General features: G+C 44.1%; 4 protein-coding genes across 8 annotated transcripts in view; 1 reads left to right on the forward strand and 3 right to left on the reverse strand.

Moving 5' to 3' along the window:
• Positions 1-7,556: 7,556 nt before the first annotated feature.
• On the reverse strand, positions 7,557-20,746 carry LOC143518271 (uncharacterized). Of its 2 annotated transcripts, XM_077010724.1 has the most exons (26): positions 20,284-20,746; positions 19,620-19,754; positions 19,225-19,317; positions 18,694-18,858; positions 17,427-17,564; positions 17,079-17,222; positions 16,118-16,282; positions 15,781-15,846; positions 15,525-15,642; positions 15,222-15,327; positions 14,679-14,914; positions 14,070-14,195; positions 13,815-13,941; positions 13,271-13,439; positions 12,958-13,185; positions 12,622-12,739; positions 12,319-12,424; positions 11,776-12,011; positions 11,133-11,291; positions 10,737-10,863; positions 10,361-10,530; positions 10,012-10,275; positions 9,338-9,496; positions 9,113-9,209; positions 8,777-8,939; positions 8,358-8,489 (listed from the first exon to the last, which is right to left on the reverse strand). In XM_077010724.1, the coding sequence occupies exons 1-21, from the start codon at positions 20,369-20,371 to the stop codon at positions 10,495-10,497; spliced, it is 2,886 nt and encodes a 961-aa protein (XP_076866839.1). In that variant the 5' UTR covers positions 20,372-20,746; the 3' UTR covers positions 8,358-8,489; positions 8,777-8,939; positions 9,113-9,209; positions 9,338-9,496; positions 10,012-10,275; positions 10,361-10,494. The 2 variants fall into 2 exon arrangements, with proteins under 2 accessions (XP_076866838.1, XP_076866839.1); XM_077010723.1 differs by lacking the exons at positions 8,777-8,939; positions 9,113-9,209; positions 9,338-9,496; positions 10,012-10,275; positions 10,361-10,530 and having other exon boundaries at positions 7,557-8,489.
• A 6,978-nt stretch (positions 20,747-27,724) lies between these two features.
• Positions 27,725-67,639, reverse strand: arfgef1 (ADP-ribosylation factor guanine nucleotide-exchange factor 1 (brefeldin A-inhibited)). Of its 4 annotated transcripts, none has more exons than XM_077012880.1 (40): positions 67,240-67,639; positions 55,228-55,258; positions 54,372-54,528; positions 53,965-54,111; positions 53,246-53,425; positions 53,073-53,126; positions 49,729-50,008; positions 48,255-48,368; positions 47,714-47,937; positions 47,201-47,334; positions 46,884-47,118; positions 46,365-46,464; positions 46,145-46,284; positions 45,673-45,781; positions 44,134-44,335; positions 43,878-43,989; positions 43,261-43,466; positions 43,030-43,114; positions 42,679-42,844; positions 42,191-42,342; positions 41,093-41,221; positions 40,195-40,353; positions 39,912-40,056; positions 39,582-39,672; positions 39,452-39,492; positions 39,143-39,312; positions 38,852-39,003; positions 38,069-38,241; positions 37,676-37,836; positions 37,402-37,532; positions 36,764-36,893; positions 36,375-36,510; positions 36,087-36,225; positions 35,894-35,963; positions 34,779-34,875; positions 33,419-33,558; positions 32,891-33,059; positions 32,592-32,730; positions 30,692-30,809; positions 27,725-30,130 (listed from the first exon to the last, which is right to left on the reverse strand). In XM_077012880.1, exons 1-40 carry the CDS (start codon positions 67,361-67,363, stop codon positions 29,933-29,935), a joined length of 5,640 nt encoding a protein of 1,879 aa, XP_076868995.1. In that variant the 5' UTR covers positions 67,364-67,639; the 3' UTR covers positions 27,725-29,932. The 4 variants fall into 4 exon arrangements, with proteins under 4 accessions (XP_076868995.1, XP_076868997.1, XP_076868998.1 ...); XM_077012882.1 differs by having other exon boundaries at positions 47,714-47,904; positions 67,240-67,638; XM_077012883.1 differs by lacking the exon at positions 53,073-53,126 and having other exon boundaries at positions 67,240-67,638.
• A 5,083-nt stretch (positions 67,640-72,722) lies between these two features.
• cpa6 (carboxypeptidase A6) lies at positions 72,723-106,247 on the reverse strand. Its single transcript, XM_077012885.1, has 11 exons — positions 105,883-106,247; positions 100,624-100,699; positions 86,773-86,897; positions 85,419-85,533; positions 80,861-80,962; positions 80,677-80,781; positions 80,283-80,393; positions 80,024-80,114; positions 73,953-74,155; positions 73,230-73,314; positions 72,723-73,087 (listed from the first exon to the last, which is right to left on the reverse strand). The coding sequence occupies exons 1-11, from the start codon at positions 105,993-105,995 to the stop codon at positions 72,840-72,842; spliced, it is 1,374 nt and encodes a 457-aa protein (XP_076869000.1). The 5' UTR covers positions 105,996-106,247; the 3' UTR covers positions 72,723-72,839.
• Positions 106,248-133,242: 26,995 nt separating this feature from the next.
• prex2 (phosphatidylinositol-3,4,5-trisphosphate-dependent Rac exchange factor 2) overlaps positions 133,243-144,179 on the forward strand; it is an 88,295-nt gene continuing 77,358 nt past the window's right edge. Inside the window, exon 1 of the mRNA XM_077012887.1 lies at positions 133,243-133,689. Coding sequence (XP_076869002.1) covers positions 133,552-133,689 — 138 coding nt within the window. The 5' untranslated portion in view covers positions 133,243-133,551. The remainder of the gene's footprint in view (positions 133,690-144,179) is intronic.

The following is a 144,179-nucleotide window of genomic DNA, read 5'->3' on the forward strand; positions in this document are numbered from 1 at the left end:
CTACATAGCAGGAAGCTCGCGGCTAAAAGTTGGTGCTGTTCCCTGTTACTGTCCCCGGTACTGTTACTGTTCCCAGTACTGTTTCAGTGGAACAGTTGCTGTCCGCGTTTGAAAGATCAAGCTCTCGGCTGGGAGTACACGTACGTCCGCTAGCATCTAGCTGTGATCCGCTAGCATCTAGACCCGGTTCGCTAGCTTCTAGCTCTGGTTCGCTAGCTTCTAGCCGTGATCCGATAGCTTCTAGCCCCGGTTCGCTAGCTTCTAGCCCCGGTTCGCTAGCATCTAGCCCCGGTTTGCTAGCATCTAGCCCCGGTTGTCGACTATATTGGACACTGAATAAACAATAACACGTAATAACTTGGTGTGTGTCATGAACTTTATTGATACTGATGTAAACCAAACAATCAATAGCTGACGTCCCTTGGCTTGCTAAAGCTGGGCGTACACTGTACGATATTTTAAATCATGTACTCAGCTCAAACTACGACTAAATCGCAGGGAGAGTCTGCTCGTGGAGCTGCTTCAACAGTGCGATACTCTCACGAAGAGCGATTTGAATTTCAAACATGTTTGATATTCTTGCGACGCTGCGATTTCTGATTGGGAGTTGGTCTGAGGTGTGAATCGCTCCTCGTTTACCTGTGTAAACTATACGATGCACGACACGCGATTGAGCCGAAACTCAGCCCGATCGCAAAAATAGTCGCACGAGTGAAAAATCGGCTGAAAATGGGCCAAAAATCGCAGTGTACGCCCAGCTTAACCTAGCTAGATATTGTTAACTAAAGCTGTCAGTATCATTTGTAATATTATAATATATATCATAATAATATAGACTGTTTTACCACTCCATAGGATGACTAATGGAACTAGCTATACCTTAAATAATAGTTAGTTACCTAGCTAGTGCTAGCTGGTGTTAGCTTACCCTGGTATAAGTGAATAAATTATTCTACAAACAATTTGTAGCCTCTATTTAACTTGGAACCGTTCGTTGTTGAATGTTCTCCAACGATACTGGAAACGTATTTAAAATTCAGTCTCGGCAGCGACGACAGGGATGAAGTAAACACACGCTCCATGCTGAGGTGTATTGACAACAACTATCTTCTGCGAGTACCGGAACTTGTTTTACCCGGCGGTGACGTATTTCCGCTTTGTTGTGAAAAGGGCCTATTATGCCAGATAACCAGCGACCTGGCGCGGCGGATAAAGCTACTACTTTCAAATCTATTTATAGGTCTTCGAATAATGGAGGTCGGGACATAATTACAATTTGACATGTTTCTGATTGCTTGTTGCCGTTTTCTATTAAGACGACGTAGTTGTCTAGTACGACGCGAACGCTAATCTGTGGATTATCAAACATCTAGCAACTTTAAGAAAAGTAGCTAGCTAGCATACGCTAGCATAAGCCGCGAGCGCTGTATTGTATGGCGCGGTTGCCTGGATACGCCTTGTTTTCAATTCAGGGTGCTTTATTGGAATGACAAATATTGCTTAATTTGTATTGCCAAAGCTTGAACACTTACAATACTAGTAACACTGAACACTGAAACAGATCAAAGTTGGGCTCACAGCTCTAAACACTGCAAAATTGTTAAGGTAAATAACAGGTAAAATAAATATATACATACACATAAATGCATTTCCCTAATTAAATAACAAAATCAAAAGTCGAAATCAAATAATAGATTTGAGATGTCTGCATTGACCCCCTGGATGGTTGCAGAGTGGAAGTTCAAAACGCTTGATGGTCACGTGATTCACGGAGGCTTCAGATAGTTCCAGGAAGTTCAATTTGAGCACAGACACACCCAGAGACAGAACTGCGATTTGAGGATTATTGTGACCTTATTAGTGATGGCAAAACGAGGCTTCATGAACCAATGGGGCTTTCCATCTAAAAGGTTCACCAAAAGGTTCATTACCCGAAGCCTCGTTGACTCGTTCTCACTAGTGACACCTGCTGTGCAAAAGGATATATGACAGACTCAATTAATTCTGAGTCAGAGAAAACTGGAATGTCTGTGTATAAAATAAAATATTTTTGCCACGTCCCAATGAATATAAAAGTGTGTTTTTACATGGAAATATTATTATTTGAGTGATGTGATGTTGAACAAGTAAAATAAATACTTAAAATAAATGATTGTAGAACAGGGAGTACAAGAGTGCTTATGGAACTGAAAGACAGGAAACTGCAACAGAGGGAACAAATATAAATTACTGATTTTTATTTTTTTTAAATAAGCTTTTTAACAGTGTTGGGGTTGAGTCGATTCCTTTTCTTAGACGCCTTAGAAGTCTACCTAGCTTACAACTAGCTTAAAATCTATAATAATACGAATAATAAATAATAGCTGATCTAGTCTATTTTATAACAGAACTTTAACCACTAACTCTAACTAATTAACCAATGCACACCTCTCACAACACCAACTCGAAACCCACAAAGGGCCGCAAGTCTCAAACTAGAGTCCTGCACCGGGTCGGGTACGGGTACCTCACATATATATTTGCTGTTGTAATCATCAAACACTGCATTTGCACTTTTCACAATAAACACACTATTGGAAAGCTTAATGCGTGATTTATTAAAATACAGAATAGTGAAAAAAAATCAAAGACTCGGGTGCAGGGTGAGGGTGCCATCTAGTTGCAGGCTCCATTGAATCCCCTATGGTTCTTTGGCTTAAAGAGAGAGGAGAAAAAGACAGGAGAAAATGATTATGAGTATTGATGTGATATGAATTTGAATTTGTTGCACATCCTTGGTTGTTTTTTATACGTGTAATGAGTGTATACGTATCCAGTAAGTGTTCTCTAATACTGTGTATTCACCCACTATGGGATATGTATATGGGTAGACAAAACTGAGTTGTCATGTGTGAGGAGTAAACTCACATCACTCTGCAGGCACATTTTGAGGCAGACCAGTTCATCAGAACCAAACAGGACAAGACTAGGCTGAGAGCAGATGCTGTTCCCACCATTTTTGTGCATCGCCCCGCACTCAGAAAGAGGAAGCCCCCTGCACTACGATGCACCACTGAACCTGTAAAGCTGCTGATCACAGCTATAGTGTTGACACAGGTATAATAAGTATGAACTCCTAATGTGACGCTCGGTAACGGAGGAACGATGAACGTCAACTGTGAAACGTTTAACATTTATTGATGACAAACAAACACGTGGAGCTCCGTGCAGAGTGTAAACAGCAATCACACAACTCACACAGGCACGAAACTCTAGACAAAGACGAGCACAAGACACTGCGCGAACGCACATTATATAGGTGATTAACACAGACCCTCGTGATCTCGAGACAAGGCACAGGCGATACTACGAACACGTTCACGGACAACCCACACCCACGGAAATACTAATATGGACATAACAGCACACAGACAACGTAGCGGCATGCCCACAGGGAAGGGTCCGGGACTGTCACCGTAACACCTAATAATTATATTATTTCTTTAAGTGATAGAATATTTAAAACTTAATCACACTAAATAGTATGTCTTTTATATCCAGCAGTTTCAAAAACTGAGGAAATACGTTAATAAAATTAAATTAAATAAAACGAAATATAAAGGAAAATAAAATAAATAAAAGGATAAATAAATAAAATAAAAGGAAATAAAACGTTAGCTGGTACTCCAAAATGGATATCCTCATTTCACCTCCTCGACCCAACACACTCTACAATCACACTCAAATGTTATATTTAACCAATATAACACTCTCTCTCTATATGGCTCTGGAAGTCCTTATGTGGTAGGACTGTGGACAATATTGTAGGACAATAATTATTCTGCTGCTCTTTCTGCCACTGCATATTAGTCCTCCTACTCTCTCCTGCTCTGTCCTGAGGTCATTGGTGCCCGTGTGTATAATGATTTGGGAGTGCCAAGGTTGGGGTCAGATAGTATTCTGTGGGCATCTTTTATTTTAGGGCACCATATTTTTGATGTTGTTTGACCAGGAAATAGCACGTTGTATGAATCTCCCATTTGAGTCGATCAGAATAGCGACATCTATGTTTGGACCTGCAGACATGCTGTTGTTCAGCTGCTCTGTGTTTTCTCACCTTTTTTGTGTGGAGATTTGGGTGTTTCAGGGCAGGTCTCAGTCTTGGTGTGTGATGGGCAGATTCTGGATGCAGCTAAGCTGTGAAGTACTGGGAGAGGGCTGAGGGCCGGTGTGGGGGGTAAGCTGTGTCTCTGTCTGAGTTTGTAGATTTGTTGTTGTGGTGTTTTCCCTGTGTAGCTCTTTTTTGAGGTTTATTTTCTCTCTTTTTAATTCTTGTTTTATTAGCTCCAATTCTTTTTTTGTGGTGGTTTTAATATTTGTGAGATCATTTTGTAGTGCTTAGGTGTGTTAGGTTTTCTATGTCTCCCTTCAGCTCCTGTACAGACTCCTTTATCTGGTTTCTTATCAAGCTGAGCTGGTCCTTGAAGCTTATATCTTCGCTGATGGTGGTGTTGGTTTGGACGTGCTCCACCAGCTCCACCTCCATCAGCTGTTCTTGATCTCCTCTATGGGACGGGCAGTGTTGGCTGAAGCAGAGCTGTCTTGTGTGATGACGTGAGGTTGTGGGGGGGATTTGGATCTCTCCCAGTAGATTTTTGTTGTTTAGGAGTGCAGGGTTGCCAACTCTCACGCATTGAGCGTGAGACACACGCATTTGACCGTCTTCACACGCTGTCACGCCGCACTTCCGATTTCTCACGGCGAAAAAAAAAATCTAGTTTATTTACCTCTGATCCATATCTATGATTCAATGAGTTACTAGTTCGCTCTGGCGCCAACCACTGGCGATCGATCAATCACGATATAATACCCCCCCCCCCCTCCCCCTAAAGTAAATAAAGGCTTTTTTGTGAAACAATATATATAAAGTTGATGTCACTTAAAACATTAATTTCTCATTACCGCAACAGTGAATCTCTCCACCGTAACAGGCCTTAAATTGTTGCGGTGTATGAGAAGGCTGTTGCGGAGTATGAGTGACTTTAACCTTCTTTGATCTCTGTGGGGCCACTATGATGCCTAGCTAAACTTTTGCTAGCTTTTTGTATTTATACTTCAAAAACCTTTAAAATTCCCAAAACACAACAAAAAAAAAAAAATTTAAACATAGAAAACTTGCTGTTTCGGTAATGAGAAACAAAAAGTTGTGTATGCTTGCTGACAACCAAGTTTTTAACATTTATCTGGAGAGGTATAACCAGTGATGTCAGTAACGCGTTACTTAGTAACACGTTACTCTAATCTTACCACTTTTTTCGGTAACGAGTAATATAACGCGCTACTATTTCCAGTCCAGTAATCAGATTAAAGTTACTTATCCAAATAACTGTGCGTTACTATTTTTATTTCCCCTAGTAAAATATATATATTTTTGCTTTCTTCTTGGCTCAGTTCTACTTTTGCGTCTGACCGTAGCGCTCGACTCCGCACGCTGCGCGCGACCCTGTGAGAGCGCGACCGCGTTTTACAAGTCATTTTTTGCAGTGTCCTCCCGTAACGATGTGTGGTAGTATAAAGAAACACCCCTCAAAAACAGGGGAAGGAACATTTACATGAAGAATTTTAATGTTGCACTGTGTTCCACGTTTGAAAAGTGCTGGAATTTTGACTAACGTCGCCTACTTTAAAATGCTTGAAATTGTAATGGTATTTCGTTTCACAAGCTGTCTGACTGAACAGGTGTGGGTTTCCCGAAACGTACGTTTCATACGAGGTTACGAAGTACTTGGCGCTACGAACGTTTCGGGAAACCCACCCCAGTTCGCTTGTATTACGTTTACAAATAATACCACGCAGCTACACAAACGTAATATCAGGAGATACTGTAGCGACTACTACTCCTCACGGCGAGTCTCGCCCTTTAAGTGACACTGTGGGGGGTGGGGGGGCGACTGCGCGCCCCAGTGTTGCGTTATCAATAAAGTTTCCCTCCCTCGGGATTTTTGGATTAAGCAGTTTCTGCCTCGGTTACCGAACCTGCTTCAATACATTGTTACTGTTAAAAATGCACTTCCAATAAAGTGAGTATTGGAACAATTTATTTTGCTGCTGAATGTAACTACTAAAGTAACTTGTAATCTAACGTAGTTACTTTTAAAATCAAGTAATATGTAATGTAACTACTTTTAAAAGGAGTAATCAGTAATCAGTAATCGGATTACTTTCTCAAGTTAACTTAGCCATCACTGGGTATAACAGGCCCGTAGCCAGCATTGTGATGGGGGGGATCTTTTTCCCCCAAAAGTGGACTTCATTTGGCTCTCTACTCCAATGCCCCCTAAATTCATAAGCACACTTCAAACCTTTTAATTTATACATATTTTATTCATTATAAGCACGGTTGCCAACTTATCAAAATCACTAGGACTGAGATTTGATTAGGGGCGGGGGGAAGGGGGTGGTGTGTGTGTCAAACGTTGACGGGGGGGGGGGGGGATTATGTCTTATATGTTTCCTCTATGCTGCGCCTAAAGCGATCGATCGCCAGTGGTTGGCGCCAGAGTGAACTAGTAACTCATTGAATCATAGATGTAGATCGGAGATAAATAAACTAGATTTTTTTTTCAGCGTGAGAAATCGGATGTATGGCGTGTGAGCGTGTGGAAACGATCAAATGCGTGTGTCTTACGCTCATTGCGTGAGAGTTGGCAACACTGTTATAAGTTTGTTGTGAGTCTGCTGTTGCTGTCCTTATTTGTTCGTCTGTATATTCACCGGAGATTAACAATTCATTCATTGAATAGCCTACCTATCTTGAGGGGCATGTGTGTACTGAGGGAGGGTGCGGGTGCGAGGGGGGGGGGGGGGGGGGGTCGAACGAACCCTTCGATCCCCCCTGGCTACGGACCTGTATAAAATGAGGTGCTTACTTGGTAGTCATCTTGGGTGTTACAGTAAAAGGTGTTCCCCTCCTCAAAATGGCTGTTTTTTTTCTGTTCCTTGTGGTCTTAAATGGTGCTTGAAAATTGTTGCGGAGGCTGAGAACATTGGCTGTGACCAAAGTTCTTTTTCTAAATATTTTCTTTTCTTTTACCAATGAGTTCCAAGTAATACATTTTTATTGACTGTAACAATTTACTTTATGAGATACATTTAAGTTTTTTTATTATTTATTTCTTTTAAATATAAAAATCGTATAGTTGAAGAGCCGAGATTCAGCAATGGATGCGTTGCGGTACTGAGAATTTCACACTAAATTCTAAAAAATATATCATTAAAAATATTACAATGTCTTCTTTTAATCACTTCCAATATAGCTTATGATGAGATGTTTATGAACGTGTTTCCCAAATTGATAGGATTTACCTGTTCATCACAATACTTAATGCCACCTCATATGTCTGATTTCGTGAGAATCACCCTGGCGTCAACCACTGGCGATTGATCGATCGCGATATGATACTTATTTGCTTATTATTCTTATTAATACGCTGTATAATACTTAATTTGTGTCCATTTTACACTCACAACCCCCCCCCCCCCCCCCCCGTCAACAACTTACGTTCACCACCCTCATACCCCCCAGTCAACAACTTACGTTCTCCACCCCATCGGGAGTGGTGATGGGAGGCGGGGCTATGTCTGCTGTGGGAGTGGTGATGGGAGGCGGGGCTATGTCTGCTGTGGGAGTGGTGATGGGAGGCGGGGCTATGTCTGCTGTGGGAGTGGTGATGGGAGGCGGGTTTGAACAGGAACAGGAATTCCAAAAAATGTTGTTCAGTAAAATTGTTAACCTCAGTCAGAGGGTGGGTAAGCTGGAGGAGTGTGGTCAGCTCCCTGTAGTGAGATTCATTGGGCAGTCTGCCACTGCAACGGCATGATGAGACTAGAGCCGACCCTGCAGGCCACTCTGAAATGGCTTTCTAGGTGCTGCAGGGAGGTGCTGTGATCTGGGTCGTGTGGATCTGAGCCATTTGTGTGAGAGGTGTGTACGGGAGTGGCTCGTGGTTTACCTGCTTCTGTGGCGTCGCGTCACAGCATGCATACAACCTCGGACATACTATGTCCGTCATTTGATTCTGACTGGGACCTTGAAAGGCACTTTATAATGATAATGATCCAAAAACGTTTGACTGTCTTCCTCTCTCTTTCATTTAAAGTGCAGGCACAGTAAGAAATGCACAAACATCTCCATCTTCAAGTAGAATCCATGTTGGGCTTTATTTTGGTCTGGAGGTCTGGCTGGCAGCTCTCAGTTGATCGGGAGATTCTTCACAAACTCGCTTAGGCTCTTGCCGATATTGGAAGGTTGGGAACCAGCGCAGTCCAGCAGCACTGGACCTATGTGGGCATGAGGGGCTTGGCATACGTGGACAGTGGCCCCATCACGCTTCCACCCCTGCCGTGGACCGTACCACTGTTGCTGGAGGTCCCCAGGAGGTACCAGAGCAGAGGGAGCACCTTCTGCTCAACCAGTTGTGGCTTGCAGGGGTAGAGTTCCCTAACCAGCTCTATAAAAAGAACATTTAAAAGGAACAAAGATAAATAAATCAAGGATACACTTGGGTGAAATCTTCACATACATTGTAAAACAAGCTCACACTAACAATGGACATTACTGCCCTCCACTGTAATAGTTAAAACTGATTGTTGTAATATTTTCTACTCTGGAGCATCTGAGCTTTTGATATTTCTTCATGTGCCAGCATTTAATGTTCTCCAACGTATGACCCCCCATACAGATCACTTCTGAAAGCTGCTGAAAACATAAAAAATCAATTCAGTTCAAATGAGTTACCGGGAACATGTTGCCCATGACCATATATGGGTTGTCCTCGCAGTCGGCCACCAGCTGATCAATGCGCTCCCTGAAGTCTTTTGAACCCAGCAGGCCTTGAGCTGCTTGACGTACTTCCGTCTTGTCTGCAATGCTATGGACATGTGCTCTGCTGCTGTCTTTGCTGAACACACACAAGAGAGAAAACACAAGGATTGGGTTATAGTGTCCAAACAGAAAATGAACAAGGCTGCAATCAAATTAAACCAACATCAAAAATTGCAAACATCAAAGCAGTTTCAATCAGGATGCACTTTTTTTGTTGTTGTTGTTTTGATTAACTGTTTAAATATTCACCTGCTGGCAAACTGAGGAGGAGGTACGCATGACTCCACAGCTGGGATGGAGCGCCTGCCTCGAGCTGAAGGAGTATCCTGAGGCATCTCACCCAGACCTTAAAGCCACATCAACATCATGGAGTGATGATATTGAAGTCCACGTATTGTTTCATACTTTGATTCTATCCCAAAGGTTTCAAGCTGTTTCATTTTGAACCATTCTCGTTCTGATCCCAGTACTAACCTGGTTTCTTGGGAAGCGTCCTGTGCCAATTTGGAGACTGCAGGCATAATTAGCGTTGTGACGTCTTTCGCCCCAGACAATAAGCGGCCAGCACCAATCTTCTCTACCACAGTAGCCAAGTGCCGAGCAGTACAATTTTTTACTGCAGCATTCAGATGACTTTTGAGGAAAACAGAAGGAAAAAAATTAGGGCATTCAAAAAAGAAAGTAATAACTATTAATCCATTCAATCAATGTATACAGTACAACTTTTAGCTTCTATAAGAAACTTAATACCCTTATGTATGATCTAAGTGCACAATCAAATGAACATATTCTATTCGATGGCTTAGTTTGCACCAGTTAGTTTACATCTGTATTTTTTAAACAGAAATTGTTTGTATGTCCTCTGTAAGCTAGCTAACTAGCTTATTCTTTAACAGGTGTGAAGGACAGTTTGGATCAGCAGAGCGGAGATGGAACGCAATAAAAAGAATATTTAAGTATTTAATTTAAGTATTTATTTAAGTATATTTAAGATAAATAACTAAAAATATTGATATAGGCCAGGGCAATATTTTGAAAGAACAATGGAGAAGTAAAAACAGCAGCCAAAATCAGTGCTGTGTTAGCTTCTTGTGACTGTTGTTGCTATCTGAAAGCCACAGTTTAAAGCTCACTGCATGCTAACTGACCAGAGTCCTCCAGCGAGAAGGGCCTTCATGCTCCGAATGGGGGTGCAGTTCTGCACCATGCTGTCCAGAGCTGTGTCCACGTCCTGCCTGATGAAGCCATTGGACTCTGCTGCTTTGTGGAGGAGGACCTTAGCTGTAGCCTCCACTTTATTGTCCATCCCTTTCTGCAGGCTGGAGTACAACTCCCTCAAGGACACCACCGCCATGCGGGACACGGCAGAGCGCAGGTTCCGCACCTGCAGGAAAGACGACGTTCCTGCAGGTCTGATGGGAAGGAGGTTCATGGGTAAGCGGTAAGGTAAGGTTCTCAGGAAACAGCAGGGGAGCGTTTGCCGAGGTCAGCCGTTACCTTTCAGAGGTGCCGCGTCGTCTGGGCTCACGTCCCTCACCGTGTGCCTAAGGCTGCGCTTCATTCGCTGCGTGTTCTGATGCTCCGCCTGTGCAGCTGGAGCTTCTTGTTGCTCCAGACGAGGGAGACACATCTTATATCTTCGCATTCCTAGAAACCTTTGTCCTCTCCTGGGAAAACACACATACAAATCACCACAAAACATGGAGTGATGATATTGAAGTCCACATGTTGCTTCATACTTTGATTCTATCCCAAAAGTTTCAAGCTTTAAAAGTTTTGTGAATGAGCTTTGTTTAGTGAGTAAACATGGGGCATAGTGGCTGAATGGGATAAAAAAAAAATCATCATCATGTATCCAAACATGAATCGCTACCTTGGATTTCAGAGTGTGGACAGTGTTCCTGATGGTTGCCAGGTCTTTGGCAGGGATGTACTTTTCCACCATCTTATCAAAGTCGTGGTGGGAGGACAGGAACAGCAGCATACGCCGGCCCAAGCGCCTGAGACGAGGAACAGACCCCAATACAGGAGAGAACCGTGAGTGAGGGATCCATGACTCACAGCACACCAACCATTTATCTTACCAGCACACAATTTTACAAGGACGTCTGTGTCTAGAAAACACGATAGTGCTTCTATTACTCTACAATTTAGCAGCATTTGCTGACTTCAGAGTATCAGACTAGAAGACTAAAAGACTCAGCAAAAGATTACTATCTGGGAAACTGAATAAGCTTTGTAGAATTCTCGTTCTGATCCCAGTACTAACCTGGTTTCTTGGGAAGCGTCCTGTGCCAACTTGGAGACTGCAGGAATAATTCGCGCTGTGACGTCTTTCGCCCCAGACAATAAGCGGCCAGCACCAATCTTCTCTACCACAGTAGCCAAGTGCTGAGCAGTACACTTTCTTACTGCAGCATTCAGATGACTTTTGAGGAAAACAGAAGGAAAAAAATTAGGGCATTCAAAAAAAGAAGGTAATAACTATTAATCCATCCAATCAATGTATACAGTACAACTTTTAGCTTCTATAAGAAACTTAATACCCTTATGTATGATCTAAGTGCACAATCAAATGAACATATTCTATTTGATGGCTTAGTTTGCACCAGTTAGTGTCCATCTGTATTTTTTAAACAGAAAATGTTTGTATGTCCTCTGTGAGCTAGCTAACTAGCCTATTCTTTAAGCGGTGTGAAGGGCAGTTTGGATCAGCAGAGCGGAGATGGAACGCAATAAAAATAATTTTTAAGAAGATAAATAACTAAAAATATTGATATAGGCCAGGACAATATTTTGAAAGAACAATGGAGAAGTAAAAACAGCAGCCAAAATCAGTGCTTTGTTAGCTTCTTGTGACTGTTGTTGCTATCTGAAAGCCACAGTTTAAAGTTCACTGCAGGCTAACTGACCAGAGTCCTCCAGCGAGAAGGGCGTTCATGCTCCGAATGGGGGTGCAGTTCTGCACCATGCTCTCCAGAGCTGTGTCCACGTCCTGCCTGATGAAGGCATTGGACTCCGCTGCTTTGTGAAGGAGGACCTTAGCTGTAGCCTCCACTTCCTGGTCCATCCCTTTCTGCAGGCTGGAGTACAACTCCCTCAAGGACACCACCGCCATGCGGGACACGGCAGAGCGCAGGTTCCGCACCTGCAGGAAAGACGACGTTCCAGTTCGTTTCAGCCACATCCAACACTGCCACCGCTATCATAATAAGTATAATCCACCACTGCAATGTGTTATGTAGGCGGAAATACCTTAATCACTAATTACAGTTAGATATGCCATCTGAATTTCAATTAGATGAGAAATGTTTTTATAAAAAAGGAATTTCAAAATACTATGCTAACTCTGACTTGACTTTGTCAACAACATCACCTGTAATGTGTACATGCTGATGGTGTCTGCCAATTTTAGAATTCAGACAGATACACAATCAGCAAATGTAGTGGCTTACCTCTTGAATAAGAATAATGCAGACATCATGACGCCTGCTGCCAAGCACATCAGAGTGATGCTGAGCCAATCTACGGATGGACATCAACCCTTCAATTTTCTTCTCCCTGTATGAAGATATTGGACATAGACACACACTGTAACCATCAGCTACTGAAAGAAAAAAATGCTACAAGAAAATGGACAAAGAGGAAAAAACTTCACTAAAAACATGCATACTTACCATATATGCACAACACCATAAATGATTTGCTGTTTAACCTGCCCTAGCCAAATGCTTCAGAATTTTGCAGGTGTGACTTACCAGTCATCAGAGCTAAGCAGTCTGAAGCTCTGAGCGAGAGCGAGGTCTGGATTGGAGAAGGTCCGTAAAGTCTGCTGCTCGTGGGGATCCTTCGTGGGAGTTCCTGGCTTGAGTTCATCTAGAGAGGAATACCAGAACCCAAACAAACTGACTAGGACTTTTAGGGCTACCAGCTCAACTTTGGTTCAAATCAGCTTGAAGACTGACTGCAAAACATTATTCAATGTGGTGAACTAGATTTAAAACATTGTTGTGTAATGCAGTGTTAACAGCAAAGCAATTTACATGCAAGTGCAGTGATCACACATGAAGCGCTGAAGAGCAGGCAACACTCACCAGAACAGTTTGAGAGGGACGGACGTGCTCTGATCAGTCTGATAGCTCGTCTGCGTCGTGGCAGCATGTTTGTAGTAGGGACAGCCGTGGGGGGGCTGGGACGAAGCGGAGGACTCAAACTTTTGACGGGACTTCTGGGGGTGCGTGCGTTGCTGGGGCTCGAGGGCAAATCATCCAGGAGGACACCAGTCTTAGTCTGGGCTGGAACATTACTGTTCAGCTGCAGGTCTGATGGGAAGGAGGTTCATGGGTAAGCGGTAAGGTAAGGTTCTCAGGAAACAGCAGGGGAGCGTTTGCCGAGGTCAGCCGTTACCTTTCAGAGGTGCCGCGTCGTCTGGGCTCACGTCCCTGACCGTGTGCCTAAGGCTGCGCTTCATTCGCTGCGTGTTCTGATGCTCCGCCTGTGCAGCTGGAGCTTCTTGTTGCTCCAGACGAGGCTGACGCATCTTATATCTTGGAATCCTAGACACCTTTGTCCTCTCCTGGGAATACACATGTACAAATCACCACAAAACATGGAGTGATGATATTGAAGTCCACATGTTGCTTCATACTTTGATTCTATCCTAAGGTTTCAAGCTGGTTCATTTTGAACCATGCTCTGTCCTTTAACTACTGGGTCTGGGACTACACTGTGCATGCCTTACTGTAAATACAATGTGTGGTGCCACGCACTGCCCTGTACTTGAGTATTTGTTTACAATATATGTCTACCATGACAGTTTAGGTGGTTTTTTAATTGCAGTCTGTTTCACCTAAAAGTTTTGTGAATAAGCTTTGTTTAGTGAGTAAACATGGGGCATAGTGGCTGAATGGGATAAAAAATCCTCATCATGTATCCAAACATGAATCGCTACCTTGGATTTCAGAGTGAGGACAGTGTCCCTAATGGTTGCCAGGTCTTTGGCAGGGATGCACTTTTCCACCATCTTATCAAAGTCATGGTGGGAGGACAGGAACAGCAGCATACGCCGGCCCAAGCGCCTGAGACGAAGAACAGACCCCAATACAGGAGAGAACCGTGAGTGAGGGATCCATGACTCACAGCATCTATTACTATCTGGGAAATTGAATAAGCTTTGTAGAATTCTCGTTCTGATCACAGTACTAACCTGGTTTCTTGGGAAGAGTCCTGTGCCAACTTGGAGACTGCAGGAATAATTCGCTCTGCACCAATCTTCTCTACCACAGTAGCCAAGTGCCGAGCAGTACACTTTCTTACTGCAGCATTCAGATGACTTTTGAGGAAAACAGAAGGAAAAAAATTAGGGCATTCAAAAAAGAAAGTAATAACTATTAATCCATCCAATCAATGTATACAGTACAACTTTTAGCTTCTATAAAGAAACTTAATACCCTTATGTATGATCTACAAGCACAATCAAATGATCATATTCTATTAGATGGTTTAGTTTGCACCACTTAGTGTACATATGTATTTTTTAAACAAAAAATGTTGTATGTTCTCTGTGAGCTAGCTAACTAGACTATTTTTTAAGCGGTGTGAAGGGCAGTTTGAATCAGCAGAGCGGAGATGGAACGCAATAAAAAGAATATTTAAGAGGATAAATAACTAAAAATATTGATATAGGCCAGGGCCATATTTTGAAAGAACAATGGAGAAATAAAAACAGCAGCCAAAATCAGTGCTGTGTTAGCTTCTTGTGACTGTTGTTGCTATCTGAAAGCCACAGTTTAAAGTTCACTGCATGCTAACTGACCAGAGTCCTCCAGCGAGAAGGGCGTTCATGCTCCAAATGGGGGTGCAGTTCTGCACCATGCTGTCCAGAGCTGTGTCCACGTCCTGCCTGATGAAGGCATTGGACTCCGCTGCTTTGTGGAGGAGGACCTTAGCTGTAGCCTCCACTTCCTGGTCCATCCCTTTCTGCAGGCTGGAGTACAACTCCCTCAAGGACACCACCGCCATGCGGGACACGGCAGAGCGCAGGTGTAGCACCTGCAGGAAAGACGACGTTCCAGCTCGTTTCAGCCACATCCAACACTGCCACCGCCATCGTAATAAGTATAATCCACCACTGCAATGTGTTATGTAGGCGGAAATACCTTAATCACTAATTACAGTTAGATATGCCATCTGAATTTCAATTAGATGAGAAATGTTTTTATAAAAAAGGAATTTCAAAGTACTATGCTAACTCTGACTTGACTTTGTCAGCAACATCACCTGTAATGTGTACATGCTGATGGTGTCTGCCAATTTTAGAATTCAGACAGATACACAATCAGCAAATGTAGTGGCTTACCTCTTGAATAAGAATAATGCAGACATCATGAAGCTTGCTGCCAAGCACATCAGCGTGATGCTGAGCCAATCTACGGATGGACATCAACCCTTCAATTTTCTTCTCCCTGTATGAAGATATTGGACATAGACACACACTGTAACCATCAGCTACTGAAAGAAAAAAATGCTACAAGAAAAGGGACAAAGAGGACAAAACTTCACTAAAAACATGCATACTTACCATATATGCACAACACCATAAATGACTTGCTGTTTAACCTGCCCTAGCCAAATGCTTCAGAATTTTGCAGGTGTGACTTACCAGTCATCAGAGCTAAGCAGTCTGAAGCTCTGAGTGAGAGCGAGGTCTGGTTTGGAGAAGGACCGTAAAATCTGCTGCTCGTGGGGATCCTTCCTGGGAGTTCCTGGCTTGAGTTCATCTAGAGAGGAATACCAGAACCCAAACAAACTGACTAGGACTTTTTTCAGCTTGAAGACTGCAAAACATTATTCAACGTGGAGAACTAGATTTAAAACATTGTTGTGTAATGCAGTGTTAACAGCAAAGCAATTCCAACCTCTGCCAACTACTCCTTCACACATGTCATCAGCAGGGGACGCCCTGGTGCTTTGCACTTGAGATCCTGAAAAGCACAATACATATTAACACTTACTCCATCAAAAATCCCAAATATAACTTCTGGTTTCATAGTGGTTTCTTCAAGGTGCAGAAAAACATGTCCATGGGTGCAGGCATAGCAATGTACAAGAGGATCAGCAGGGGCTTTTTGTTTGTAGTATAGGGCTTTCAAAGCAGTTTTTACTTTTTTAATACTTTTTAAAACTTTTTTTGTTGTTGTTGGTGCAGCAAATGATTTGGATGCAATTTCCAGGAGAGCAAAAGAGTGAGCTCACCTTTGGGAGGCCTGAAGGCACGGAGAGGCTCTCGGCCAGCAGGTTTGGGGAGTGGAGGCAACATTGGGTGGGTGAGCGGAGAAGGCCTCATCAGTCCTGACGAGGTGACTGTCGTGCGTGAAGTGAGCACAGGCAGTGGGGGAAACCTGCTGGAGTCAACTTCACCTGCATGGGCGAATAAGGCCATTAGCAGAAATTAACTCACCATAACATTTCTCAGTGCCTTAGTACTACGTTGCATATGTTTCTTTATCTGAAAGTGCCACTGAAATATGATTCAAGCAAGATGGACCGAGATCGGCAACTTCTCATATGCATCTTGCTACAATTCATGTAATGGCAACACAATGAAGTAGTACTGAATAACTGAATACTGAATACAGTACTGAATAACTGAAAGCAGGGCATCCGTGAGCCCAGAAGCAGGAAGACATTTATCAGAGCTTCAGTAAATGTGTGACCCAGTTTTAGTTTAGCTTAGTTGTGATTCTTTTAGTTTATTGCATCATGAAGTCTTACATTTCAATACAATTTGATTCAATTTAATTATTTCGGCACAATTCAGAATTATTTTAATTCTGATACTGGTAGATACTGAAGCGCCAAACTACAGTACCGCCTAGCTCTGCTAATGGTTAGCACATCTCGCCTCTGCTAGACACTGTTCCATTACTGAGTGAAACCATGTCAGATGAAGAGCATCAGTATGAGTATTTTGTACATTTGACAAGTGGTGACTATAAATGATCTAAGTATATGCAAATTTTTTGGTTAAGATTAAATTCATGTATATGTATGACACCACAAAATTAGGTCTGCTCATCACTTTACCACTGACATGGGAACAAGTGCAAGACAAGCTTAGTGCAAGACAAACTTAACTTAACCGGGCACCCAAATAACCGGCCATGCCTCACTGTGTGTGCCTAGCACGTTCTTAGCAACGTAGCCATGCGCTCACCAGTACTGTCCCTCCACGGGCCCGGGTCTCTGCGCCGAGGGCTCCTGTCTCCCTGCACTCCCGGAAGAGTGACCAGAGGGTAGGAGGGCAGTAGGAACGACCCGGGGGGGTTCCCAGGCAGCAAGCGGCTGGATTTGGGCAAACCTGCGTGGGAAAGGGCATCCATGATCATGAGTTTAGCTCCGTTCACTTGACACCTGAGTGAAGTTTCTGACTAACTGATCTTCTTGTTCCGAAATATCGTATTTAGCAATATTTTAACACAAAACAAATGATGCAACATTATAAATTCTACATTTTGTACATGTATTTCAATGACATATAAAGTAAAGCCAACATCAATGTCACCTCTGCCAGCATCACTGGGGTTAGCTGGTTCGAAGATGTCTGGGAGCAAGGGTTGAAGATGTCTGCCGCTCCGGCCAAGTCTCCCCTCTCTCTCTCTCTTCCACCCTGGAGAGTGGAGCTGGGGAGGCTCCACTGAACCTGGACATGAAACACAGACAGAACTGTAGAGGACACGTTCAATCTTCAGACCAGCATATGAAATTAAGACCTGCAGATCATACTGCATTTTAAATAACAATAATAGATTATGATAATCGATATTATTTTGGCATGGCTCAAATGTACATCAAGAGTAGCATTAAGTGGATAAACGAAATGTGCTAATGAATAGGAGCAATTTGAATAACATTTAAGAAAACTTTTATTCATAATCAAATCTGCAGATGGCAGTGAGGAGCAAAAGTGGCTATGGGAGAGTTCTGGAGAGCTCTGGATCAGAACAGCGCAGGCCTGGGTAGTGGGGTGCTGGCACAATCAACTGACTGCAATAATACATTCAAGTCTAGTCTTGCTTGTAAGCTCACATTGTCCTTGCCAACAGAAGTGGGTACAAAGCACAAACTTCTTATATCATACAGACTGCTGTTGCTTAACACTGGCCAGGTGATACCCAATACTTAAAGAAGCCATGTTATATAGATTACAAAGATTAATATGCTTTGGCAGCAGTCCAGATGAGGTATCAGAAGCCAGCAAAGCAGCATGACAATGTTTTGTTTAGATTGTTTGGGGGTGTACTAAAATAGTGATAAATGACATCTGTAATCCATATACATGTATTATCAGTATTATACTATGCTGGTATAACAATGATTCGAAGCATTATCACCTTAGACTAAACACAACCGCCTAGCATATAATGAGTGTCACAGTACACCCACACTGTATGTGGGTCGTCAAGGTGCCCACTCTAAAGTGCTCTACTCTACACCAAACCTATCACAGCTAATGTAATGAATGGAACATGAAATACTACATTCAGTTTTTTCTCAATGGAATCGGGATGTGCCTGTTTACAGCCTTGATATTCACCATGTGGGATCAGGGAGGAATTGGGTAAATACTGAAATGATCATGTGACTCCTATCTTATCCGTGATCGGTGGAGCTGATGGTGTTACAACTCTCCCCATGTTACAACCATACCCGGTCTCCCCTATAGGGTTTTCAAAGCAGTTTTTACTTTTTAAATACTTTTTTTTACTTTTTTTGTTGCTGCAACAAACGGTTTGGATCCCATTTCCAGGAGAGCAAAAGAGTGAGCTCACCTTTGGCAGGCCTGAAGGCACGGAGAGGCTCTCGGCCAGCAGGTTTGGGGAGTGGAGGCAACATTGTGAAGGTGGGCGGAGAAGGCCTCATCAGTCCTGACGAGGTGACTGTCGTGCGTGAAGTGAGCACAGGCAGTGGGGGAAACCTGCTGGAGCCAACTTCACCTGCATGGGCGAATAAGGCCATTAGCAGAAATTAACTCACCATAACATTTCTCAGTCACTACGTTGTATATGTTTCTTTATCTGAAAGTGCCACTGAAATATGATTCAAGCAAGTGGCTGAGTTGCTGTTAATCGCAAACACTTCCATTTCCTTATAATACAGCTGACTGTCGAATTTTAGGAGTGAGGAAATTTCACGACTGGATTTATTGCACAGGTGGCATACTGTCACAGTTCCACGCTGGAATTCACTGAGCTCCTGAGAGTGACCCATTCACAAATGTTTGTAAAAACAGTCCGCGTGCCTAGTAAAAATATCTTATCAATGTCTATATGAAAGAAGACAGTTATCGATGAAGAACCCACCAGCAGGTTGGAGGTAGACTGGATCCATCTGCCTCAGAACCTCGCCTTGAACATGGGGCTGAGCAAGGTGTCTCTGCCTCTCCATGTCACGGCCTAAATGCAAAACACCAACCCAGGGAGGGCACAGAGGAAGCATGAGTGTGTAATGTTAAGATCATCAGATCTATAAGAAGGGCTACAGTGCCATGTGAATTCATTACAATGTTGAAGAATATGTGATGTCATATTTTCTGATAAAACTGATGTTTTACTGGTCAGGTCATGTGCAGAAAGCTGATGGTTCTGCACCTCTGCCAGACCTTACAAACAAATGTAATAAATGTTTTTTTCTACTTCATCATGCATGATTATTTGGTTTGTTGAATACGCATGTAATCTTCAGTGTTACACAGTACCAGTGTGGAGTGGTCCTTCTACAGGGATGTTAACATGGCCGACATCTGAGGGTCCCGTCGTCCTTCTGTGAGGGAAGGGTCCTGGTCCACAGGGATCCGTGTGGATCACTGTCGCTTGGGGGTTGTAGGGCACACCTGAAAATCCCACAGCAGGTAAAGTGAAACCCGGCACACCTCCCAGTGAGGCTCAAATGCCTTGTAAGTGTTTCTCAATGAACAAGTGATTATAAGAAGGGCTATGGTGCCATGTGATGTCATTAGACTCTCCATGTGGGGAGAATGCTTAAGAATTTGTGATGTCATGTTAGAAATCTGTTTCTTTTTAAAAATGTTTATTTTTATTTGCTTTTTCCATGGCCACATGGACAATGTTAACATGGTGGGATTTATGAAAATTGTGCTGAGTCAAAGAAATAAAATAAATAACCCATGCTCCATTAACTATATTATCCTGTACACATGAAAAGGAGCTTGACAGTCATCAGTAGAATAAATATACATGTTATTTTTCTGAACCTTAGAAACCTACTATATAAATGTGTATATTTAACTTTTAATTATTTTGAAAAAGCCTATGGAAATCCATATTCATAAGAATTAATATACTGTCTTACATAGAAGTATAAAATTATGTACAGTATATATGAAAATGTATTTTTCTCACCATGAGTGGTAAAACCTGGTGTGTCTATGAAGTGGTTCTGTTCCTGCCTAGGCCTAGGCTGGTCGGTTCTCCTGGGGAAAAAACTCATTCTCCACCTGAAAAATAGAAATACAGAAAGACAGAAAGATATAGAAAAAAATAGAAAGATTTGTTAGATTATTTAGGTTTGTAATTCACAGAGCAAAATGTCTTGCGACTTGTTTTGAGCTTTTCAGCATCAAAACTGAATCCAAACATTCCACCTTCCCAACCAAACATTCTAAACCAAACATTCCAAAGTTGAGTAGCACGTGATATCAGTTTCCAATTTTTCTAAACAAAACACCAAATCAGCCAGGCTGCTACAATAACCTGATGCAGCCTGGCTTGTACCCAAAGGGTTCATACCAGAGACCGTATATATTATATATACATCAAAGGAATTAATCGAAACTAGCTAGCGGTGGTACGCTAACGACAGCTAACGTCGCCACAGCGGGCGGAAATTATCATACAGTTAAGCCCGCCCACTAAGAGGGAAGATATGATTGGTCAATTCTGCTGTCTTTTGAAACTGGTATTACGCTGAATTGTAACTGCCAGGCCCTCTGTAAACGAACAGAGAATATATGTTTTTATGATTGAATAAACAATAAACAATAAAGCATCAATAGTCCTCCGAAGAGAGGGGGTGGTGGTGGGAAAAAAAAAAAAAAAAAAACGAACAGCGGGCATCACAGTCCTGATAGGGGGAGACACAGGCTCACAGGCTTCCACTTAACCCCTCACCTTCCAACACAGATTGAATAGACACAGTTGAATAATTTATTTGCTTATATTTTTGTAATTGTTTAGATGTTGATTGTCAAACTGTAAGTAGATAAAATAAAATTGGATAAATTATATTATATATATTTATGTTTTAAGAATATTTTAGAATATTTTATTTTTATTTTAAAATATATTATATATATATATATATATATATATATATATATATATATATATATATATATATATATATATATATATATATATATATACACGGTCTCTGGTCTCAACACAGCTCACTGTCAAATACTGCCCACTAGTGGGACAATGATGTAGTACAAGTGACAAACTATTTAAAAAAGAAATCATACATTGCATAAAATTATACACATAATCACCATTACTAGGTTAAAAGCAGGAATGCTTATATGTATAATAATTTATAGCTATAGTCAATTATATATGCTGTTTCAGTGTGCCTAAAAATACACCATTCAAAGAAGTGTGTGGATTATAGTTCTACTGTAAATTAAGAATTTTGGTAACACAACAAAAAGCATTTTATTTTACCAAAGCACTTTACTTTCTGTATTTGTCATTCTGTCTTGCAAAGCAGACTGTAGTAGATCACACAGATTTTATAGACTGAAGCAGAAATTGAATAGTTTTTTAATCAAAATTACAGAAACACTTTATCTTCACCACAGGAGGGTTTCTCGGGCTTCAGCTCAGTTTTAATGAGTGTTGGCTTCATGACCATAGATTCATCTTGGCCTTTTACTAAATGACTGTTTCACTGGATGTTTCTGCCTGAAATCCTGGCTGAACTCAACAGCCACAAAGCATCTAGTGTGCTCACTTTAAGATGAATGAATAATTGGAGTTAGTAGGAGTTATTAGCTATGAACTATCCATTTGAATTTGAATACATTTCTATAGAGTCATGCTGTTTGGCACCGTTCTACCACGTTGTTGTTTGGGGTTAACAGGCTACAAACTGTTCCAGCTCCTGGTTTAAGGTTATAGGCATTTTAATGAAAAATGTAAGAAATGTCAGAGTGTATTGCAATGATGTCTACCTCACCATTTAAACCCTTAAGTGAGATGCATCATCATTTCCTTCTAGATCATCTTCCCAGCATGGAGGTGCCCTGTCTGGGCCGTTTTCAGCAGGGTACCAGCTCACCAAGATCGCTGCTCTAAGCTATAAGGAAGCCCTTAAACAGCAGGTACGCTGTATAAAGTGTAAACGATTGGCACCTCTGGCTTGTCAGTAATGTCTGTTTTAAATCATTAAATCTTGTGAGCATGACACCCAGCTGTGGCATGCTGAATCGTGCTGGGGTACCAACTGATGAATGAACTGTGTTTTATGTGTATTATGGATTGGGGCAGTCATGTCCTGGTGGTTAGGGAACCGGTCTTGTGCCCGGAGGGTTGTGGGTGTGATTCCAAGGCCCTAGGCCATGACTGAAGTGCCCTTGAGCAAAGCACTTAACCCCAACTGCCAGGGCATCGGGCTAGGGCTGCCCACCCTGGGTATGTGTGCACCACTGCCCCCTAGTGTTACTGGAAGGAGAGGAAGCACTGAGACAGTTTAGTGAGTGCAGTGTTTGGTCAGGAAAAGGTCTGGCCAAGTGGCTTTAAACGTGGCGTCTTGTGTTTCACATGACGTGTGGCAGCATGATGTTGAAGCAAAACATAAACACTGACAAACTGGCAGTGATTTTAAATGACCCATGGTGCAGATAGAGGAGGAGGCGTGAGAGGGAGGAGCTAGCACGCTACAACGCTGAGCTGGAGATGAAATCCTATGAACCCTGGGGCATACACACCTACACCTCACCCACCCTGTTCACCTAGACCCATACACACCTACACCTCACCCACCCTGTTCACCTACACCCATATATACCTACACCCCACCCACCCTGTTCACCTACACCCATATATACCTACACCCCACCCACCCTGCTCACCTACACCCATACATACCTACACCCCACCCACCCTGTTCACCTACACCCATATATACCTACACACCACCCACCCCGTTCACCTACAGTTGTGATCAAATTTATTCAACCCCCACTGAAATAAAGTGTTTTGGCCAGTTTGACATTGATTTTGATCATTTCAGTCATCTTATTTACAATTATATCAAAGAGGCACTTATAAATTAGACAAACATAACATAATATTTATGATGGAATAACCACAAATGTCTTTACTGTGCTCACATCATTATCAGTTTTATTCAACCCCCTAGTGACATTATTTTTTAGTACTTAGTACAACATCCTTTTCCAGTTATGACAGCTTTCAAGCGTGAAGCATAGCTTGACACAAGTGTCTTGCAGCGACCTATGGGTATCTTAGCCCATTCTTCATGGGCAAAAGCCTCCAGTTCAGTCACATTCTTAGGCTTGCGCACTGCAACTGCCTTCTTTAGGTCCAACCAGAGGTTCTCAATTGGATTTAAGTCTGGTGATTGCGATGGCCACTCTAGAATGTTCCAGCCTTTCATGTTCAACCATGCTCTAGTGGACTTGGATGTGTGCTTCGGATCATTGTCCTGTTGGAAGGTCCAACGTCTCCCAAGCCGCAGGTTTGTGACTGACTCCATCACATTTTCCTCCAAGATCTCCTGGTACTGAAGGGAATTCATGGTACCCTGCACACGTTGAAGCTTTCCTGTACCATTAGAAGCAAAACAGCCCCAAAGCATAATTGACCCCCCGCCATGCTTCACAGTAGGCAAGGTGTTCTTTTGTTCATAAGCCTGGTTCTTCCTTCTCCAAACATAGCGCTGGTCCATTGTCCCAAACAGTTCTAATTTAGTTTCCAAAACCTGTTCCAAAACCTTTGTGGCTTGTCCACATGACTTTTGGCATACTGCAGTCGACTTTTCTTGTTCTTTGGAGTCAGCAAGGGGGTGCGTCTGGGCGTTCTGGCATGGAGGTCTTCGTTATGCAGTGCGCGCCTTATTGTCTGAGCTGAAACTTCAGTGCCCACATCTGACAGGTCTTTTTTCAGTTCCTTAGCAGTCACGCGGGGATTTTTCTCCACATTACGCTTCAGGTAGCGCACAGCAGTCGCGGTCAGGATCTTCTTTCTGCCATGACCAGGTAACGTTTCCACTGTGCCCTTTAACTTGAACTTGCGAATGATACTTCCGATAGTGTCTCTTGGAATATTTAACAACTTCGCAATCTTTTTATATCCATTGCCATTCTTGTGAAGAGCAATAACCTCTTCTCTTGTCTTCTGGGACCATTCTCTTGCCTTCACCATGCTTGGAAACACACCAGTAGATGTCTAGAAGGAGCTGAGTATCACAGTCCTTTTAAATCTGCCTAATTGGTGCTTATCATGCTTGATTGCTGCTCGTTGACATCCACAGATGTTTTCAATACCTGATGGAAAACACTGGAATGAACCTCTGTTCTTAGGAGTGGTAGTCGTAAAGGGGTTGAATAATTGTGTCAATGAAGAAATCACAAAAAGGCCATTTAATACTTTATGACAAAAAAAATTGATGCTATCTTAGTTGCATTTAGTTCTTTAACAAGTCCTTGTAAGATTTCATTATGAACACAATTACAAATGTGCACTGAATTCCATAAAACCCTTCGCAGCATTGGGGGTTGAATAAATTTGATCACAACTGTACACCCATACATACCTACACCCATACATACCTATACCTCACCCACCCTGCTCACCTACACCCATACATACCTACACCTCACCCACCCTGCTCGCCTACACCCATACATACCTACACCCATACATACCTACACCTCACCCACCCTGTTCACCTAGACCCATACACACCTACACCTCACCCACCCCGTTCACCTACACCCATACATACCTACACCCCACCCACCCTGCTCGCCTACACCCATACATACCTACACCTCACCCACCCTGCTCACCTAAACCCATACATACCTACACCTCACCCACCCTGTTCACCTACACCCATACATACCTACACCTCACCCACCCTGCTCGCCTACACCCATACATACCTACACCTCACCCACCCTGTTCACCTACACCCATACATACCTACACCCCACCCACCCTGTTCACCTACACCCATACATACCTACACCTCACCCACCCTGTTCACCTACACCCATATATACCTACACCCCACACACCCTGTTCACCTACACCCATACATACCTACACCTCACCCACCCTGCTCACCTACACCCATACATATCTACACCTCACCCACCCTGTTCACCTACACCCATACATACCTACACCTCACCCACCCTGTTCACCTACACCCATACATATCTACACCTCACCCACCCTGTTCACCTACACCCATACATACCTACACCCATACATATCTACACCTCACCCACCCTGTTCACCTACACCCATACATACCTACACCTCACCCACCCTGCTCACCTACACCCATACATACCTACACCTCACCCACCCTGTTCACCTACACCCATACACACCTACACCCCACCCACCCTGTTCACCTACACCCATACACACCTACACCCCACCCACCCTGTTCACCTACACCCATATATACCTACACCCCACCCACCCTGTTCACCTACACCCATACATACCTACACCCCACCCACCCTGTTCACCTACACCCATATATACCTACACCCCACCCACCCTGTTCACCTACACCCATACATACCTACACCCATACATACCTACACCTCACCCACCCTGTTCACCTACACCCATACATACCTACACCCTGTTCACCTACACCCATACATACCTACACCCTGTTCACCTACACCCATATATACCTACACCCCACCCACCCTGTTCACCTACACCCATACATACCTACACCCATACATACCTACACCCCACCCACCCTGTTCACCTACACCCATACATACCTACACCCATACATACCTACACCTCACCCACCCTGTTCACCTACACCCATACATACCTACACCCCACCCACCCTGTTCACCTACACCAGGGATGTCAAAGTCAAATACACCGAGGGCCAAAAAAACTAATTTGTTACAAGCCGAGGGCCGGACTGGTTCAATGTTTATTAAAACATATTAAAATGATTGCACATAGCCTACTGAATCAAGACCTAACACAGTGTATATTATTTAATGCTTAAATGAATAAAGCAATATTTTCTTATGCATCTGTCAGTAATTTCAAGTGAAAATATTTTTCAACAAGCAAACATGAATAAAGTAATAAAGGTTTGAAAAGTGCTGGAATTTAAGCTAAAGTACTTGAAAATGCTTGAAATTGTAACTACTTAATTTCACAACAAATAGCTATCTGACTGAACAGTTCTCTTTTATTACGTTAACAAATACGAGCCTCTTGTAATTCCAGGACGAAACATGAGAGAACGTGAAGACGTTAAGATTGGGCGTTTTGAAAATAAACCACCATTAAATAATGTGAATAAAAAGCGAATTATTTCGAATCATTTCGAGTATATGTATAAATATTTAACTTAATTAAGTTTAACGTGCTGGGAAATATTGAAATGGACCTTGAAGGTGACGTACAAGTGCTCGAATTCCACCTTGTAAAGGTGCATGAACCCTGCAAACATGACTTTGTTCATTGCGCTGAGGCGCGGCGCGCGCAAAGTACAAAATTCGAGAGATGCACGACCTCGTGAATCGACAGCGCGCGAGACGGTCTCGCACGAGCTAAACCACTGCGATTACGTTATTTTCGCCGCGCTGACCCTCGCCGCTTGTGCGCGCTGCAGTGACTTCGCGGGCTACCGTTGCATTGTGGGGAATGTAGTGCTTGTGCGTGCAAAACACCAGCGGGCAGCTGTGGCCTGCGGGCCGGTTCTAATAGTAATTAAATATCATCCAGGGGGCCATAGATAATCAATTCACGGGCCGGATCTGGCCCGCGGGCCTTGACTTTGACATATGTGACCTACACCCATACATACCTACACCCCACCCACCCTGCTTATTTATACCCATACATACCTACACACCACCCACCCTGCGGGCCACGCCCCCACCCCCCACTCCCCCCCCAGCTGGGGTCTTAAAGACGTCATGGGCAGCTGGGTGGCAGCTTTTGGTTCCTGATGTCACACACTGGTGCGATGTTGAACTGGCCTCTTCTTCACTCCCAGTGGAAGCATCTGATGATGAGGGAGATTAACTTTGGCAGCAGACTCCACCTCCGCCCCCCGTCGGCCACACATCCACAGCAACAGTTGCCACGGAGCCCTGGCTACGTCCTAGCACCACAGAGACGCTGAAGAGGTTGATGGCGGGCCGCAGCCCCGTGCACAGTGGGTGAGAGGGGCCATCCACCTCTCACGGCTAACTCGGGGGCGGAGCTCACGCCGGACAGCCCCTCCCCCTGACAGCACCACTGTGATCTGATCTGTCTAATTTGTCGTTTTGAAGGGCTTGTTTAAAGCCACAGAACACATCCATCAGCAGAGGAGTAGAACTACATTAGGTAGGGTAGGACTGATCATCTTGCCAGCTAGCACAAACCCTCAGCTGAACTGCTGTGTGTGCGTGTACACAGAGTTGCGAATATTATGAGTGCTAACAAACACCTAATGTAATTTGCAATTTTCTGAATGAATAAATTCTATTTTTTTTTTATTATTGTTGCTCATCATGGCCTGGTTCGGTGTACAGAATGAAGACCAGCAGTGTACGGAGTTGTACAGATCATTTATTCCACATAGAAAACTTTACAGTGCTGTACCATTTTACCCACTTCTTCACGGTAACCGGGAAGCTTCTGGTCCTATCTCCATGGTGAAGCACAGCTAACTTTCCTCATGGTGTTCTTTACAACACAGTCCATCCCAAAACCAAACCGATTTAAATATATTAGCTTCTTAATTTTGTACACATACGGAGAAGCTTACATTAGAGGATTATATAGAGCAGAAATGCAGGCGCAGCTCACATTAGGGTGCAATCATACTTTTGTTTGTTTTTCTTCAAGTTCCAGTTTAAAAGGATCCCAGTTGTTGCCTTCATGTGTCCTTAAAAAAGCATCGGTACATATAAAATGGAATAATTATATATATATAATGACACGCACACAAAACTCACAAAGTCAGAGATATTTGGCTTTTGGGTGAAATTTCAGTATGAACCTATAATGCACTCAAGTGAAATTTGTGAATGCACGTGTCCACCAGTGTTTGAGTAGTTTTTACACATCTCACTATTCTCTAACAAGGAGCTTAACAGCAAAATTCACAACAGGGGTTTGATCCATGAATCGACCAATACATTTCCTGTTTCAGTTAGGATGGTATTTCAACAGTCCTCATCATGCTGTTCACATTTTGACATCAGGAGACCAAGATGACACCTGACAATCGATCAACAGTACCTCATCATTGTGAGGCTTCAAACAGGATGTTCTCAGATGAATGTAGTCACTGAGCTTAAGAGTGGTGGTGGTGGTGGTGTTACTGTGCAGGTGTGTCAGTACAAAACTGCCTTACATTTTGTGACAAGAACCTACTACTTGAACAATTTATATAAAAATCCAGTCATTGTACCTCTGAATAAACAACACAGGCCTAATTCACAGGCCATTTTCATGGACGACAATGCTTCAGCTCACCGAGCTCATATCATTAAGGAACGGCTGTTGGAGCCTGGGGTTCCTCAAACGGAGCAGCCTGCACTTTCTCCACACCTAAAACCCATAGAAAAGCTGCAGAATGCTCCGAGTTGCTGTATAGAGGCTCGTAACTCTGTACCCCATAACCTCAATGACCTGAGGGACGCCATTCAAGAAGAATGAGACGCCGTGCCTCAGAAGACAAGAAATCGACTTGTGAACAGGATGAGACGTCATTGTCAAGCTGTAATTGATGCTCAAGGACACATGACAAGTTACTGAGACACTGACATTTTTGTTGGGGTAAACACCACTGTTGTTGGCTTTTATTCTAATACAGTGTTTTCAGTGTAATATCACTGAAGCGTCCGACGTCTTTCATCTTTCACAGGAAAGCCAAATATCCCAGATTTTTTGTGAGTAGTACGTGTGTGTGTGTGTGTGTGTGTGTATATATATATTAGTTGGTATTGTATTAATTCTAAATCTCATTGGACAGTCTGGGGGAGATGACATAGTTAAATAAATTATCACAAAAGTAAAAATCTCCAGTGCATTTGAAAAGGAAATTAAGTGCAGCAAAAAACAAAACCAAAATCTGAAATAAAATCTAGTGTTATGAGATTATATTACAAAGCTGTTCTGTACATCTAGTTTAATCCAATGAGCTATTCATGCTAATGATGACCATTAGCAGTGCAAATCTAACCCAAACGCAGACAGAACCACTGAGCAGTAGACATCACTCATCCTTCACGTCCATCGATTGATGTTAAAACCTTCCATCATCCTTTCAGCAGGTTTAAGAGAAGGTCAAGACAAAAGAGCAATACACTGTTTAATTATATTCACTCTGTCCCAGAACCTGGGTGGTCAGATAATCTAATAGTCGTTCTGCTTAGTCTTAAAAGTTTTTGCCCCTCTAGGTGATTCTGAGTCTTTTGTACAAGTGTATTGTATTGGTCATTGGTCCAAGGGATCTTCTTCCAGAATCATCTCCGTGTCCAGTGTAGACTCCCACAGTGGTGGGACAGGGCTCCAGTAGGACCTTCAACACAATCATCTACAAACACTCAGCTTACCGATTCACTCTCCTTTTCCAGTCTCCCTGGCGACCTTCGCCACGGGGACACATTAGATTCTAGTCACGGTCCTAAACCAGTTGGACGGCAGATGAAACGAGGGACCTCCAGACCACTGCCACCGAGTGGGTGGAGCTATCGGGAGTTGGAACTGGCAGGTGGGGGGGATGGAGGAGGGTTGGGCATCTTCATCTCTAGGCTTCGCAGGAAGCCCTGGGATTGGACGAGCCCTCTGGACACACCCCCTGCTCAGGCTCCAGGGCGGGGGCGATGTGGAAGACCAAGCCGATGCGGAGGAAGAACCTGCGGAGGACGGCTCTCAGCTCGGGGATGAGGTCGAACTGCATGACCTCACACAGCAGGGGGTAGTAGCGTGTGGCGTGGGCCTTGAACTGAAGACAACACGTATATATCAGCATGACGACACACGCAGGCACACGCTTCTTCATACCAGAGTGTACGACAACCGATGTGATTTTTATTCGCTTTTCCCAGTCTGCAAGAATCTGATTAAACCACTACATAAAATCCAGATGAAAGAGGTAACTATGCCTTGCTCTCCTTCTCACACACCTGTACAGGTGACAGTTGGGGTCTCTCTGAACTAAACTACACATCAGATAAGTAACACAGCTGTAGTAAAAGTTACTGCTATGATTCGTTAACACGAGTATCTGATTAGACTCCCTTATCTTCTTGACTCAGTCATTCATCAGTAGTGTGGTTAAGCAGGAATAGACATGCCATCTGTTCAGAACCTCGAACAGAACTGTGCGCTGCAGCTGGGTCCAGTCATACCAGCACTGCCTCCCTCAAACAAATATGGCCTCAGTAGAAACGAGCTGTGCGTGTGTGTATGACCCCCTATGACCCCTGAAAGACTGATGCCAAGTCCATGTATAACAATACAAAACCCCTTTATAGGGTCTGGTGCACAGAAGGCAGCTGCTCACCCGGTCATCACTGATCTTCAGCGCTTTGGTGAGGAAGAGGAGCAGCAGGTTGGTCCAGGCCTCACGGTGGCTCTCCGACGTCAGGGTCAGGAAATAGGACACAGCATCACTGCACACACTGTACACACACAGACCACATGATAAATACAGACCAGACTGTACACACACAGACCGCATGATGAATACAGACCACACTGCACACACAGACCGCATGATACAGACCACACACACAGACCACATGATAAATACAGATCACACTGTACGCACACAGACCGCATGATAAATACAGACCACACTGTACACACACAGATCGCATGATGAATACAGACCACACTGCACACACAGACCGCATGATACAGACCACACTGTACAAACACAGACCGCATGATGAATACAGAGCACACTGCACACACAGACCGCATGATACAGACCACACACAGACCACATGATAAATACAGACCACACTGTACGCACACATACCACACTGTACACACAGACCACACAATAAATACAGACCACACACCACTAAACACCACATACCCACTCACTAAACATGGAGGGCCACACAACACTCACTAAACACTGAAAATCACATAACACTCACTCAAGACTGAGGGCCACATAACACTTATTAAACAGAGAGAGCCACACAACGCTCACTAAACACTGAGAATCACACAACACTCACTCAAGACTGAGGGCCACATAACACTTATTAAACAGAGAGAGCCACACAACGCTCACTAAACACTGAGAATCACACAACACTCACTCAAGACTGAGGGCCACATAACACTTATTAAACAGAGAGAGCCACACAACGCTCACTAAACACTGAGAATCACACAACACTCACTCAAGACTGAGGGCCACATAACACTTATTAAACAGAGAGAGCCACACAACGCTCACTAAACACTGAGAATCACACAACACTCACTCAAGACTGAGGGCCACATAACACTTATTAAACAGAGAGAGCCACACAACGCTCACTAAACACTGAGAATCACATAACACTCACTAAAGACTGAGGGCCACATAACACTTATTAAACAGAGAGAGCCACACAACGCTCACTAAACACTGAGAATCACATAACACTCACTCAAGACTGAGGGCCACATAACACTTATTAAACAGAGAGAGCCACACAACGCTCACTAAACACTGAGAATCACATAACACTCACTAAACACTGAGAATCACATAACACTCACTAAACACTGAGAATCACATAACACTCACTAAACACTGAGGGCCACACAACACTCACTAAACAGTGTCCTTTCCGCAATGAGTCTACTGTAATCCCCATCTGTTTCTGACACACTCAGTACCCTAATCTCCCACCAAATCCACAGACACACACTCTCACATAACCAATGCATGTGTAACTCACTATAGTGTATACACACTACTGTAAATCCCAGGTCCACAGGCCATCGTGTGTCCTCATGTCCCTGCAGAGTGGACTCTTCTACAGCCTTGCACCATGGTCTCAACCAGACTCTGACCACGCCCAGCTGGCTGTCCCAGTGGACCAATCACAAGCCTTTACATGCTTCCAGTACTGAGCATTAGGACCTCGGTCTTGTCTATGTTGTTTAAGTTACCAATAGTGATTTTACACACATCGGAATTTGTCCTTCACATGCAAAAGATCAAAACCTACAACCATTTATTATACACAATATCAAGTGTGTTAAATATCTCAGTAGGGACAGCATGTAGCCTGCTAGCCTTCTGTACGTCTCAGTGGGCATCATTACACACACAGAATACACCATTAAACACACAACAGGTGGCTGTGTTGCACTGTGGGAATGAGTTTGTTGTGTGTGTGTGTGTGTGTGTGTGTGTGTGTGTGTGTGTGTGTGTGTGTGTGTGTGTGTCTCACTTGAGCAGACGCTTCTGCACTTCCTCCCAGGCGTCTTGCCTGCTGGGGTCCATGTACATGCGGAAGAGAATCCGCAGGCCACAGGCCAGACTGCTAGTCTCCTGTTTCAGCAGGTTGGGCTTGGACTTCCCTTTGAAACCTGACACACACACACACACACACACACACACACACACACACACACACACACACACACACACACACACACACACACACACATCAGACACACAGAACTCCTTCCCCGTAGACAGTTGGCAGGTGTGTGCAGGTGCGAGTGCAGGGGGGCGGGGCAAGCTCACCAGCCCTCCAGAGGGCGCTCCTCTGCTCGTTATTGGAGTTGAAGGCCTTGGCGAAGCTGTGAGACTCCAGCAGGCAGTCCAGCAACTTGAAGAGCTGCTCAGAGGTGAGGTAGCGGTACATGCCCTGGTCCTGGGTCTCCACCTGCACACCAGCGTCCGGAGCGTCCCTCTGTGTCACACGTACGCACACACGCGCGTGCAGCACACGCAGGACAAGACACAAATACAAACACCAAACGCACACAAAGACACATGGGTGTCCTGTTAAGCTTCAGCCTTATTTGCCATTTCTACATTGTATTTCAAATGTAGAGCTCACTCAGAAATATAAGAAATGAAAAAGAAACAGATATGAACATTGTTACAATACATGCAGCCACACACACACACACACACACACACACACACACACACACACACACACACACACACACACACACACACACACACACACACACAATCGCACACAGTAACATGTTAAGTTAATCTGCGTAGCTGCATTTGTGGAGAGGCCGGTTGATTGAGCACCTGGGCAGCAGCAAAGTTCTCAGCATCCTCCTTCTTACTGGTTGCAGGGAAGAAGACGATGTTGTCAATGGTCTGGATCAGCTCCAACTGTACCACACACTTAATGAGCAGTGCTGAGAACAGCCTCTGCTCTTGGACGTCTGCAGGACACACACACACACACACACACACACAAAAGGTTTCTCCTTGAATTAGTTGTCAAAAGACCAAACAGAAGTCTGACAGTCCGAGCAGTGCAGGCAGCAATGGAACATGTAGAGCTGGTGTCCCCACACCCCTGTACTCAACACAGTCCCACACCCCTGTACTCAACACAGTCCCCACACCCCTGCACTCAACACAGTCCCCACACCCCTGTACTCAACACAGTCCCCACACCCCTGTACTCAACACAGTCCCCACACCCCTGCACTCAACACAGTCCCCACACCCCTGCACTCAACACAGTCCCCACAACACAGTCCCCACACCCCTGCACTCAACACAGTCCCCACACCCCTGTACTCAACACAGTCCCCACACCCCTGTACTCAACACAGTCCCCACACCCCTGCACTCAACACAGTCCCCACACCCCTGTACTCAACACAGTCCCCACACCCCTGTACTCAACACAGTCCCCACACCCCTGCACTCAACACAGTCCCCACACCCCTGTACTCAACACAGTCCCCACACCCCTGTACTCAACACAGTCCCACACCCCTGCACTCAACACAGTCCCCACACCCCTGCACTCAACACAGTCCCCACACCCCTGTACTCAACACAGTCCCCACACCCCTGCACTCAACACAGTCCCCACACCCCTGCACTCAACACAGTCCCCACACCCCTGCACTCAACACAGTCCCCACACCCCTGCACTCAACACAGTCCCCACACCCCTGTACTCAACACAGTCCCCACACCCCTGCACTCAACACAGTCCCCACACCCCTGCACTCAACACAGTCTCCACAACACAGTCCCCACACCCCAGCACTCAACACAGTCCCCTGCACCCAACACAGTCCCCACACCCCTGTACTCAACACAGTCCCCACACCCCTGTACTCAACACAGTCCCCACACCCCTGTACTCAACACAGTCCCCACACCCCTGCACTCAACACAGTCCCCACACCCCTGTACTCAACACAGTCCCCACACCCCTGCACTCAACACAGTCCCCACACCCCTGTACTCAACACAGTCCCCACAACACAGTCCCCACACCCCTGCACTCAACACAGTCCCCACACCCCTGTACTCAACACAGTCCCCACAACACAGTCCCCACACCCCTGCACTCAACACAGTCCCCACACCCCTGCACTCAACACAGTCCCCACACCCCTGTACTCTGTTATGAACTTACCTGAAACCACACTGTACTGACTCTGTCTCCTGTTTTCCATGGATGGCTGGTCCTCCACTCGAGTCTGGATGTCCAAAGACTTCTGGGACATGGAGTCCTGATAAAACAATGAAATGTTTGGTGACCATTTCAGTGACCATTTCAGTCGGTAAATAAAAAACAGTGACTTAACCAATGAAAATATAATCATAAATATATATTTCTCTTTATAGACTGTACAGTATTTGTGCACCGATATATCTTGTAAATATCATCTTGGTTAAAGCTCTACAATGACTGAACAATTAACTGTGGTGAACAAAAATTGTTATCTCTCAATTTGCCCTCAAACAACTTTAAACATGGAGAGATTTACTATTAATTAAAAGTGAATCTTTCCCACTCACAATAACTTCTGTATTCCTCAGACAGCATTTTATTTTAGGTGTTGCATTTTAGAATATAAATGGGCAACAGCATTAAGGATAACAGAACGCAGGGAAAGCAGAGCAGGGCGCTCGCTACTTCACAGCCTGCTAGCCATGTTTTCCCTTCATACCAGTTTAGCGAAAATCCTCGGTTATATTATTTTCCTCCCTTTGTGGACACTTCACTTGTTTGATGTTTAAATTTGATCTCGGAGGCCCCAATTCCTTAGTTGCTAGTTTATCTTGATTATTACGACGACAGAATGGCACTTCTCTTAATGAAACGACTGAGTTGTTCTGAGTTGATGGAACGCTGGCCGCGTTGAGCAGACCTCTAGCTGCCGTTATTTCCCCTACGTTACGTCTGACGTAAGCACGTAAGGGCACGCCCTCCCAGAACCCATAGACATTGCATTGCAGCGCCTACACTTTAGAAAAAAAATGTTAACATGAGAGTCTACGAGAGCAGTCGGGGCGATTTTCAGTTAGACTCAAATCACCCCAAAAGGGGCGGTACTACAAGGAATGCACCTCAACGCTAATTGGACAATGGCATTCAGAGGCAAGAGACGCTGTCCAGAACAGACATTGCTAGTTAAATACCGTGATAGAATGTGAGAGAAAGAACTTCCTTGGTGGTGCGTCGCCAATCGCCCTAATTAACAAACCGCCCATGGGCAGGGTACTGTCGTATTGTCGTTTGCATACCAGATGTCTGTCTGAGTCGAGCTGACTCGCGTGATCACCCTCTGCACCTGCAGGCCGCCATGTCAACAACCTGAGAGTAAGAAAGGACACAGATCATTAAAACCATCTCAGACAGCACAAACCCATCAATCCCCAGCACTCCACTCAGGACTAGTGGCACTAGAGGGCGCTGAGGAGTCAGGCAGGAACTCACGCGTGTGGGATGGTGGTCTTGAAGATGTCCAGCATACAGTTGCATGTCTTGTCCCAAGTCTCAGGTGCAAACTTCTCTCCATTCAGAATGACCACGTTTTCCAAGCAGTTGGTGCCTGATCGGGCTAGCTGCTCGTTGTCTGCCAGGTGGGAGGGGGAAAGGGAAAAGGGAGGTAGAGAAGAGAGAGGGAGGAGACGGAGAGTGCAGGAGATACTCTCAGACCAGGAGGGACAGCAGAACTGCTGTGAGGGCCGAGTGTGTGGAGTTGGGCTGGCAGCTCTCTCTCACCTTGTTGCACGCACCAGTAGAGCTGAGACAGGATGTTGTCCAGTAGAACATCACTCAGAGACTCAAAGTACTGCGTGAAGACGTCACAGATAGCGTAAAGTGCGTGGTTGCAGGTCGTGGTCATCCACTCCGCTTTCTGCATAGCCACACAAAGCTTAACATTAACATGGACGTTAAACTGAGAAAAGAAAAGACACAAGAAAGACAGAGAGCACACTGACCAAATAGACACAGAATGGGGGACCAAGAGCTATAACTGATCAATCAGCATAAGAATGGACCAATAAGAGCCAGAGCAAACCTACTAAAATCAGAATGGACCAAAATGGACCAATCAGGGCTAGACTGGACCAGTCAGAACCAGAATGGACTAGTTCTGTGATAATGACCTCTGTTTGTTGTTCAGGCAGCTTCATGTTGTCAAAGATTCTGAAGACGATGCGGAACAGGTCCTGCCACCAGTGCTTCTCATACGTGTGACCGTAGGTCTTCATCACCTCAAACATTACCGTCAGACCCCTGAGACACACACACACACACACACACGCACACACACACACACACGCACACACACGCACACACACGCACACACACGCACACACACGCACACACACGCACACACACGCACACACACGCACACACACACACACACACACACACACACACACACACACACACGCTCTCTCAATGCTTTAATTACCTGTACTAGTTCTGTTGCCCTCCATATTATCGAAGACTTCTTTTAAATCATGAAAGCAAAACAGAGCTCCAATCACAAACATCAACCTGGTGCCTTTACCTTTATGAATCACTGAAGACTGAAGTAATTTCTATCTGATTCTCTGAGAAGTTACTGTTTATACAGTTTCATATCAGCTTTAAAGCCACATTGTTGATTGTGCCTCCTTTTTGGATAGCACAAAAGGCTGGTTTCTACAGTGAGCTAGCTAATGTTTCCACAGTGAGCTAGCTAACGTACAAGCTCAATCTCGCTGGGCTGTGAATGTGGACGTGTTGTTGCGCACACCTTGTTCTGACATCTAGCTTGCATCTGTTGATGATGCAGGAGAGCTCGAAGAGGATGGGGAACCACCCTCGTACCCAGACCCGGTCCTCTGGGGCTACGTTCATGTCGTCACTGGTGTAGTCTTTAAACGCCTGCCAGACAGGAACACAACTTCTAAAGATTCAGTGGGCTAAAAGCTAAACAACAAGGCTGGAGTATGAGAAGTTAAAGACTGAACCCTGATCCCAGTACAGCTCTAGCTCCTCGTTTCAGTCGTGTCGTGCTCTTGGCTGACCTGAGGTCTGTCAGACACGTATTTGGCGCAGTGCCGGATAAGCCGGATGGCCTCCATGCTGGTGTCGGGGAATGAAGCGTTGCAGGCGAACTCGGACAGACACTTCACTGCGTCCTGGAAGGAGTCGATGGTGGCGTGGAAGTGTTTCTCAAACACACTCGCTGTGAGAAAACAGAGGTTGTGACTACCAGCACCACTCCAGAGATCCTACAAAAAAAAACTACAGTTCTACATAACTAAAACACAACCAGAGAATGCACCTTTATCTTGACCAAAGACTGGAGAGAAGTGTTCTATCAATACTGGTCCACAACCAAGTTTGAGTTTAAAATCTAAATCCAAAATCCAAAATGACTAAATCCAAATCGTTGTGAGAGCGAGCAGGTCACTTACTGACGATGTGCCCAGTGGTCTGGAAGGCCAGCTCCACGATGCTCTCGTCCTGGTCGGACGCCGCCAGGTGGAACACAGAGAATATGTTCTTCCAGCCGGAGCGGATGTTACCTGCCTGGGAGTTCACCATCTGAGCAATGCAGCGCACCACCATGTCCCTGATGGTGGGAGACCTGTTGGGGGTAGGATGGAGATGTGTTGGGGGCGGAGTGGAGATATGTCAACAACAACAACACACACACACACACACACACACACACACACACACACACACACACACACACACACACACACACACACACACACACACACACACACACACACACACACACACACACACACACACACACACACACACCTGCATGTTTGAGGATGTGGGGCTAAAGTAATATGACTATATTCCTCAAATGTCATCAAGTACTGTATGTACTGTAATGAAAATGAGGAAAAAACATTTGTCCTCCACCTCTGGTGAGGAATATAGCTGAGACCACATAGCTCAGGTCTACAACGCAGTCATGGCCTGGTGGTAGGGAACTGGTCTTGTGACCGGAGGGTCGTGGGTTTGATTCCCAGACCTGAGGCCATGACTGAGGTGCCCTTGAGCAAGGCCCTTAACCCTCAATTGCTCACTTGTATAAAAAAGTAAGTCGCTCTGGATAAGGGCGTCTGCCAAATGCCGTAAATGTAAATGTAAATCTACAATGCCACCATCAACTTAAAATGAATGCAGGCATGTTTTTTTCTGCTCAGATGGGAAAGAGTGTCTGTTGAAGTGTTGACCTGTTTTTTTTCATAATGTGTTCAAACGGCCGTAAGAAGTCCTTCTGAAATCTGAAATTAGCCAGTTCTCCTTTTTCTAAAAATTTCATGGACAGCTGTCTCAGGGAATCCACTGCAAAGATAGCAACGTCCTCATTGGGATTACAGCCGACCTGAGACAGACGAAAGAGAGAGGGGGAAAAAAAAAAGAGTGAAAAGAGAGAAAGGAGAAAAAAGGGGGAGGGACAGACCAGTAGCAACATCTCACTCACAAAGTGGGAGCCAAGTTCCACAGGAGCGCCATCATCTCACCTTGTTGAAGTGATCACCGATCACCTCCCAGATCCTGGACCACTGCAGGCGGATGCGGCCCATGTTGTAGTAGGAGATCTCCACGATCTTCTGGAGGCTGAACATGCGTGGGTGTGTGGGCGAGGCCAGCTCGTCCATGGACACCGCACACAACCACCGCACAAAATCAACTGCAAACACACAGAAGAACCACCACGGGAGTCAAACCCCACACGATCTCTTCAAAAAGATCTCAGACAACCACAAGTCTAACAAATTATGAAAGTCATAGCTACACGTTTGCTTTAATGATCATAAAATGCCACCCACCGATAGCATTGCCGTCCAATCTAGTAGATCCAGTAAATATTCTACAAAAATAAAAATCATGACCATATTAGTATAAAGATGAGAAGGTCTGCGGCAACATGTAGTGATACACATCAGAAACACTTCCCACCTGTCCACAGCCACCACCACACTTTGGGAACTGGTCTCCCCAATGGACTCCTGGATGCTGGCGATCTGCTTACGGTCCACGTTGCCCCCCACTGACAACACAAATGCCAAAGACAAGAATCAACACTTTGGTAGAAAATGGACATGCCACCATTCTCAGTATCCTCAAGATTGTTGGCCGGTCCAGTCCTCAATGAAGATTTAAATGCATCCTGATCTTTGTTAGCATTAAATCTAGGTCCACAGAGGCCATGAGCTTAAGCAATATGCTCGTCTTTGAGCAACACTGCACTGCAGCTGTTGAGCTGAGGAGGAAGAGGCTGGTGCTGACCCAAACCCAGGTACTCGTCAGAGGACTGCTCTCTGGTGCTGCTGATCACGCCCTCTCTGCCACGAACGGTACCAGAGATGTATCGAGCCTTCACGCCCGTCCCAATGAGCTGAGCCAGCTCCAACTGGCTAATGCACTTCAAGATCTGCAGGACACACACACACACACACACACACACACACACACACACACACACACACACGGTAAAGAGCGTAGAAGTAGGGGGTCTGATGTTTCTGCATCATGGTGGAGTTGAGAGCAGGTACATGTATGGGCAGCTCACCTCATGCCAGGAGTTTCCCAGGTAGTTGCCGTCGGTGTGCGCCACGGTGATGAGAGTTTTGATGGTGTCTATGTTCTTCTGCTTCATCTCGGAGATGCCCGAGCTGGCGGTGAGCAGGGTGAAGCGGGCCAAGGCCTGCACGTACGCATCCCGCTCCAGCTAGGAACAACCACCACAGGGCAGCAGTCAAGGGCCTCCCCCATGAACTGGTCACAATGGTACAGCCTGCAAGTGTCTCCTCACACTCGCTGCAGTAGTACAGGCTTTAAACATGACTCCCCTCCCCCAATGCCCCCCTCCTTCGCCTTACAATGGTACAGCCTCCCCTCTGTGAGGATACACAGCCTGCATACATTTTATATTTACATTTTCATTTTCAGTAATTTATTCTTAACCAGAGCGACTTACAGAGCGTGTGTGTGTGTGTGTGTGTATGGAGTGGTGTGTGAATTTGTGTGTATGGAGTGGTGTGTGTGTGTATGGGGTGGTGTGTGTGTGTGTGTGTATATGGGGTGGTGTGTGTGTGTGTGTGTATGGGGTGGTGTGTGTGTGTGTGTGCGTGTGTGTGTATGGGGTGGTGTGTATATATATGGGGTGGTGTGTGTGTGTGTGTGTGTGTGTGTATGGGGTGGTGTGTATATATATATATGGGGTGGTGTGTGTGTGTATGGGGTGGTGTGTGTGTGTGTGTGTGTATGGAGTGGTGTGTGTGTGTATGGAGTGGTGTGTGTGTGTATATGGGGTGGTGTGTGTGTGTGTATGGGGTGGTGTGTGTACGGGGTGGTGTGTGTGTGTGTGTACGGGGTGGTGTGTGTGTGTGTGTGTATATGGGGTGGTGTGTGTGTGTGTGTACGGGGTGGTGTGTGTGTGTGTTTGTGTGTGTGTATGGTGTGTGTACCTGAATGGTGAAGATGCAGGCGATCCTGATGGCACAGCGAATGCCCTCCAGGCACAGAGACGCCACCTCTGTGTCATCACAGTCCTGCAGACCCACACTGAAAGCTGCCAAGAAGGGCGTCCAGGCCAGCTGTGGGAACATGGGAGGGATGCAGGAGGTTTGTAGGCCCGCCCCCTCCCCACAGCCCCGCCCCCTTTGACAACGCTGCCTCTCCCTTCAACCCAACCCCTTCCTTCAGCTCCTCCATCCGAAGCCCCTCCCCCAGTCTACCTTTTAATGTGCTTGTAGGCACGTACAGAATGACTTGGAGGACTTCAGAACTTACTGACTGGTTGGTACACCCAGACTTTGTTGAGTTTGTGATCTCAGGATTATCAATTATACCTGAAATTCTCTCACAGCAGTTTTAATGATAGCTATCAGACTGTGGAAAAAAGGGCTTTAAATCACAGGCACCAACTATAAAGAAGTGAGAGTGTGTGTGAGTGTGTGTGTGCCTTAAACATGGGCCTGACATGCTCCAGGTGAGTGTGTGTCCGTGTGTGCATGCGTGCGTGCGTGCGTGGGCATTTGTGTGTGTGTGTGTGTGTCCGTGCGTGTGTGAGTGTGTGTGTGTGAGAACCTTAACCATGGGCCTGACATGCTCCAGGTGAGTGTGTGTGCGTGTATGTGTGTGCGTGCGTGCGTGCGTGTGAGTGTGTATGTGTGTGTGAGAACCTTAACCATGGGCCTGACATGCTCCAGGTGAGTGTGTGTGTGCGCGCGCGTGCGTGTGTGTGTGTACCTTAAACACGGGCCTGACGTGCTCCAGGTGAGTGTGTATGTGTGTGTGTGCGTGCGTGTAACTTAAACATGGGACTGACGTGTTCCAGGTGAGTGTGTGTGTGCGCGCACGCACGTGTGTGTGTGTGTGCGTGCGTGTACCTTAAACATGGGCCAGACGTGTTCCAGGTGAGTGTGTGTGTGTGTGTGTGTGTGTGTGTGTGTGTGTGTGTGTGTGTGTGTGTGTGTGTGCGCGTGCGTACCTTAAACATGGGCCTGACGTGTTCCAGGTGAGTGTGTGTGCGTGTGTGTGTGTGTGTGTGTGCGCGTGCGTACCTTAAACATGGGCCTGACGTGCTCCAGGTGAGTAGCACTGGTGAAGGGAGCCTGCACGTGGCTCACCGCCTCCATCAGGGCCTTGGCCGTCTTGGCCATCTGCTCCATCTCCACATTATACAGCAGTCGTCTCTGCTTCTCACTGGCCACGCCTGTCCCAGCATCAGCAACAGAGCGCACACAGTACTCAGCCAGCATGACCTGCACACTTCAACCACTGATCCCAGAACAACCTTTACTTTCCTTAGCCCTCTAACAGCCATTCAGCATATCAACTACGAGTTATCAGTTTACTAATAAACAAGATAACATTGTTCTGCTGAGTCATTTTACCATTTACAATGACTCACTGCTGTTATATACGGAACATGACGCAAGTCTGCTTGATAACATTAATCTAGAGCTATAACTGATATACCAGTAACCTCCTCTCCTCAAGTGAGGAGCCGATGACTAAGGACCCGCCATCTTGGGCACACGACACTCACTTTGCTTGCTTGATTTGAGGGTTAGTTCCTTCGTCTCCTTCATCGATATCTTCTTGCCGGCAATTTCATCATAGATGGCGGACAGGTACTGCTCCGGCAGGTCCTTGCTGTCGTTTATTCCCCTGTTCATCTTTATATACTGTTCTTTGCTCATTTTATTCTTTACCTGTTTGAATTTGAAACAACAACAACATTACAATATTTCACTAGTCCACTCAGAAGCTCCGTGTTTTCGTGGATAAATCGTTCGGAGGGCTGAGACAGTGTTTGCGTTCGGTGGCGAGGCGCACAGGAGAGGTGCGTCAGGGACGGACGGACGTGAGGAGCCAGGTGTGAAGAAGCCCCTCTCACCTGGGGACTGTGGAGATCTGTGGTCAGCATGATGATGGAGTAGGCAAGGACGTAGGCCGTGTCGGCACTCGCAAACAACGTTTGCCTAGAGAAAAATAAAAATAAACACACATGGGTAAGAAAGAAATACACAGGAAACACAAATCAAAGAAATGCACACATAAGAGCCTTCAAACATGCACTCATGGCTGCAATAGTCTGCGTTCTACGCTGGGTTAAGAAGCATCTCACCCTTGGTTGCACTCCAAGTATCTAGCAGCAAATTTCTCCATCAGACGATCGATCTTCTGGGCTTCCCCCGGGAGTCTGAAGCCCTCCAGGAACATGCGCAGAGCAGACACAAAGTCCTTGCCCTGAAAGTCCATCTGATCCACGTACGCATACATCACCTCCTTACTGAAGCGCTCGTTGTCTCCCAAAAACTCTCCGGCTTGGATCTGGAACCCAGACATGAGAACCAGTCACGTTTCCACTAAACGAGGTCATAAAATGCTGAATTCACATTATTCACCAAAGCACTATTCTGCTTAAACACACGTCCCACTTGCCCCTACCCAGGATCTCTAGCCAGTGACGGACCTGGCACACGGTAGCTCTCATTTCAGAGCAGATGTTAAGAGGATCTCCTCCTCCCACGTGCCAGCAGGGAGGAGAGTCCCTCGAGGTCCACCTTGAGGAAGCCTCTCTAACGCGAGCCATTCAGAAAGACTAATGGATGTTTTTTTTTTCCAGTCTGGGGAAAGCATTTATGCTTTCTAGTTTGTAATCATTATCTATATTAATATCCATGTAACTATTATTTCAATATATCTGAATATGTGAGACCATGAAGAGTGAAGTGTGCTTACAGAATCCAGCCTCTCCTCTTGATGTAGGAACTGGGCGATGTCCTCGGGGGTTGTACCCAGCATGCCTTGCTCCTGCAGGTACTGGATGCCTCTCTTTGGCTTTTTGTTGAACCTGGAGAAGGAGGAACATCAACTTCTCACCCAGGTTCTGCAGGACCATATATACAGTACACACTTCTCCCACCGCCGGGTCTGTAAACAGATGTGATGGGTCGTCCATGCGTTCTGGACATGCGTCCATGCGAGGTTGGCTTACAGCTCGATGCCTTGCTCGATTATCTCCTTCTGCTGCTTGAGGACCTCAAACTGCTCCGGGTTGTCGGTGCCAGACATCTGAGTGCTGTAGCTGCCAATCCCGGAGGACGCGGTGGAGTCCAGGGAGTTGATGCTACCATAGCGGTTAATGCTCTCCGGCTGCTTAGAGTCGCTGGTCTCCTGCTCAGAAGGTTTCTCCTGGCCTGGGGGCGGGGCATGTGTGTGAGGGGAGGGATCACAGTGAGGAACACGGTGAGGGAGATAAAGAGGAAAAGGGATCGTAGGAGACATAGATGCATAGTAAGAGAGGAATAGTGAGAGAGAGAGAGAGAGAGAGAGAGAGAGAGAGAGAGAGAGAGAGAGAGAGAGAGAGAGAGAGAGAGAGAGAGAGAGAGAGAGAGAGAGAGAGAGAGAGAGAGAGAGAGAGAGAGAGAGAGAGAGAGAGAGAGAGAGAGAGAGAGAGAGAGAGAGAGAGAGAGAGAGAGAGAGAGAGAGAGAGGCGTATTCGCTGCAGTGCTGGAACTGGAATCTCTGCTCAACTCCCTGCATGGTGCTCACACCACGTTACAAAGAAGGTCACACCAGCCTGTACGTTCACAGCAGACTACATGAGGTAGGCCACAACACCAAACTACCAAAACAGCAATCCAAGCCAGCAAAGTATTGCTGTGTGTGTGTGTGTGTGTGTGTGTGTGTACACGTGGAGGATTTTGTTCTATATGCGATCTAATTACACATCGGAAACTCTCTAAAACATTGAACACATGGTCACTATGGTAACATGAGCCTACATCTCACTTTCATGTTTCCCGTCTCGAGAGCAGAGCCTTAAGGGCTGGTGTTAGCACAATAATGCTGTTAGCACGCTAATGCTGTTAGGACGCCAACACACGTCTTCTGTAGAGGAAGTACTAAGGAAAAACATAAGCCACTTCCCAAAGCTGTAACAACTACGCAGCATCATGCTACTAAACACGATCAAATATCATATTCAATCATTAGGCACTAGTCACAATTATACACACAAAGAAAAAGCCCAGGTGTAACCCACACAGCCCTGGGGTTAGGGTTAACCCTAGTTCACAAGCAACAGAACTCATCAAATTTATAAGAAAACTAGCGCAAGACATTTTGACTTGCTTTCGATTAAAGCCAAGCCAGAGTTACTACAGCAACCAAACCCATGCCAGAGTTACTACTGCAACTACACCCTGTCCAGAATTACCACTTGACATGCAAAGAGCAGGTATATCATCCCAAAACTAGTGGTATAGTGTAGCATATCTTCCCTAGTATAGTACAGTAACATCTTCCCCAAAGTAGTAGGTCTGTAGTAGTAGTGTAGCAATATCTTCGCCAAACTAGAATATAGTATAGTATATCTTCCCCAGTATAGTATACTGTAGTTACTGATTCCCCAAACTAGTTTAATGTAGTAATATATTCCACAAACATATAGCCCCATCATTATTTGAAAAGATACAAAGTACTTCAGAAAATATAAAAGTTGGAGGTGCTAACAGCAGCCCTGGTGACATACCGAGACTTGTCTGGGAGTTGGGGTTGACATATTGATCCCTGCTCCACTCTACCATACACTTGAGGATGGAGACTAGACACTCCAAGCCTTTCTTCCTCAGAGTGAGTTCCTGGAGGTTAGAGGAGACTCGCATCAGAACACAGCTGGACACACGTCTTCACTGTGGAAAGTTCAGGTTTAGGTTCAAGTCCTGCTGTGAGTTTGGCCTCACCAATTGCCGGAGCAAATTAGCAAAGTCAACCAGTTGGAAGAAAACCCCGGAGAAGAGTTTCACTTTCTGCATGTGAATCTGCGTCTCTCTTCCACAAACATGTTCCATAACTCACATCTGCTCAAAGGCTCCATAACAGCCACATAAAACAGGAAGCTTCTGACATTTTCTCATGTAATTTGCATGTAATTCAGGCCAAAGCCCTGATATCCACTGTTGTGTGATATATTTTCCTGTGTGAGTGATAAAGGTCATATTTACCTGTAGAGGGGTGGTGCCCAACTCATGACCCGCTCTGCCCTGGGCGATCTTGGACAGGTCGTTCACCAGCCTCTCGAATACATTAGCAGCATTTAGGTCACAGTCATAGTTCACGTAAATCTCAACGACACTCTGCGCATCTGCAAGAAAGACCCCACACGGTTAACAGCTCCGTGTGAACACCACAGCTCTGAAGTTGGGAGCAGAAACGTTGTCGTACCAGCACAGATTCTGGTGAGGGTCTGAATGACCATCCACTTATGGTCGTAGGAGCTTGTGGACGTCTCCAGGATGTACAGGAAAATCTCCTTGAAAAACACCTTAGAGAAATATGGAGCAAAATGCGGTAAATCAGATCGTTCTTTATAAGTCACGTTTCATTTAATTAACACAAAACCCCAAACACCTCAGCACAATACATCTAAAATCAGCATGATTATAACAATGTTGTGTCTATAAACAGGCCACGTTGTCATGGGGTGCAAATCAGCAGATTTACTCCAGAACGTCGACGAAGCATAAATCCTCACAGCATGATGTGACATGACTGTGTCTTCCACACATACGCACACGCACTCAGACGCACACATATCCAGACACACGCAAACAGATATGCACATGCACACACAATTATACGCTGTCGTGATTAACCGACTGTGAAAATGAAATCCATGCTGCCAGCTGACTGTTCAGCAGACCAGGGGCAACAGGGTATACAAGAAGAAGCAGAATCAGATACCTCGATCTGCATTTTTAGATGAGTCTTGAAGTTGGACAGCAGGGTGAGGAAGATGGACAGGGAGAGCTCAAAGACCTCGGGGACAGAGGACACGCCGTTCTTGGACAGGGCAACACACAGGTACTGCTTGATGGCGTTGATGAACATCTCGTTGGTCTTGAAGATGGGCCCTGCGTTCTGCAGGATGGAGAGTAGCAGCTGCAGAGACAGGACCTTGGAGCGCAGCTCGTGGGACCTGCAGACGAGGGGGGCGGAGTTAGGCTGACCACATGACCCTGGGGCATATAGACTCGGTCACTGGAGTCTGTGTGGTTTACTTGGGGTCGGGCGGGCCGTCGGACAGGGGCTTCATGGACAGCTTGCAGAGGGAACGGAACACCAGGAAAGCGTCTTTCTGCAGAATGTGGGAGAACTTTGCTGCTGGAGCAGTCCCAGTAGCAGCACCAGACTCCTGTGGCACAAAAAGACGTGGACACGCGCTAGTAGCACACGTGCTAGCATGAGGATTCTGAAGGTAAAATATTTCATCAGCATCACATGCTAGGCGGTAGCAATGTTAAACAGCACTAGATATAAATCTCCTGAAAGATGTTTTCAGTGTCACAGTTAACACAATCTGACTTATTAATTTGTTATGATATGTTTATGGGTTGATGTCTAATTCCACAAAAAATTATAAAAACAACTAAGCAAATACTTGATATATAAAAAGTTGAGAACAGTGTGTGTCAGGACTGGCCTGAGAACAGTGTGTGTCAGGACTGGCTTGACAACAGTGTGTGGCAGGACTGGTTGAGTCGGTGTAGCAGGCTCAAAGCCCACAGACTGACCTGAGTGTCACTGGAAGACACAGACAGCCGGTCGTCAGGCAGGGGTGGAGTGAAGCTGGCAGAGATGGGTGTGCCAGGGATGCCGTTGGTATGGACACTCTCACTGTCCCTCCCCAGGTCCCCTTCATCCTCCAGGGAGTTGGGTGTGGCCACGGCCGACTCCGTCTCCTCTGCTCTGCCCTCCCTGGTTTCTGAACACAGGTGAACATGGCCTAAGCAGTGTCCTGTGGAGATCGAGACAAAATGGCCTCCGCGGTTTAAAGGGCTCTGCCTCGATCAGCCAGGCACGGTGCCCCCTGCTGCCGGACAGCCTCCCTGCTGCAGAGATTAACTCCAGCCACAATCCAGCACACATGGTTTAGCTAGTAAACCCTTCAACATTGTATATAAAACAGCAAGGCATGCCAGATTAAGGCTGAAACCACTTACACATGAGGATAGTTCTCCAGAACACAGCTGTGTGTTGGCCCGAACAGGAAGATACAGACCCAACGTCTGAATGTCCCGGTATACGGCACAGCCGAGGCCTAGCGTAGCTTACCTCCTGCTACGGTGTTCACCACCTCCTGCAGCACGCTGCGTACGATCTCCTGAGCCTTCTCCTCGTAGTTCACACTCCGAGCGTCCTCAGCTGCTGTACAGGACTCAGCCGAGCCTTCAGAAAACAGATGTACTGCTTCAGTAAACGGATCTACTGCTTCAGTAAACGGATCTACGGCTTCAATAAATGGATCTACTGCTTCGGTAAACAGATCTACTGCTTCGGTAAACAGATCTACTGCTTCGGTAAACAGATCTACGGCTTCGGTAAACAGATCTACGGCTTCAGAAAACAGATCTACGGCTTCAGAAAACAGATCTACGGCTTCAGAAAACGGATCTACGGCTTCAATAAACGGATCTACGGCTTCAATAAACAGATCTACGGCTTCAGTAAACAGATCTACTGCTTCGGTAAACAGATCTACTGCTTCAATAAACAGAACTACTGCTTCAATAAACAGAACTACTGCTTCGGTAAACAGATCTACTGCTTCGGTAAACAGATCTACTGCTTCGGTAAACAGATCTACTGCTTCAGTAAACAGATCTACTGCTTCACTAAACAGATCTACTACTTCAATAAACAGATCTACTACTTCAATAAGCAGCTTGTGTTCATATAAAGAAACACCACTTACTGTCACACACACGTCCATACACTTTTTGGCTTCTGCACTACTGCTGTAATAAACAAATCTACCGCTTCAATAAAGAGATCTACAGCTTCAGTAAACAGATCTACTGCTTCAAGAGTTTTGGCTTATTCCCTTTACTTTTGTTCTGGATCGGTCTCCATGTCTGTGTTCATGTGAGCTACTGACAAAATGCATCCCTAGTATGTTTTATCTCATCTTATTTGGCTATATAACTAATTCTGTTTGTGAATGTTTCACGGGGGCCTTCTGTTCATTTACAGGACAGGGAGAATATTACACACACACACACACACCCACCCACCCACCCACCTCCCAGTGGTATCATAGCCTAGGCTATCAGGGCTTCTTTTATTGTGTTTCTAATAAGGTCATTATTAACTGAGATTGGAAATTGCCTCTAACTAAATGAACAGCAGACAGAAAGTGGTGCTATTACGGTGTGATGTAAGAGGATAATCGCTGACACAATTCAGTGAGAGTGTCACAGATCACACAGTGAACAGGGGCGGTACACTTCACCTCCTCTTTTCACCTCCTCTTTTCACCTCCTCTCTTAGCAGGGCCTACCAAACACATGCAAAGTGTATGAACATGTGCTGTATGTGTGACAGTGAGCAGTGTTTCTTTATGGCATGAACACAAGCAGACACAGAAAACACATTGGAAGACTTGATAAGGGGACATCACATCCAGTCTACCTTCTGTAAGTGGGGCGTTATTCTGGGAGATGGGCGGGGCACTACCCTGGGAGATGGGCGGGGCACTACCCTGGGAGAGGGGCGGGGCATTTTATCAAACAGTAAAGCAGAGCATTACTCTGGCCAGAAGCTGTGGCTTGGTCCACCTCCGTCTGTTCGTTCTCCATGGGGCAAAAGTGGGAGCCATTCTCCAGTTGGGCACTTTCGTAGGGCGGAGAGCGCAGCTCTTCCTGGCCGCCCTGTGGACCCGGGCCCCCGTTCACCTCCTGACTCAGGCCCGTGTCGGGCGTGCCGGGGGTGCTGGGGTGCTGCCGTAGCTGTGGAGATTCGGGCTCCTGCTGACTGCAAGGGGACGGCTGCCGCTGTCTCTCTCGCTCCATCTGCTTGGCCTCCTGGAGCTGGACACACACACACACACACACACACACAATTTTAACAGTCACGCCAGTTCCGGCAGGTAAGCGGTCGTTGTTGGTCGACCCTGGGCACATCCCCCAAAGCCAAGCTGTGGAGTGTAAACTTCTCTGCACAGAAAGCAGACATCTGTTCTCCAGCAGCAACAGACACCAAAGAAGAATGAGGAACGGTGCCGGAGGAACTGCTCTGGAGATAAGTACATGTCAGTTCAGAAGAAACCAACAGCTAGGTTTGCCTGCATGCAGCTGGACAAATGAGCTGGTCTTAGAGAGAGCAGAGCAGTCATGCTTGATCTGATGAAGGGCACGGAAATGCCCGTCAGGACCCGTGTCCTGCAGAGGGTCCCGCACGGGGAGGTCACGTCTGTGATGTTTGAACAATATGAATGACATGAGTCATTATGGAGTTGATGAACTGAGGAATACACATATTGAGATGGACAGAAAGAGTGTGAAAATGGGCTTCCATTGCTCGACTTCACGACCAGTTTGATGCACTCTACAATAACATTTATGTTAAACCGTTTTTTGTGAGATGTTATGAGCGCTATGGATGTGGGAGAGATGAGACAATGAGCCCAGGAATGAGAGCAATCCTCATTCCTTTCTCTTCAAACAATCTATGTCCAGCACCTTGTGTAGGTGGGTTGGTTGGAGGGGAGGTGGGGTGGAATGTGAAGGGCGGGGCAGTGGGTGGGGCTGAAGAGTCGCTTGGCATGCAGCTCACAGAAACCTCCAAGCAGCACCCACCACATCACCTTCTGTTCATCGTGAAACTGTCAGGCAAAGCCCCACTGACAAGCTCTCAAAACCAGTGTCTGAAGAACTGTGGTTCAAGTACAAACTACTGAAGAGCTAGGGAAGTACAAACTACTGAAGAGCTAGGGAAGTACAAACTACTGAAGAGTTAGGGAAGTACAAACTACCGAAGAACTAGGGAAGTACAAACTACTGAAGAGCTAGGGAAGTACAAACTACTGAAGAGCTAGGAAAGTACAAACTACTGAAGAGCTAGGAAAGTACAAACTACTGAAGAGCTAGGGAAGAACAAACTACTGAAGAGCTAGGGAAGTACAAACTACTGAAGAACTAGGGAAGTACAAACTACTGAAGAACTAGGGAAGTACAAACTACTGAAGAGTTAGGAAAGTACAATCTACTGAAGAGCTAGGAAAGTACAAACTACTGAAGAGCTAGGGAAGTACAAACTACTGAAGAGCTAGGGAAGTACAAACTACTGAAGAGCTAGGGAAGTACAAACTACTGAAGAGCTAGGGAAGTACAAACTACTGAAGAGCTAGGGAAGAGGCTATGTGCTTGGGTAAAGGATGTAGCCACTATGGAACATTACCCATCTGTTAACTGTAGAGCCAACAGACAAACACACAGATCATACTGATTTTGTGTCCTGATTTCAAACTCACAGATAAAGAATGATCTACTTTGTTAAAGCCTGGACCTTGAAGCTTTAACGCCTGGTCACTGCTGAGCTCAGGAATAACTTTTCTGGGAGTACTTTAACTGTTTGAGAACTCCCTGGCCAGTCATCAGGAGTTTGGCCTCTTTGTTTCCAGAGGTCGGCTCAGACAAGTTTACACCCATTGCAAGAGACTAGAGGGAAAGGGCCGGTATGCCTAAGAAAAGCATGTTAAATACACAGAGATGGATGTTGAATAATTTAACCAACCTAACAAGAATATTTAAATTTCTCAAATGCACTTTACACATTTGGTAAACCAGTGTAACGTGCCAGAGACAGTGAACAACACAAAGCAATCATGTGCATCTAAGCAGGTGTAGAACAAAGGGTTAAAATAAAGCCACCCAGTAAATGCAGAATGCCAAATCTAAAAATATGACAATTCAAGGCCATTACACAGCTGGACGATCTGATACAGGTCTAATCTGGACATGGTCCAGGTGTGAAGCAAAACAGATCATGTGCAATTAATTCAAACAGTGCATAAAGGGAGTGCATCAAAGTTCTACGCTTTGTCAAAAAAGATTTTGATGAAATGATGCTGACGACATGACATCAGAGTGACTAATGCTGACGACATGACATCAGAGTGACTAATGCTGACGACATGACATCAGAGTGACTAATGCTGACGACATGACACCAGAGTGACTAATGCTGACGACATGACACCAGAGTGACTAATGCTGACGACATGACACCAGAGTGACTAATGCTGACGACATGACACCAGAGTGACTAATGCTGACGACATGACATCAGAGTGACTAATGCTGACGACATGACATCAGAGTGACTAATGCTGACGACATGACACCAGAGTGACTAATGCTGACGACATGACACCAGAGTGACTAATGCTGACGACATGACACCAGAGTGACTAATGCTGACGACATGACATCAGAGTGACTAATGCTGACGACATGACATCAGAGTGACTAATGCTGACGACATGACACCAGAGTGACTAATGCTGACGACATGACATCAGAGTGACTAATGCTGACGACATGACACCAGAGTGACTAATGCTGACGACATGACATCAGAGTGACTAATGCTGACGACATGACATCAGAGTGACTAATGCTGACGACATGACATCAGAGTGACTAATGCTGACGACATGACATGACTAATGCTGACGACATGACATCAGAGTGACTAATGCTGATGACATGACATCAGAGTGACTAATGCTGACCAAATATCCCAAGCAGCATCACATTCCTACAAGACAAACAGCAAAACACCCCTCACTGTTATGAAGAGGAGACTCGCTGTTATGAATAGGAGACTCACAGCAGGCAAAACACACAAGCGTAACAGCAAGCACAGAGACACAAGACACGTCTCAGAGAGACAGGACATATCTCAGAGAGACGGAACATGCCTCAGAGAAACGGGACACGTCTCGGAGACACGGCACACATTTCAGAGAGACGGGACACATCTCAGAGGGACGGAGTCTGAGAGAGGTTGCAGGACATGGATGAAGCCAACATACACACACCGGAGATAATCAGATCAAGCAAACTCAAGACAGGCCCTGTTGCTCTTTACCTGACGGTCACGCTTTCTGGATGCCAAAGACCAACTCATCTTGTGATTTGTAAGCTAGATTTTGAAAGGAGGGAGGGGGAAGGAGAAGAAAGCACCAATCAAGAAGAAAGCAGGGGTTAGATGAAGGCCACGTGTCCCCCTATTAGCAGAGTGCACGGGGGCGGGGCACTCACGGCCTGGTTCTCCATGCGGGCGAAGATGACGTTGAGCATCTGTGTGAGGGTGGCCTTGGCCGTGGTCTGGTTGATGAGGTTCTTGCTGGCCAGGTAGATGTTGTAACAGGTGCGCACCGCCTGCAGCACTGTGCCCTCATGGATCTCGATGTGCTGGGACGTCACCGCCGTTAGCAAGGCCTGTGGGGCGGAGCAATCGCTAAGCACACACCTCTTCAATGGACGGCTTAGTGTCCTGAATGGCAGATTCTTCCCGTATGTGGAATGTGGACTGAACTGGATTAGGGCGAGTGGTGAAGGAAGTGGTAGAGTTAACAGGCTGTGGACACCATTCCTACCGTCTACCACACATACCAACTTCTGTCAAATAAAGAAGCATAGCTGTAAGCTGAGTCTGCACAAATGGCACTAGTGCAATTATACCGGAGGAGCAGGTCGTGTTTGGGCACTTCTAAATAAAGGGGAGAGAGAGAGTGTGTGTGTGTGTGTGTGTGTGTGTGTGTGTGTGTGTGTGACCACACAGCAACTTTCCAACTTTCCATTGTTCCTGCTAACCCACTGTCATTTAATAAATATAACCCGTTTCTCTAGAAGTGCATGTGCATCAGAAACCGAAAGTGAGATTGTTAACTACCACCCCACTACACATAACAAATCATAACCCCGAGCTTTATTTCACATTTATAGAACACTGAAAGCCGTTCAATGCTGCAGGAGACCTTTATGATCTGCAGCTGGACTCCCTCGTCCGTCTGGGGTCCCTGGAAACAGCCGCAGATGGTCTCCATGATGCGGTCAATCAGCCTCTTCCCCGGGGCCGTGCTGTCCGGGGCGCTGCCCGTCAGGTGGCCATAGGCTATGAGTTTCTACAAACGGCATACACGTAGCATCGAACAATACATCGCTGTTTAGCCATTTTATTATTAATATCACAATATTATGCAAATGAGCAAGTTCTGATCAGATAATCAGATAATCGCTCTAACCAGTCAGAACGTCTGAATTCTGTGCTGCAACCATCCTGACCAATCAGTGATGGTCTGTTGTGTGTCACTCAAATGTCTTAAAACTGTCAAATTGACTTTGTGAAAGCTGAGAGATCAAGAAAAGGATCCACCGCACGGACCTGTAAACAGTCGAGGGACGTGCTGACGATGCGCGGGCATTTGGACTGGCATGCCAACTCAAACGGCAGGAAGTATTTATCTGCTTCAATGAAGCTGGTCTTGGATTTGATGGGCGGTAGGGTACTGGAGCTCAGCTTCCTGTCAGCCGCCGCGGGACTAAAGAGCAGAAAATAAAGAACAAATCAAGTCAGTCGCAGCGATGGGTTAAAACCCTGCAATCCAGGAGAGGACGGGAGACTCATTCTTGCTGATGAGGATGTCTCTGCAGCTCGGGACATGCAGGCCAACTCGAATGCTCAGGCATTAATCTGAAAGGTGTGTGAGTGTGAGAGAGAGAGAGGGGAAGAGAGAGAGAGACAGGGGGGTGGGCATGGGGTTGTGGCCACGTGGTGGGTTGATGGTCTGTGTCTCTGACAGGGAACAGAAACAGCAGAATGATGTCTGTCTCTCTCCTCCACTACACTCTCCTCCTCTCCTCCACCCTTCCCTCTCCTCCACCACCCTCTCCTCTCTTTTTCAATGACCAGAGAAAGCCTCCTCAGCTACACCCCTCACCACACTTCCCCCACACAACAGGGTGACTATGAAGTGTTTCAAAGTGATGAGTGCATAAACCAGATCATGAGACAGTGGAGACAGGGGAGACAGGGGAGACAGCGGAGACAGCGGAGACAGGGGAGACAGCGGAGACAGCGGAGACAGGGGAGACAGGGGAGACAGGGGAGACAGGGGAGACAGGGGAAAACAGGGGAGATAAGAGCTAAGAGTGTTAAAATACCTCATTAAGAATATGCATACACATTCCAGCTCATATCCAGCATGAATTAAACATTTGTCAGGACAAAACAGGCTCACCTTAATTTCTCTGATTCTTCTTTGATTTCCTCTGAAATAAGATAAAAGAAGAGGGTTTCAGTGCTTCAGCGCATGACAGTACAAACGCACGACAAATACATCTCACAGACAAAAATAAAAATGACTCCAGGAAACACCCAGACTCTTTCAGCTGGATATGGTTATAGTATACAAGGCCTGTGTAGTAGGTGAGTTTAGGGTGTTTAAAGTACATAAGCAGAAAAGACATGTTTCAGAGATGGTGAGGTTGGGTGTTTAATGTCAGGTCCAAAGACGCACATTCACAGTGACATTCATTCTACTGGAAGCAGAAAGCAGGTACTGGTTGGTATTCTGCACCAATCTGCTGACTGCAAAGCCGTCAACCTCACATGCAGTTTGTGTTTATGCAGGGAAGTGTTTCGCAAATGTAACGCCTTAAAAGCTTCAGTAACAACTCCAGAGAATGAAATAGACGCGTGGGGGAGAAAGCTCCATTCAAACAAAAAGAAAAAAAGGAATTAAAGCATAAAAGAAGCTTAAAATGACAGGCAAAGCATTCATAACCAAAGAACTCCACTCTCATTTTTACATACATAACAATTTAAATTAACATTTTTAATTAATATTATTTATTTAATGTACCAATCTTTAAATAATTAATTTTATTAGATATTCCCGAGATTGTTCAAACTGCTCCACGCAAAGTGATCACTAATCAAAGGAAATTATAGAAAGATCGTTATAGAAAACTATATACACAAGTCTCTATCTGCTACTACTAATAAAATCACTGAAACATTTTCATATGTTGCTGGCCTGCACTCAGAACCAAATGGACGCCCCATCATATGTGCAACAACGTACAGAACAACAGGAGAATTCCCACTTGCTTTGGCATGGATGGAGTGTGGGGTGTGCAGGGGGGTAAACCTGGGGGTAAACCGGGGGTAAACCTGGGGTAAACCTGGGGTAAACCTGGGGGTAAACCTGGGGGTAAACCTGGGGTAAACTCTCTCTCACTGTACAGGACAGCAGCTAGCACCCACAGACCATCTCCCCAGAGAACATATCTCCATGACTCCAGAGTGTGGTGGCAGGGTGCACTGCGATCAGACACGGTGGTCTCAGGCTACAGGAACCCGTGTCATGAAGTCCCGGCAGACCGGGCAGGCACTTGTGTTGCTTCCACAGGCAGTTTGAAACTCTGTAGCAAGTGATGCAATAGACAGACACTATACAGACATTTTAGGCAATTATGTGCTCCCCTCTTAGTGGCTGCAGTGTGGTGAAGGCCGTTATGTGTTACAGCATGACTGTGAAGGTGTGTACATGCATGTGGCCATATAGTGCAACTAGAACACACACTTCCTCCTCCTGAACTCTACTGAACGTGGAGTCTAGACCTCTCTCGTGTCATTTCTGTGAGGTTCACCTTAGCCTATTAACAATCTTTGACAGAAGTACTGCATCTCAGCCTACAAAACATCACACATTCGCATCTCATATTTCTTTAAATGTTTTATATGATAAAAAACAAACAAATAACACAAAAGCAAAATGTACTTTATCGCTACTACAAATTATTTCACTGTTAGAACAACTGCACCTGATTTTACAAGCACGCAGCTGCTCTGTGCTGCTCTGGGTTGTGGCGACACTGTTGTTTTCGGACCAAACACTGAATTTCCACAACTGAACAATTTTGACTTTAACGTCCTAAATTTGGCGCCTTCGCGCGACACTGGATGGAGCTGCACCAGCGTCCTGGGCTACGGTGTCGCCAGGGAACCAAGAAATGGGGAAACCATAGCAACGCTATCATTTGACGGAGAGCGCCTGTGTGACTGCTGCGCGATACTTGAGCAGCTCGAGCCTCGTTACGCTGAACTGAGTGTTTAGTGTTTTAATGTCCAGTCCACACAGCAGTGTAAACCGGCCTGGCAAAATACTCAAATGCGCTTGAACACAATCAGCTCTGATTAAAACTGACAACATCATAAACGGCTCAAAAGATAATCTGTTTTTCAAGCCTCTGTACTTTGTACTTTAAATGTTTTACTATAAGAGATTTAGCTGCCAAGTGTTTTTCTAGTAAGCATTTCGAGTTATTGTTATAGCTTCCAAATATCAAAAAGAACTTGTACAAGCAATGGATCACTCTGTTATCAGACCGCTACACAATGGAGATCACTGTTGTCAAACCTCTACACAATGAATATCACTGTTGTCAGACCTCTACACAATGCAGATCACTGTTATCAGACCTCTACACAATGGAGATCACTGTTGTCAGACCTCTACACAATGAATATCGCTGTTGTCAGACCTCTACACAATGAATATCACTATTATCAGACCTCTACACAATGGAGATCACCATTATGAGACCGCTACACAATGGAGATCACAGTTATCAGACCTCTACACAATGGAGATTACTATTATCAGACCTCTACACAATGGAGATCACTATGATCAGACCTCTACACAATGGAGATCACTATTATCAGACCTCTACACAATGGAGATCACCATTATGAGACCTCTACACAATGGAGATCACCATTATGAGACCTCTACACAATGGAGATCACTGTTATCAAACCTCTACACAATGGAGATCACTATTATCAGACCTCTACAGATACCACTTTAACATGCTGCCTCTCGACATTGATAAGGTGTATAATATATACAGTTGAGCAACACACACACACACACACACACACACACACACACACACACGAGCAGAATGCCTGAAAATCCTGCAGCCATGGCTACTCCTATCAAACATTCACAGCCAGGTCATCGCCATGGCTACTCTCCTGAAACAGTATTCACATCCAGGTCATCATCGGAGCTACTCTCCCACAAAAGTAATTATAGCCAGTCATCACCATGGCTACTCTCCCATGGCAACACTCACAGTCAGGTCATGCTGGAGATCACCAAACCATAAACACATTGTAAGCAGCAGAGGAGGCAGACCACATCACATCCTAATGTTTTTATTGAGGCCTGCCACGGCCTACTGAGGGGTCTTGAGGGATACGCATGTGCTGATAAAGGATGCCATAAATACTGTCCAAAACAATATCTGCTGTGGAAAATCTGCCATGGAGAATTCAGCTGCTACACAGCAGTCTTAAATAAAGGGGTTGATATGACTGCAAAGTCAGCTCTCACACACACACACACACACACACACACACACACACACACACACACACACACACACACACACACACACACACACACACACACACACACACACCCTTTGACGGAGGATAATGAAGAACAAGAATTGAATCCCTTAACAGTAAATATAAAAAAAAACAAATGTGACATAACAATTATCACAATTAACAAAAGGTCATAAGAGGAATAAAAACATTTGAGTTCTGCAAATATGTCACTGGACTAAATCATCAGGTAGAATAGTCCGCATGTGAGCAGGTATTGAACACCCCAAAACAAAGCGTTGCCTCCCCAGTCTAAAGCTACATGATTACAGCAAATAAATTACATTAATCATAATTAATAATTTACTGTTAATAATTTCAGATTAGATCTTCTCAATACAGAATTAAAGTGTGTTCATTCTGTGCCAGACCCCATTTAAAAAGAAATGTGTAGTCTACAGCATTTATCTGTAAGCTTTGGTTGTTAAATCATGATATAGTGTTACTGTGTGCCATTCGTGTAATTACTTGCTTTCATGTGTGCGAGTAACACATTTTTCATTTCCACGTAAGAAGAGAAATTGCCAATATGGTTCAGTGTGACCACAGATCCACGGCTCAGGCATGAAGAGGCTAACAGTCCCAGCATTTATAGTTCCTGATCAGAGTTGTAATAAACCTTTATTATATAAATATATTATTATTATGAGTAAATAATCCATAGATAGTTTATTAATTCATTAATAAAATGCTAATTTTACTTGCTTTTTTGTGAAATGGGGACAATAAGAAATTATGAGAAAGGTAAACAAACTTTTCCCTCCAAAACAAGGAAGATTGGGAAGAAAAAGACGGAAGAGGGAAGAACCCTTGGGGACAGAAAGACCCGGACAAAGTGACGCGTTGAAGATTCTCCTGTGCTGGTCTGGTGCTGGACTGGTGTCGGGCCGATTCTGGGTACAGCTGTGCTAGTTAAACAAAGACGCTGCCTTGTGCATGGGTGAGTGACAGGCCCTCGGGCCCTGAGGGGCCCAGTTGTCTCCAACTGGATCTACCATTACGCTCACACACCAAGGCCTGCATCTCTGCGCTAAATTCAGTGAACAGAGGGCTTGCCTCTTAAATGTTCATCATTTAAGGAATAAACAGCAAAAAGTTGTGACATCACAGCACCACGGCCCTCTCTCCTCTCCGCATGCCAAGACACGGAGGGCATCAGTCACCTTCACAACACTCACTTCTGACCTGACCAATCAGAAACTGGAGAGGTGATGACCAGAAAGAAGAGATTCAGATGAGGGCTGAATCTAGAAGGTGGAGCTTCAGGAACAGGGCTGACGTCAACAGAACGGGGCCAACAATAAGTCCATGAGCTTTAGTGAACCTGTAGTGATTCTGCATGATCCAGGGTGGAGCGTGGTTACAGGGTGGAGCGTGGTTACAGGGTGGAGCGTGGTTACAGGGTGGAGCGTGGTTACAGGGTGGAGCGTGGTCCAGGGTGGAGCGTGGTCCAGGGTGGAGCGTGGTCCAGGGTGGAGCGTGGTTACAGGGTGGAGCGTGGTTACAGGGTGGAGCGTGGTTACAGGGTGGAGCGTGGTTACAGGGTGGAGCGTGGTCTATGCACTGCTCTGCTACTCTTCTTAGCAGCACGTGATGGAGAGCAGACGCTCCTCTCCCTCACACCCCATTACCATATCAAAGTCTGTTACGCTGGCACACACTCCCCGCACACGCACACACACCGTTGCTGAACCTGCTCAAGTCTTCTCCTGCTCTCCCTGATGACCTGTCTGCACCTCAAAGTCCATGGGCGGGAATGCCAGTGAATTTCAGTGGATGTGACAGACGTCAGTGGATGTGACAGACGTCAGTGGAGCAGCAGTGCGTGGCATTCACAGGCAGGCACGAGATCCATGGAGTAAGACGGTAATCTGAGCCCAACCCCTCAACACCACCAACGAACAAACAAGCCTCTCTTTAGGACCATGTGGCAGTCCAGGACACACCGAAGCAGACGCATCCCAAAGAGCCTGACTGACTACAGGTCGCCATTTCACCTGAGCAGGTGAAACTCCTCCTATTTCATCCATCTTCAAACAGGGATTGCTCCTGTGGTGTTAGAGCGAAGGCGAACTGCCACTGTGGTCCAGCGTACACCTTCAGTACACCTCTCTTCAGACTGAGCTCTTGCTATTAATATCTTGCTTAAGGCATCAGCGCTTTTGGGGAGCTTAGTCTAGTAGATTTAATTTAAACCATTTCATGAGCTGCACAGACGGACCTGAGGACCAGGGTACCGGTCAGCACTCAGGAGGAGGATTGTTTACAAATGCACGCGTGTCCACCGCCTTCATTCTATTAGAACGGACGCATTCAGGTGTCCGGGTCAGGGAGAGTCTTTGTCCTTGTGAGGAGTTCAAGTATCTCGGGTTCTTGTTCACGAGTGACTGAAGGATGGAACGGGAGGTTGACGGGCGGATCGGGCCGGCAGCAGTTTGACGCAACCCCAGTACGTATAGGCCAGACAGTCGGCGATTTAGGTACCGCATGTACAGATGTTCAGACGGACATCCTCATTAACAATAGAGGTCTGGACCTGGACACACACCCACACACAGGGCCTCCAGTTGCTAGGGCCCACTCACATTCCCATGGGGAGCAGTGAAATAACCTGTTTAGGGCCCAATGTTATTGTCATGGGAAAGTCTGACTGCACATGTGCTCATGTACATCTTGTGCATCTTTTTCTGCACCTGCATGCCTTCTGCTCAGCCCACTAGGAAGGCCCCGTGTTTACCCCGTTCAGCCTCCAGCCTGTGAGGAAGGTTGCCTGGCCCAGCCCTCCAGGAACACACTGGTACAGCCCTCCAGGAACACACTGCTGTACGATGTGCCCACGAGCAAATGCTCCAACACAAATGCCTTGTTCTCTCTCATTATCTTGTGTTGAAAGTTTGATTAATTTATAACCTGCCAGAGATGTAATGAAATACGGTAACCGTGACTATACATTATTTAACATGTCTGTGATGTCAGAAAGCAGTGGAAAAGCTGGCGACATTGACTCTTATTTAAATAAGCAAATGGGAAAAAAGGTCCACGATCATTTTTTTGAAGTTGTGGTGATTTTTGACATCTTTACACAGCTTTAATCAACTCTTCAATCAGAGTGAGTCAGAGAAAGACACACAGACAAAAACAGAGAAAAAGACAGAAAGAGAGAAAGACAGGGGTTCCTTCTCAATATCAAGAACACAATTTGTGTTGGGAAGAACATTGTGACAAGTATCAAGAACAAACTCACAGTTCCAAAAGAGAGGAGGACGCTCAGTACGAGTTACAGCAAAACACCAGAGTATCCAGAGGAGGATCAGAAATTAGAGTGAAATGGAAGCTTGTCTTTTCTCTGATACCCATGTTGCTAAATGTTTGCCTATTCAGTCTAGTGGTGGGAATTATAAATGGTCACAAGCCAAGATAAAAAGAAAAAAAAGAAAAAACACTGAAGTAAATTTGTCTATCAGAAAAGAATGGATTTGTGTATTTGCAGTGAATGCTGGGTCTTTCTGTTCGTTCTCGTCAGTAAGTCACCCAATGTGTCTTTGGCTTTTGGAGCATAGCAGGAACACATCCAGTCACTTTTAGCAAGAACACATCCAGGCACTTTAACGGTTCTTGGTACACGTGCCCTTTGTACACGCTCCCTTGGTACACCAGCACTGAATACCTGTGCCGACAATGGCTGTGCAGCGTCAACAATGAACTTGTGCCCACACCTGTCTATGCACCAGTCCCCACATCTGTCCACACACCAGTTTTCATGCCCCCTCAAAATCTACAAATTGGTTTAGTTTCCAAGGCTTCTTAAATCTTCTTAAAATTTCTCCTCAGCTAAAGTTTACTAGTGAAACCACAGAAAACATGGATGAAGTGAAAGATTCCAGGGTGCAAACAGGAAACGCAGCCAAGAGGCCGCCGTTCATCCGTAACATGACGGTTCCTTAAAGCCATATATTTACACGGGAGAAAATTCCCGTCTCATAACATCAGGCAGACGTGCTGTGCATCCACGCTGATGTGATTTACAGCTATGTGAGGTGCGTTTCCCTGCTGTCAGTGCTCAGAAACTTTGTGATGAATAAGAAATGGAAAGACCTGGGGTGACGGAATGAAAGAGGAACTAGTTGATCATCTCTAAATAATAAATAAGGTCCCGTGCTTATTCTCAGATCCGATTTAAAACACAATGCTTTGCGTTTGTGTTTTTTTTCAGTCATCACAACTACTAGAGATTTAACAGCTGAGGAGATTTAAGTCAACAGCTCCAGGCTGAGATCCAGCACCCCACAAGTCCTCCTTTAGCAAACGGAATTGAATTAAATCTTCAAACAGAATGAGTGATTCTGAATCAGTGATTCAGTCGTGAACACACATTTGTCAAACTATGTACTGCTTTTGTTTCAATATGACTTGAAAGGCCAATAATAATAAAATACACGAAAGCCAAAATGACTTTAATAATGTACAATATGAGTTTTGCAGAGTTCTGGCATGGCTGTGTCCCGCAGTGGGATTGACCTTCATGTACCTACACATTTTCTGCTGATATAACACACCCACTTTAACCCCAATAAAGGGCTTGTGTTAGCTGATGACTCAGGAGGGTTAAAATAGTGAGAACCTTAAAATGTGCAGGCCAGGGTTACTCTAGAAACAGGACTGAGAAACCCTGTCCTGTAACCCAGAATGAGTGGCAGGGCTAGCAGAGGGGCAGTGAGAGGGCAGGGCAGGGGGTTGCAGAGGGGCAGTGAGGGGGTGGGGCTTGTAGAAGGGCAGTGAGGGGGAGGGGCTTCCAGAAGGGCAGTGAGGGGGAGGGGCTTCCAGAAGGGCAGTGAGGGGGTGGGGTAACTGCTAGAGCCTCTGTACTTGTTTGTCGTTTCCCCTCTGCTTGCTGTATTTTCTTCCATTTAAGTCCGACAGGCCCTGAATACCACAGGTCTGTCTTCACGTCTTTTGTCTCTTAAGAACAAAATGTAAAGCCGTCTGCAGCCTGCCTTTATTCATTCCACGCCAGCCGATCCAACCTGTCTGACAACTAGCCTCCAGCTTCCTGTAAATCTATAGGTAGTACCAAGGAGAGAGAAGCCACAGGAGTTAACCCTAGGTTTGAGACTCCTGTCTCAAAAATAATGACCAGACAAACTGAAAATGAATGAAAAAAACTGGTTTTTCCAGCTTTATTTGTCCTCATTGTGCTTAAAGAACAGAAGAAACTCTTTACGTCTCAGACACAGGAGAAACTCTTTACGTCTCAGGAACAGGAGAAACTCTTTACGTCTCAGGAACAGGAGAAACTCTTTACGTCTCAGGAACAGGAGAAACTCTTTACGTCTCAGGAACAGGAGAAACTCTTTACGTCTCAGGAACAGGAGAAACTCTTTACGTCTCAGGAACAGGAGAAACTCTTTACGTCTCAGGAACAGGAGAAACTCTTTACGTCTCAGGAACAGGAGAAACTATATGTCTCGGGATTGCCTCTACTACTCTCTCATCTGATGACTGAAAATGAAATCAGAGTAAATGCATCACCTAGACAGGTGACCGTGGCGTCCTGGCCATCTGTATTAGGCAAATAAAATCAACACAGGAACAAAGGGGCAGAATTTTTGTAGCCACTCCTTGTTCTCCATCGTGTCAACAACAAATGTATTTCCCTCAAATCTACCAAAACGATCAAAGTTTAACATCACTGCATAATGGCTGAGACTATATATGTGAACAACAGCACAGAACTATCAGACTAATATCTGCCATAAGACAGCTGTGTGTTGTAGTCACTGATGCTGTGAACACACACTGATAAACACACACTGATGAACACACACTGATGAACACACACTTGGGACATTTTCACTTCCTAGTAAACAGCCAGAGAGCCCAACAAGGTCCTCGCTACTGTAAAAGTCAACATGTTTAAGCAGCTTCATTTATCTTCATGGTTATGAGCCAAGGTTTAAAAAAGGAAAATAAATCAGAGTATCACAGTGAGTCTATGGGTTTACACAGTCTACGGGGACAACGCAGTCTGTGGCGCTAACGCAGTCTGTGGCGCTAACGCAGTCTGTGGCGCTAAAGCAGTCTGTGGCGCTAACACAGTCTGCGGCGCTAACGCAGTCTGCGGCGCTAACACAGTATGCGGCGCTAACACAGTCTGCGGCGCTAACACAGTCTGCGGCGCTAACACAGTCTGCGGCGCTAACACAGTCTGCGGCGCTAACACAGTCTGCGGCGCTAACACAGTCTGCGGCGCTAACACAGTCTGCGGCGCTAACGCAGTCTGCGGCGCTAACAGTCGTAACGTCCAGGCTTCATCTCTGTGTCTTCCTCTCTGCAGCTCAGCATTCGGGTTTCACGCTGTCTCTCATTTATAGGTTGCTACAATACCATAATCTGTCATATAATTAAAATTTTTCTCTGTGATTCTTTCAGACAGATTAATTTAAGTGCTTCATCAAAATACTAATCTAAACTGGAGGAGGCTATGGGGGAAAAGGCCTCTCCTGGGCCTTCAGAGAACTGCTCTTCAAATGCAGCAATTAAACGTTGCTGTGCACCGACTTTCAAAAACATTCCAGAGAAGGAAGCAGGCTGTACTGTATCAATCACAAAGCTCACTGACCAAAAGTATTTTAATCTAAAAGGACTTTCCCTGTCTTTCGTACACGGTTAGAAACTACATTCTTCAGAAACTCATCTCACTTATCACTTACCTAAACAATAAAGCCTTATTACTGACTCTACTAAGAGTCCTAATATTTAGCCAAGCCAGGAACAGGCCTGGTCACATGCTGACGGGAAACCAAAATGCAGGGCACTGTGGTGTACAGAGAGTGCCTCCTCTGATGGAGCTCAGTTGGGCATGTAAGTGTGAGACAGGGGCCTCAGACACTCCTGCCAGACACTCTATGCAGCCTCTGGGCTTATTTTGAGCACAGGGTCATTGCTTTATGCAAACATTCAGAGCACTGTGTACACTTCTCCACAGCATGAAAAACAGACCACCCCCATGACAAACACCTGAACTGTCATACTGAAAATATCAGTCAGTTAAGAAATTAAATGGAACTACTACAAAGCCCCCAGCCTACTTAGCGTGATCAAAATATATTCTTTCTGTAAAGTATGGTCTTTTATTTTGATCTTGCAGATTTACAACTTGGTAATAAAGGCAACAGCAGGAGACGTTTCATTTAACAGAGGTAGGTCTTCACTTTTGTTTCACTGGGAACATAAGCTTCTATGAGTAAGCCAGACCAAAAGTTCTGCAGTGAAAATGCAATGAAAAACCAGAGACGAGTTAAAGTTCAGAGAGAAGTTCATTAGTCTTTTGATGAACAGACGTTAGTGGTGGCAAATCTTTCAGAAACGAGCAGAAGCCATGATGCAAGATGCACGGCATCCTGGAGTCACTTGAGGAGTGAAAACGAGTTCGGTGGCGTCACGGTTTTTCTACAGAGCTGAAATACCCGGTGTCAGTCTGAGCACTGATGTGGAGGCTTTGTGCTTAGTCCAAGGCCGGAACGCAGAGTATACGCTCAGTAACCTCCCTCTGTCAGAGACAGCTATGCAAACCAACGTCAACACAACTCTCTGGATGAATCTGGGAGAAACAGATCTGGTTAATTTTAGTGCTGGCTTAACTCAGATAGCTCATATTCTGCTACAACACAATACTGCAAATACAATTAACCAATTTTTTTTGTTTTAAGGGGGAAATGTGGTTTTCATAGACAGGTATCACATAAACAGCACACATGTTGATACTGACGGCCTAAAACCACATGGGAATACCGTTGCTGACTATTTTTGAGTTGTCAGTGATTAAAATACAACATTTTCAAGTTGTGACCGGAAAACCATCTCAACAAAACCCAGCTGACGGGAACACCGGCGCACACCACAGGACTGCGGACCGAGGCCGAGTGTCACAGGTGGACGCGCCGCTCTTCACAGGTGGACACGTCGGTCTTCACAGGTGGACACGTCGGCAGAAGTCTCGCCGAGAATCCACGAAGTTTCACGACTCCACAATCACGTTCTTCCGGATTTGGGCTTGATCAAACCCTCGATAGTAAGCAGCTCATCTCCCACACCCCCCCATCGGCCGGGCAGTGCAGCAGACTGGCGAGCAGGACTTGTGATCGAGCAAGTCATCGCCTGTTAGTGGGTCAGTGCAGTCAGGTCGCCCGGATCAAACTCGCCTGCTCGTGTTCACATTACAGGCACATTATTACTACATGCCAACCCGATACCCTCTAAATTCATATTCGTTCATTGTAGGTAATCAGTTGTCGCGAGCTAATTTTCAAGTAAAAACATTTGACGGATTTATTTGATCACAGAACCGTGTATATCTTCACGACACATCCCTATACGATAATCATAGTCTTAAATTAATTTCGAATGTATAAAACATCTGGTGTAAAAACACTAGTGATCTGTTGCCTGCACAGCCTACATAATAACAAGGGTGGCTAGCTAACAAGGTCCTGTCAAAGAGGCAGAGCAGCCCGGCCGGTGGTTCCTCGGCCTGTTTCTGATCCGTGGAGCAAAATAAATGGTCACTAAACCGAGAAACACTCAATCTTTCAATCTTTTCATCTCGTTTCTGGGGTCAATTCTAGTTTTGTTATTCGGGCTCCTGCGAAGTATTCGATCAATGTGAAAATGTACTTCCGCAATGCAAGCCGAGGCTAGCTCCACCAGAGCTGCCCTCACGGGTGAGATTAGACTGGTGTGTGTGCATGGCGTGGTCAGCCCCAAACTGCAACAACACATCGGGACTCACCTAACGCCACCTCACAGGCTTTGCGCAGCTGCGAATGGTGAGCCTTCTTCACCTCCTTGTCGGCTAAGATCTTCTCCAAAGCTCGGGTTAAAAACATGTTTTTCGTCTTTTTGCCTTCATGCATGTCGCGCTGCAACGGGGCGAGGAGCTACCTGTCCCAAAGGTGGAATTTTGCCTCAAACCGATCAATTCCCTTTTTAAACTGGCAGCGGTCGTAGCCCGAGAATACAAACATAAATAAAGCAGAAGGTGGGGTGAATCCTTCAGTTTTCCATTAGCAACCCTTCTGCGCCATGTTGGGAGGAAACGACGTCACGCACGTCGAAACGGCCGCAATGAGGCAGGGTGAGTCAAACAGGGAGAGGGAGGGAGGGAGAGAGAGAGGGAAGGAGAGAGGGGAGAGGCAGGCTGAATCAAACAGAAAGAGGGAGGGAGGGAGGAGAGAGAGAGAAAGAGAGTGAGAGGAGGGAGGGCTGATGGGAGGGGGGTGTCTACCTGTATGCTATTTGAGTACAATATTGATTTGGTTTAATAAACGTGTGCATTGGCATTAATGACAGCAAAGAGGCAATACATGTGTCAGATAACACAGTGTTTGGCCTAAATTACACATATTTTCATCCACTACCTCTGGAAAAATCTCACTAATATGAAGAAATGTATCCATAATAGGAAAAGGATGACTCAGATACAGAAATGATTTAAGATTAGATATCCTGTTTTATGTCAAGTGTTTATTTTAATGCATACTTAAAGACAGTTGTTAATAAATTTCCATTTGGGAATAGATATTGATTATTCCAAGCTGGTTTTGGTGCACATAGTGAAACTGCTGTTGTCATATGACTGGGGGACACTCTGTTGAATCACAAAGACCCAACAGCCCTTTGCTTGAGAGATAAATTATTAAAAACAGATCAGCCTTTCAAATGAGAGTCTTTTATTTTGGAATGTCTATAACCGGCCTATGTGACTGAACCTGAAAGGTGAGCTGCAGTCAGAGTGATCAGACTCTGTCAGGGTGTACTGTCCTGCATTCAGAGTGATCAGACTCTGTCAGGGTGTACTGTCCTGCATTCAGAGTGATCAGACTCTGTCAGGGTGTACTGTCCTGCATTCAGACTCACTGCACCAACCAGAAAAGGAGGCTCACCTCTGCCAGAGTTCTGATTAACAACACTACATATTGTATGCTATTTCCACATTTAGCCATCTATAACTTGTATAAACATATAATTGCTAAATTAACATACTAAACAGTTAATGCTTTTACAAACATTAAAAAGTACAAAGCAGGCATCCAGCATACAAAATCATACGAATATCATTATCTTTATATAAATAAAGTAGCATAAAAATGATACATAGTTGTACAGTTATATAAAACTATATGACAGCAAACCTCAGTGTTGCTTGATATCCAAATGTTTAAAAACATTAGAACAAAAATAACAATTGTGATTTTTGTCTTTCACTGGGCTTCATGCAAGAACGTTTGTATTGTTATCTTAAACTGTTCGTTCTTTTGTCGTTAAATCAGTTGTGGTATGCTGATTCGTTTGTTAAATTTTTGTGACTAGCTCTGTTCTTAGAACAGCACGTATTGATACAAATTGTGTATTAGCTTATTTAACAGCCCAAAACACTAAGCAAGCTTAAGTAACCTTGTAAGCTTAAACACAGTTTCCGGCATTGTAAGTTGTGGAAGGTCAAGAGGAAGATGAGTGAAGACGAGTCACGATCGGCAGTGTAATTAGCATGTTGTACTGGGAGAAAATTCCCCTCCACACATTATCAAAACCAACATCATGAACCTTTTAATGATGGACATTAATTTTGAGTGAATGTTAATTTGGCATTGTATAAGTTCACCAGGCAATATATAATGCATCAGATCATCCAAAGATTATGATGAAAGCTGGTCAAATGAATGGCTACAGGCACTATTTAGGTATGGGAGGACTGAATATGTAGATGAATATTAGCATCACCGCAGTACGATTATGCATCAAGTTAAACTTTCTTTGAGCTAATGAAACAGACATATCAAATATACCTACAATAGGTTCCTACAATACCTACATTTTTTGTGGGTGCAGATTAGGGGTGTCACCATTTCGATATTAAATCGAAATAGATCGAAATTATGTCACGATCTCGAGCCTCGAAGTCAAAGAGGATCGACGATCCCTCCCTCTAAGCTACGCAAGCACCCACACTACGCAAAGTAAAGCCTGGTTTAAACTAGACACGTCGCGAGGGTCCGTGTGCCAAAAACGACGTAATCACGGTAGCTCCACCCATGCACGCTGGCGATTTGCAAGGTCGTGCACCTCTCGAATTTTGTAACTTTGTGCGTGCCGCGCTTCAGTACAATGAATCAAGTCATGTTTTCTGAGCTCATACACCTTTAGAAAGTGGAATTAATGCACCTAATTAAGTTAAATATTTATACATATACTCGTAATGATTCGAAATAATTCGCTTTTTCATCACATTATTTAATGGTTGTTTATTTTCCAAACGCCCAATCTTAACGTCTTCACATTCTCTCATGCTGGAATTACAAGAGGCTCGTATTTGTTAACGTAATACAGGAGAACTGTTCAGTCAGACAGATATTTTCACATTTGTTGTGAAACGAAGTAGTTACTCTTTCAAGCATTTTCAGGTTCGCGCGAGGTGTGCGGAGTCGCGCGCTACAGTCACTCGCGAAAGTATAATCCGTGCGGTCGTTACGGTTATTTAAACAAATTTAAACATTGGTCTGTGGCGGGTGTTGAGTGCAGAGCGTTGAGGAATGATTTCGATTGGAGGATCGTGCTTTCTGTTGATGTTGATCCAGCGTGGCGCGTGCCAGTGATTATGCCTTGGCGTGCCAATGGTGGCACGCGTGCCATAGGTTGCCGACCCCTGCCATAGACTAACCTAAAACTGGCATAGGCCTCTCTGCTGTAAATCAAGAATCGAATCGAATCGTGACCCTAAAATCGGAAATACAATCGAATCGAGGATTTAGAGAATCGTGACACCCCTAGTGCAGATGTATGTGACTTGAACAATAGATTGTGAATATTCCCTATAACTCTGAAATTTTATTTGAGCCTAACCAGAAACAAATGAGCAAATGCTACAAATGGCTTGTCGGAGCATTGTTTGTAGGAGATTTGTTTGTAGGATGTTTGTGGTTTGTTTGTAAGAGGTTTGTTTGTAGGAGGTATGTTTGTAGGGAATTTGTTTGTAGGAGATTTATTTGTAGGAGGGTTGTTTGCAGGAGATTTGTTTATAAGAGATTTGTTTGTAGGTTTGTGTCTGAGGCCTACTGTAAGTGTTTAGGATGTTCAATCTCCTGTATAACTTGATACACAGGTAGTCTTACTTTTCTGCTACATAACAAATGCTATTAAGTGACCATCAATAATGTCAGACAAAAAATATATTTACTACAACATAAAAGTTTACATTATTTACACACTTTGTCCTGTGTTCATCCTTTAGTACAGCCTGAGGACAGTAGAGGTATTTCAGAAGAAGTTTAGATGGTCTGTTTTCATCTCTAAAGTATCAACATATGTCTGAACCACAAGAGCTTGGAATTCCTGTTTTTTTGGTAAAAGTGCTTATACATATATACATATAGATGTATACATGTAGATATATACAATTAGATATATACGTTTGGATATATACATATAGATGTGTGTGTGTGTATACAGTGCACCACACAGTGTTTTCCCTTTGTGAAGGTGCACTGAACCACCGCCACATGGATATGAATAAAGACATGCTTCAACGACAGACATCTGAAATACAGAACTCCTGCTCCTATACAGTTGTGATCAAATTTATTCAACCCCCAATGCTGCGAAGGGTTTTATGGAATTCAGTGCACATTTGTAATTGTGTTCATAATGAAATCTTACAAGGACTTGTTAAAGAACTAAATGCAACTAAGATAGCATCAATTTTTTTTGTCATAAAGTATTAAATGGCCTTTTTGTGATTTCTTCATTGACACAATTATTCAACCCCTTTACGACTACCACTCTTAAGAACAGAGGTTCATTCCAGTGTTTTCCATCAGGTATTGAAAACATCTGTGGATGTCAACGAGCAGCAATCAAGCATGATAAGCACCAATTAGGCAGATTTAAAAGGACTGTGATACTCAGCTCCTTCTAGACATCTACTGGTGTGTTTCCAAGCATGGTGAAGGCAAGAGAATGGTCCCAGAAGACAAGAGAAGAGGTTATTGCTCTTCACAAGAATGGCAATGGATATAAAAAGATTGCGAAGTTGTTAAATATTCCAAGAGACACTATCGGAAGTATCATTCGCAAGTTCAAGTTAAAGGGCACAGTGGAAACGTTACCTGGTCGTGGCAGAAAGAAGATCCTGACCGCGACTGCTGTGCGCTACCTGAAGCGTAATGTGGAGAAAAATCCCCGCGTGACTGCTAAGGAACTGAAAAAAGACCTGTCAGATGTGGGCACTGAAGTTTCAGCTCAGACAATAAGGCGCGCACTGCATAACGAAGACCTCCATGCCAGAACGCCCAGACGCACCCCCTTGCTGACTCCAAAGAACAAGAAAAGTCGACTGCAGTATGCCAAAAGTCATGTGGACAAGCCACAAAGGTTTTGGGACAGTGTACTGTGGTCAGATGAAACTAAATTAGAACTGTTTGGGACAATGGACCAGCGCTATGTTTGGAGAAGGAAGAACCAGGCTTATGAACAAAAGAACACCTTGCCTACTGTGAAGCATGGCAGGGGGTCAATTATGCTTTGGGGCTGTTTTGCTTCTAATGGTACAGGAAAGCTTCAACGTGTGCAGGGTACCATGAATTCCCTTCAGTACCAGGAGATCTTGGAGGAAAATGTGATGGAGTCAGTCACAAACCTGCGGCTTGGGAGACGTTGGACCTTCCAACAGGACAATGATCCGAAGCACACATCCAAGTCCACTAGAGCATGGTTGAACATGAAAGGCTGGAACATTCTAGAGTGGCCATCGCAATCACCAGACTTAAATCCAATTGAGAACCTCTGGTGGGACCTAAAGAAGGCAGTTGCAGTGCGCAAGCCTAAGAATGTGACTGAACTGGAGGCTTTTGCCCATGAAGAATGGGCTAAGATACCCATAGGTCGCTGCAAGACACTTGTGTCAAGCTATGCTTCACGCTTGAAAGCTGTCATAACTGGAAAAGGATGTTGTACTAAGTACTAAAAAATAATGTCACTAGGGGGTTGAATAAAACTGATAATGATGTGAGCACAGTAAAGACATTTGTGGTTATTCCATCATAAATATTATGTTATGTTTGTCTAATTTATAAGTGCCTCTTTGATATAATTGTAAATAAGATGACTGAAATGATCAAAATCAATGTCAAACTGGCCAAAACACTTTATTTCAGTGGGGGTTGAATAAATTTGATCACAACTGTATCTTTCTATTTTGCTATGGCTTAGCATTGAACACCTAAGTCACCCTGCTTAGTTCACCGTGTCATTTGTGTAAACTCACATGATGTCCATTTCTGAGATATCAGCTCTGACACAGTACCCAAACAGAATTTCGAAGCGTTTGGCAGGACCTCAGGGCTGGTACGAGCGGACGGGGAGCAGAGGGAGGGTGTGTGAGCTCCTTGTGGTTCGGCCGGTGCATGTCTTCAGCAGGCCAGCTGCGATGGCCTTCACTGCCCTCACGGTCTCCGTGCACGTGGGCTTGATCAGAGCCTCCGGCAGGAGGAAGCCATAATATCCAGTGTCGCGCAGCTCGAACGCAAAGGCGTATGGGATGCCATGTCTGTAGGCCCAGTCGATGGAACTACCAGAACTCACGTCTGCAAGCAAAAACCACACACAGCAGCACACGCGGTTATGTGTCACCGTGTTTGAATGTTACGATGGTTTGAGTCAAGGTGGAATTAAGTTGCCTCTGAGATGACACGTGAGTTGGGATCACTGATGTCACGTGAGACTCACACAGAGTGGTGGAGGCAGGGCCATATCTGTATCTCACGCCGTATGCAGAGTAAAGTGCAGTCACGGCATTCTGAGCTGCTGTTTCCTGTAGAAAACCAAGGTCCAGAGGTCTCACTTATCATATCATGTGGCTGTTATCACTGTGATTGTTATCATTGTGACTGTTATCACTGTGATTGTTATCATTGTGATTGTCATCATTGTGACTGTTAATTGTTACTGTTATCATTGTGACTTATTACTGTGACTGTTATCACTGTGCCTGTTATCATTGTGACTGTTAATTGTTACTGTTATCATTGTGACTGTTATCATGGTGACTGTTAATTGTTACTGTTATCATTGTGACTGTTAATTATTACTGTTATCATTGTGACTTATCACTGTGACTGTTACCATTGTAAAAGAATGTTATTGTTTTATCATTGCCTTCGTGGATTCTTTTAGCTTGGAGTGTAGGACATTACAACAGTTGAAAATCACATACAAAAGGACCTTTCATAGACTTTTATTGTGCACAGAATGTAAGACTACTTTTTTTTGGAGAAAAATGGTCTATTGTAAATATTGGAAGGCTTTTGTGGTAGTGGTTAGGCTGGTGGGAAAATGTGTCCTTAACTGTGTTCCTTGAGTGCTTGTAAATCCTAGTGGGACTAATGTATCCCATCATGGACAGATGTGTGAATTCAGCCCTTCCAGCACGTCTGGGCCACACACACTCACCACGCAGTTAAAGTTGGGGATGGAGGCATACTTGTAGGAGTACGGATACAGCAGCATCTGGGCGTAGGCGTGGATGGAGATGTACGCCCGGATGTGTTTCCTGTTCTGGCGTAGGAACCTGGCGGTGGATTTGACCTCGGGCTCAGACTCAGGGAAGGGGCCACAGTAGGTTTCATCACAGGGGTGCGTGGAGGCCCCTTCATCTGGAAGAGTACACAGAGAGCAGGGCATCAGAGGGACACTCGATCCACTGTCTTCCTGTCCTGGCATTCACAGACAAACGTTAATGCTGCGTTGTTGCGGTTTTTGCTGACTCATGGAGGTGCTTTTGTAGTTTTTTTTTGTAGTTCTATTTGCAATGGCTGCCCTGGACACTCCCAATTGATCTGTGTCCTTCATAGAAATGAGAAGAAACAGAACTCCAGTTCAAACTGTCAAACACAGTTTTGGAGGAATATTAGTTCACTGAAACAAGAACACATTCATGCAAGAGTTCCTGCATTAAAGGGCATTTGAACATGCAAGTCCATAATGGAAAGAAATGTGAATGTGATGTATTAATTACAACAAATTGAGGCAAGGAAATAAATATAGATTCTCATTATTCATTATTATAGCATCATTAGAGAGTCAGTGTTTTGAGACGGGGCAGCTTTGTGCTATAAAGCACCAATAACAGAAGCCAGTAATTGTGCTTTGCTCCACTGAGATAATTGATACACTCACAGAGCTATTTCACATAAGGTTCCAACCTCAGCGTGTGAAATTTGTGTGAATTTAATTCACCTGTGTGATTAGCCAGTGCAGGCAGGAGACAGTGCTATTACAGAGAGTGTGTAGTCTGCTCAGGCACTATTAAATGTGCTGGGCAAAACTGGCCTGTGTCTTTCACTTTGTGTGTTTGATACAAAGCACATCCTGTCACCGAGCACTGGCTGTCATGCTGGGACAACATGTGATGCTGGGACAACGTGATGCTGGTACTCCCTGTGATGCTGGGGCGGACAGGTCTTTGCTTTGACCACTGAAGATCCCACGAGAGTGAGCAGAAGCTGATCTGCTCTCTAAAGAACCTCTGTAATCACTCTTCTAATCATCACTGACTTAGCAGAATATCATCACCACCATCATCATCATCATCATTACATAATCCATTAATTCTCAGTTTATACTAATTATACAGATACAGCACCAGAGAGATTAATCTCCAAGCAGCAAAGGGAAGACAGTAACACCACACCCACACACACACACACACTACTAAGGTTTATATTTAATGGTATTTACGCATGTTGTAATCTCTGTGTGTATTACTATTGGCAGTGTAGTGCATTTAATATTCCTATCAGGACACTTTCCTCAATCAGCTCTTTCTGGTTTAGAAGGCACAACAGCTACTCACTGCTCACATGTTGCATTAAATGACTCATGTATTGCATTAAAAAACTCACATGTTAAATGACTCACATGTTGCATTAAACGACTCATATATTGCATTAAATCACTCACATGTCTCGTTAAACTAAGGCTGGGCGATTTATCAAAAATACATCGAAACCGGCAATCAGAATGTCTAACCAGCATAATTTTACCTATGTTGGTTATTTCGGTTTTTGGCTATTAATTATATCATAATTAATTACATATATAATTATTAATAATTATAACATATATACTTAATATACTTAATTTATCCATCCATTGTCCTCTGCTTATCCGGTCCGGGTCGTGGGGGTAGTAGCCTAAGCAAAGAGACCCAGGTTTCCCTCTCCCCATCCACCTCTTCCTAGCTCTTCTTGGGGGATACCGAGGCTTTCCTAGGTAAGCCAGCATGTCCTGGGTCTTCCCTGAGGTTTCCTCTCAGTTGGACATGCCCGGAGCACTTCACCAGGGAGGTGTCCAGGTAGCATCCTGATCAGATGCCTGAACCACCTCAACTGGCTCCTCTACTCCGAGTCTCTCCTGGATGACCGTACTCCGCACCTTATTTCTAAGCAGTGGGGAACCGTCAGGGCCCTCTACGCCCTCTCAGAGGGCCTAAAATATTCTTAAAACATTATATATATAATTATCCAATTTTATTTGATCTACTTACAGTTTTACAATCGACGTCTAAACAATTACAAAATATATAAGCAAATAAATTATTCAACCGTGTCTATTCAATCAGTGTTGGAAGGTGAGGGGTTAAGTGGAAGCCTGTGAGCCTGTGTCTCCCTCTATCAGGACTGTGATGCCCACTGTTCGTTTACAGAGGGCCTGGCAGTTATAATTCAGCGCAATACCAGTTTCAAATGACAGTAAAATTGACCAATCATATCTTCCCTCTTAGTGGGCGGGCTTAACTGTATGATAATTTCCGCCCGCTGTGGCGATGCTAGCTGTCGTTAGTGTACCGCCGCTAGCTAGTTTCGATTCGGAAAACTCGATGAGAAAACTCATTTGAGCTGCTTGTATTCATAATCTCATTCTTTCGGTCACTAGCCACAGCTTGTGACCATAGGTAAGAGTCAGAACGTAGATTGACCAGTAAATTGAGAGTTTTGCCTTTTGGCTCAGCTCTCTCTTCACCACAACCGTCCAGTACAATGTCCGCAACACTGCAATCGCTCATTCCATCTTTCCCTCACTCATGAACAAGAACCGGAGATACTTGAACTCCTCGACAGGTAAGGACTCACTCCCGACCCAGAGAGTGCACTCCACCCTGCACCATGCACCATGGTCTCAGTTTTAGAGGTGGTGATTGTCATCACAGCTGTCTCGCACTCGGCTGCAAACTGATCCAGAGAGAGCCGTAGGTCCTGGCCCGATGATGCCAACAGGATTATATCATCCGCAAAAAGGAGACGCGAAATCCTGAGACCATCAAACTGAACCTCTCTGCCACTTTGCTTGACCGAGAAATTCTGTCCATAAAAGTTATGATCAGAATCAGTGACAAAGGGCAGCCCTGATGGAGTCCAACTTAAACCGGGAACCCGTCTGACTTACTGCCGGCCATGCAAACCAAGCTCCTGCTCTGTTTCTACAGGGACTGGATAGCCAGTAGCAGTGGGCCCAGTACCCTATACTCCTGGAACACCCCCCAGGGGAATCCCAGAGGAACACGGTCAAATGCCTTCTCCGAATCCACAAAACACATGTGGACTGATTGACCGAACTCCCATGCACCCTCTAGGACCCACACAAGTGGGAAAAGCTGGTCCAGTGTTCCATGACCAGGACGAAACCCACATTGCTCCTCTTGTAACCATGATTTGACTATCGACCGGATTTTCTTCTCCTGTTCCCCTGCATAGACCTTACCGGGGAGGCAGAGGAGTGTGATACCCCGATAATTCTTTCTTACAAAGGGGAACCACCACCCCTTTCCAGTCCAGTGGCACTGCACCCGATGTACATGTGATGTTGCAAAGACTTGTCAGCCAGGACAGTCCCACAACATCCAAAGCTTTAAGGAACTCAGGGTGGATCTCATCCACCCCCGAAGTCTTGCCGCCAAGGAGTTTCACTACCCTGGTTACCTCAGCCCGAGTGATGGGCAAAACACCCTCCAGTTCTGCTTCCTCTGTGGATCTTTCTGACAGGTTCCTCTGCCAGATGTCCCCAACAAACACTCACGATACGTTTGGGTCTCCCAGGTTTGTCCGGCATCCTTGCCTGCCATCTGATCCAACTCACCACCAGGTGGTGATTGGTTGACAGCTCAGCTCCTCTCGTTACCCAAGTGTCCAAGACACAAGTCCAACAACACAACTACAAAGTCGATCATCGAAATGCGACCTAAGGTGTCTTGGTGCCATGTGCACTTAAGGACACCTCTGTGCTCAAACATGGTGTCCATTATGGACAGACTGTGATGACCACAGAAGTCCAATAACAGAACACCACTCGGGTTCAGATCGGAGAAGCCATTCCTCCCAATCATGCCCTTCCAGGTCCTACTGTTGTTGCCCACATGAGCATTAAAGTCCCCCAGCAGAACAATGGAATCCCCAAATGGGCAACTTCAAGAACTCCAAGAAGGCCTCCGCACTACTAATTGGCACATAAGCACAAATGACAGTCAGAGCCCGTTCCCCAACCCTGAAAGTACAGGGAAGCAACCCTCTTGTCTACTGTGAAAAACACCAACACACAGGCAGCGAGCCGGGGAGCTGTAATTAAGCCCACTCCTGCCCTCCACCTTTCATCATGGGCAACTCCAGAAAAGAACAGTCCAGCCCCTCTTGAGAGGATTGGTTCCAGAACCCAAACTGTGTGTCGAGGTGAGCCCAACTATATCTAGTTGGTATCTCTCAGCCTTGCACACCAGGTCAGGCTCCTTTCCAACCAGAGAGGTTATTTTTTTAGTGTCTGAGTGAGTGTGTGTTTGCTTGTATGCCCAGTGGTTGATGGTGCTCTGCCACTAGGGTCTGTCCTCTCTCCCCTTCCTGCACCCCATTCAGTCCTCCAGGAGGCTATGGCTTCCGGTAGAGAGTACGCTGTGCGCAATTGGATGCCGCTCCTCGTCGGTGTGTGTGTGATTGGTTGTCTGTGACTCGTACCTGTGTTAAATTGTAAAGTGCCTTGGGAATTTGGAAAGGCGCTATATAAATCGAACATTCATTCATTCATTCATTTCCATGTCCCAAGAGCCAGCTTCAGTAACTGAGGATGGGTACGCCAAGGCTCCTGCCTTCAGCCATCACCCAACCCACAATGCACCAGACCCCTAGTACTACCTCTCCCACAGGTGGTGGGCCCATCGGAGAGTGGACCCGTGTATCTCCCCATGGGTAGAGACTTGGCCACCAGGCACTCGCCAAAGAGCCTCTCCCCGGGCCTGGCTTCAGGGTGAGGCCCTGGTAACCCAGATCTGGGTGAGGTAGTCTGTGTCCTGCTATTTGTGAATTCCATAGGGGTTTTTATATATACTCAATAGGGGTGTGACGATACACTCAGCTCATGAGATGAGACGAGACATGATATTGGGTTCACGAGAACGAGATGAGACGAAATTTTAAGAACACTAATTATATGACTGGACAACAGACTTTTATTTACCTGAGTTACACATGCATTTTGAAATGTTTTATTATAATTCTTAACATGCATGATGTAAGCATGAACTTTTAATAAACTTCTTCCTCTACAAATTGAAATTAAAATAAAATTTCATAAAAGTTAAAATAAAATAAATAAAATTAAATATTTCTCCTTATTTCAATCGCAAACAATATTACAGTGAGTCCCCGCTTAATGACGGGGTTAGGGACTGAAAAGACCGTCGTTAAGCGTGACCCTAGATTTAGATACGCTAAATCGTAAATACAGTAAAGAAAAAAAAATGTTCTTGTGTGTACAGCGTGAGAAAGAGCGATCGTGTTGCTGAGATGGGCTGCGCTGCCTCAGATTATCGTACACAACACTCCACTGTGCTGCCACTGCTCCTCCACGCACAGTGCAAAATTTAAAAAAAGTTGGTCGTAACTCTGGTCTGTCATTAACCAGACCTTTATTTTCATACAATGTTTGCATATGGTCTGTGTCATATCAGCCACTCTCTTGCCATTTATCATTTCCACCGGGTACCCAAAATGCTGCCAAACAAACGATTTGAAAGTGGCGGGGGCATCTTCAATATTAATACCTGTATTTTCCGACGTCATTCTGGCTGCTTGCTGGATCACAAATCCCACGAGACAGATTTTTTACGCGACGAGAAATCTTGCTGAGTTACATCTCGCGAGATCTCGTTACACCCCTAATACTTAATATAAATATATATTAATGCTTTGCCTAATATGTACATAAAAATATTCTACTGCACATGTAGTCCGTGACTCCGCCCCGTCCATTCAGTGACGGAAGCAACCTTTTGTAAATTTTATAATCACAACAATATGAATATATCCCAGCTTTAATAGTTGAACACTTGTCAGTGAACTATAAGGACAAAATACACAGCAATAAAACAAAATCTTTCATTAACTGTAATCGAGGTAAAATGTTCATATCGCCCAGCCCTAAAATAAACGATTCACATGTTACGTTAAACAACTCATGTGTTGTGTTAATTGACTCACCACACCACTTTACTTTCCAATTTCGGTTGGTGTCAACTCCGCGGCAGTGATACTTTGCATTTTTTGATCGTGTTTTCCGCCAAAACCGATCCTCAAGAAAAAAAAAACATTGCATTAAAAACAGGAACATTCCTCAGAAGATGTAAAGAATTCAGACAGTATGAAGATGATATATTTCTACTATAAAACATGCTTATTGTACAGTGAAACTGGCCACCAGTAGGTGCAGGTACGTGAGGGGTGACTAGCGGACAGGTACCGATTTCCAGCTGTAGTGATATCCATCCACATTGAATACAGGCATGATGTAGAAGTTCAGTTGATTCATCACACGTCTCATGATGGAATCGTGTTGATAGGAATCCAGGGCCTGTGTTCACATGCGAACATGAGGAAAAGGCTCACGTGACCCAGATAAAGGTTCACAATCTAGATAGATAGGGTCTTTTGGTGAGGGCTGGGTCTTTTTGTTGTGGCTGCAGTCTTGTGGTATGGGCAGGGCCTTGTGGTGTGGGCGGGGTCTAGCTGAGCTTTGCCCTTCTTGTGTTCCTGGTTCACAGGGGTGGGCTCTGTTTCCTTCTGCTGACTCTCAGATAAGATGCAAGAGAGGCGATGAAGGGAACCGTGTGAGTTTAGACATATTATCTACATACTTCTTTCACAAACCACTGGCAGAATGCGGGGCTGATCCACTCCCGAGCATGGGCTCCACAGTCCATCCACACAGCCTTCCTGTAGAACCGCGATCTTTTTCCTAACTAACAGGAGAGGACAGTGGTGAGGCCAGATGAAGCCCCGATTAAATCGTCAGCACTGCTTCTGGCCTCTCTCCCTTACCTGAAGCACGTACAGGGGCCGCCCCTCGTAAGAACGTCCAATAGAAAACATATTCACCAGATGTGGGTGGGTCCGGTTCATTTCAAACATCCAACTCTGAATCTGTAAACAAAAACAGAACAGGTGGTGTTCTGTATTGATGTGTAGTGTCCACACTTCCAGTGGTCCTAGAGGGTCCACAGCTGGGACCATCATCACTGTTCTGTTAGTCTCTGTGTTCCTCTAACACAGTGGTTCTCAAACTTTTTAGACAAAGTACCACCAACTGTCAAACGAAAAACCTCCACGTACCACCTACTACCCCCCCCCAAAAAAAAAAAAAAGAAAAAGCTGTTTGGCAAGTTTAAGTTGTTGACGGGGGGGGGGGGGTGAATGTAAATTGTTACCGGGAGGATGTAAAATGGACACGAATTAAGTATTATATCACGATGGTTGGCGCCAGAGCGAACTAGTAACTCATTGAATCATAGATGTGGATCAGAGGTAAATAAACTTAGATTTTTTTTTTGTCGACGTGAGAAATCGGATGTGTGGCGTGTGAAAACGGTCAAATGCGTGTGTCTCACGCATTTGGCAACCCTGCTCATTACACACATATGTTATAATGTCAGGGTTGCCAACTCTCACGCATTGAGCGTGAGACACACGCCATCCACCGGCAATATAACACTGAATCTGTGTCCATTTTACGTTCGGCACCCCCCCCCCCCCACCCCCCGCTCAACAAAATACACTCGCCACCGGCTCCAGGTTAAAATCTCACTCCAAGCGAACGTCAAAAGTTGGCAACCCTGTAATGTAGTTCTCCTGTAGTTCGTGTTGGTAGTGGTTGGTTTACAGCACAAAAAGTCTTCGTGCGACATGCCCTCATACTCATATCGCACGTAAACGAGCAAGTTGGCTAAATCTGCGACATCTATGGATTCATCTAACTGCAGTGAGAAGCATTTACTCATTTTAATTCTCTCGGTCAATGTTTGTCTGACGTTGTCCACCATTTCATCAATTCTGCGAGTGACCGTGTCGTTTGAAAGATGAACCAGGTCGAACTGTTTAGCGACATTTTCTCCGCACATAATACGAGTAATCCCTTTTAGTTTCTGAATTTCAGGACTTGTCATAATTCTGTTTTAATAAAAAAAATGTGTTGTGTAAAAAAAAAAAAAACCTCAAAGCATCTTTTATTTTCCGAGTTCATCTGGCGTACCACCGCGGGGTGCTCTGCGTACCACCAGTGGTACGCGTACCACAGTTTGAGAACCACTGCTCTAACATGTTTCACTCTACTGGTCTCTAGATCTGCAGTTACCTCATTGTATTAAGATTGCTGCTAATAGGCGCTTGCTGTTTAAGTCAGTTGAAACCTTCAACAGTATAAATGAGCTGCTGTCATGATAAGAATGCTTAAATATTATGGTTCTCAAAATGTGTTAGTATGCATTCTTTAAAAAGCTTTTATTCTTCAGCACGTACAGTTGAACTGGGAGAGTGTGATTTCTGCCTGTGAGAGGATGATCATGAGTATGGAAAGGGAGTGTGATGAGGGGGTGTGTTCCCATGGAGAGGGCGTGTCCCCATGGAGGGGGAGTGTGATGAGGGGGTGTGTCCCCATGGAGGGGGAGTGTGATGAGAAGGCGTGTCCCTATGGAGGGGGAGTGTGATGAGGGGTTGTATCCCCCTGGAGGGGGCGTGTGATGATGGGGTAACAGCACTCAGATGACAGCCCTGCGATCAGGCTGGCACATGCATAGAAACACGGCTGCTGGAGAAACAGCCCTGGAGGGATTTGCTCAGCAGATCCGCTCCGAGCTGAGTGCGGTGAAGACACACACTCTCATATGCTAATACACACACACTCATATACACTCACATTCAAACATTTCGTACGTCCCGTACGACTGTTTCCGACGGATGAAAGCACACTGGCGTCCCGCTGTTCGACTACTGTTTCTCCCCACGTCTTGCGTTTATCTTGCTGTTCTGTTTATAAATATTAACAAAAACTGCCACTCTGAACACGTCCATCTGAGTTTTACTTCTCCAGACAACTTCACTGTTATATCGGATCAGTATATTGTAATTGTACCCGACCCTGGATTCCTGTCTCTCCATGCCAGCCCAGTGAACACTGAACTTCGCTACCGCACCCTGGATTTTCCGCTCTCACTCGGCCCAATGTTCTGCTCCTATGTCGGCGCAGTGAGTGACTGAACACGGCTGCACCTGGATCCACTACACCCTGGATCTTCCGCTCCTCATCGCCTTTCCCCGGATTCCCTGCTCTCCAAGCTGACCCAGTTAGCGAGCGGTGAGTGACTAAACACTGCTGGCTCACCCTCCACCCTCCGTTATTCCGGCCGGATCATTCAGTGACTGAGCCCAGCTGTGGTTCCATCTTCTACCTCCTTGAATGCCGTCTTTTCCTTTTTTCCTGTATTATTCTATGCTGCCCCTATCTGAGTGCCCTGCATTGTTAATTATGGACTTAACAATGCTGCATTTAACCATGTTGTCACTGCTGTCATGTGATCCTATCTTCCCTAGTTATTTTTGCATCCAATTTGGCTAACTCCTACTGTTTATTCAAATCTGCCTCTGTGACGGCCTGTAAAGCTTGGCATACTATCTCACCATCGATATGTTGATCGGGGCCCGAGACACCATCGTAACAGGTCTGCCCACTACTCTCCTGGGACTAACATATGCTCATTTTGGACTACCTCTCATCCATTACAAAAAGCGACGTGTCGTACTGTTAACTGGTGTAACTTGCGTTCTTTCCCTTTCACTAATCCTAGTACTGTTTTTGCATTACTCAATGTTCATTACAACAATGCAATGGTGCTCCGGGAATCTACACTAGACAATCTTGACAATCTAGTATTGATCTTCTTGTCATAACCGAAACCTGGCAACAAGCCAGCGATCAGATCAGCTTCAGATGCTACAAAACTCTGCTGCTCGGCTACTCACTTACACCACGCACCCGTGACCTCATCACACTGGTTCAGCAACTTCACTGGCTCCCCGTCAAAGTCCGGATCCAATTCAAGATACTTCTACTTACCTTTAAGGCCCTAAAAAATCTTGCACCTTCTTATTTGTCCACACTTCTTCTTCCCCACAAACCATCTCGTACACTCACGTCTACTCCCTCCCAACTGGGATCAAACTATATTCTTCACTTTTCATATTTAAATCTAATCTCAAAACTCACCTCGTCTCTCTGGCCTCTGGCCTTTCTTCTGCCTGACCTACTCCACTACCCACTGTAGATGTTTACAGGTGATATTGTTGCCTCATTGATGTCTATTATAACTATTGAGCATCTGCTCTCTGTGTATTGTGTGTACTATGTACTGATGGTTGTAAGCGTCTTTGGGTTTTAGAAAAGAGCTATGTAAAAATAAGATATTATTATTAAACACACACATTCAAACACACACACACGTGTGCATGCACACAGCTTGAAGCAGTTGGGTGTTTAGAGATGTCTTTCTGCTGCTCTGTCTTTTTTCTTCTTCATTGAGCAGTGAGACTGAAGGAAGACATGGGTGTCCCTCAGTGATGTCAGTAACACGTTACTTAGTAACGCGTTACTCTAATCTTACCACTTTTTTCGGTAACGAGTAATATAACGCGTTACTATTTCCAGTCCAGTAATCAGATTAAAGTTACTTATCCACGTAACTGTGCGTTACTATTTTTATTTTCCCTAGTAATATATATATATTTTTGCTTTCTTCTTGGCTCAGTTCTACTTTTGCGTCTGACCGTAGCGCTCGACTCCGCACGCTGCGCGCGACCCTGTGAGAGCGCGAGCACGTTTTACAAGTCATTCTGTGCAGTGTCCTCCCGTAACGATATGTGGTAGTATAAAGAAACATCCCTCAAAAACAGGGGAAGGAACATTTACCTGACCAAGTTTAATGTTGCTTTGTGTTTCACGATTGAAAAGTGCTGGAATTTTGACTAACGTAGCCTACTTTAAAATGCTTGAAATTGTAATGGTATTTCGTTTCACAACAAATAGCTGTCCGACTGAACAGTTCGCTTGTATTACGTTTACAAATAAATTTACAAATAATACCGCGCAGTTACGCAAACGTAATGTCAGGAGATACTGTAGCAACAGACACTTGGCCACTCAAGGTGTCTTAGCTCTTTAAGTGACACTGGGGGGGCGGCGCCTGCGCTCGCCAGGGTTGCGTTATCAATAAAGTTTCCCTCCTCGGGATTTTTGGATTAAGCAGTTTCTGCCTCGGTTACCGAACCTGCTTCAATACATTGTTAAAAATGCACTTCCAATAAAGTGAGTATTGGAAAAATACATTTTGCTGCTGAATGTAACTACTAAAGTAACTTGTAATCTAACGTAGTTACTTTTAAAATCAAGTAATCGGTAACGTAACTAAGTTACTTTTAAAAGGAGTAATCAGTAATCAGTAATCGGATTACTTTTTCAAGGTAACTATGCCATCACTGGTGTCCCTGTGATAAATACAGCCCAACTATGTCCACCAGTCAGTGCACCAGTCAGATCCATCGCTCCACCCACCTCTCCCAGCGGATGGTACACCTCATAATCGTACCATGATTCCGATCTGCGCTTTCTGGAAGACCGGTACCCTGTCTGTTTCTCCATCTCCTCCTGCAGGTTGGAAATAATCACCCTGTAGAGTACAGCAAAGTTTAGCTCAAAGCATTCATTCGCACACTGCTACCCACGCCCCCATGCGCTGCACTGTGCTAACGCGGTCCTGGTTATGTGCCCCTCACATGAGTGCTGTCAGAGCAAACGCAGCACCAGCTGCTGAGCTCTGCTTCCGGCACAATGGGTCAGGACTGACTAAATAGAGTGCCTGATGAAACGAGTGCTGGATAAATAGAGTGCTGGATAAGCAGAGTGCTGGATAAACTGCATGCTGGATAAATAGAGTGCTGGATAAATAGAGTGCTGGATAAACAGAGTGCTGGATTAACAGAGTGTTTGGTGAACAGAGTGCTGGATAAACAGAGTGTTTGGTAAACAGAGTGTTTGGTAAACAGAGTGCTGGATAAACAGTGCTGGATAAATAGAGTGCTGGATAAAAAGAGTATTTGGTAAACGTATTTGGTATTGATGAAACGAGTGCTGGATAAATAGAGTGCTGGATAAGCAGAGTGCTGGATAAACTGCATGCTGGATAAATAGAGTGCTGGATAAATAGAGTGCTGGATAAACAGAGTGCTGGATTAACAGAGTGTTTGGTGAACAGAGTGCTGGATAAACAGAGTGTTTGGTAAACAGAGTGCTGGATAAACAGAGTGCTAGATAAATAAGAGTGCTGGATAAACATTGGCATTTACCAACTAAATACATACAAATCTCTGAGCCACAAACATGTCTGAAATGGCACTCTCATATAGGACACAGCACAGCTCCAGAATGAAATGAAAACCAGATTGACAGCTGACAGCCTTGACAGCACTCCCATATTCCCCCAAGTCATAAATAAACTAGAGCCTAAATTAACGAAGGCAGTTTACACCACCATACAAGAAGCGGACTGCCTTTTGGCCCATATGTAAAATAGGAAGATATCTTCCACACACTAATGGACAAAAACATCAAATATGAACTTAGATGTTGATTAATATTAAGCAGAATTAAATTGTACATAACTATGGTAAATATGTCATATATCAGTTTTGATAAAGGACTGATAGAGGAGTGACGAGAATGACAGGAGTGTCAGGGGTGATAGAAGATAGAGGAGTGACATGGGGTGATATAGAAGTGACAGAGGAGTGCAAGATGAGTGACAGAGGAGTGACTGAGGAGTGACAGGAGTGCAGAAGTGATAGAGGAGTGGTAGAGGAGTGAGAGAAGGAGCCAGCACAAAGAGGGAGGAGGAAGAGGAGGCTCTCACTGGTGGTGGATGAAGGCCTGTCGGAGGAGGGTTTTAATGTTTCCCGTCTGGCTTTGTCTCACATGGACGTCCACCGAGCTGCCCTCACAGATCAGGGAAGAACTGCTCGGCTGCCAGAAGTCGACCTGTAGTCAGCCGGCCAGAAATAAAGCAATAAAGATTCTGCTCAGTTACTTAGTCTGTGTATGTATCCTTGACTGGATGTGTGCATTACATTAGAAAAAAAATTCTGTGAAGTTTAATTTTTAGCACAGCTAGAACATAAAGAGGATCATATGTAAGAAAACAACATGTAGAATTAGTAGTCATTGTAGATACAGATACAGAATAAACATAAAAATAGATTTCATTCTTCTGAGTGTGTGTAAGTGTGTGTGTGTGTGTGTGTGTGTGTGTGTGTGTGTGTGTGTGGAAACACTGCTAATGAACCTCAAAACCATAGGAGATGCTCCAGCACAGCCTGTCGTAGTGCCTGAAGATGAACTACGGGTTTTCAGAATCAGTATCTTCTCTCCCCCTTCCAGCCTGCTGGCTTTGGTCACTAGAACTTTCCCATTAAACCAGGTCCTCAGACATCAGCACATAACCATATTACCCTGATTCTAAACCATGAGATTTTAAATGGTGTTGTTGCCAGGTGCTAGTTTCTGCTGAAGTAGCTATACTTACAGTCATGTTAGATAACTACACTTACAGTCAGATATCTATACTTATTCACATTACACATCCATACTTACAGTCATCATAGATACTTCATTATATTAGATGTATATATACTTTCAGTCATATTAGATAGCTATACTTACTGTCATATTAAATATCTATAATTACAGTCATATTAGATATCTATACTTACAGTCATATTAGATAGCTATACTTCATCATATTAGATATATACAGTATATTACATTTACATTTACAGCATTTAGCAGACGCTCTTATCCAGAGTGACTTACAAAGTGCTTTGCATCTGATCACAATATCTAATATACTTGCAGTCCTATTAGATAGCTAGACTTACAGTCATATTATATATCTATACTTACGGTCCTATTAGATAACTATACTTACAGTCATATTAGATAATTATACTTACAGTCATATTAGATATCTATTCTTCATCATATTAGATATATATATACTTAGTCATATTAGATATCTATACTTCACCATATTAGATATATATATACTTACAGTCATATTAGATAGCTATACTTCATCATATTAGACATCTGTACTTACAGTCATATTAAATATCTATACTTACAGTCATATTAGAGTGTGGTATTCTTGCTGCTATTGGAGCACTGAAACCACCAAAATCAAAGAATCCAGAAATATGCCCCTATGTAATCTGAACTAACAAGCCCATCATGTTGGGAGATACGTTCTGTTTTTAGTTAAGATCTCCAGTCAACTCTACCGCGACACCAACACAACACCATGGCTGTTCTAAACAGGTGAAATGTATCAACACCGACACCAACTCCTTACTACACATTACTTTTCGCCTAGAACAACAAGACATGTTTAATTTAAATAACTAATGCCAGTCTAATTAGCACCGTACTGTATGTTTTCCGTCATTAGTCCTAGTTGTTTATACTTTTTTTGTTGTATATGCACTTCCAGTGTACGTCTCCTTTTCCCTTCCCCTCTCTTTTTCTCTTTCTACACTCACCCAGCGATTTGTTCACCCACTTTCAAGACTGCAATGTATTGTATGCACACACACACGCACATGCAGGCAGGTAGGCAAAACAGACACACACGTAGACATATAGCACATTCTCACACTAACACACAGGAGATACACACACATGACCGATTCATGCAGGCACAGACACATAGGCATGTAGCGCAGACACATACACGAAACATTCAACACAGGCATACTACACAGAAGTGCAACACACACACCTTTAGCAACCGTCCAACACTCAAACAAGTAGTTTTAACATTAGTTCACTGAAGTTCGTCACATGGAATGTACGTGGAACTGGTTCGAGGGAAAAGAGATTGAAAATTTTTAATCGGCTAAACGACTTACAAGCAGATATTGTCTTTCTACAGGAAACACATATGTCTAAAACACCTACATACACACTGACCTCTCCTCAGTTCCCACACTTGTACTCAGCCTGTTACAACTCAAAACAAAGGGGGGTGGCCATATTAATTAATAAAAGGATAAGCTTTTCCATTAGCAACAATATAACTGATCCAGATGGTAGATACATAATACTCAACCTATCCATTCTAAATATGCGTTTATGTTTTGCTAACATATATGGGCCGAATGTTGACGACCCCTCCTTTTTCCACAATATTTTCACTGCACTCTCTGATCACTCTGACACCAAACTAATAATAGGAGGAGACTTCAACTTGGTACTTGATCCAGATATCGACAGGCTCAGTACAGCAGTGAGTCAAAGCAACTGGCAGTCTATAGACACCCTAAAACAATATATGAACGATTTTGGGCTCTCTGATGCGTGGCGTTCACAACACCCCACTCTCCGGGACTACTCTTTCTTTTCGGCAGTACACCACTCACATTCTCGTTTAGACAACTTCTTAGTTAGCAATTCCATTATGACAGATGTCACAGACACTTGTATTCACCCTATCACTATCAGTGACCATGCACCGGTCTCTCTCTCTTTGACACAGAAAAGAACCACACCAGCAACGAGGAACTGGAGATTAAATACATCATTACTTAAGGAACAAGATTTCATTAATTACTTCAAAAAAGAATGGGCAACATATTTAGAATATAACGATCTACCAGGTACCTCTCCGTGTGTTCTTTGGGAAGCAGGGAAGGCAGTAATGCGGGGGAAAATAATATCCTACTGCACACATAAGAAAAAGACAGAAAAAACACAGGTATTAGAATTGGAAGAAAAAATAAAATCTTTAGAATCTGCCCATGCTGCTTCACCACAAGAACACACACTGAACAAGCTGAGGAAACTCAAACTGGAATTGAATGAAATAATAGATAAAAAGACACAATTTTTACTGCAAAGACTGCGCTGGCAGAATTTTGAACATGGCAATAAATCTGGAAAATTCCTTGCTAATCAGTTAAAGCTTAATAAGGAAAAAACAACTATCTCCTCTATTAAGAACTCAACAGGCAGCATTATTCACGACCCACAACAAATAAATAAAGCTTTTAAAGAGTTTTATAAAGCTTTATACGCATCACAGATTAATCCATCAGATTCAGCTATTGAAGAATTTATTAATAATATAAATCTCCCAAAGCTAGAAAACGAACAAATTGTTGCACTGGATTCACCACTTGCTCTGCCCGAATTACATGAAGCCTTACAGCAGCTACCAAATAACAAAGCTCCAGGACCAGATGGATTTCCTGTAGAATTCTACAAAGAATTATGGTCTGTGCTAGAACCAACCTTTTTTAGAATGGTAAATCAAATTCAAAAAGATCATGTCCTGTCTCCAGACATGAATTCTGCTAACATCAGTGTACTTCTAAAGCCAGGCAAAGACCCTACACTTCCTTCCAGCTATCGCCCCATTTCACTCATAAACGTAGATCTTAAAATTATTTGCAAAGCACTTGCCAGAAGATTAGAGGAAATCACCCCACTTATAATACATCCAGACCAGACAGGTTTTATCAAGGGTAGACAATCTGCCAACAATACACGCAGACTAATAAACATAATAGATTACTGCACAATTAACAAATTAGAGACTACCATTGTATCTTTAGATGCAGAAAAAGCATTTGACCGGGTAAACTGGAAATATTTATTAGCAGTTCTACACAAATTTGGATTTGGCCCATCCTTCATTAACTGGATCAAAGCCTTACATAGTTCTCCTAATGCACGGGTTAGGACAAACGACATCACCTCACAAAGCTTCACTCTGCAAAGGGGCACCAGGCAGGGCTGTCCACTATCACCCTCACTTTTCGTTCTCTTCATTGAGCCATTAGCAGCAGCAATTCGACAAAATGCAAATATTACAGGAATTAACACAGGAACCACAAACCATAGGATAAGTCTCTACGCAGATGATGTATTACTTTTCCTACAGAACACACAAGCTTCCCTTCCGAATACAATCAAACTTATAGACAGCTTCTCTTCTATAACAGAATATTCCATCAACTGGGGCAAATCAACAGTTTTGCCTATAAACTATAGTTTCCAGAACACGACCACCACTCCACTACAATCAGGTAATATTAGATATTTAGGCATACATGTCTCTGCTAAACTGTTAGACTTGGTGCAGTTAAATCATATCCCTCTATTAAAAACAATAGAAGATGATCTCACACGTTGGAACGCTTTACCTATATCACTCATGGGGAGAGTGGCTACCATTAAAATGATGGTTCTACCCAAAGTTAACTATTTATTCTCATTAATCCCAAATAAACCCTCTGCTGCTTGGTTTAAATCCCTAGATTCAAACATCTCAAAATTTCTATGGAAAAACAAGCCATCAAGAATAAGTATGAAAACCTTGCAAAAGCCAAAACGCAATGGTGGCTTAGAATTACCAAATTTTTATCAATATTTCTTAGCCAATAGATTACAGTACATTTTAAAATGGGTCAAATACGACTTAATAGACAGGCCATGGTTGGACCTAGAACAAGCATTTTGCGGGAAAATAAAACTCTCAGACCTACCTTACATTAGCTCTAATATTAAGCGTCAGGACTGCTTTAAAAGCCTTAATATAAATACTTCACTGACAGCCTGGTGGGAATTCCTTAAATTAACTCGGTCCCCACTCATCCCATGCAAACTAACACCCATTTGGAACAATCCAGACATCTGTCAGAACAAGAAAGTACTACATTTTTCATCATGGCATGACAGGGGAATAAAAAATTTAGAACATGTTATTAAAGATGGAAACTTTGTCACATTCCAGGAACTTGTATCAGAATATGGAATAAACAACAGTAGATTTCTGGAATATCAACAATTAAAATCCATCATTCAACAGAGATTCAACCGCAATCAACTGAACTTAGAAATATCAGCATGGATAACTGAATTTTTTAATCTATATACTCCTAAATTATTATCAAAATTGTATAAATTATTGTTAAAATTTGATGACTCAATATCCCTTCCGATAGCCAAATGGGAACGAGATCTATTTATTAATCCAGATCAACATTTCTGGACCGACATATGTACAAATATCTTCAAAATAAGTAAAAGCCCCAACTTACAACTTATACAATACAAAGTCCTTCATAGAACACACTATACAGGACAAAGGATGTTCCAAATGGGCCTAGCACAATCAAACATATGCACCCACTGTACAGGCAATATAATTGATAACTATATGCATGCTATATGGGATTGTAGGCCTGTTAAGAAATTCTGGAAGAAGGTATGTGTAGAATTGTCCACGGGGCTTAAAAGCTGCATCCCAACTTCACCCAGACTGTGCATCTTAGGAGACGTCAGTGAATTAGATACAGAGGCAGACATATCACACATAGTTCTCACTGCCCTATGCATCGCCAAGAAAACCATTCTTATCAATTGGAAAACGAAAAAGGACCTGCATATTACTCATTACAAAAATTTATTACTCGATCACATCTGTCTGGAGAGAATGTCTGCTTCCTCTAAAGACCAGTTGGAGGAATTTAATTCTCTTTGGTCCCCACTGATCAGTTCCATTAGCTAGTCGGGGTGGTTGGCGGGGGCCTCGGCCCCCGGAGGGCCGGTTGGTGGCTGGGGGCCGACCCCGGGGAGACTGCTCGTGCCGGCCACTTTCTGGGCGGGGGGGCCGGGGCTGCCAACCTGGGATGGCATGTGCTTGCCCCGGCGGGCGGTGGTTGGGGGGGCTTGGGTGGCGCTCCCTCTGGGCTCTGGGGTGTGGGGCCGGGGCGTGGGGAGGGGCGGGTGCTGGCCCTCGGCGGGGTGGCTGGCCTCCCCTGTGGGGCCGGGTGGCGGGACCCGGGGCCTGGTGCCTGGGGCCTCCCGACCCCGAGCTGGGGCCCTGCCCGTGCGGGGGGACCTGCGCCGCTGCGGTTGCGCCGCTGGGGGGGGTGGGTCGGTCGGCCTGGGTCGGGGGGTCGGGTCTGGGCCTTGGGGCTCCGAGGTGCCTGGGTGGTGGGAGTGGGGTGGTGGATGATGGGGATGTCTGGGGTGGGCCGGGAGGTAGGGTTCCGGACTCCGACCAGCATGTCCTCAATACTGTTGATGTCTGCCATCGTTTGTTCACTGTGCGATTGGTATGGTTGTGGGTGCATACACAGGGGTGTGGTGTATATGGGACTAGCGTGTGTGGGTGTATATGTATGTGTAGATATATATGTATATATGTATGTATGTGTATGTATATATTTATATATATATGGATGGATGTATGTATGTATATGGGTATATATGTATATATTTATGGGTTAAATGTGTGTGAGTGCATACGTGTATGAAAGAAATGTGTGTCTAGGTGTATGTGGATGTGCGGACCGGCTGCTCTCTGTGGTGGGGGTGGTGTGGATCCGTGCTTGGATGTGGTGGTGGGGGGGGTTGCCGCCCTGGTCTCCCCGGGTCGACCGCTCCCTGCCTTGAGCTGGGGGGGCAGTGAAGTTCGGTGCTCAATGAGCCAGCTAGCAAGCTGGCTCTCCTCTTCCAGAGGACCCTTTCCTCTGGACCTAAGCATTCCCACCCCCCCCCCCCCCCCCCCCCACACACACACACACACACATCCTTGCTCATTTAGGATTCTGGGGACAGGCAGGTACCCAGAGGTTGACGAGGTGGGCCTGCTGCCATGGTTCACCCGTCTCCTCACCACTGTCTGTCCCTCAGTTTTTACTGCACTTTAGACATTGAGGGCCTTTGAGGGGACGGTGTGGACATGCACTCACGTTTGCCCTAGCATCTGTCCCTTCAATTTTAACTGCACCATAGTATCACACACTACGACACATGCATATACACCAACACCTACACACAACACTGGGGGTGGAGGGGTGGGAAGGCCTTCCTTCACCCACTTCCTGCTCCCTGCCGGGGCGGGGGGGGGGTTGCTGGCGCGGGACTGGGCTGGTGGCTTCCTAGGACCGCTACTGGTCCTTGCTGGTCCAGCCATCTGCCCCTGCCGCAGAGGGTGTGCTAGTCTGGATAAGTGTGTGTCTCTGTCCTTGTTTTCTTCTTGTTTCTGAATGGGTGGATGAATGAGTGCGTGTTGGAGGGAGGGGACATATGGCCAGGTTTGGAGGTGTGAGGGTGAATTTGAGTGTATGTGTGTGTGTGTGTGTGGGGGTGGGTGTGTACATGGTGGGGGTGTATAGGGGCAAATGTAGGGTGGGTTTGGTTAGGTGGGTGAGGACAGCTGGTTCTGGGTCGGGGCTGGTCGTGCCCGGTTCACTCATGGACACTCCCCTGAGACTACTGCACCACTCCAGAGGGGGGGCGCCTTGGGGCTCCGGTGTCCGGCTTGGCCCCCCGGCGTAGGGGCGGTTGGCCCGCTCCCCTGGGCGGTGGTGATATGGGGCGGCCGGGTGCTCCTCGGCGGGAGGTGGGCCCTGCCGGGTGGTGGGTGGCTTTCCGGGCGCGTGGCGCCGTGGTTTTGCCGCTGGCCCCTGGGGGGGGGGGGCATCCTGGGGGGGAGGCGCTCTGTTCCCTCTGGTTCCCCTGGACCTGCGCTCCTTGACTGGTGGGGCGCTGTCCGGGGTCTCTCTCTCCCGCCTGCGGGGGCGGGCGGGTGAGGGTTTCTGGGAAGTGCGGCTCTGGTACTCCACCGCTCTGTGGGGGGCCGTGGGCGGGTGGGGTTCCCGGGTCTCTCTCCGCCCGCCTCTGGCCTCTGGGGGAATGCTGTCGCAGCTACCCACCCTTGCTGGTAAGTACATTCCATACATCTATCCTATGTTGCACTTCTAGGTTGCACATAAACACACACTCACACACACCCATACATCGCACTCATCTGCACTATATGTATTTGGTTTACTTTCTGTACTTCTTTGCAGTGGTCATTTGAGCTGGTTGCGTGTTTTATTTTATTAATATTATTATTATTATTATTTTATTATTATTAATTTTTTTTTTTTTATTATTATTATTATTATTATTTTTTTTTTTTTTTTTTTCTTCTTTTCTTTTTCTTCTCCTTTTTTCTCCTACCTCTGTCTTTTCCCTTTTTATTATTTCTCTCCCCCTCTTTTCTTGGTCCACCTAACCCCAATAATTATCACTTTGCATACTGTTATCACTATATATTGTTATCACTACACTATATATTATACAGAATTGTTATAATTGCCATTTAAATCTGTACATAAAAACAAAGTTGTCCTCCAAAGATGGGGGGGTGGAGGTGGGCCAAAAAAAAAAAAAAAAAAAAAAAAAAAAAAAAAAAAAAAAAAAAAAAAAAAAAAAAGATCTCCAGTCACTATCTGTGATCTACAACAAGACCTGAATGCAGAGTGATGTGAAAGTGAGCAGACCGAGGATGAAGAACAGGCCTTCATAGAAAAACAAACCTGCAGAAAATTACTAATCTTTTGACAACTTCTAAAAAACGCAGGATGCCAGATGTCCTGTTAAACACAATAGACATGGCTTTGAAGTTTTAACCTGACATGAAACCTGTGTGTTCAAGGCCTTTACACTGAGCACAATGCCATCAGCAAGCCAACAGGGGGCGGACTGACACATACATCCACTATGGAGCATCAGCCCACAGTCTAAAATGTGCAGACACACACATATACACTGAGGTCTTGAACTTGGAATCATGAAACAAACAACCACTACAATAAACTATAAAACATTTGAGCTGTTTGGTCATTTGTCTTTTTTTTATGGTAAAAGATACTAAAAATGCAAATATCATTATGAGCAACATACTCTGGTTTGAGGTGATTGCCATGTTACACATGGATTTATCTCAGCTAAAATAGCAGCACAGCAATGTCAATTTCATTAAGACCTGCATGTCCGAAAGAACTCACAATCTGCACCTGTTCAAACACTCAAGATTTTCTTGGAAAGAAAGCATATGAGGGTACAATATGGCCCTTTACCTCACCTGGTTATTTGATATCATCACCTGAACACATGTGCATACTGAGCAGCACAGGACATACCAGCTCATCCAGAAGAATGTTCTCAAAATTCCTGTAACATATTATGGGATGCCTTCAATATTGCACCTTGTGGCTACATTAACATCACAACCTGGATCACCTGCACAGTAATTATATCACTTTTGATTCCTGACTAAAGTCTTACAAGTATTAAAGCATGTTATCATCTTTAATGAGCTTACTATACTTAGGGTTGTGTTTCCTAGAAGGATTAACTTCAGGTTCTTATTCAACCTTTCTCACAAGTAGTTCTCTCATTAATAAAGAGAACCTTGTTTGTACATGGGTTGTTTATATTTGGTAATTATAACCCCTGACCCACACTGTACACACCTACACTGTACACACCTACACCGTACACACCTATACAGCACACACCTACACTGTACACATCTACACCATACACACCTACACCATGCACACAGATACCGTACACACCTACACCTACACCTTGGCAACCAGAGCACACAGGCTCTCAATCTACAAACACACCTAACATAGCAGAGGATCCTAGAGAAAAGGCTTGGGACATTGCTGAGCTAACCATTGTGTGTGTTTGTGTATTTCTGTATGTTTAAGTGCATGGCTGCATCTCTGTGTGCATGTGTGTGCGTGCGTTTATATGTGTATGCATGTGTGTCTTTCTGTGTATGTATGTGTATCTGTGCATGTGTGTGTGTGTGTGGGTATATGTGTGCGGGTGTGAGGGTATATGTGTGTGTGTGTGTGTGAGTGAATGTGTGTGTGAGGGTATATATATGTGTGTGTGTGTGTGTGTGTGTGTGTGTGTGTGTGTGTGTGTGTGTGTGTGTGTGTGTGTGTGTGAAGGTATATGTGTGTGTCTTTTAAACTTCAGCTGCCTCTCATTTCAGTAGAAGTTAAATCTCTCTTACACATTCACTTAGCGATGGGAAAATCAGTTTAACAGTTATAGCAGCTCCTGTGCAACACATGCACAGGAACCTCTTCATAAAACGTTTACTTTGCCAGATGTGCACAGGGGCCAGATGTGCACAGGGGCCAGATGCACGTAGGTAAATGAAACAGACCAGGACATTTCACTGTCCTCTACTGGCTAAACCAATACTTCTCCATCCAAAATATTTTGGCATCGACAGGAACCAGACAGCAGGGATGCCTTTATCAGTCAAGTTTGGAGAAAGAAGTCTGACATACCTTTAAGAGATCAAACACTTTAGCAAAAGTGAAACCAGCGACACTGTAGTTCAAATCCACCCTTTATTTTAAACCACTATGTTTCGCCATCTTGGCCTTTACCAGGATTCTTTACATCAGTCACCTGGGATCGATGCACAAATAAATAAACCTTAAGTGCTATCTGGCAATAAAAGAGCATAACAACACAATTCTCTCCTCGTGTTGCCTTCATTTTAGGAAAATAAATAACAGATGTCATTATAGAAGCTGCAAATCTGACGTACGGCTGGATGCACAGACACCAGTGTAAACAAATGTAACTATTTCATTGATTCAGCTCTGCAGATTGTTTAGTTTAGCTATGTGGAATCAATCCGAGAAGATCATTAAACCCTCATCACACAAAATGCCTATGGGTTCTTGTGTGCACCAACCTCGGTGGTTTTCCCTACTGTGGCTTGGAGCATGTCTGGTTTGGTAAACAAGACATTCACAGTGAAAAAAACCCCAGTAGGAACACTGAGTTGACCCAGCACAGCATTAGTGCTGCACAGGGGCAGTCATGCCAAAGTAAACTGGAGAAACCCTCTACAGCTGTGCAAACAGACCCTCCCACCACTCCACAGCCACGCCTCTGTGCACCTTACGGCCCGACCTTGGTTGGGTGGCCACTCAGAATGTTGTGATGTGGACCCCACCTCTACACCAACCCTATTTAGGCCCCACCTCTAGACCCTCCCAATTTAGAATCCACCTCTAAACCCACCCAATTTAGGCCCCACCTCTATACCCACCCAATTTAGGTCCCACCTCTACACCCAACTCAATTAGGCCACACCTCTAAACCCACCCCATTTAGGCCACACCTCTAGACCCACCCCATTTAGGCCACATCTTTAGACCCACCCAATTTAGGCCCCACCTCTACACCAGCACTATTTAAATGTTTGAATTGACTATTCAATATTTTGTGAATTTTAGGGACACACACAAATAGTTCATACGGAAAGTTTTCAAACTCATTCAACTTTTTTCCCCTACACAGCTTTATTTTCTTTTGATAAGGACTGAGAACCTTGTCATATTGGGGGTGTGGGGGCAGTGGATAAATATACAGGGGTCCTGAGAGAAAACCTTCTCCAGAGTGACCCTTCTCCTGATGGAACCTTCTATAGAGTGACCCTTCCCCTCAGTGGACCTTCTCCTGAGTGAACCTTCTCCTGAGTGCCTAATGTGGAGGTTTACATTTCATTAAATAAGCTAGCATGAAAACACAGGAGTTTGAGGAAACTGTGGAGGAACTGTGAGCAGACCTGAACCCATCACATCATCCCCATGGAGACCAGAGTCAGTCTGCACTGACACTGCCAAGCCAGACTGACTTCATCCTGGACATGCACTGTGTGGTTTTTCAGTCTGGCAAGTTGCCAGACATTTATACAGTTTTGGCAAACCCCCTTTCCCTTAATGGTGGATGAATTTATAATTTCAACGTAACGTGGCGAACGTAAATTGTAAGCGGATGGTGGCGTACAGGGACAGGGGTACCTATATCCAGGAACAGGGGTACTAATATCCAGGGACAGGGGTTCTAATATCCAGGGACAGGGGACGATTGTTGAGTGTGCGAGGGGGCGCCATGTAGCGATTTCTGTAAAATAAATGGGTCTTATTATTTACATTGAGGGGGCGGGACACCTCGCCTGACTTTCGCCCCCCCGTGGCGCCGGCCCTGGTGACACTGTTATAGTGATTCTATGTTAATGACTCTCTGATAGTGATTCTGCGATAGTGACACACCTCTGGTTATAGTGATTCTGTGATAGCAGGGTATCTGCACATTTTTAAATGTCAAATTCAATGACTTTTAAGACCTTTTTAATACCTCTCACAAGAAAAAATTATACTATTACTGGGGATGCAGGTGTGTTCCACATCGTTGACGGGGGGGGGGGGGGGGGGGGGGGGGGTTGTGGCGAACGAAAATTGTTGACGTTGTTGTATACTCCAACGCTAGGAATCTAGCACTAGGACCCTGGAGCGTTTTTTTTTCTGCATTAGTGCTAGATTCGGCAAAGTTCACATCGCGCCAGAACAACTGAACAACACACACTTATAATAATTTAATGCCTCCCCTCATAAAATTCCAGACATTTTAATACATTTTTAGGCCTTGAATATGGAAAACTAAATTTAAGACATTTTAAGACTTTTTAAGGACCCGCGGGTACCCTGGATAGTGACTTTGTGATAGTTATTCTGTGATAGTCAGGGCTTAATTTGAGCCGGATCCTGCCGGAACAGGATCCGGGAACTCTTTCATTTTGAAACGTGTGTTCCGGGAACTGTCTGCCTCGATCCGGCAAAATATTATACCGCCAGTGTAACAATTTACCCTTGCGTTCCGGCAACGTTTGATTTACAAATTAAGCCCTGGTGATAGTGATTATATGATAGTGATGAAATGACTCTGTGATATTGACTCTGTGATACTGAGACCTCATCCACTCAGACCTTATTAACAACCAGAACTACCAGAGATTTTCTACCAAATCTTTTCATGCCACAAACATGTTCTGCATAATGATATAATAAATATGTTCTCCCAAGGCTCAAATAAGGTTTCTTGTGCCAGGTACTAGCAATTTTTAATGCCTCTCGCCACAAAACTCAATGTGAAAGAGTGTAAATAGAAGTCACACTGGGTTCCGTGTAGTAATGAGCTGCCCATAAATGGCTGTCTGGGTTTTTTCCTCTCCTGTGGCTCTTGACTGGGCTCTGTCCTCTTCCTCTGTTTCCTCCACTCTAGATGATGAACATGTTATGCACCACCCTCCTGGCACCGCCTGACTAGTGGACTGAAGATGTTATGCACCACCCTCCTGAGACCACCTGACTAGAGGAATGACGATGTTATGCACCACCCTCCTGAGACCACCTGACTAGTGGACTGAAGATGTTATGCACCACCCTCCTGAGACCACCTGACTAGAGGAATGAAGATGTTATGCACCACCCTCCTGAGACCACCTGACTAGTATACCTTGGAAGAATGACATCCATGGATATGTCAAGCACAAGACATGCATTCACAGGGAATCTCATTAGTTAACTATTAGTTTGGACTGTTTGGTGTATATACTTCCACATAAAACATACACACAAAAAATATTACAATTACATTCTTGTATTTTCTAAAGACCATGTAAAACTCGACAGATCATCTTAACAGGGTCAGTACAGCTTTCACCATGTGGTGGGGTTCTCATGTATCTTTTATCCAAATGGGCGTGTCCCTTTTCTTTTGCAATTGTTATAACACCCGTTTTGTTTTGGGTACATAATGTACTATAATGCACTGTCCTTACTTTCTATATTTTTATACCATTTCTTTAAGCTGAACTAAAAAATATACAATTAGAAGTGTCTTTAAACCATTCCATGATAATGTTGTGCTGAATGCATAGTATGATAATGCATGACTACACAAACTGACATGTGTTTTTTTATTTAGTATACAAGCAAAAGTGATGAAGATGATGTGTGTCTGATGAAGAAAAACCACTCACCGTCACATTCTGGAAAAGCTGCTTCAGAAACCGGACCTCCCCCTGACTACTGGGAGTGATTCTCAATAGCTGGTCCCTGCATGAAAATAAACAGATGTTTTAAGACATTAGCATTTGTCAAAATAATTTTTTTTCTAGAACGAACAAATAAAAAATCACTTAAAATCACATACATGTTTACAGATATAAGAACTCTTCTTTTTAACAATGTCAGTAAAAGCCGTGCTTGACTGCTAGGGAGATGTTTCTGTGCTGTCCTGGCTTGGTTTTATGAGGCTATAACCCCTGAGCTAAGGGTTTCCCTACATGGTAATCATCTGAATGAATCATAGTACAGTCAGCAGGTCACTCTCCTCACCCTCCTGTCCATCTGACACCAACACTTCCATTGGAATTACCCACAAACATGAGCAAGTAATGGAACCATAGAGGCTTAGCTCACGAGACACTCACAGGTGCTGATATTTCCTGAGTAACAGTGAAACTGACAATCTGATATTGGAGCTCTCTACTAATGCACAACTCAGAAGACAAAATGTACACAAGATCCAAGATGTTTTTAACAGTGATTTTTAACAGGGGTACACAGTAAAGAAAAGGTCTTGTGGATGCTGTTCTTGGATCTGCTGGATGCTGAAAGACATTTCAGCACATTTTTCCTGCTCCATGTCAGAGAACCTTTGGATATGATGACTCATCTAGTATTTATTTGTGAGAAAATATTACGGAAATCCCAAAGAACACTCATTGATGGTTTTTTCTGTCCTTACAGCAGCTGGATTATCATCTTTATGGGTTGGCTGACACCTAGAGGTGTTCTCACAAATGTTTTAGGATCATGTAGATCACAAAATAGGATCTTGTATGTAGGACATAATTAATGCAAATACTGCAGGTAAGTATTTCCTCTTTTACTCAGAACAATTTTTTTATTTGTCTACTTCTTTTACCACTAGACAACCTAGAAGACTGACCTCAGAACAGCTGACCAGGGCAGTAACGCAAGCCGGGGACGGTATCCCCTGACGTCATACCCTGACGTGTTCCCTTTGTGTAGTGCTGACGCACATGGTATTGTGTTGCTTGCATGATACATTTGGAGAAGTTGTTAGGTGTGACATTAGCATCCCTACTGAGTAAACAGACAACAGTTCACCTCCCAAATCACGAGATTTAAGTTTTAATGTCAGTGGCATTCATGACCATTTCGTTCTCCAGACAAATTTTTCAGCAAATTGAAAATGTTATACTCAAACTTATTTTACAAAATGAAGTAACATGTTGTTCTGCATAGTGTGCTTAGCCCACAGAAGCAACATAGAACACAGCAGTTCAATAAGTCATTAACCCAGAGCACTAGTAATTAATTCAAAACACTAGTAATTAACCCAGAACACTAATAGTGAATCCAGAGGACTAGTAATTAACCCAGAGCACAAGTAATTAAACCAGAGCACTAGTAATGAACCAAGAGAACTAGTAATGTACACAGAACACTAGTAATGGTCTTATTATCTGTAGTCTTACCAGGTCAGGCAAAAATATAAGCCTTTATGTTCATAAATAAAATGTTCTAGTAAAAAAATAATAGTGCATTTTAAAATGGCTCATAGATTTAAAATGTTTAACATTCACACACAAACAAATGCACACATACACAAACACACAATTTCAGCATATACACACACTGTCATAAAAGGATCAACACCAGCAGACAGGCAGTTTCTACAGAATTGGAAACTCCACCCATTCCAATTTCATCTATGTGTGCACTGTCATGCAGTTTTAACCTTCAGAGTAGTCCCACATGCACTATTTTAACCTATAGAGGAGTCACACGTGCACTCTTTTAGCATTCAGAGGAGTCCCACGTGCAGTTTTAACTTTCAGAGAAGTTATACGTGCACTGTTTTAGCTTTCAGAGGAGTCACACGTGCACTGTTTTAGCCTTCAGAGGAGTCTCACTTGCACTATTTTAACCTTCAGAGGAGTCCCATGTGCACTGTTTTAACCTTCAGAGAAAAGAGGTGCTGATCGTTGTGTTTTATTACCCTGCACAGCAGCCCTGGAATTTACTACAGAGCTCAGCACACCAGCAGGCTCATAGCTTTGAAAAAACAGAAAATATAAATGGACATGATATGACAAGAAAGACGAGTGCTCACCTGACCTGTGAAACATGTCCATACTTGTCTCGTTACCTCTGATTGCTGCAGAAGCAGATAATTTATGTGGATACGGTGTAAAACACCGTTACACAATTATCAATGATGCTGAACCGTACTCTCTGAACTGTACTCTGAACCATACTCTCTGCCCTTTAGACATCACTTGGTGCAGGAATGTTGATGCTGGTGTTGTTGACACAGTAATGAATGTCACTTCCTCTCTCTTTGATGTAACTGTGTTTGTGAGCTCGTCTGGGTCCTCACTACTGGCTGGGATGTAACTGTGTTTGTGAGCTTGTCTGGGTCCTCACTCCTGGCTGGGATGTAACTGTGTTTGTGAGCTCGTCTGGGTCCTCACTCCTGGCTGGGATGTAACTGTGTTTGTGAGCTCGTCTGGGTCCTCACTCCTGGCTGGGATGTAACTGTGTTTGTGAGCTTGTGTGGGTCCTCACTCCTGGCTGGGATGTAACTGTGTTTGTGAGCTCGTCTGGGTCCTCACTCCTGGCTGTGATGTATCTGTTCACCTCACTGATCGTAAGGCCCAGCACTGAAGCCAGAGACCTCTCTGACATTTTCTAGCCCAGACACAGAGGCCTGCAGAAGATACAATATCTGTACCAGCAGTGTGAACTCAACAAAAACTCCAACCAATTCACATCAGCAAGACAGATGTTGACATGACATGAGACATGAGAATGAATTTATGAGAAAATGAACAGGGACAGGGGTACCTATATCCAGGAACAGGGGTTCTAATATCCAGGGACAGGGGTTCTAATACACAGGGACAGGGGTACCTATATCCAGGAACAGGGGTTCTAATATCCAGGGACAGGGGTTCTAATACACAGGGACAGGGGTACCTATATCCAGGAACAGGGGTTCTAATATCCAGGGACAGGGGTTCTAATACACAGGGACAGGGGTTCTAATATCCAGGGACAGGGGTTCTAATACACAGGGACAGGGGTTCTAATATCCAGGGACAGGGGTTCTAATACACAGGGACAGGGGTTCTAATATCCAGGGACAGGGGTTCTAATACACAGGGACAGGGGTTCTAATACACAGGGACAGGGGTTCTAATATCCAGGGACAGGGGTTCTAATATCCAAGGACAGGGGTTCTAATATCCAGGGACAGGGGTTCTAATATCCAGGGACAGGGGTTCTAATATCCAAGGACAGGAGTTCTAATATCCAAGGACAGGGGACTTCTAAGAGGGGGAAACAAAGCTTTCTGTTCAGGAAGATGCTGATATGGTCTGATGTGGGCTGATGTGGTCTGATATGGTCTGATTTCCTTGACAGTTCTGGATGCTGAACTACTGGACCACACCTGGGCATCCAAGCTTTTCTGTATGTCACAGTGCTGCAGGTCCAAGGTGATGGAACTTTTTCTAGCCAAAAAACTTTCATCTGGTTTATAATTACCAACTACTGAAAAACTATGAAAACAATGATCAGTCCTTTCAAAGAACAGATTAAAATGTGTTTAGTACGTCCTTTTAAACCAAATCACTTCAGTACATATCCAAATATTGTAAGTAATTAAATAAGTGAGTGAACGTTGAGACCATTTCTGTGACGTGAGCACATTCAGCCTGATCTTCCTCCCTCAGGATGAGGGGAGCCGTCTGGCTGCCTTTCAGCAGAGCTGCGTTTGAACGGCACGTCAGCTGCCAGGTTCTCCGTGTGTTTATACTGATGCTGTGACACCTCTGGCAGGCAGGGCCTCTACTTTACAGCTCAGCCACTTCCTGACAGCTGGGAAGGACCCTTGTAAATCCGAACCTTTGCTGATTTTGAAGATTCCTCTTTTTTGGTTAAATACTCATAACACACGTAATGCAAGATTAACTATATGTATATCAATATCAAACTGAATAATTGTCAATTAGTGCTCATTTATCAATTAACTATATCAACTATAATGTTGCTGTATAATAAATAAATAAATAAATGTATAATGTTGATTAATAAATGAACAGTAATTGTCAATTAACATTTAATAAGCAATTAGAGGACCTGAAGAAGAATGCAATGTATGCAGCTAGTTTCTATGCAGTCGAAGTGCATGTTATTCCTGCTCTGTTAACGACCAGATGTGCCATGGAGTGAAGCTTTAGCCCTAATGTGCTGCAGCTAGAGCAGGGAGCCTGGAAAAATGATGACAAGTAGATAAAACCAAATCACAAATAAATAAAACCAGATCACAAATAGATCAAACCAGATCACAAATAGGTAAAACCAGACCACAGATAGATAAAACCAGATGACAAATAGAAAAATCATATCACAAATAGATAAAACTGGTTCACAAATTGATGTAACCAGATGACAAATAGATAAAATAAAATAAAAAATTAAAATAAAATTAAATAAAAAGGTGCGTTGGATGCAAGTACAAAAAAGCCTTCAGAGGAGTGGAAGGTTCTCGTGCTCCAGTAACATTGACTGGTAAAATTGACATTGTTTTGAGGCTCACTTGCTTTAAAAAGTCAAACGAAACAAAAGAATGAAACATAAATGATCTGGAGGTGCTGAAAATCCAACTTTATATTCACTGGAAAATTTATCTGCAAGTGTTATAGAACACAGGAAGAAATTCACGACAGCTCAGACCTCTACAGTACCCAGTGTATATCTCTTCGCCCACATTCAATATACAGACTCTCATTATTTCACGGTATTGTTTTTTAAACCTTCAATAAGTTCATGAAGCGAATTCCGTTCTAAAAACCTATACTGCTTTTTCATTTAAGAAAAAGACACCGTTAAAAGAAACTTGTTCATCTCCGTTGTCTCCGCCGTACCGTGTGCCATTCCCTCCGCTATGTTAGGACAAACTAAACTGTGTTACCTACGGCGCTACGTTCGGTTCACGGTCCTGCTCCTTTACACTCGCTTTGTTCAAGCTCCCGAGCTGAGGCGAGGAGAAACGTGTGTCTCTCTCTGAAGAAACCGCCCAGTCCTCCGCGCTCTTCCACTCTCCATAGCGTCAGCGGCATGAATGAGCGCTCTGTACACTTAGTTTGGCAAAAGAGAGAGCGGACGAGAGACTGAAGGAATGAATGAACTTCGCTACTCACCCGACGTAACGGTTGTCGTAGAGGTAAGCGCGTGCGGGATAAAGCACGCTGGAGCAAAACGCAACGCATCCAAGAACAGCCACCCTGACCCCAGCTACACTTCTCACGTCCATATTAACCCAGGACAAGACAGATGCATGAACTTTTTTTTTTTTCGTTTTTTTTTACAAAGTAACAAGAAACATTTTTGGTCGGTTAGTTTGAATAGGTTCGTGTTTCCAGCGGCCTTTGGACGTCTTTTTGCTTGCCTTGCTTGATCTGAGATGGATGTAGAAGTCGGTCAGGTGGGAATTCCTCGCCAGCCCGTCTTTTTAAAGTGTTTGGGACTGGTGTCACGTGACTCGGTGTCAGCGGAGCGTGCAACAGAATTCCAGTTTGGGGTATAGACGCACGCGCAGCGGACTGGGAGCTTTGCAGAGATTTTGACTTGACGGCGCGTGAGCTCTGGACGCGCCACAGTGACTGTCACACCAACTGTAATGTGATGGTGTTTTTAAGCTTGATGTTGCAGTACATATATAAAATTTTTATTGGTTTCGTTTAAATGCAGAGTATAGGTTAATCGTTCTATGTCCGTTAATTCCAGCACGGAACGCAGGTTTAATTTCTCTTCTTTTTGCTGTGACCTTTTCCTGTTTTAAAAGTCACATTTTTCATCCAATCTGCTCTAGATTCTTTTCGCAACAGCAGCAGTTCTAACCCGTTTATGAGGAGGGGGTAGTGTGGATATCTTAGAGGGGCCGTGTGTTCATTCCTCATTTACGGGTCCAGAGAACGCAAGCTTGTTGTCACAGGGCACTGACCACGCTGGCCCCCTCCAGAAGCACAAATCTGCATCTGTAAACAACTCAAAATTTGCTCCTTATTAAGGATTCTGCTTAATGAACTGCAGATGGCTTCTGTTGGCCTAGGTTACTGAGTGCCTGTGCCATTGGTATTTATTAGAAAGCAGTGTGATTACAAGTTTAAGTAAGCCAGCAGGCTGCAATCTTCATGAATACATGACAGCACATGTACATCACACAGTAAAATACCTTTGAGAACACAGGGAACCATGTAGTCTTCTAAAAATATCCATGAAGCATGAGATTCCTGCTTTTACCTTGTTTTGACCAAATAAGTCTTCATTTCCAGATATTTTCCTTTTCCTTTACATTCACAACATTCTTTTCACATTGCTATCAAAAGAACGATGGTCACCATAAAGCTCATGTTTCCAGTCAGGTTTGAACTGCAGCACAGCACCATACCCCTGAGCCCCTGAGCCTCTGAGCCCCTGAGCTCTGTAATCACAGGTTGTAGAGCTTTAGATAACATGTTCAACTGTGCAGCAAAGTGGAATACAACACACACACACAGACACACACACACACACACACACACAAACAAATACTGACATTACAATAATATATTAGATGTGTTAATTGTAAAATCACGGGTCCCAGTGGTGCTCTTCCAGACCTGGGCTTCAGGGTGAGTCCGCAGACTTCAGGGTGTCCCCAGACTTCAGGGTGAGTCCGCAGACTTCAGGGTGTCCCCAGAGTTCAGGGTGAGTCCCCAGAGTTCAGGGTGTCCCCAGAGTATAGGGTGAGTCCCCAGACTTCAGGGTGTCCCCAGAGTTGATGCTGAGATGCTGAGATCTTGCACATGAGCAACACAGTTGATGGAGCTGGACGTGAACGGTTTTAGGTCCTGTTCAGGGAAAGCTATATTTGTTTGTGTGTGTGTGTGTGTGTGTGTGTTGTCTCTTAGTCACCACCTGCTCATTGTTGCAGGTTAACAGTCCAGGCCCAGTGGCCACTAATGCACAGTCCTGTTCACGGGATTGCCACCTCACTCCAATATTCTAGCAAGGAGACTCTGCAGTATGTTTTAAATAAGTGTTTGAAATAAGTGTTTTAATAACGTTCCTTTAAAACCAGGTGATATACTTTCTTCTTTTTCCCTATTGTTCCCAGATGTGTAATAGAGTGAGATGCACAGTCTTTTATATATTCTGCCTAACGTCATTTCTGCAGTGCTTTGCATACAGCCGCTCACAAATGGGACCAGCAGGGGAGGCTCAGTAGTGGAGATGAAAAAGTGCTCTTCTAAAACACAAGGTGATGGGAAAGAAGGAACAGAGCTGTTCAAAATGCAGGCACACGTCTAGAGATTCACACGTCTAGAGATTCACACGTCTAGAGATCCACACGTCTAAAGATCCACACGTCTAAACATGTGCATGTCTAGAGGTTTCAGCCCAGCCACACATGCTGATGTCATTGGGGTTGTGATGAAGGCACGGCTGACACATCGTTCTGTAGATTTATGGGGTCTGTGACTGCCGCAGATATGCTCACTCTACACAGGGTCTGGGTTTCATTGAACGAAACTCAGTGGTGCACTGGAGTAAATTAGCACAGCACAGAGGTTTACAACTCTGTGTTAGTGGCAGACACTGATAAAAAGGGGTTAGAAAGGTTCAGTCCTGCACAGCCGGGCTGTCACATGACAAGCCCCCCCCCCCCCCCCCCCCCCCCCTTCCCCATTCTCAGTGTGTCCTCGTGCTGTTTTGGTGGCGTCTGGAGTCACGTGAACCCAGACTGCATCTGTCCATCTGTCCATTTGACTCCAGCATGTTTGGACACTTTCTGTCACTATCATGCAGACACAGCTCAGCAAGGAGCTACTGTCACATCAACCGTCATGGTCTGGGGACAGGGTTGATGTCACCCTAGAGCATGACATGACATCCCTCACATCTCTTCTTTGTTTCTCTCTTTTTAAATTGTTGTCATGGTGACCGGCGTCGGCCAGAGGAGGACGGGTTCCCCCACCTGATTCTTGGTTCCTCTCAAGGTTTCTACCTCGTGCCCTTAGGGAGTTTTACCTTGCCACTGTCCCCCTTGGCTTGCTCATAGTGATCTTCAGAGTTGTGGTGAGGTTCAGGTGACTCATAGTGATCTTCAGAGTTGTGGTGAGGTTCAGGTGACTCATAGTGATCTTCAGAGTTGTGGTGAGGTTCAGGTGACTCATAGTGATCTTCAGAGTTGTGATGAGGTTCAGGTGACTCATAGTGATCTTCAGAGTTGTGGTGAGGTTCAGGTGACTCATAGTGATCTTCAGAGTTGTGGTGAGGTTCAGGTGACTCATAGTGATCTTCAGAGTTGTGGTGAGGTTCAGGTGACTCATAGTGATCTTCAGAGTTGTGGTGAGGTTCAGGTGACTCATAGTGATCTTCAGAGTTGTGGTGAGGTTCAGGTGACTCATAGTGATCTTCAGAGTTGTGGTGAGCTTCAGGTGACTCATAGTGATCTTCAGAGTTGTGGTGAGCTTCAGGTGACTCATAGTGATCTTTAGAGTTGTGATAAGGTTCAGGTGACTCATAGTGATCTTCAGAGTTGTGTTGAGGTTCAGGTGACTCATAGTGATCTTCAGAGTTGTGGTGAGGTTCAGGTGACTCATAGTGATCTTCAGAGTTGTGGTGAGCTTCAGGTGACTCATAGTGATCTTCAGAGTTGTGGTGAGCTTCAGGTGACTCATAGTGATCTTCAGAGTTGTGGTGAGGTTCAGGTGACTCATAGTGATCTTCAGAGTTGTGATGAGGTTCAGGTGACTCATAGTGATCTTCAGAGTTGTGGTGAGGTTCAGGTGACTCATAGTGATCTTCAGAGTTGTGGTGAGGTTCAGGTGACTCATAGTGATCTTCAGAGTTGTGGTGAGGTTCAGGTGACTCATAGTGATCTTCAGAGTTGTGGTGAGGTTCAGGTGACTCATAGTGATCTTCAGAGTTGTGGTGAGGTTCAGGTGACTCATAGTGATCTTCAGAGTTGTGGTGAGGTTCAGGTGACTCATAGTGATCTTCAGAGTTGTGGTGAGGTTCAGGTGACTCATAGTGATCTTCAGAGTTGTGGTGAGGTTCAGGTGACTCATAGTGATCTTCAGAGTTGTGGTGAGCTTCAGGTGACTCATAGTGATCTTCAGAGTTGTGGTGAGCTTCAGGTGACTCATAGTGATCTTTAGAGTTGTGATAAGGTTCAGGTGACTCATAGTGATCTTCAGAGTTGTGTTGAGGTTCAGGTGACTCATAGTGATCTTCAGAGTTGTGGTGAGGTTCAGGTGACTCATAGTGATCTTCAGAGTTGTGGTGAGCTTCAGGTGACTCATAGTGATCTTCAGAGTTGTGGTGAGCTTCAGGTGACTCATAGTGATCTTCAGAGTTGTGGTGAGGTTCAGGTGACTCATAGTGATCTTCAGAGTTGTGATGAGGTTCAGGTGACTCATAGTGATCTTCAGAGTTGTGGTGAGGTTCAGGTGACTCATAGTGATCTTCAGAGTTGTGGTGAGGTTCAGGTGACTCATAGTGATCTTCAGAGTTGTGGTGAGGTTCAGGTGACTCATAGTGATCTTCAGAGTTGTGGTGAGGTTCAGGTGACTCATAGTGATCTTCAGAGTTGTGGTGAGGTTCAGGTGACTCATAGTGATCTTCAGAGTTGTGGTGAGGTTCAGGTGACTCATAGTGATCTTCAGAGTTGTGGTGAGGTTCAGGTGACTCATAGTGATCTTCAGAGTTGTGGTGAGCTTCAGGTGACTCATAGTGATCTTCAGAGTTGTGGTGAGCTTCAGGTGACTCATAGTGATCTTTAGAGTTGTGATAAGGTTCAGGTGACTCATAGTGATCTTCAGAGTTGTGTTGAGGTTCAGGTGACTCATAGTGATCTTCAGAGTTGTGGTGAGGTTCAGGTGACTCATAGTGATCTTCAGAGTTGTGGTGAGCTTCAGGTGACTCATAGTGATCTTCAGAGTTGTGGTGAGCTTCAGGTGACTCATAGTGATCTTCAGAGTTGTGGTGAGGTTCAGGTGACTCATAGTGATCTTCAGAGTTGTGATGAGGTTCAGGTGACTCATAGTGATCTTCAGAGTTGTGGTGAGGTTCAGGTGACTCATAGTGATCTTCAGAGTTGTGGTGAGGTTCAGGTGACTCATAATGATCTTCAGAGTTGTGATGAGGTTCAGGTGACTCATAGTGATCTTCAGAGTTGTAGTGAGCTTCAGGTGACTCATAGTGATCTTCAGAGTTGTGATGAGGTTCAGGTGACTCATAGTGATCTTCAGAGTTGTGATGAGGTTCAGGTGACTCATAGTGATCTTCAGAGTTGTGATGAGGTTCAGGTGACTCATAGTGATCTTCAGAGTTGTGGTGAGGTTCAGGTGACTCATAGTGATCTTCAGAGTTGTGGTGAGCTTCAGGTTGAGTCGTGATGAGGTTCAGGTGCTACAGGTAGAAAGCTTCCTGGTTCCTTTCGGGGCCACTTTCTTTTGTTCTTTATAAGGTTTATAAAAACTGTTGATTTCAGTAAAAAAGCTGTTTAACATCGCCAAGCAAGATCTAACATGCTCTTCGAGTTCAGCTCAAATTACTTATCTCCTCTGAAGAGTGGGGCTTCAGGGCATTTAGTGTGACTAACTGCTCCAGCTAAATGTAACATCTGCTGTATAATCTGCAATTCATTCTTATTCATATCCAGTGTTAGTTCTCATTTGGAGATGTGATAAGCATGACAGGGTAATGGTCTATGGAACAGGCTCTCAGTTTCACTCTAATATATGCATGGCATGTGCGGATTATGAGAGTGTGTATGATGTTGTATATGTGTGTATGGTGTGTGTGTGTGTGTGTGAGTGTGTGCCTGATGTATGTGAGCATGATGTGAGTGTGTATGATTGTGTATGAGCATGATGTGTGTGTGAGAATGATGGGTGTGCAAATGATTGTGTGTGAGTATGGTGAGTGTGAGTATAATGTGTGTGTGTGTGTGTGTGTGTGTGTGTGTGTGTGTGTGTGTATGTGTGTGTGTGTGTGTGTGTGTGTGTGTGTGTGTGTGTGTGTGTGTGTGTGCGCGCGCGCAGAGGGTCTGATATGAGTGCATGGATTTGCATTTGCTTACACTGCCACCATTACACCAGGGGTGTTAGGGTGGAGTGACAGTATGCTTACATACAGGCTGCACACCTAACCTAACCCTAACCAACTCTAACTAACCCTAACCATAAATAACCCTAATTCTAACCCTAACTCTACCCCTCTACTAACTCTACTAACCCTAGCTTCATAAACACTAGAGAGTGGGTGAAGGGCACTTTCTGCTTTATCCCTCCTTTAACATCATCATCAGATGAGGATTCCTTTCCATATAAATAAGGGTCTTGTTCCAAATATTGCTTTGATGTACAAATCAGGCCTCAGCTGTGTCAATACAAAGATGTATTTACATTATGGAGCATGTGGGTCTGACACACTGTGCTATGTGCCCACTTCAGGCTCAGGGTGCCGTGGGTAGCAGCACTACAGACAGTACAGACGTGTCCTTTCTCACTAGGATTTAGGTTTAAACCCCAGATGTGCCTGTTGGGGCATGTGGCCCCTGAAGACACAAGCAGACATTTTCTCATGCACGGTAGGACAATCAGGTCTCACTTTCTCCATAGTGTAAGGATGATCGGGTCTCACGCGTTCCCAGCATGGTAAGTGGTGTAAGTGTGTGTGCTGTAAGTTTATGTGGAATATGTATCTGGTGTTGTGTGTGGTATAAGTGTATGATGTAAGTATGTATGCTGTAAGTGTGTGTGGTATAAGTGTATGAAGTAAGTGTGTGTGGTATATGTATATGATGTAAGTGTGTGACTCTAAGTGTGTGAAGCCATTGCTCTCCTAGATTTTGCTTGCACTGGCATTGGTTGTGATTGTTTGTTCAGAGAGGGGAGCTGTGTCCAGGGGAGCTGTGTCCAGGGCAGCTGTGTCCAGGGGAGCTGTGTCCAGGGCAGCTGTGTCCAGTTCAGGTTCCCAAAGCCAGAGTCTGACACAGTTCAGCACAGTCTGCCACAGGCTTGTGATTCCCTGTAATGACACATCTATTAAACCTGCACTGGGTAATTTTGTGACATTTTGTAACAGGGTTGTTTGAGCAGGGACGTGGACACTGAGTGTCCAGGAGCATTGTTGGACACCTCTCTCAAAAAGCAACAGAAAAAAGCTCAAATGACATTGTTAAAAGCAAAATGCATGAAAATCGCTTTTCAAACATGCTCCTTAAAGCGCATTAGTCAATATGTTGCCACACAACAGGGGAAACCACTGTTTTACAACCAGGAGCTACATCATCTGACCTGTTGAAACAATTGAGATCTTGTTCATTTCAGTAGAGTAGGCCCTGGTTCTGTAAGTCCAGCTTCTGTAGGCCCGGCTTCTGAAAGCCTGACAGTAACTGCCACAAATGTGTCACATAATTCGTATTCATAAAGTTACCATGGTGATAATTAGTGAATTGGTGTCAATTTACTGCTACACTAAGCCAATCACAACCAACATGTAAATAAGCCATACAAATTAAAGACCTACGCTAACTGACTCACCGTAATTTCCTTTGGGATCAATAAAGTATATTCTGATGAGTCAAACTGCAATAGACATTGTGGTGGAAAACTGCAACCTGTGGTGGAAACCAGAAGAATTCAGTGTTCTTTTCCATTTCTTTTTTTAACACGTGATCATCTTGTCTTCCCCGGGCTCAGACACGCCACTTTGTTTTTAGGTATTAGGCCATCGCCATTTCCCTTAGTTCTATGATCACATTAGAATAAACAAGTGGAGCTCATTAACATACTGCCATGCTCCCCTACTGTTTAAACTCAGCGCCATTTTAATTGCCATGTTCTCCGTAGGAGAACCGAGAGAACAAATCCCGCCAGCTTGCGCGAGCAATCGCACGTCCACCTAAATGGACATTCTGTCCCTTTCTACACATTCACACACACTAGATGTTTAGTCTTCAGTGTAAATATACCGATCCTTGTTCCTGATGCTGTTTGTGTCTTGGAATAGGTGGTTCTAAATAAATGTACCATTTATTTTTACTAAGTTGTCTGTGTTATCATTCAAATTGTGGTTGTTGTCAATATCTCCAAACAATTCATGGTTTAAATCTTTCACATACTAAACTGTTATTTTCTTTGTTTGAGAACTAAATATTGTAATTCTGGTCAGTACTTCTAAATCACGGCAGAACATCAGAGTTGTATCTCTCCTTAGTTTGTACCAGTTCCTAAATGCGCATTTCTTAAGGCATTTTCACTTTGTGTTTGTGTGTCCGTTCCTCTGTGCACACATACCAAGTGCCATCATGCTATCATACAGTAAAATACGACAACCTGCACTTCTGAATATAATCTGCACCTCTGAATATAGACCACCCTTCTTAATATACAATACTTCTGAATATAATCCACCCTTCTGAATATACCAATACTTCTGAATATAATCCACCCTCCTGAACATAACATAATTCTGAATATAACCAGCAGTTCTGAATATAAAACATTTTGCTGATATGCTTTGCTGTTAATAACATTAAACCCGCCAACAGTTTTGATGGATCTGGCCTGTAGACATTATCTTAAGTTTCTGCATTTACCTTTGAGCTGTATTCAATCAATCAATCAATCAATCAAATTTTATTTATATAGCGCTTTTTACAACAGTTGTTGTCACAAAGCAGCTTTACAAGTGCCGAGTCCTAGCCCCCAGTGAGCAAGCCAAGGGCGACAGTGGCAAGGAAAAACTCCCTAGTTTTTTGCATGAGGAAGAAACCTTGAGAGGAACCAAGACTCAGGGGGGGAACCCATCCTCCTCTGGCCGACACCGGTCACCATGACAACAACAACAACAATTTAGACAGAAAGAAGAGAAAGAAAATGAAAAATATGTAAATATAGCCGCAAGCGGCAATTGGCGGGTTCACACACGAATAGGCCACTTGGCTTCAATAGGCAATAGACCCAATAGGTCCTTTAGACCCAAAAGAAGCTGTTTGAGTGGAAAAAATGCACAAATAAGTCAATGTGCAAAAAAATTTTCAGTTGGGGCACTAAAGGCCCAAAAGGATCAAAATAATGTGTATTGGCAAAATGATTCAAATCACAGAACTAAATCACATGCTGAGATCAGCTTTGTGTGTGTGTTTGTGTGGTATTTCATGTGAGAAATAGTTTTCAGTCCGTTCCGATGTTTGGCCACTAGATGGAGCCCAAGTACTACCATACTGATATCTCATTAATCTCAGTAATGCAATATGACATTTTGGTGAATTAAAAGGTTCATTTCTGGTCAGGCAGTGCACTTTTTGTTATAAGATGCAATTGCAATGTTATAGAACTTATTGATCTGGATCATACAAGACCAATTACTTGTCTGTATTCTGCATAACAAGATTGCAGCATGAGTTTTTATGTTTTCTTAGGTTTTTGGGTACTGTAGCGCCCCCGACAGGCCAATTTGAACCAAACTTGGCATACCTCACAAGGACTTCAGTATATAAAAGCCTTTCAAATTGGGAGTTGATTGCATACATGGTTTATGAGTTATAGCAATATAGGTCATATATGGCATGGCCACAATGATATAATGGGAAAATGGACCAATCAGAAAAATAAAAATCAAACATTTTTTTAATCAGTTTTTACCTACAGAGTCTACTGATTATGCACATAGCAATTTTGCCATAATTGGATCAAATTCCTATGACAAGTTTGTAAATAGCTATTTTCAAACAATAGATGAATGTGACAAAAGTATGCATTTTTTAACAGGACTTGTAATGGCAAAGTTGTCAGGTCTACTGCAAGGAATAAAATGAAACAAGTTGCATGTTCCTAAGTGAAAATTTGGAGGAGTTATGCATGATTTTCACAAATAGCGCCACCTAGTGGCCAAATGTTTTAAAACTGCACAGCATGACACATAGTCCTGAGATATGCACAGTGGTGAGGTTTCATGTTGTTTGGCCAATGGTAAGTCTGTCAAATGGCCAATTAATTCAAATAAAAATTAATTGGCTCATGGCGGCCATGTTTTTTGAGTGATGATGTCATCATTGTGTGTCTTGATATCCCTTGGGCCCCTGATGATGCCTGTAAAGTTTTGGCTTGATGTGACTAATGGTTTCTGAGAAACAGTTTTTCCCATGTTATAGCGCCCCCTATTGGACAATCGTGGCCAGCTTTGACCTATGACCTCGGAGTCATGTGCCCTAACAACTGTTAAAATTTTATGAAGATCCGTCAAAGCGTTGCTGAGATATGGCTGTTTAAGTAAATTTGGCCACGCCTTGGAGCTATTGATTGACATGTGACAACCAGACTGTATGCAAATCTCAAAATGTTTTTAAGCAACTTTGATAATGAGATTCTCCTGAATATTTTGACACCAAGGTTGTGGTGATCCGATAAAAAACCAGGGACTAGTATAAAAAAGTAGGTTTTGCATATTATGCAAATTAGCAAAAAATCTAAGTAGGCGGAGCTTAATGGTTCTTGAGGCTTTTTTGTTTGGCTTGAGCCAAGGAATCCATCAGAAGTGGAATTTTGTTTCTAGGCCCTACGGTTTGGGAGATATGGACCAAAACGCAAAATGGTGCGCTATAGCGCCACCATCAGGCCAATGTGGGTCTCTGTGCTTTAGCACGGTCTCGCAAAGAGACTACACCATTCTGCCAAGTTTGGTGTCTCTGGGCCTTACGGTCTAGGCTGCAGTATGCGTTTTATGCGGAGAAAAATAATAATAAGAAGAAAATATAGCCGCAAGCGGCAATTACGGGGTCCAAGCACAGGGTATGGGCACCATCTGGCACGCCTGAGATGCGTAAGCATGTGTGTGTAATCACTTGGTAGGTATGGGTGAAGCAATGTGTATATGAAACCTATAGGTAGGCCATTGCATGTGTGTGCATGTGTAAGAAAGATGTAGGGGTAATTCAGGAAATTCTAGTATAGCGCCACCTAGTGGTGCAATTCCCGTCATACTTGAGTATGTCTTAGAGGGTGTGTAGATGAACATAATATGTGAGTTTCATGTTGATTGGCATATGATAAGCTTGTGAAATGTGAACTGAAAGCTGATTGGTCGATAGCGGCGGCCATATTGGACATATGATGGTGCAGGTCAAGGACCTGTGTCATAGGTGCATATAGATGATGCGTACCAAGTTTGGAGTTATTTGGCCAATCGGTGTGGGTAGGAGAGTTTTTTGGCCGTTATAGCGCCACCTTGGTGTACATGTCTGCCAAAATGTATGTGCCGGTCTAGACACCCAATAGGTACATGTGTGTGAAATTTGGAGTGAATACATGAAAGTATGCCTGAGATACAGCAGAATATGTGGATTTTTGGCGAAGGAATTTTCTACGCTTGACTTGTGATGCATGTGGCCACGCCCATGTGCAGAAATGTGCACTTTGGCTCCATAACAATTAAAGTTCAGACTCTTGTGAGCGCCTGGATACCACATATGTGCATGTATGTGAAAAATCCAGGGACTAGTACGCGCTCAAAAATGTGTGCAAATTTGCATATTATGCAAATTAGCTCGACATGTAAGGGGCGGAGCATATGGCTTCAATGGAACTTTTTTTAGATGAGCACATGCCTGATCAGGTGAAGTTTACATTTTGTCTCTAGGACATACGGTTTAGGAGAAACACCTGTGTAAACTTTTTCATGCGTTTGTGTGCGCTGTAGCGCCACCTATGGGCGGATCGTGCTGGCGTGTTGTGCCTGAGTAGCGGAGAGGAGTACTACAAGTTGGCCAAAGGAGAAGTCTGTAGGTCCTACGGTTTAGGCTGCACAACGCGTTTTAAGGCAGAAAAAAAATTGGCATATGAAAAGCTTGTGAAAGGTGTACTGAAAGCTGATTGGTCGATAGCGGCGGCCATATTGGACATATGATGGTGCAGGTCAAGGACCTGTGTCATAGGTGCATATTGATGATGCGTACCAAGTTTGGAGTTATTTGGCCAATCGGTGTGGGCAGGAGAGTTTTTTGGCCGTTATAGCGCCACCTAGATGTGCATGTCTGCCAAAATGCATGTGCAGGTCTAGACACCCAGTAGGTACATGTGTGTGAAATTTGGTATGAATACGTGAAAGAATGCCTGAGATACAGCAGAATATGTGGATTTTTGGCGAAGGAATTTTCTACGCTTGACTTGTGATGCATGTGGCCACGCCCATGTGCAGAAATGTGCACTTTGGCTCCATAACAATTAAAGTTCAGACTCTTGTGAGCGCCTGGATACCACATATGTGCATGTATGTGAAAAATCCAGGGACTAGTACGCGCTCAAAAATGTGTGCAAATTTGCATATTATGCAAATTAGCTCGACATGTAAGGGGCGGAGCATATGGCTTCAATGGAACTTTATTTAGATGAGCTCATGCCTGATCATATGCAGTTTACATTTTGTCTCTAGGACATACGGTGTAGGAGAAACACCTGTGTAAACTTTTTCATGCGTTTGTGTGCGCTATAGCGCCACCTAGGGTCGTATCGGGCTGGCGTGTTGCGCCTGAGTAGCGGAGAGGAGTACTACAAGTTGGCCAAAGGAGAAGTCTGTAGGTCTTACGGTTTAGGCTGCACGATGCGTTTTAAGGCAGAAAAAAAATAATAATAATAATAATAATAATAATAATAATAATAATAATAAAAATCGGAACAATTACAATAGGGTTCCAGCACCGGTGGTGCTTGGACCCCTAATAATAAATATAGCCGCAAGCGGCAATTACGGGGTCCAAGCGCAGGGTATGGGCACCATCTGGCACGCCTGAGATGCGTAAGCATGTGTGTGTAATCACTGGGTAGGTATGGGTGAAGCAATGTGTATATGAAACCTATAGGTAGGCCATTGCATGTGTGTGCATGTGTAAGAAAGATGTAGGGGTAATTCAGGAAATTCTAGTATAGCGCCACCTAGTGGTGCAATTCCCGTCATACTTGAGCATGTCTTAGAGAGTGTGTAGATGAACATAATATGTGAGTTTCATGTTGATTGGCATATGATAAGCTTGTGAAATGTGAACTGAAAGCTGATTGGTCGATAGCGGCGGCCATATTGGACATATGATGGTGCAGGTCAAGGACCTGTGTCATAGGTGCATATAGATGATGCGTACCAAGTTTGGAGTTATTTGGCCAATCGGTGTGGGCAGGAGAGTTTTTTGGCCGTTATAGCGCCACCTAGGTGTGCATGTCTGCCAAAATGTATGTACCGGTCTAGACACCTAATAGGTACATGTGTGTGAAATTTGGAGTGAATACATGAAAGTATGCCTGAGATACAGCAGAATATGTGGATTTTTGGCGAAGAAATTTTCTACGCTTGACTTGTGATGCATGTGGCCACGCCCATGTGCAGAAATGTGCACTTTGGCTCCATAACAATTAAAGTTCAGACTCTTGTGAGCGCCTGGATACCACATATGTGCATGTATGTGAAAAATCCAGGGACTAGTACGCGCTCAAAAATGTGTGCAAATTTGCATATTATGCAAATTAGCTCGACATGTAAGGGGCGGAGCATATGGCTTCAATGGAACTTTTTTTAGATGAGCACATGCCTGATCAGGTGAAGTTTACATTTTGTCTCTAGGACATACGGTTTAGGAGAAACACCAGTTTAAACTTTTTCATGTGTTTTTGTGCGCTATAGCGCCACCTATGGTCGGATCGGGCTGGCGTGTTGCGCCTGAGTAGCGGAGAGGAGTACTACAAGTTGGCCAAAGGAGAAGTCTGTAGGTCTTACGGTTTAGGCTGCACAACGAGTTTTAAGGCAGAAAAAAAATTGGCATATGAAAAGCTTGTGAAAGGTGTACTGAAAGCTTATTGGTCGATAGCGGCGGCCATATTGGACATATGATGGTGCAGGTCAAGGACCTGTGTCATAGGTGCATATAGATGATGCGTACCAAGTTTGGAGTTATTTGGCCAATCGGTGTGGGCAGGAGAGTTTTTTGGCCGTTATAGCGCCACCTAGATGTGCATGTCTGCCAAAATGCATGTGCAGGTCTAGACACCCAGTAGGTACATGTGTGTGAAATTTGGTATGAATACGTGAAAGAATGCCTGAGATATAGCAGAATATGTGGATTTTTGGCGAAGGAATTTTCTACGCTTGACTTGTGATGCATGTGGCCACGCCCATGTGCAGAAATGTGCACTTTGGCTCCATAACAATTAAAGTTCAGACTCTTCTGAGCGCCTGGATATCACATATGTGCATGTATGTGAAAAATCCAGGGACTAGTACGCGCTCAAAAATGTGTGCAAATTTGCATATTATGCAAATTAGCTCGACATGTAAGGGGCGGAGCATATGGCTTCAATGGAACTTTTTTTAGATGAGCACATGCCTGATCAGATGAAGTTTACATTTTGTCTCTAGGACATACGGTTTAGGAGAAACACCAGTTTAAACTTTTTCATGCGTTTTTGTGCGCTATAGCGCCACCTAGGGTCGTATCGGGCTGGCGTGTTGCGCCTGAGTAGCGGAGAGGAGTACTACAAGTTGGCCAAAGGAGAAGTCTGTAGGTCTTACGGTTTAGGCTGCACAACGCGTTTTAGCGGAGAAAAAGAATAATAATAATAATAATAATAATAATAATCGGAACAAATACAATAGGGTTCCAGCACCTTCAGTGCTTGGACCCCTAAATATAGCCGCAAGCGGCGATTGGCGGGTTCACACACAAATAGGCATATTTTGGCCTCAATAGGCAAAAGGAAGCCCAAAAGGTCCTTTAGACCTAAAAGTGAAAAGAAGCTGTTTGGGTTTGGCCAGTGTGTGCTCTACAGATAGTGTGTGATGACATCTGCGTGTGTCAGAAAGGGAGACACAGAAATAGCACATCTGGCTAGGGCTGCATCTATGTGAACAATATAGGAAGGCCTATATTGTGTCTATACATGATTGGGCCTGTATATTACAGACAGAGAGAGATTGAGGGTGCCAGAGACTATGCTTTGTTAATTCACTCCTTGCACACCTTGCACGCCTAACATGACTGCCCGTGTATTCAAAGTATGAATGTAGTCTGCAAAGCCTGGCATTACATGACTGACATGACTGGCATGACTGACATAACTGATATGACTGAAATGACATCACTGGCATGATGAACAAAAGTAATATGACTGATATGACTGACATAACTGGAATGAGTGACATGACTGGCATGACTGTAATGACATGACTGATATGACTGACATGACTTATGTCTGACATGACTGGACTGACATGACTGATATGACTGGACTGAAATGACTGACATGACTGTTATGACTGGACAGATATGCATATAAACTATACATACATTTAGGTAGAAGTGTGTGTGTGTGTGTGTGTGTGTGTGTGTGTGTGTGTGTGTGTGGTAGTGTATGTACTGAAACTATGACAACATATACTAATACATACATACATAAGTATACATAGAAACTATACATACATATAGGTATAAAGGTGTGTGTGTTTGTGTGAGAGAGAGAGACAAAAAAGAAGCCAAATATCAGTTTGTATGAGCATGTGTTAGTCACTGAGATATGGGTGGGTATGGCTAGGGAAGTGTCATTGTGAATGCTATAGGAAGGCCTGCTTGTGCCTGTATGTGTGTGTGCCTGGTTAATAGACACAGAGAGATCTAGGTAGCCAGAGCAATGTTTACTTAGGGCACAGAGATGGGAGGGGGAATGTGGGTGAGAGTGTGAGAGAGACTGAGAGTGTGAGTTTCAGCTTGCGTGCGTGTGAGAAGGAGAAGGTGACAGAGGGACTTTACATGCATTCTTATGCATTGTAAATAATACTGCACTGTAGAGCCATACGATAACCGATTTAGATGAAACTTGACAAATTTGTTCAGGATGGGATTCTGAATGGGCTTGTGCATTTTGGTCAGAATTGGGTAAAATGAAAGAGCTTTAAGAATATGAATATTATATGTATCGATGCTGTCCATTAAAAAAATATTTAGCAGGTATAAGTGTCCTCAAATTCAAAATCTTTGGATTGTTTTTTGATTTCACACTCTGTAGAGTATTATAAGACTTTGCTTGACATGATAGTATGAAAATCCTAGGAGGAGTATGAAAAATGATGATTTCAAACTATTATTAACTGTAAATAAACTGTGCATTTTTTAATAGGACATGTAATGGGAAAGTTGTTCGCACTACTGCAAGGAATCAAAAGAGTCCAATTGCATGTTCCCAAGTGGAATTATGTAGGGGATACACTTGCTTTTTTTGCAATAGCGCCCCCCAGTGGCCAATCGACACCCGGCTGGATTATGTCATAGGGGGCGTGCACTTGTCCACACCCAAGAGGTTTCGTGCAGATCGACCAATGGTAAGCCTGTCAAACGCGTGCCGATCACTGATTGGCCGATTACGTCAGCCATTTTGGAAGTATGGCATGTCTGCTTTAGGACCTGGTTTCCAGAGGCCCATAGATGATGTCTGTCAAGTTTCATGTGGATCGGCCAATCTGAGTGCATGGGGCAAATTTTTGCATGTTATAGCGCCCCCTAGCAGGTGAGGTATGGCAACCACTGCGAGCTGCCCCAGACCCTCACACGGAAGCTGTCTGTGAAGTGCCATCTCATTACATGCAAGTTTTCTTAAGTTAGAGTTCCATATGTGCAAAATTTACTATTGAATTTACGCCCCCTCATTTGATTGGCTAATACTGACTAGGTAGTGAAGAAATTAGCATTTTTGTTGGATACATTTTAAAGTTCAGACTCTTCTGAACGTTTTGATACCACATATGTGCACGTATGTGAAAAATCCAGGGACTAGTTCGTGCTCAAAGATGTGTGTGATTTTGCACATTATGCAAATTAACTCGAAATCTAAGTGGGCGGAGCTTAATGGTTGTATATTAATTGTCCTATTGAATTTAGTCAAGGAATGCATAGGAACTGGAATTTTGGTTCTAGGACCTACGGTGTAGGAGATATGGACAAAAAGTCAATATGGTCTGCTATAGCGCCACCATCAGGCCAATTTGGGGTCCCTGTATGGGAATCTGGTCCTTGGAGGTAACTGAACCTTTTTGCCAAGATTGGGTTTTCTAGGCATTACGGTCTAGGCTGCACGATGCATTTTATGTCAAAAAATGGGCAAAAGAATAAGAAAAATAAGAAAAATACCAGCAATTACAATAGGGTTCCCACACTATGTGTGTGTGAACCCTAATAATAATAAGAAGAAAAACTCGAGCAATTACAATAGGGTTCCCACACTATGTGTGTGAACCCTAAAAACGCTAACAATTACAATAGGGTTCCCACACTATGTGTGTGTGAACCCTAATAAGAAAAACGCTAACAATTACAATAGGGTTCCCACACTATGTGTGTGTGAACCCTAAAAATAGGCATATTTTGGCCTCAATAGGCAAAAGGAAGCCCAAAAGGTCCTTTAGACCTAAAAGTGAAAAGAAGCTGTTTGGGTTTGGCCAGTGTGTGCTCTACAGATAGAGTGTGATGACATCTGCGTGTGTCAGAAAGGGAGACACAGAAATAGCACATCTGGCTAGGGCTGCATCTATGTGAACAATATAGGAAGGCCTGCATTTGTCTATACATGATTGGGCCTGTATATTACAGACAGAGAGAGATTGAGGGTGCCAGAGACTATGCTTTGTTAATTCACTCCTTGCACACCTTGCACGCCTAACATGACTGCCCGTGTATTCAAAGTATGAATGTAGTCTGCAAAGCCTGGCATTACATGACTGACATGACTGGCATGACTGGCATGACTGACATAACTGATATGACTGGCATGACTGAAATGACATCACTGGCATGATGAACAAAAGTAATATGACTGATATGACTGACATAACTGGAATGAGTGACATGACTGGCATGACTGTAATGACATGACTGATATGACTGACATGACTTATGTCTGACATGACTGGACTGACATGACTGATATGACTGGACTGAAATGACTGACATGACTGGACTGACATGACTGTTATGACTGGACAGATATGCATACAAACTATACATACATTTAGGTAGAAGTGTGTGTGTGTGTGTGTGTGTGTGTGTGTGTGTGTGTGTGTGTGTGTGGTAGTGTATGTACTCAAACTATGACAACATATACTAATACATACATACATACATAAGTATACATAGAAACTATACATACATATAGGTATAAAGGTGTGTGTGTCTGTGTGTTTGTGTGAGAGAGAGACAAAAAAGAAGCCAAATATCAGTTTGTATGAGCATGGGTTAGTCACTGGGATATGGGTGTTATAGCGCCCCCTAGCAGGTGAGGTATGGCAACCACTGCGAGCTGCCCCAGACCCTCACACGGAAGCTGTCTGTGAAGTGCCATCTCATTACATGCAAGTTTTCTTAAGTTAGAGTTCCATATGTGCAAAATTTACTATTGAATTTACGCCCCCTCATTTGATTGGCTTATACTGACTAGGTAGTGAAGAAATTAGCATTTTTGTTGGATACATTTTAAAGTTCAGACTCTTCTGAACGTTTTGATACCACATATGTGCACGTATGTGAAAAATCCAGGGCCTAGTTCGCGCTCAAAGATGTGTGTGATTTTGCACATTATGCAAATTAACTCGAAATCTAAGTGGGCGGAGCTTAATGGTTGTATATTAATTGTCCTATTGAATTTAGTCAAGGAATGCATAGGAACTGGAATTTTGGTTCTAGGACCTACGGTGTAGGAGATATGGACAAAAAGTCAATATGGTCTGCTATAGCGCCACCATCAGGCCAATTTGGGGTCCCTGTATGGGAATCTGGTCCTTGGAGGTAACTGAACCTTTTTGCCAAGATTGGGTTTTCTAGGCATTACGGTCCAGGCTGCACGATGCATTTTATGTCAAAAAATGGGCAAAAGAATAAGAAAAATAAGAAAAATACCAGCAATTACAATAGGGTTCCCACACTATGTGTGTGTGAACCCTAAAAATCCTAACAATTACAATAGGGTTCCCACACTATGTGTGTGTGAACCCTAAAAACTCGAGCAATTACAATAGGGTTCCCACACTATGTGTGTGAACCCTAAAAATCCTAACAATTACAATAGGGTTCCCACACTATGTGTGTGTGAACCCTAAAAAAGCCCCAAAAATTGGCAAAATGATTCAGATCAGAAGTAAATCACATGCTGTGATTAGCTTTGTGTGTATGTGTGTTTTTTGATTTAAGCAGTACATCTTGGCTTGATCCAAGGAATGCAACAGAAGTAGAATTTTGTTTCTAGGCCCTACAGTGTGAAAGATATTGGAAAATAAAAGTGAAAAGAAGCTGTTTGGGTTTGGCCAGTGTGTGCTCTACAGATAGTGTGTGATGACATCTGCGTGTGTCAGAAAGGGAGACACAGAAATAGCACATCTGGCTAGGGCTGCATCTATGTGAACAATATAGGAAGGCCTGCATGTGTCTATACATGATTGGGACTGTATATTACCGACAGAGAGAGATTCAGGGAGCCAGAGACTATGCTTTGTTAATTCTCTCCTTGCACACCTTGCACGCCTAACATGACTGTCCGTGTATTCAAAGTATGAACGTAGTCTGCAAAGCCTGCCATAACATGACTGACATGACTGACATAACTGATATGACTGGAATGACTTCACTGGCATGACGAACAAAAATAACATGACTGATATGACTGACAACTGGCATGACTGGAATGAGTGACATGACTAGCATGACTGTAATGACATGACTGATATGAGTGACATGACTGGCATGACATGACTGATATGACTGACACGACTTATGTCTGACATGACTGGACTGACATGACTGACATCTGCTTGTGTCAGAAAAGGAGACACAGAAATAGCACATCTGGCTAGGGCTGCATCTATGTGAACAGTATAGGAAGGCCTGCATGTGTCTATACATAATTGGGCCTGTATATTACCGACAGAGAGAGATTGAGGGAGCCAGAGACTATGCTTTGTTAATTCACTCCTTGCACACCTTGCATGCCTAACATGACTGTCCATGTATTCAAAGTATGAATGTGGACTAACATGACTGATATGACTGACATAACTGGCATGACTGTAATGATTTGATTATTTGACTTATATGACTGACATGACTGATATGACTGATATGACTGGACTGAAATGACTGGCATGGCATGCCTGATATGACTGATACGACTGACATTGCTGGCATGACTGACATATACTATACATATAATTATAAATATGCATACAAACTATACATACATTTAGGTAGAAGTGTGTGTGTGTGTGTGTGTGTGTGTGTGTGTGTGTGTGTGTGTGTGTTTGTGGTAGTGTATGTTCTGACATTAATCAGATTAAGCAAACAAAGTTACCCAATGTCAAATGTCTTGAATCTCAAGAAGATATGCAGGGGCCCATGGGCCATATAGGATATGAGCATTGTTTAGAGTAAATAATTAACCTAGGATTTGAATACATGTAGCATGCTCTGAAGTATCAGTGTCCATTTAACTGGCTTATGAGTCACCAAGGCCCAAAAGGTCACAAAACATTGTAATGGCAAAACAATTCAGATAATAGATCTAAATCACTTGCTGAGATTATCTTAGTGTGTCTTTGGATGGCAAAAATAAGCTAAACATCAGTTAGTGTGTTGGAAATGGCTAGAGAACTGTGCATATGAAGCATAATTGTAGTCATGTGTGTGAATGTGTATAGAGAAAAAAGTTAAATATCTGTGTGTGTGTGTGTGTGTGTGTGTGTGTGTGTGTGTGTGTGTGTGTGTGTGTGTGTTTTAGTCAAAGAGTAATGGGTATACATGGCTAGGGCAGTGTGTATGTTAAACCTATAAGTAGGTGTGTGTGTGTGTGTGTGTGTGAGAGAGAGAGAGAGTGTGTGTGTTTTCAAAAACAGAAGCTAAACGTCAGTTTGTGTGTTTGTATCTGGGTTACTCATAGAGAAATGGGTAGGTATGGCAAGGGCAGTGTGAAAGCTACAGAGGCCTGTGTTTTTGTAAGTGCATGTGAAAGAGAGGGGGAGGAGGTAGAGCCCATGGGTTGTAAACTGTTGGAAGCCTGGGGGAGTGTGAGGGGAGTGGAGGAGGGGGGGGCAGAGTGTGTGAGAAAGGCACCTGCGTGTGTCTCTAATCCTCCCTCCACTGCTGAGTATGGAAAATGAAAATATTCACTGTAGAGCTGTTTGTGGACGGATTTGGCTCAAAATTGGCACATCGCACCACAATGGTCATGTGAATGTGGATTTCAATTTCCATAACAATCAGACATACTATGGCGTAGTTATTGAACTGGGAATTTGATGTGTTATGATGGTAGCATTGTGATGCATATGAAAAATATTAATTTGTCAAAAACTTAGGATTTTCTCGCTAATCTTAGCATTTCAGAGTCTGCTGAGTATTACAAGGTGTGATTTAAGGTGATGGAGTTAAAATGCTAGGACTAGTATGAAAATGACTAGTTATATATATTAGATAATAGTGAAAAAGTGGTACATTTTTGCAAAGCACATGTAATTACAAAGTTGCTAGGAATTCTGCATACAATCATATGAGTCCAAGCATTTTTTGATAAGTGAAAATATGTAGGAGAAATTCTGGATTTTCTAGTATAGCGCCACCTAGTAGTGCAATTCCCTTCTAACATGAGTATGTCTTAGAGGGTGTGTACATGAACATACCATGTCAGTTTCATGTGTATGTACCTATGGTAAGTCTGTCAAATGGCCAATTAATTCAAATTAAAATTAATTGGCTTATGGCGGCCATGTTTTTTGAGTGATGAGGTCATCATTGTGTGTCTTGATACCACTTGACCCCATGATGATGCCTGTAAAGTTTTGGCTTGATGTGACTAATGGTTTCTGAGAAACAGTTTTTCCCATGTTATAGCGCCCCCTATTGGACAATCGTGGCCAGCTTTGACCTGTGACCTCCGAGTCATGTGCCCTAACAACTGATAAATTTTCATGAAGATTGGTGAAAGCATTGTTGAGATATAGCTGCTGAAGTAAATTTGGCCACACCTCAGAGCTATTGATTGACATGTGACAGCCAGGCTGTATGGAAATGTCACAATGTTGGCGATAAGTTTTGATAATGAGATTCTTCTGAGTAGTTTGATACCAAGATTGTGGTGATCAGATGAAAAACCAAGGAGTAGTAGGCAAAAGTAGGTTTTGCATATTATGCAAATTAGCAAAAAATCTAAGTAGGCGGAGCTTCATAGTTGTATATGAAATGTCCTATTGAATTGAGCCAAGGAATGCATAGGAAGTGGAATTTTGTTTCTATGACTTATGGTATGGGAGATATGGCCCAAAAAGTCACATAGTGTGCTATAGCGCCACCATCAGGCCGATGTGGGTCCCTATAAGTGTGTGTGGTCCTTTTGACCTAGAGAACAAGTTTGGCAAGTTTGGTGTGTCTAGGCCTTACGGTTTAGGCTGCAGTATCATTTATAGACAGCAAAATGGGAAGAAGAATAATAATAAGAAAAACGCTAACAATTACAATAGGGTTCCCACACTATGTGTGTGAACCCTAAAAAGAAAGAAAAATCCGAGCAATTACAATAGGTTTCCCACACTATGTGTGTGAACCCTAATAATGTCCATCATGATGTATGCATCCGGTTAGGCAGGAGGTGGCTGGCTCAGGATGGATCGCTGGTCTCCTCATCTCATTATTCCTCAAACAGGCGGGCAGCCATGTGGAGAAATGAAACAGGGAAAATTAGCTCTGTATGAGGACATATACAGGACAGGTAAAATTATAAACATTTCCGGAGTGTGGCAGCAACTCCGGCATTTAGTTAAATTATTACAGCCTAGCTAAAAAGGCAGAACCAGAAGGTAACATAGGCTTGGGGGTATTCTGAGACAATGGCATCCGTCCACTGCACTGTCAACAAACTTGAGTGACCACGAGCAGTGACAGGACGACAGCACCAGCGCCCCAGTCTACCATAAAACCCTTTGTCTATGAACCCCTGGATCTGTACTTTTATCTAAGGGGGATATTAATTATCAAACGCTAAACTAAATAAGTGGGTTTTCAACCTAGACTTAAAGATTGTGACTGTGTCGGAGTCCCGGACGCATTTAGGAAGATTATTCCAAAGCTGGGGGGCCTTACAAGAAAAGGCTCTTCCCCCTGCTGTTACCTTATTAATTTTTGGAACTAATAAAAGACCAGCACCCTGTGATCTTAGTGGGCGTGGGGGTTCGTAATAGGAAATAAGTTCCTGAAGGTACTCAGGAGCAAGCCCGTGCAATGCTTTATAAGTTAATAAAAGAATTTTAAAGTCAATACGGAATTTAACTGGGAGCCAATGCAGGGCTGATAGGACTGGACTGATATGCTGAAATTTTCTAGTTCTGGTCAGAACCCTGGCTGCGGCATTTTGAACTATTTGAAGTTTATTTAGATTCCTATTTGAACATCCTGACAGTAGTGCATTGCAGTAGTCTAATCTAGAGCTAACAAAGGCGTGCACCAATTTTTCCGCATCATCCTGTGATAATGCATTTCTTAATTTAGCAATGTTACGGAGATGTAGAAAAGCTATCCTAGTAGTATTATCTATGTATTTATCAAATGATAGGTCAGAGTCGAGTATGACGCCTAGGTTTTTGGCTACTGTGCCAGGTGTAATGGGGTAGCCTGCGAGATTAAGCATTAGATCTGGAATTTTCTGTTTTGAGGCCTTAGGGCCCAGAAGAAGAACTTCTGTTTTGTCCTCATTAAGTTGGAGGAAGTTTAGAGACATCCAGCATTTAATATCTTTTACACAGGCCTCAATTTTTCTTAAACTGAGTTTGTCATCGGGTTTGGCTGATATGTAAAGTTGAGTGTCATCTGCATAGCAGTGAAAATTGACACCATGTTTGTTTATAACTGTGCCCAATGGTAGCATATATAATGTAAATAATAGTGGTCCTAGAATGGAGCCTTGCGGGATCCCATATTTAACTTTTGTACGTTTGGATGGAATATTATTGAGCTCTACAAACTGATAGCGATTTGTTAAGTAAGAATGAAACCATGAAAGGGCTGTGCCAGAGACTCCAACCCAGCGTTCTAACCTTTCTAGCAAGATCCTATGATCAATTGTGTCGAAAGCTGCACTAAGATCAAGAAGCACTAACAGCGATACATAACCTTGATCTGAAGCAAGGAGGAGGTCATTTGTTACTTTAACTAATGCTGTTTCAGTACTGTGATGGGGCCTAAAACCAGATTGGAACTTTTCAAATATGTGATGCCTATGCAGATATAGGCATAATTGCTGGGCAACAGCTTTTTCTATGATCTTAGATATAAATGATGTGTTTGAAATGGGTCTATAATTAGATAGTACAGTAGGATCAAGATTTGGTTTCTTAATCAGAGGTTTAATAACTGCTAATTTACATGATTTGGGCATGTGACCTATTGTAATGGATGAGTTAACTATAGTTAGAAGAGGTTCAGTTACCGCTGGTAATACCTCTTTTAATAACTTTGATGGAACAGAGTCTAGTGTGCAGGTAGCACAATTTAAGGAAGAAATTATTTTCTCTAATTCTGATTGTGGGAGTGGATGAAAAGCATCAAGTTTTTCTCCCAGTATGCGATTTAAATCGATGTCAACCAAACCAGATGACATACCAGTTGTATTGCTAATAAAAGGTTTTATATTTTGTCTAATATTCTCTATTTTATTATCAAAAAAATCTATAAATACATTACTAGTGAGGTTTACTGGAATCTGAGGTTCTGCGCCTGCTTGATTTTTTGTAAGTTTGGAAATAGTATTAAAAAGAAATCTAGGATTGTTTTTATTTTTCTCTATCAGTGAGGCTAGGTATGCTGAGCGTGCTTTAGCGAGTGCCCGTTTGTAGTCAATGATGCTATCCTTCCAGGCACAGTAGAATACTTCCAACTTAGTAGATCGCCATTTACGCTCTAATTTACGTGCTATTTGTTTTAAGTTTCTAGTTTGGTCAGTGTACCACGGAGCGAGTTTTTTAGATCTAGTCTTTTTATATTTGAGTGGAGCTACTATGTCTAGAGCTGATCTGCAGGTATTCTCTATGCAGTTGGTTAGACTATCTAACTCTCCTGGATAGGATGGCGAGTGGGCTAGAGCAGTTAAATCAGGGAGGGCTTCAATAAACTGTGTTGATGTTAATGAATTTATCGAGCGCTTTATACACTGCCGAGGAGACGGGCGGGTATTTATGTTAAGATGAATCTCAAATTTGACTAAATAGTGATCAGAGATAGCTACGGTTTGCGGGAGTATATTTATATTATCTACGTCAATACCCAACGTTAAGATTAAATCTAGGGTATGATTTTGATAGTGTGTGGGTCCTACAACGTTTTGTGTAATGCCAACAGAGTTCAATATAGAAGTAAAAGCCCTTGTCAGTGGATCCTCCGCATTATCAAAATGTATGTTAAAGTCTCCTACCATTATTATTTTGTCACTACTAACTGCTAAATTTGCTGTAAAATCTGTGAAATCTTTTAAGAAATCTGAGTAAGGCCCTGGTGGTCTATATACATTTGTTAGGGAAAATGAACTTTTATTTTCAGATGGACTAGTTACATTAATAGACAGCATCTCAAATGAATTAAAGATATCCAAGTATTTCTGATGAATTTCTAAACAATCACGATATATTATACATATTCCTCCTCCTCTGCCTGACAATCTAGGTTTATGTATATAACTATATCCCACAGGAGTGGCTTCGTTTAGAGATAAATAGTCACCAGATTGAATCCACGTTTCAGTTAGACATAAAATATCAATTTTCTGGTCAGTTATAAGTTCATTCATAAAAACTGCTTTAGAGTTGAGTGATCGAATATTAATTAATCCAATTTTCAGATCGGTCATATAGGTAATAATTGGATGTGTTCAAATACATCTGACTTCATGGAATTACATGAATATTTATATGGTCTCAATTAATCTTAAACTACAGATTACAGCATCTCAGCTGTCGTAAGATGATTTTCAGTTTGTCTGATATCCATGATGTCAAATGACCAACACGAATAACCATGGATATACTGTGAATATTAGAGCCACTCTGTCTACTAACGTTCTCCACTGAACTGTAGGCCTGAATGGACCCCAGCCAACTCACTAGACTCCAGTGGCAGCATCAGGTCAAGCTCATTTCTTTAAAGGGGAGAAAACAACTGCGCCATCTACTGGACAGTCAAAAATCACACCTCCACTGGAAAAGCCTACATTCTTCTTTAGGAGAGTAAATGCTAATATTCTTTATATGACACGAATATCTAGGTCCTGTGGCAAAGGAAACAGATAAGAACGAACTCATGTCCACTCTAGACTAGCGATACTACACTAGCATTCAGATGTAGGTGCAGTGATGCCCTAACGATGTTTTCCGTTATTTTGAATAGCAAGCTAGTATGCAACGTGGTTGTCAAAAACCGAAACGACCGACAAAACAATTCTAAACAAACAAAGAAAACGCAATTGTTCAGTTCCCGTCACCTTGAAGTAGTCATGTTTTACCACGAGGGGGCAGTGTCTTTTCGGGTTTCTGTCAAGCGTTTCCAACTAGTACTCCCTTTTAAACTTCACTTTTTTATTGTAAGATGTTGCATCGTTACATATATATTGAATATACAAATATTGATTCCCTGACAAAAGATACTCTAAAGATTACATTTGTGTGTACGTTTCTTTCGACGCTGAATTACTTTGTCGATGGTCACCCAAGCAGGTTAGTGTTCCTCAGCTCTAATAGGCTGTTGGGAGATCAGAGATCAGAAGAAAAGACTCAAGACCTCTGCTCATATACGGGGTTATTCTCATAGGGAAGGCGATGGACAGTTTGAAATGTAGTAGTCAGTAGTGCAGTAGACTCTGAACTCTGTTCATTATTGTACCGCTCAGAGAACTGTACAGTCAATTAGCGATACATGGGAAAGCAATTGACGGTCCTTAATTACTTTACCAATACAAACTCCACCGCGCAAATTACTCTGTAGCGTTCACACAACCATAGTGGCCGATATAGGCCTCATCACACTGAGGTAATTAGTTACCACGTCTGTTCAACATCACTATGTCCCGCATGTTTCACTGACACCCATTAATATACTTTGTGAGGAGACCTTTCGGTTGTAAATTTCGAGATAAGTGAGGGTAAGGCTTCCTTAAAACAGCCAGCAGGACAGCGAGCAGGGCCAGTTTTGCTAAATGATAGAGCCGCATTGACACGGCGGCGCCTGCTTGTTCAGGGACGGTGAACTGTGGCTATTTCCACACGGTGGAAATCCCACCTTTTGATGTTTTGTCCAACAAAGTTAAATTTTTATGTTAAGCTGCTATCCAAAATGTGAGCACCACCACAGCGGAGTCTGGGAGAGTCTTGAATTTTAATTGCCCCCCACGTCGTCAACATTTCCCCTTTCAGAGTATCAGCCGGGACCGAGCTGGCACCGACCCCAGGCGTTTATTTCCTTCCCTTGTAGTGGAAGGAGGCAGGACGGTATCACACGGAGGGAAGTTTGTCGGATGTCCAGAAGCCCCCGTCTCGGTTCTATCAAGCGTGTACTGTAGGGTCCCGATTCGCCCCGATAAACGAACTGGATTTTAGTAGTTGGCTTATTTAAATCGAGCATCATTTTGTAGTTGCGCCGCAAAATTGCGTTTGCCCGTGTTTTCCATCATGCTTTCAACTTTTTGGTCATCGGCAGTTAAATTGAAGATATTTTTTATTTAAAAGTTTTCACAGAAAACTTTATACTGTTTTTAAAACAAACAAACATGAGCGAAGAAAGCCGAGCTGAGCACAGAGGCGAAAGCGGGAAAGATGTGGAGAAGCAGCTCCGGCTGAGAGTTTGCGTCCTCAACGAACTTCTGAAGACTGAGCGGGACTACGTCGGGACACTGGAGTTCCTCTCGGTGGGTGAATCACGAATAAATCATAACAGAGTTTTCTTCGTAATGGGTTTGTAAAGTTCTGAGAGAACATATATTTTTTATGACACAACTAAGCCATTTATTATGCATAACACATAATGGAAAGAACTTTGCAGCCCCGGAACAGATTCTCTGTCAGTCTGGTGTGTGCTTACAGTAGAAAAACGGACTTCCAGCGTCTACATACTTACTACATACTACATACATAAGTATACATACTTATCTGTGACTGAGACTAAACACTGAGGATTTCCTGTTGAGGTTCTCGTGCAGAACTATAATTTAGACTTATAGGTCACGCCAGAAACTGCCGCAATAATATTTAAAGGACTATCAATTTATTGCTGTAGCCTATTTATTCATAGCCTATAGTGTGTCAAGTGGGTTTAATTAAAATACAAAGTTGTGGACGGTGCATTAAGCACTGAAGGTTGAATTCCTTCATCTTAACCAGGATTAGTTCACAAGGTTTAGTCCACTAGGATTAACATTTTGAATTGATAAGCACATATTTATGTATTGTAAGTAAAACATTATTGGGTTGTTTTCTTTTACTGTAGTTCTCTTCTCTGGTAATGCAAAGACGTTATGGTCCGACTTTTCTGTCAGACACACGCATCCTTAGATTAACTGTGCTGAGATTGTAGCTTTCTGTAGCACAGAATAAACGTGCCATGGTGTTGGAGAATATGCAGCATCAGAGGCAGAAGGAGAGGAAAAGCTGTGAAAAATGCAGCCAAGTGTGCGAGACAAAGGATCCGTTTGAGGAAACGCAGGAAATCCAGGATATCCAGCTGTGACTGGGAGCCTCTACACAGCTGGCCGACAGTGTGGACAGCATCGCTGCTGGACGGGCCGTAGGACAGCACTGATGCTGGACGGGCCGTAGGACAGCACTGATGCTGGACAGGCCGTTGGCCGTGGTCAGATCTACTCAGTGCTGCAGAGGCTTCTCTGTGACTGCCAGTCACGTGTTGGCCATATTATGAAGATTATGAATTTTATGTGCTGTGTATATTGACCTTCACCAAATCTGCATTATATATATGTAACACATTATATATATAACACATTTTTGCTATATCATGTGTTATACATTTTTACTCCTTATGATAAGACAGGCATTTCAGTTACAAACCTGCATTTTAATACAGTCAAACGGCATGATCTCCTTGTGTCCAGGTTGGTGCCGTAAGGTCTGTGTGCATGTTGTGACTGTTGTACTGGCAGTGGCCTTTACTGTGTTCTGAAAAGCCCCCCGCCTTGTTTCCCACCAGTTTGCCTCGGCACTGTGGGAACCTTTCGGTGAAGCGGGTAAAGGCCACTGTGTTATGTGTCGTTAAGAAGCACCCCCCCCCCCCCCCCCCCACCCACCTCCTCCCACACCCCCACCCCACCCCCATGTGTGTGTGCACATTCCAGAGTTGGAGTGTGTGTGTCACAGATGGTTCCAATGCAGGCGCAGAGACACCGGGGATTACTTTTGCTTGGGCGAAGCACAACTGTTGTTGTTGTTGTTGTTCTGGGAGTTTGTTCTCTGTGTCTATCTAGTGTTATATCACTGGCCTCACAGGGCCTGGTTGTAAGAAACAGGCCTCCTGAGAATTGAAATACTTCTACATTAACAGCCACGCTGAGCAATGGTGCCATTTCCTTTCAGAATACTAGATTGTTTTTTTTATTGCTAAACAGTGTTTTTGCACATTTTTTCCCCTCACACTGAGTGTTTGAGTTTGTTCAGTGAACAGCCCTTACAGTGGGTCCCAGGGGCTGCATACTCCAGGGTCCCCAAACCTTGGGCACAGAGATGGGACCGAGCCAGCTCTCTCAGCAGGCCAGTCCAGCACATCACGTTGTATTTTTGTGTAGTTTCACAACCACAGTGGGGGAGAGCAGACACACTGGTCCTCGTGTCTCTTGGAAACCTCAGTCAAAGGTCCGAAGTAGTTTCCACTGGTGTCGTTTTGGCCCGATTGTTTTCATTAGTTACATAATCACAGTTAAAATGGAATTGACAGAATTCATGAGTGCTAGCAAACCAGAGGGACGTCGTGAGGGTCTAGTGTGTGTATGAGTGTGTGAAGGTGACCTTGCAGAGCAGAACATCCTGCTGGCCTGTGTCTTCTTGACTGGTGGACCTGGATTTTGCCCATGTGTTTTGGGTGGATGGTTCATGCCAGACAGTGTGTGTCCCTGGAGGATCTAGTGCTCTGATGCTGGTCCCAGACGTGTAGCTTTCTCTTGTAACGCATATTTCCTGCAGAAGGAACTCCTGAGAGGTTAAAGGCAGGAACAAAGGCAACAAGGTTTAAACACAGACTTCTTTGGAGCTAAGGAATAATACCCAGTCACTTACCTGCAAGAACTAGTGAGAGTAACAGGAACAGTTGGTGAGGACTAGCAGAATATTTCATCTAAGCCCATCCACGCCCATGCACAGAAGCTTTCTACTGTAAAAAATACAATAGTTCCAAGAACAGATTCCACCCATGTGTCTCTCTGCTTAGCCAAGAACACCATCTGGCTGTAGGCCAGAGACAGAGGACATGTTCTCTAGGGCTGCTAGATATCACTAGAATGTCTTATGTAACTCATTACGGATCTTGATAATAGGGGCTACAAGATAGTTGTGTTTATCTTAGATAGCCAAGAAAATGGATGCCAGAGAGAGTGAGAGAGAGTTAGAGTGAGCTTCTTCAGATATGATGGCACTAAAAGTCACGTAAGAGAGTAAACACAGACACTGTGGAAAACGCTTCGAATTCCCCGCAATTTTCTCTGAAGATTTTTACACTCGGGAAGCATTATGCTTTTTTATTTACAATGGTACAGTGGATTTAATGTTTAATTGATTTCATGATGAATGCATGTTGGTAGAGGCAGTCCAGAGAAAGTGAAGAAAGTCCTGATCGTGTCCTCATTTCATTAAAACAGCAGAAGTGCTAATATAATATAATATATTACATTATATAGACATGGAGAGACATGGAGCCTTTGACATGAAATGTCTTTTCATGCAAACATATAAATTATAGCACATTGTTCACTATGGTATTGTGACGATGAGAAGATAAGCGTTGGTTATATGTAACAATTAAATACGTATGTATTTATATATACATATATATGTAAACAATTATATGTAACAATTAGGCATAACAGCCTAAAGCTAATTTTCTCATTTTGTTTCACTGCCTTAATATGCAAACCCAGTATGAGAGGGTGATGTGAAGCAAGGCGCAGAGGAGCAGGTGATGTGTTGTTATTACCTGTAGATGTCTCTCTCCTAGTATTGGCAGAGCAGCAACCAACCGGGCCCAGAGAGGACACTGGGGGAAGCTGTCATGCACTGAAGACACCACCAAAGAATTTGTTGAGTCACCTCTGTGACATGTGAGCGGTGGTGATGGCTGCTTGCCGTAATTGGACAGGAGACCTTTTCCTTCCTAATCAAAGTGCAGCTGGCCTCCCTGTCTCACTCCTCTCTGGAGTTGTCTCTGTCTCACTCCTCTATGGAGGTGTCTCTGTCTCACTCCTCTCTGGAGTATTCTCTGTCTCACTACTCTCTGGAGGTGTCTCTGTCTCACTCCTCTATGGAGGTGTCTCTGCCACACTCCTCTCTGGAGGTGTCTCTGTTTCACTCCTCCATGGAGGTGTCTCTGTCTCACTCCTCTATGGACCTCTTTGCTTAGGCTACTCTCTCCACGATCCGGACCCGGATAAATGGATGGAAGGATGGATGGTATCTCTGTCTCACTCCTCTCTGGTGTCTATATTTTTTGTAATAATAATAATATAATATACAGTAATATATGTCACTAATCGTGGTAAAGAATTTAGTTCTAATTTTAGTTTTAGAACTAAATTTAGTTCTAGTTTTGTACATTCAGTCAGGTAGTGCATCTCTGTCTGGATCTGATAGTCCTGACACTGCTGACAGGACTGTTTATGTCCGCTAGTCTCTATGGCCACACTAGTGTTAGTGTAGTGTTAGTGCTTGTTAATCCAGGACTGTTTATGTCCGCTAATCTCTATGGCCACAGTAGTGTTAGTGTAGTGTTAGTGCTTGTTAATCCAGGACTGTTTATGTCCGCTAGTCTCTATGGCCACAGTAGTGTTAGTGTAGTGTTAGTGCTTGTTAATCCAGGACTGTTAATGTTTGCTAGTTTCTGTGACCACACTAGTGTTAGTGTAGTGTTAGTGCTTGTTAATCCAGGACTGTTAATGTTTGCTAGTTTCTGTGACCACACTAGTGTTAGTGTAGTGTTAGTGCTTGTTAATCCAGGACTGTTAATGTTTGCTAGTTTCTGTGACCACACTAGTGTTAGTGTAGTGTTAGTGCTTGTTAATCCAGGACTGTTAATGTTTGCTAGTTTCTGTGACCACACTAGTGTTAGTGTAGTGTTAGTGCTTGTTAATCCAGGACTGTTTATGCTTGCTGGTGTCTGTGGCCAGGCAGTGTTTTCTGAGTCTGTACTTGGTCAGGGTGGACATCAGTTTGGAGTCAGACGGTACAAAGTAGCCTGCTACAATTTAGGGCCAGATAACTGTTTCTTTCTCTCTTTTTGTCTCTTTCACCCTCTTTTCCCTCTCTCCCTCTCTCTCTCTCTCTCTCTCTCTCTCTCTCTGTCTTCACCCTCTTGTCTCTCTCTTTCTCTGTCTGTCTCTTTCAAGCTGCTTCCCCTGTATGTGCGCCTTAACGTTAGTCCGTTATGCTCCAAAGACACGAACTTGTATTTTTCCGCTTGTTACGTGATGGATCATTAAGATGTTTATCTCACTAATGTCTTTGCATTTCGTTTTCCACTCTCAAGCCTAAATGAGGTCTTCTCCACCTCACATGTTAATCCACACCACCCTGCCTAGTTCACCGCCTTTCTCATGAACAGGCTTAACGACCTCCCTGTGGTTCAGATCCGACAGACAGCTTGTTCTGAACTGGAATGCTCTGATGAGAAATTAGTCAGAAGTTTCAGTTCTTTTGACTTTAGGATTCTGGTCACAGAGCAGGCAGCTCAGTCTTTGTCAGAAGCCCTAGAGGGAAACGGCGTTGTAGAAGGGTTAGGGTTATGGCTTACCAGAGTCCACAGAGAACACAGCAGACCTGTGATAGCTTATGATGCCCGAGGCACCGCATCAGACTTTCCATAATTCAGATATTATTAGTTCCCACACCAGAGCAGACAGGATGTACAGGGAGCTGATTAACAACACTGACAACACTAATCTTGACTAACACTGACTAACATGACTATCATTGATTTGTTCGTTTGCCTGTTTTTTTTTTCTCTATTGTTCTTGTTTGCTGAGTGTAACACCACTGACACGTCAAAACACAATAGTGTCACCCAGGAAATATACTGAAGAACATATACTGAAACCGAGATCTGCAGGAGGATAATGGACGTTTGCCTTAAAAGAGCTTGATTACAGGTAGACCGCCAACGATCCTGTTCTGAAGGGTGTTCGCCCTGCTGTGTCTGGGTCTTTGAGCAGTGGTCATCCTGCAGCGTGGGGCTTTGCTTGGGCTGTTGTGGTTGTAAGAGTGCTGGCCAGACGGAGGTTTTGAGAAGACTGGCTGCTGTGTTCTGCTGGCCTTTGTCTCCTAAGGAGCAGGATCTCCTTCCTGGCCCTCCCCTTCTTCACATTGTGCTCAGTTTCCTGCGCCGACTTTGGCACCGCGGTGGTGTGAGCTATCCCACAAGGCCCTGCTCTGTTCTGCGGGCAGAGCACGGAATGAATTAGAATGCGTGTGTATCCAGGATGCAGAATCCACAGATGATATTCTGCAGCATATAATATTAGACGAGCGTTATGAATCCCGTAGACGTGGTGATGGACAGTGTTGTTGGACGTCGTGTTGTTGGAAAGCGGTTGTACTGGTTGTACTGGTTGTAGTGGTTGGGGGTTGTGAACAGGGTGCCTTTGATTTCCCTTGTGCCAGCTGCCCTTCCAAAAGAGTGCATGTGTGACATGTAGAGAGCGCATCAACAGCTACTTGTGAGGTTTGCATGCCCTGTAAAATGGGCACTGACACAAGAAGGCAGTGTTGAGGCTGGCATGTGCCACCCTCCGTAGTCTGAATGAATGTTATGTGCTCATAATTGCGCAGAATTTGTGTTAATTAAGGATTAATTAGGATTAAGATTAATGTGTTATAGAATCTCGGTTGCCTTTAATTCACGCCCCATGTGAACTTCCCCTCAGGCAGCGATGACGATGATCAGCAATAGAACTGCTGAAAGACTTGAAACAGCTGTTTGGGAAGAGGAAACTGGAATCTCTTGGGGTTAGTGCCTTTGGTGACCCTATAGGCTGAGAAGTGACCCAACAGGCAGAGAGGTGAACAGGCCAGAGTTGATGTGGAGTGCCTGAGTGGACGGGGCCGCCCTGGGGCCGCCTCCTGGAGGTTCTGCACCCTGGTGGTTCTGGCCTCTGGAAATTCTGCCCCGTGGTGAGCAGTGGCTTCGCGGTGTGGCGTGCGCTGTTGTCTGCTGGCATGTTCGGTTAGCGAGAGTGACCATTCATTTCCTCATACAAAGATGGCATTTTCATTCATTTTCAGTTATGTCTCTAAGGACGTCCATAAAAGAGGACACAAAGGGGTTCTTTGACCACTTACAGTGTCCAGGCTCGCTCTAGAGAGTGGGGATTGTGGGTAGGATGCACACTGTGTTGTAGGATGCAAAATTTTGCTTAGTTGCTTAGTCACCACACTCGACCCCAGGGCACCATGGGACAGCAACATACTTGTGCATTTGTAGCATTGAAGCAAACCAGCATAGCTCAGCCAGTCCAGTAACCTTACTGAACTGAACTGTCTGTATTGTCTTTGTTTTGTCTTGTATTCTCTTATACTACACACGTGCTCATTACAGGAGTAGAGGAGAGGGATCAGGCATAATAAACCGGTAGGGGACAGGATGAGACTGAATTAATATGCAGGCCGGCCTACAGACCAGACCACATCAGGCCGGCCTACAGACCAGACCACAACAGGCCGGCCTACATACAGATGTTCTCAGGGATGTCTGTCAGCATAGCAGGAATTTCCATTGTCTTCAGACTGGAGTTGCGTAGGGAGTTTGTATCGGGTCTTAGTCTGCCCCTGAAATAGCGTCTCTTGCCTGATTTAACCCCACTCTCTCTCCCTCTCTCTCCTTCTCTCTCCCTCTTTCCCTCTTCTTCTCCATCCATACTTTCTGATTTGAGTTGGTGTCGGTGTCATGCAGAAATACGTCTGATAAATGAAGGTTTTTCTCCTCAGGAAGAACATCAGCAACAATTCCTGTCAAGAGTGTTTGAGTGTGTGAGTGTTTGAGTGTGTGAGTGTGTTTGAGTGTGTGAGTGTTTGAGTGTTTGAGTGTGTGAGTGTGTGAGCGTTTGAGTGTGTGAGTGTTTGAGTGTGTGAGTGTTTGAGTGTGTGAGTGTTTGAGTGTTTGAGTGTGTGAGTGTGTGAGCGTTTGAGTGTGTGAGCGTTTGAGTGTGTGAGTGTTTGAGTGTGTGAGTGTATCAGTGTTTGAGTGTTTGAGTGTGTGAGTGTTTGAGTGTGTGAGTGTGTGAGTGTTTGAGTGTTTGAGTGTGTGAGTGTTTGAGTGTTTGAATGTTTGAGTGTGTGAGCGTGTGAGCGTGTGAGTGTTTGAGTGTGTGAGTGTGTGAGCGTGTGAGCTTTTGAGCGTGTGAGTGTTTGAGTGTGTGAGTGTTTGAGTGTGTGAGTGTGTGTGTGTGAGTGTTTGAGTGTGTGAGTGTTTGAGTGTTTGAGCGTTTGAGCGTGTGAGTGTTTGAGTGTGTGAGTGTGTGAGCGTGTGAGCGTGTGAATGTTTGAGTGTGTGAGTGTTTGAGTGTGTGAGTGTGTGAGTGTGTGAGTGTTTGAGTGTGTGAGTGTTTGAGTGTGTGAGCATGTGAGCGTGTACAAACAAATATACTTCCAAAACAAAATCTTGAAGTTATATTGAAATAACAGCTTTCAAAGAACCCAAGGTCACTTTGCAATTAACATAATTTTTCAAGTATGTCTCGCTGCAGCCTGCAGGAAGGCGGAGTTGGACATCCAACCCCGCCCACATCCAACTCCACCCTCTAATGCGCTCTCGTGCGCCAACCCACTACTTCTTCATTCGAGAATAACTGTGTGGCACTTGAAAATACGCATAATAACTCACAAGTGTTCACGAGACACGTCGTTGCGCTTAAATTACACATACCTCGTTTACTTTGTGTATTGTTCCACGTATGTTATTCATTATTTTTATTTATTGGGTGGCGAACGTAAAATGTTGTCGGGGGGATGTAAAATGGACACAAATTAAGTATTATATCGCGATCTATCGCTCGCGGGTGGTTGGCGCCAGAGCGAACTAGTAACTCATTGAATCATAGATGTAGATCAGAGGTAAATAGATTTTTTCGGCGTGAGAAATCGGATGTGTGGCGTGAGAGCGTGTGAAGACGGTCAAATGCGTGTGTCTCACGCTCAGTGCGTGAGTCGGCAACCCTGCTACTATAAGTACACAATTAAAATGGTAATGTTTACTGTTTACTGGTAATGTTGGTAATGGAGAAGGGGTGTAATCAGGGCTTAATTTGAGCTGGATCCTGCCGGAACAGGATCCGGGAACTCTTTCATTTTGAAGGGTGCGTTCCAGGAACTGTCTGCCTCGATCCGGTAACTTTCAAGCCTACCAATTATAAGTTATGAAGAAATCTGTCTGCGTTGAACCAATTAATTGAACAAATAATTCTATAAAAGACATTTTTAAACACAAAATCCACATTCCTAAATCACATAAGAGCTCTCCTTTTTAGCTATGCCTTTCCGTGTCTCCCATAAAGCTAGTTATACTTTCGTGAGTGCCGTAGCGCGCGACTCCGCACACATCGCGCGCGTCACATTTTTTAGTGTCCTCCTGAAACGATGTGTGGTAGTATAAAGAAACACCCCTCAAAAACAGGGGAAGGAACATTTACCTGACCAATTTTAATTTTGCTTTGTGTTTCAGATTTGAAAAGTGCTGGAATTTAGGCTAAAGTACTTGAAAATGCACTTCTGCACTTAAAACACTTATAAAACACTAATTAATACACTAAACTAAAACACTAAACAATAATTTAAAAGTAATTTATATATATACGAATTGGCTTGTTATTTTGACATTTGTGCGCCTAAGCGTTGGGCTTTGTGTGCGATCCGGTGACATTGTTGGCCTCAGTGACCCCTTGTCTCATGCCGCTGTTTGCGTTCCGGCATCGTTTGATTTACAAATTAAGCACTGGGTGTAATAGTAATGTTGGTGTTTAGTGTACTCAAGCAGCCCAGCCCACTTTCGCAAATGGCGACACACACCGGAGCAACTCTAGTGATATGGCAGTGTTGTAGAGACCAAGAGTGGCACGATGAACACTATTCTGACTAATGGCTAAGCACATTATGATGTTGCCACCACGCACCCCAGGGACACTGATGATGGCTCAGTGTCTTATCATGTGCCTTTCCCTGTGCCTTGTTTTAGTAAAGTTGTAAAGGAACTTTACAACCACTGTTGCTACATTAATATTTATTTTATTGCTGTACCTTTGGGTAAGAGAGTAATGTAATTTCAATCATTTGTATGTCCTGTACATATTCAGAACTGTCAATTAAACTATTCAAGAAACATCTAAAAAGATTGTTCTAAGACTTAAATTATTCATGTGGGATAATAAAGACATACATTTTGGTCAATAACGTGTTTTTCTTGGCATCTGTTAAACTAATTAAAATCTGGAAGTTCTGGAAGTTCTGTTTACTGGAAGCAAAAACAGTCCGAGTTTCGAACGTAACATGGGCGTGGCTTCGGACTTGAGAAGAGGGTGGAGTTGGATGTGGGCGGGGTTGGATGTCCAACTCCGCCTTCCTGCAGGCTGCAGCGAGAGGCTTCTCTAATTTTTACATCAAGTAACCAGTGGCGGCTGGCCAATAGGGGGCACTGGGGCGGCGCCCCCTTAATATTGTTCAGATATTAAAATGAGTTCATCATAAACTGCGATAGTTAGGAAACACATTGTATTTAATTTAACTGTATTTAATTGCTTACATTGTGCACATTTCCTGTGTGCGGGGCGCCGGTCTAATGAGATTGCATGTAGATGCATAAACTTTTGGCAAGCACGTGATCTGAGGCTGCAGTTTAATTGGTTGCATCAGATTTTTGGACACACCCACTCTTGTTGGACACACCCACTCTTGTTGGTAGCGTCAGTCAACTGCCGTTCACGTTGAATTGCTACAGGTTGGAGCAGCATCTCTTACAAAATGAGATAAAATTCCATTTTATCTTTACAAAAAAATCCTTTCACAAAGCATTCACTTGAAGAAAAAAAAAGGATAAAGGAACTTGGCCCAGATCATCCCAATTTACAAATTCAGCAGAAGGCGAGTGATGGAGGACGAGCTTACACCCGAGCCTTTTCCAGCTGTTCCTGTGACAAACGGA

The sequence above is a fragment of the Brachyhypopomus gauderio genome, chromosome 7 (genome assembly GCF_052324685.1).
Source record: "Brachyhypopomus gauderio isolate BG-103 chromosome 7, BGAUD_0.2, whole genome shotgun sequence".
NCBI lineage: Eukaryota > Metazoa > Chordata > Actinopteri > Gymnotiformes > Hypopomidae > Brachyhypopomus > Brachyhypopomus gauderio.

What these genes read in the sequence shown, in the direction of transcription:
- LOC143518271 (XM_077010723.1), bottom strand. Translation starts at nt 20,371, where the DNA reads ATGAGTTTTTTCCCCAGGAGAACCGACCAGCCTAGGCCTAGGCAGGAA. An exon ending in CCCGTGGAGGGACAGTACTG is followed by an intron (nt 16,283 to 17,078) that starts GTGAGCGCATGG and finishes TCGCCCATGCAG; the next exon opens with GTGAAGTTGACTCCAGCAGG. An exon ending in GTCCCTCTCAAACTGTTCTG is followed by an intron (nt 12,740 to 12,957) that starts GTGAGTGTTGCC and finishes ATTCCTCTCTAG; the next exon opens with ATGAACTCAAGCCAGGAACT.
- arfgef1 (XM_077012880.1), bottom strand. Translation starts at nt 67,363, where the DNA reads ATGCATGAAGGCAAAAAGACGAAAAACATGTTTTTAACCCGAGCTTTG. An exon ending in CCCGCATGGAGAACCAGGCC is followed by an intron (nt 53,127 to 53,245) that starts GTGAGTGCCCCG and finishes TTCAAAATCTAG; the next exon opens with CTTACAAATCACAAGATGAG. An exon ending in AGCCACAGCTTCTGGCCAGA is followed by an intron (nt 48,369 to 49,728) that starts GTAATGCTCTGC and finishes TGTTTTCTGAAG; the next exon opens with GCTCGGCTGAGTCCTGTACA.
- cpa6 (XM_077012885.1), bottom strand. Translation starts at nt 105,995, where the DNA reads ATGGACGTGAGAAGTGTAGCTGGGGTCAGGGTGGCTGTTCTTGGATGC. An exon ending in CAGGCCTTCATCCACCACCA is followed by an intron (nt 85,534 to 86,772) that starts GTGAGAGCCTCC and finishes TGTACTCTACAG; the next exon opens with GGTGATTATTTCCAACCTGC. An exon ending in ATCACTACAGCTGGAAATCG is followed by an intron (nt 80,115 to 80,282) that starts GTACCTGTCCGC and finishes TTTTTTCTTGAG; the next exon opens with GATCGGTTTTGGCGGAAAAC.